The sequence below is a fragment of the Carex rostrata genome, chromosome 12, assembly GCF_964058835.1.
Source record: "Carex rostrata chromosome 12, lpCarRost1.2, whole genome shotgun sequence".
NCBI classification, from domain to species: Eukaryota; Viridiplantae; Streptophyta; class Magnoliopsida; order Poales; family Cyperaceae; genus Carex; species Carex rostrata.
In genome coordinates this window covers 3,234,839-3,359,158 of record NC_135929.1, presented here as the reverse complement: position 1 = coordinate 3,359,158, position 124,320 = coordinate 3,234,839, and the positions used below count along the sequence as shown (strand labels likewise).

Sequence of the window (124,320 nt, the reverse complement as noted above, 5' to 3'; positions counted from 1 at the left end):
AATCTAACATAAACAAAAGAAATCTAACATATTCAATAAATCTAACAAATCTAACATAAAATAAATCTACCAAATCTAATTACTTAACAAATCTAACATAAAATAAATCTAACAAATCTAATTACTTAACATTCAATAAATCTAGCATAAACTAAATCTAACATTCAATTTAAATTACTCTACAAAATAAATCTAACATTCAATATTTCAATCTAACAAAATTTAATCTATCAAATTTTAATCTAACAAAATTTAAAGTAACATTAAATAAATGTAACCTTTAATCTTGCGGGAAAATCTTTGAGAATACCTTCGTAATTCCGTTTGCGTTTGTGTATTTGTAAAATGAATTAATTAACAACTATATTTTTTTAACAATAAAATTAAAATTGGAGAATAATGAAAATATTGAGATTGAGATTGAGAGATGAAAATATTGAGATAGAGATATGAAAATGTGTGAGGGATGGGGGTTTATTAATAGAGTTTTGTTTGGAGGGATTGAAAATTTGAATTAAAAAAAAACTGGAAAAAGGGGTGGGGTCAAATCAGGTATGGGGCCGGGTAGGGGTCCGGTTGGGGTGGGGGGAATGTTTAAAATTTGAATTTAAAATAAAAAAGGGTGTCACGGGTACGGGCACGGGTATCACAGGCACGGGTGTAGTTCAATCCGGGTTATCACGGGTTCAATGAAAAAAAATCGGGTCCAGCCCTTCTTATATCTGTACCAGTGTACCCGTGCATACCCGGGGCACGAGTACGAGCACGGTCCGGTCGGGTAATGGGCACAAGTGGACCGGATCGGACCGGGTTCGGCCCCCGGCGGTATTAGCAAACCTCTCTCGGAGACTAAATTTTATATTTTTTTTAATTTTTTTACTAATTTTTTAGATAGTTGAAAACTACTCTTTTTGGACGGATTCTGAACCATTGAAAACAGTGATTTTGAAATATTCTCAAAATTAGTAAATAATTTTCGAAAAAATATAAAATTTGGTCTCCTAGCACATTTCAATACAGAGATCATATTGAGCGGTTCATATCGTATCTTTGAAATTTCAAATATGGAAAATATGAGCATAAAGTAAAACAAGACCCTTACTTTGCAACTCACCGTAGTCCAACTCTCTCTGTATGTGTGTGTGAGTATCACTACAATAATGGAACAGTATTCGCAAGTGATACTGTCGGTATACCCTCGCGGATACTACTGTTGGTAATAGAAAAAATACCTTTATGTCAGTATACCCCTGCGAACAGTAACTTTTTACCTTCGCGGATATTGTACTATTCTCTCACTTGCTGACAATGAATTTGGCTAACTGTGTGTGTTTTAATAAAAGATGAAAATGAATTTTGCTGACTTGAATATTTATTAAAAAATTATGCGATCTCTCACACAATAAATATTTTCCATAAAATTATTGTTGGTTATATTTTAATTAAGTTACAAGAATCACACAAAATCTTGTAAGCTGTGACCGTTGGTGCTTGGGCCAAAACCCCAAAGAACAGTGTTGGAATGCTTCATGTCTTTAATGTCTCAATCATGCCTCACATTTTTTTTAAAGTTCAGATAGTTAATTTGAACCGCTCAATATATTATCTGTATTGAAATGTGTTTGAAGCTTAAATAAAATAAAATTTTAGATAGGTACAAAATATTTGTGTTTGGACGGTCCAAAATTGTTAGAAAAATAGTTTTTTATCTATCTAAGAGATAATAAAGTTCTCAAAAAGAACAAAATTTAGTCTTCAAACACAATTTAATATGAATATCATATTAAGCAGGAGCTATTTAAACCATATCCGACTTCATATAGCGATTTACAAGAAAAATCTACGAAAATAGGCGATGCCGTACATTTTTTCCATTAATACTTGTGAAACACGAACTCATATCAAGTGTTAACCATAAATTTACAAATAATACACGCTGCGGACGGATTTTTCATAATGATCATGATAATTGTCCTCACATCTCTATCTTTCCATTTATCTCCGCACTTAACTTCAATAACTATTTTGGGAACTACAAAAGTTTGAGGACTCATTTTTTTTTCTAAAGTATTTATCTCCATTCAAGTATTTATACCTATAAAGTAAATAACCTTTACATAAATAATTGTATCTCCAACCAAATCTCAAATTGCATGGGGACCATACATGTTTTTAGAGATAGATTTTTTTTCTTCTTTCAATCTCGTTAACATTTCTGACGATCGAGGAGAAATTTTATGAAACTAAAACTACGAACATCTTCTACGTAATTTTATCTTTCAAATGGGATCTATGATTACATACTTTCGTGTTCGTCATCACACAAGTATATATATCTCGTCGTGCAAATATTTATACCTACATTGAAATTAATTGTTAGATATATTTTTTAAAAGTTATCTTATGTTGATCACTTTTACAAGTTATGTTTATCTATAAAAGTGTTCAAGAAGATGCTTTTAGTCTTGAATAGTTGAACCATAGAACTTTATATGATGACAAACATAAATATCTAAAATGTTCACAAACTTGGTTATTAGCATGGAACACTAATATACCATGATAAGTTTGTCATGCTGATTAAAGTACACTGTAGTTCTATAAATGTTGATAAAGACTTATCGTTTAATAACATGAGTATATGAAAGGTTTCATATATTGAACATACCTAACGAATGAAAATATTATATGAGCTATGTTAGTGTTATTAATATTTTTATTGTGTCTCGAAAGTCTAAGATATGATATGTATTTATTTTTCACATGAGAAGTATACAATATAATTAGTATTAAAAGCCGCTTATCATAAGTGGTGATAAAAATATTATTCCTTGTATATAACTTATGCGGGAGAAAGTTATATGTCAATAGTATCATTGCCCCTCATTTATAATAAGTGATGATATTTTATGGGACCTTGATAAAGTAGAATTATAATGCATGCAATATAATTGAAGTGCAGTTATATATTTATAATTTACTTAAGAGACCAAGAAACGAATATAATACAAAGATGACACAATCCGACTTTATATATTATTCATAATATCATGTGATAAGGAATGAACACAAGTAATGTTATTTGTAACGTTACTTTAAAGAATCATGTATTGTACAAATTATACTTTACATCTATGTTATTTGGGTAACTATAATGTATAGCTAGAATACCGCTTATAGTTTATCGTAATTAAATGTTTTATGTCATTGCCAACATAACACAGATCCTCCATATGGATCACACCAACTTAACAAGAAACAAGAAGGATATTTTATTTATATGATGTATATTGTTTCATATGACATGAAATAATATACATGTGATAAATAAATATCATGACTGCTTAGAACGAAGATAAATTTATGAGAAGTGTGCATGTATATTATTCGGTATAATATGGTGCATGATATGTAGTATAATATACATGACACATAAATATAATAATGTGCAAAACATTGTTATAACATAACTTTATTAAAACCCATAATTAATATGAGCTGAGAATGGTAATGTAGCATTTACTGTAGTGCACACTGTAACAACGTCTAGAGTTGGCTCATTCAAACTGATTGTGACATTGAATTTCCTCTAAAGTATTACAATTACAACATCATATTTTTCCCTGAGAGATTTAGAATTACAAAAAAAAAAAAAAAATACTGAAGAGCAATGTTCCTTCAAAGATAACAACCATGACTCCATAGTCTTGCCTGACTGACATTATATTGACTGCTGCAGTTTTTTTTTTTTTTTTGAGAAAAATACGAAAGACATTTGATTGGTACAAATGTTTTGTGTAGTGGCATCTTTCTTCAACATGATTGAAAGCTGCTCAATGATCCAGGTCTGGTGAAAGTTTTAAACAAGCTGCAATTTTGAAAATTGCAAACAGAAAAAAAACATGAGGTGCTCAGTTTGAGAGAAGACTTTTGCTGTTTCATGCATGCTTTTATTTTTTGAGGAAAAGCCCTTAGGCATGCATGCTTACTCAATTGCTGGTGCACTGTATGTTTATCGCAGCCTTGCTCTGTTACGTATATCAGCACAAGTGCAGAACCGCAAGAGAAAACTATTGAGATTAAAAAGGAAAGAGGTGAATAGATGACGATTATGGAGCAGAAAAATCATCCTGGCTCAGATTTATCTTTTACCTAAAAGACATGTTAAAGTCGTGCAATTTGTCATTCTTGCTTTGTTTTTTTTTATGATCCATTATTTAGTTTTTATTTATATCAATCTGTCGTTACGCGCGCGTATTTCTTCGCACACTGGCAACATCTGAGATTATAGAGGGACCAATTCCAGATTTTCAGGTTATATCCGCGCACTGTAATTAATAGATCTTATATTGTCTGTCCGCTTTTTTTTGTTTTTTGTTTTTTGGAAGTATGCTTATTTGATTGATGTGAATACCGTCATCAATTATTAAGAATTTAGTTCATTCAAAATGAATAAATTTGGTATAAATATTATGAAAACATACAAATTGTAGACTTGCTGCAAGTTTTATCAATCAGCTTTGTTGTTTTTAATATTTGAGTGTCATTTCCTATTTTTAAAAAATCGTCAAATATGAACCGTTTAAATTGTTGATTGATAAAATATATGTATTAAATTTTATGTTTATCGTATGTGTAAAATATAAATATACTTTAGTAATGGCGAATCAACATGAAGATAGTAGGAGCAATTGACGACCATTTTTTCTTCAAAATGGAAGCGAGTGGTAATATTATATTTTATTTTAATAAAATTTTGCTATAATATTCAGTTTCATCCCTCATACTAATGAAATGATGAATATTATTATTTAAAAATATATATGCCCCTGATCATCATTAAATTATTTATTTTAAAAAGTATAAACTATCTATAATACTGATTTTATTTTCAAATTAACAAATTGTCAGAACATCTTGTAAAAAAATAGCCCCTGAGCATCTCGCAATTAAATTTCCTCAAAAGAAAATTATACAATTTTATTAGAAATAATTTGGTTTGGATAGGATGTCAGAAATAGTCACAACAGGAGATAAATTTTAAATATAGCCACTAATGTACAGAGGGAATACACAGCATCTGACCCAAACCTGACCGCTTTGCGAAGCGGTCCCCAAATTTTCAGTTCATTAAATTACTGTTAACTGGTTCGTGTAAAATATTTCATTTACAATGGTTCGATCTTTATTCAAGCAAAGGGCAAAAATCTGCCATTTCGTTTCCAATAATTGACGAACATGTCTCTACGGCGTTGTGTTCTCTCCATTGTAGAAAGAACTGGAGGTGTCCATTTTTCTAATAAAAAAATCATCTCCCTTTTCCAATATATGTGTCAATTGTCAAGTATTTCACAAAATTATTTTTTGTGCTTTTCGGTTCTTAGAGGTCGACGTGACTTATCGACTTAGAGTAGAACTATGGGGGCTGTTCGGCAACACCTCTTAATCCTAGTTAGGATTAAGTCCTAAGGAAGCTTAAGAAACCGGTGTTCGGTAAGTTAAAGGAAGGGGCAACGGATTAAGGAAGCTAAAGGAGAGGGGGAAGGTGCCTTAAGGAATGGGCAGCGGATTAAGATCCGGGCAAAAGGAAGCTAAAGGAGGTAAGCTTAATCCGTGCTAAGGAACCGGTGTTCGGCAGGATTAAGCGGCTAAGGAAGTTAAAGGAAGCTCCTTTAGCCTTAAGGAGGCTTAATCTTGTCCAGCCGAACAGCCCCATGGTGTTTCTAAGTTTGCCAATTTTTATGGTGAGTTTAATTTTAAAATATATCAAATTGACATCGAACGACTAATTCAATCTTTTGAAGCAAATATAATTTACGAGTGATGCATTGACATGTTAAATTTCTAAAAAAATTAATCTATTTAGTACAAAGTCAAGAGGTCAGATTACAATCAAAATTAACTTACAAATCTTATTTTATTTTTAACTACTTGACTTCGTACAAAATAAATTCATAAATTTATAGATTGACTCGTGGAGTGGATTGGCTTTAATGATTTGTATTCGTAATTTAATGCCGTTCCGATAAATCGGAAAATTGATGAATATAAAAACATCCAAATTCTACTCATTATTTAGATAATTACGACGGATTTACTAATTTATCATTAAAAAAATTAAGACGTCGATTAAAAATGAAAAAATAATTGAACATCGAATGAAATGAATTTCGCAGCAGGAATATTTATATATAAGAGCAAAAGCAAGTGTTCATTTCTGACTATAGTACTAAAAAAAGTTTGATCGTTGTTTTGACCCAATTTTTCAAGGCAATGTACTTGTTGAACATTAAATTAGTCCAATAAATTAAATACATTAAATAAGTTTGGGCAATGTTTCAATACATAAAATAAGTTCTGGGCGGTCCGTGTTTGATTATATCGAACGGTTATTTTGTATGCAAACTATTTAAAAAATATACATTTAAATATTTGATATAGAAAAAATAATTAAGTTTCTATATAGGAAATTATAATATTTGTTTCCCAACGGAAACTTAAAATTGTTAAGTAGTGTGAGTTTGCAAAACTGTCATTATCTTAAACATTTTTTGTTTCTCAATCCCTTATTTTGATTAGATTCATCTCTTGTATTCAAATATTTTATGGCCTCAAAAGTCAAATCCAAACCCTACTATTATCATGCCATCGCGGAAGATCAGCGGCACTGTTTTTTCACCATATGTTTATAACTATTTTATCTTTTTATTGTATGATGGTTTTGTTGTTTGTCCCTAAAAGGGAAGTGACTAGTGAGTGAGTGAGTGACCGAGTGAGGCAAAAAGGTACATTAAAAAAATGAAGACACATCCAAGGAAGTAGGTCCGGTGCTTTGTAGCATATACCTATTAGGCTATTAATTTGACCAAATTTTTGGCTTGTGTCTGATTATAATTTTTTTTTTTTTCTGAGGTTGTAGGCGATTAGCTATAGCTTCCAATTTTTCATTTAAAGCAATCAAAACAGTTCAATACAGAAGGTATTTAGTATTTACGTTGACAAAGGAAAACGGAGGCAAATAAAAACAACAAAAACATGGAAATTTAAAGGAAAATAATACAAATATTTTACCGACTAGTGAAAATAGAGGTAACTCAAATTTTGAGTTTAAATTCGAACAGTGCAAATTGATTTGGTCAAAATATTAAAGAAAAATCGTGCATTTCACCTCGAACTAAATATTAGTTCGAATTTTGATTAGACGATCCGTCTCTAAATTCAAAATTTGAGTTACATTAGATGTTCCGGTTTCGTGAACAGAATCGCTCTACTTAATCCAAATAAAAATATTTACCTTTGTAGAATTGGGAAGGGGAATTTTTTTTTTATATTAATTACTTGATGATAATGGTGCTTAGTTCGCGAGAAAAAATTCTTTGGTCAGACTTAATTTTTCTTTCAACCTTTTGACTTTCAATAAAATTTTTGTTGATAAATAAATTCAATTGCGTCATTATTAGAAAAAAAAAAAACAGCTCGGGGAAAAATGATATTCAATGAGACGTGAAAACAACTGATTTTGTAAGATGTAAAAGACCCAATTTGTTTTTAGAAAAAATGATAGACCAAAATATGAATAATAAACATTAAAAAAATAACATAACAATGAAACCCTCCGCACAAATATAACTAATCCATTAATGATGATGTATTGATGTGCATTAACTCAAAAGGATCAATAGCTCAAAATCTAAGCATTTTTATTTTTTTCTAATAACATATAAAGAAATATATTAATTTTTCTTACAGCCGCGAAAAATCCGGCCTAAAAAATATTGATCCGGGTTATTTGTTACAGTCTTTCTAATAAATCAAATTATATTGTATTCCATCTATTTTCAAAGAAATATATCCAACATTTATAATATTTCAATACAAAAAATAAAAACAAATTTTTTCTGTTTTTTTTTAAAAAAAATCGGAATTAAAATTCCAGTCCGTAAAAAAATTCCACGGGTGGGATATTTTTAAAATTATTACTAAATTTTGGTTATTATTATTAAAATAATTTTTTAATGGAGTAAAAATAAAAATGTCGGCAAATAGCCTCTCCATTTAGAATCTCCAAAAGAAAACAAAATACTAAATACCGTACAATGCTAGAATCTGTTTTTTATTTTTTTTATTTTAAATCAGTCTTTTATCTGGTTATAATTTCAATGCTCTTTCTGTCGGCAGATTTAAAACTCAGAAAAAAACAATCTCTTGTGAATATTTTAGTTGAACAGATTGATGTCCAACTTTTATTAAAAAAAATATCTAAATTATTCTTATTTTTATTAGAAAAGAATCTGGTATCATTTTTCAATTAATAATACCACATGGTTTACTGATTTTTTTTTATAAACCATAATTAATAAATGAAAATTTACTAAACCAGCATGATTATTTTTTTTTTCAAAAAACACCAAGACCGAATGGTCATTTCGGTCTCCACATTTACTTTTCCCACAAACCAAATTAGCCATTCGATCTCCAGGAATTTTTCAATTTTTCACATACGTGGCCACAGAAGATCCGAATGGAGACCTTTTTACTCAGAACGAATGCTTATTTCGGTCTCCAGATTTCAACCGATTTTTTTTTTATAAACTCTTTTATTTTTATAATATATGTATATGTATATAGAGTAAGGCTACGGTGAGTTGCGAAGTAAAACACGTTTTAACTTCACGCAATATCTTCATTTTCAAAGTTCAAATAGCCGATCCAAACCGTTAGATGTTTAATCTATAATAAAATATGCTTGGAAACTAAATTTTACAATTTTTTTCTATTTATTAAGCCACTTTGAAAATCTGAAAATCCGGGTGAACAGTAAAAACAGTAAAAATTTCTGAACCGCTGGATCGGCGATTTTCAAAGTGGCTTAATAAATAGTAAAAAAATTCGAAAAAAATGTAAAATTTGGTCTCCAAGCACATTTCAATATGGAGATCATGTTGAGCGGTTCAGATCGGCATTTTAAACTTCAAAATCACAAAATACAAGCGTGAAGTAAAATAGTCGCTTTACTTCGCAACTCACCGTAGCCCAACTCATGTATATATAATATATTTATATGTATATCAAATTGACTACTGCTGGTAAATCAGCAAGTCTGGACTGATATAGGGACCAAACTGCAAAAGTGATTACACCAGCATGTAGAGCATTCAAAAATACACATAATTGACACAAATTTCAATTTATTTAGATTTTTCTACGGTTAGTTATGAATTTTCAAAGTTTAGCTTTCGAAAAAGCTTTAAACAACCATAACTTTGGCTAGGAAGGTCGGATTTGTGTGTATAACCACTTTTCGGAAAGGGGGGGATGCAACGGATCCAAATATTATTTCGGGAGCCACCCCCGTATATCGGAAGAATCAGAATTTCAAAAAAATATCGTTTAAAGCCTCAAAAATTCAGTTTAAGTTTTCATTCCACGATAGACGTACAATGATCAGTATTTTGTTTATAAACATCATGTGGGTTATTTTATTATTATTTTTTATAATATTATGTATATATAATATATGTATATACACATATTATATTATATATATGTATATACACATATTATATTATATTAAAAAAAAAACTCAATACCGAATGGCCAATTCGGTATGAGGGAAAAATAAATGTGGAGACTGAAATGACCATTCCGTCTTTGTGGTTTTTGAAAAAAAAAATAATCACGCTGGTTTTGTAAATTTCCATTTATTAATTGTGGTTTATAAAAAAAATTCTGGTTGACTCATTCTAACATTATTAATTGTGGTTTTTGTGCATAAATACCGACGTTAGAATATATTAACATTATAATTACCCCTAAAATTTCGTAGTCTTCTCCTATTGGATAGCTTTAACGACCTCTCTATCTTAACAGCACATAATAATTTGAACGGGGCACAGTTTGACCAACAGTTCGCGCGCACATGGACTCAATTGGTGGCATAATCGTAAATAAATTCGAAACACAGGGGCCTTACCATAGCCTCCTTTTTCCAAGTTTTGAACGATCTCGAGCGGTGACGCGGGACCACATGGTGGGACCATTTAGTGGCCCGACCAGAAATGACAAGTGGGCCCAATGGATGGGTCCCACCGTCAGTTATCTGGCGGTCGCCTTCACTTGTTTTGATTGATTATAACTATTTGTAATTGCTCATGTCGCTATGCGTAGGTGCAACTGCACCTAGTATCCGGTTCTGGTCTGACTCGTTTCTCAGACTCGGACCTAACCAGACGCGATTAGGTCTTTTGACCGTTCTCTAGGTATAGCGGGTTCGGGTCGATTACAATTCGGATCCAGGCATGATCCAGTTCACATCTTACAAGGAGGGATATTGTACAAAATATAGTATATATAGTATTAATTACCCCAAGTGTAGTACGGAGGTTTGCTAATTTAGTCTAAAACACCTGCATGATGAATTTTAAATTGTGAATTTGAGTCGGTGAGGTTGGTTTTTCAACTAATCTTGTGTAATTTTACAAGATTAATATATTGGAACAACCAAGAAATACAGACATTGAAACACAAGCATGAGCTCCTTATTTGAATCTGGATTGATGGTCAAAATCCTCATTTGAAATTTTGTAAAATTTTAAGTTTAAATTCAAAGTACTTACTGAACTAAAGTTAAGGCCTTCATAGTAAATACTCTGGTAATTTTTTTTGTTTTGGATCTCGGATGTGGCATGAATTACTATTTTTTATCCCATAGTTCATTATTTTTCATCAATTTTTACTCTTAACTTTGAGATGCTAAATATTGGTCGCGAAATTTCTCATCCCTTCTCAAATACATATTTCACCATTTTTTCACTTTGAATTTGTACATAATTCACTTTTTAAACGCGCACACACTCTTTTTTTGAGCGAAAAACAATAGACCCTGCACTAAATAAAATTTGAGTGGTATTTTCTACATGCGAAATTATCATGCTTCTTTTTAATAATAGTTGTATGTGAGTTAAGTGAAATTTATAATCATTCAAAATTATTTATTAAATCTGTAATTTTTTTTATTATTAACAATTTATATATTTCACTAAACAAATTGACAACTATTGTTATTAAATAACATAGGATCATAAAAGAAGGTAAATGCGTGAAATTTTTCTTTCATTATTCTATAATTAAGTCAAGATCGACTTTGCTCTAATAAATTGCTCAATATATTGCTTAGTTGCATAATGGTTCTTTGTCTTTCTCAACAAGTTGAAGCTCCTATTTACATATTTCTTTACATCTTTCGGTGAGTATGTCCAAATGAAATGTTTTATCATTTTATCTTTTCAAGTAAGAGCTTAATTTAAATCAACGACGACCTGACACGTCGACGATTAACGACAATTCCGTTATCTCTTAACGGAAGCTGTTTTACATTTCTTTTTTTTTAAAAAGAAGAAGAATAATAGCGTGACTTTCGGATCGTGTCAAGACAAATCCGAAACCTCTCGCACTGAATTCGAGAGGTACCCTTTTGGCACATCAATTCAGAATGACAAATTAGTAGTTTAATAATCCCTTTGATATTTTAATACATGTGTCTGTCCGGTTCGATATGAACTCTTAATTATTTCTCAATTATGTGACCGTATAATTTATCTAAACGGGACCAAATGAAAGCAGGGATGTTACGAGTCCCCAACAGGCGCCCCATATCTCGCACGATTAGATGTGGGGGTAATTTTAGGTGAACCAGAGCCGTCCGCTTTGTGTCAAAGTCGTTCGATCTAGATAAAGATTTGTGCATACATCTTTAAGATATCTGACCGAATTTTCACGGTCCAATATCCATCGGCATGCCCCCATTTCAATTTTCAAGTAATAATATTTAGCATGGTATGACATAATGTAGATATAACGGCATGTTATAGATAGATTATGTATTTGCAAATAACGTAGACATATTTAATTACCCAATAGATACTTATTTTTCATTAACAAACTCAAAAATAATATTTACTTTCTTTAGTTGTGAACTCATTATAGATGTTTATGAAATTTCTATTCTCTATCATCTATTCTAAACCTATAGTTACTCAAAAGTTGAGAGTTTGAGTTATGTTCATGACTTTGCAGTTTCTACAAAGCTTTTAACAAAGAATAGTCTATATCACCTACGATAGTATAACTCATGAAACAGCTTATGCTTTTATATAATATTTATACTTTTGTTAGCAATGTTATGTCCTAAATCAATAGACAATATTTGAAAAAAAAAGAGATAAAAAAGATAAAAAAAGATAAAAATCTATGTAACTATTAGTTAATAATCAATTAGACAAGTCTACAAAAAAATAATTAATGACATTTTTTTTTACTGCAATAATAATATTGTCACTATACAATATCTGTAAATTTGACGACCACTTAATAAACAATATATGTTATATCACCGTCAATTTGATTTGCAATAACTAATATTTTTTTTCTAACTACTCATTGACCTCAACTCAACTCCAAAAATTCAATCACCATCTGCTGTAGTTGACTTTTATTTATCAATAAAACGATTATGTTGCAACGTCTTTATTCACATCATGTCAATTAAATATGAAAAATTGGGGTGCTCCATAGCCACCACACCAACAAAAACAAATAAATATGGATGCAAGTTAAAAAACTTGAATAATCAGAGGGGCTCAAAGTTTGGTTGTTGGGAATTGATTGGGGTGCATGGGGCCATGTTGCTATCGCTCAGTCCAAAGGTTGGCCTTGATTTCTTGCTCAGCTAATCTCATTAAATAATCTTTAAATTAAATAATTAAGTTTAATTGCTACTTGTTAAATTGAAACACGGACAAAAATATAATTTATAAGTTATGGATAGATGGGGGCGGTAATACTGCCAGAAATTTAGCGCCTGGCCATGGCTTGTTTTTTATTAGGTACAATTTCGACAGCACTCTGCAAAATGCCTTTATTTATAGTTCTTGAAAAATTAATGTTGATTTTGACAAATAAAGTAATTTAAATATCTCAAGGTGCTTTGATATATCAAATATATAGTATTTTAATGTATTTTAGGACGAATAAAGTTCAAAACGCCCCCATTTCAAGGATGAAATTAAAAGAAACCTTTTATACTTTTTTAGTTTTATTACTTGCTAAAATATGTACGAAGACATTTTAGTCTTAACGAAATAATGATTTAGTAATTACTTCATTCTACATTTTACTTTTAGTTGTCACATCCAAAATAAGCATACAAAATCACAAATTCACAATACTCGTTACTATTAAAGTAAACTCAGCTCTTTTACTTTTATTAATGAAATGACACAATTTTTTCATCTTGTAATTGCTCCATAAATGATGCCAAAAAATAATACAATAGGTGTCAAGAAAATGAGAGAAACAACACATCTAAGGAGGAAGTAAAGTGAGCGGAGGGGAGACTGGGTTTGTCCGCACTCTGTTACTTACTTCGTAATGTTAAATTAAAGGAGAGCAAATGAAAAATTAGAGAGTGAAGCAGTATTTTGTTTTTTTACTAATTACCATCTTGAAAATATAATGTAAAAAAAAAAGATAACTTTTTATGCTGTTCTTTTCGCCTCTTCGTTCGTTTCTTTTTACTATACACTTCACTCTAGACCCCAGTCTAAGTGCAAAATACACGGCAATAATATTTTATAATTATGCAGGGGCTTAACATAAAATTATTCATCTAATCCTTATTTATTTTTGGAATTTCTTGGTTAATGTTTAGATGGGTATGGGGCTCCTTGGTCGATAAGGGTGTTGCATTGCACGTGTCTCGGTGCTGCACTTTTTGAGCCTAGTGGCTAGTGCAGTAGTGTTGTTTTCTGGAATGAAAAAAATTAATTGCACTGGCTCGGTCTTTGTGCTTGGTGGGTTTGGCTTGAAATGATATCTCTGCGGAGTTTTTCCGTGCGGAGCTTTTAATCTGGTCTGTTTGTTTTGAATCAGACGGACCGGATTAAAAGTTCTGTAAATTTTGAGAAATATTTTTTGTTTAAAATTCGGGCAAGATCTGATCTGGTCTGTCCAATTCGAAACGAACGAATCAGATTAAAAGCTCCGCACGAAAAAACTCCGCAGAGGATACGCTTCCGGTTTGGCTTTGGAGTCGTTGGGACTTGGGAGAATGCTCTCCCCTACACAGCCAATTAATTTTTGTTCAAATTTCAAGAGCATTTTACTGTTTGATTGTGATGGATATAATTTATACAATTTTCCAAAATTTGAATCACCGGAGCAAATATCAATTCAAAATTGAAGAATTCGAATGTAATTAAAATGGAAATGTCAAAATAATATAATTGAAAATGTTTAGGTGCTGTCAATTTTAGCACTACTATCATCTTATTTTAAATCGAATTGGTTCACAATAAGTTTATAGGAACTGAATAATAATGTATACAGATTAAATAGTAACGTCATGAAGCTGAATAATAAAACACAAACATTTTTTAGTTCGGTCATAATCAATTTAAGAATTGGATCGGGTACTCGTTTTATCAAATAAGATACAAATACGATACATATCAGATATCTATTATTCAAAGGAGACAATGAGGACTTGACGATTTATGAAACAATATATCTACGTGGTGGAACAATACTGAACTAGAGGCAGACAACTATTTATTTTTTTAATTTTAAAAATCAAATAAAGATCCATGTATAATTGGAAAACAAACTTTTGCATACTCACTTCATGACTTAGTTAATTCATGAAAAATATGTCTATTTTCTTGCACTAGTACAACTCTCCCCATCTATTAAAATTTCTGTGACCAAGTACTTAAAAGATACAGTACAACTGTACAAGTGGAGCCTATCTAAAATAAGTATGAATTGTTTATTATTTAATTTTTATCTTTTTGAGAAAAGGTACCTCAGAAAAGGTTAATCATTTCTTTATCTGTACTTCTGATGTCAGAAATAATGTCAGGAAAAGATGGCTCAGTATTTCACCAGCCATGTCTCATGACCCCGATTTTCATGTTAATAAGACAATATTTTTTCATCAAAAAAAGAAGAAGACAAGATTTCAAAAATGCAGCAGACCCCTTTCCATTTCTTGCATCAGAAAATATGGACCGGGCTAATAATTATCAGGAGTTGGGCTATGGTGCATAGCAATGTATAACTTTTTTTTGTATATTAAATTATAAATTATTGGATTTAAAGTTAAAATAACTGATCCAAACCGTTCATCTTGTTCTCCATATTAATATGTGTTTGGAGACCAAATTTTATTTTTTTTGAAATTTTTTTACTTTTTTTAGATTTATTGAAAATCGCTGCTTTCAGACAAATTTGGACCATAAAAAAACAACGATTTTCAATAAATCTAAAAAAACAGTACAAAATTTTCAAAAGATGTAAAATTTGGTCTCCAAATACATATTAATATGAAGAACAAGATTAACGGTTTGGATCGGTTATTTGGTCTTTATATCCGGTGATTTATAATCCAATGTACAAAAGATACTATACATTGTAATGCATCATAGCCCAACTCTAATTATCATATGTATTTTAGTTTATCAGCTTTTTTATAACAAAATTAAATTTTGTAAATGACAGGTAACAATAGTAATTTTTTTATAACAACGCTACTGTTCCAGATATGAAAAAGAAATTAAATATAATCGTCATTTACAAAAAAAATTATTGCATTACAAAAAAGTACTGCAGGTTTGCATACTTTCAGCGTACAAGTATTGTAAAACACGACAAAGTTTGAAGTTAAAAAGGTAAATTACGATGTTAAAAAGGAAAACGAAAAAGCTCTAACTTAGAGGTTTGAATTTCATACAATTAACATTTGAAATGTTTTCACAATCAGGAAGAATTATCACTATCAGGAAGAATGATTTGGAAGTAGGAATGGCAATTAGGTTCGGAGTAGTTGATGGGTCAAGTACAAGGCGCTCCCATTTGATCCAAATTTGACATAAGTATAATTTTATGATGAGCTAATTTGTTATGGGAATTAAATTGGGTGTTTTATTTTCTACTTATATTTTTATTTTTATAGTATAAATAGTTGATTTGAATCTTCAACATGATTTTCATATTAAAATATGTCTGAAGATCAAATTTTACATTTTTTGAAATTTTTTTTACTATTTTTTTTAGAATTTTTGAAACCACAGCTTTTAATTAAATAAAAAATAATAAAAATTTCTGAAAAACACTAATTTAAAAAAAAAATCTAAAAGAATAGTAAGAAATTTTAAAAAAATATAAAATTTCGTCTCCAAACACATTTTAATATGAAAATCATGTCGGAAGGTTCGAATCGACTATTTGAACTTTAAAAATAAAAATACGAACGAGAAATAAAACACCATCTTTTTTTTTTTTGAGAAATAGAACGCGAGTCTAGCTCTCGTTTTGTATTGAACATGGGTGGTTACATGTCTGTGGGTCTCTAAAGTAGAGACCGTGGATGCGAAATTAAATATGAAAAACAATATGCAAAAGTTGAAAAGATAAAAAGCATGAAAGGAAAGTTTGAAAACACCATCTTTAATTCCTAATACAAGTTAGCCCATCTAAATTTTATGTACAATATATTGTATAATTTAATATATTATTGAATACAAACATAGAATTGATGTCTATATTGGTTTCGTCGTTTGTTTATTAATTGTTTTAAATAATTATTGACATATCTTTATTGTTTTTAGGATATACATGAAATTTCGGGTAAAGATTTTAACAGAGAAGTTTTGGCTTAATGCAGCGCGTGAACACCATGAAACGTTGTCTTGACTCTAGTGTTTGGTAAATGCCCCCGGGGACCCAACCCGGACCGGTCCGCCCGTGCCCGGACTGGACCGTGCCCGTGCCACGGGTATTAAATGGGCCGGACCCGGTTTTTTGGAAAAATGCCCGTGAGAATCCGGACTCCCGTACCCGTAACCCGTACCCGTGACGCCCGTGCCCGTGCCCGTGTCCGTGCCCTTGACCGTGCCCGTGACCGTGAGCCCGTGGCAGAAATTTTTTTTTTTTTTTTTTTACTTTTGGTCTAAAATTCAAAATTTTAACTCAAATTCTCCCCCCCATTCCCCCCATGCCCCACATCCCCACTTTCTACCCGGACCCCTACCCATTTTTTATTTATATTTTATTATAACAAAAATTATTGAGTTCAAATATACAACCATGTCAAATGAGTTTAAATTGGTATGAATTTGAATTTATAATTTATTGGTTTTCAAAAAAAAAAAACAGAAAAAAAACAGCAAAACAAAACAGCAAAAAAAACAGCAAAATAAAACAGAAAAAACAGCAAAAAAAAACAGCAAAAAAAAAACAGAACAAAAAAAACAGAACAAAAAAAAACAGAACAAAAAAAAAACAGAACAAAAAAAAAAAAGAACAAAAAAAAAACAGAACAAAAAAACAGAACAAAAAAACGAAAAAAAAAAAAAAAAAAAAACCGAAAAACCGAAAAAAACCAGAAACAAAAAACAGAACCAAAAAAACAGAACAAAAAAACCGAAAAAAAAACCAGAAGAAAAAAAACAGAACAGAAACAGAAACAAAAAACAGAAAAAAAAAAAAAAAAACCGGTCCGGACCCGGACCGGACCGGACCGCCCGGCCCCCGGTACCCGGACCGTCCTACCCCCGAACCCGTGACGGGCACGGGTATTAAACGGGCAGGGCAGGATTTTTGAAAAAAAAACCCGTGACGCCCGGCCCGTTGTAGCCGTGTGCCCGTGACGCCCGTAACCGTGGCTACCCGTGCCCGGACCGCCCGACCCGGCCCGTTTACCAATCACTACTTGACTCTATAGTCTTGTGCGATGCTGAAACTGTCCTTTTAAAATCATTACCCGAAATTTCCCTTAACTTTTAGATCTGATAATAAAGAGAGCCGAACCTCAGACTTGACACTAATTTTATCCATTCCGGTCCATAATCATGTATTTTTTAAGAAACCATAAATAAAAAAGAAAAATATTTTATCAAACTAATTTGATTGTTTTAGTTTTTACAAAAATTATAAAAACTGAGAGGTCATTTTGATCCGAATTTTTTTTTTCTCGTACTGAATTGTCATTTCGATCCGAGGTGTTTTCACAAGTTTTGTCCCACCAACTACATCGGTTTTTTTCAAATATGTGAAAACAACTAAGACAGAAATAACAATTCGATCTGAAAGAAAAAACACTTCGGACCGAAATCGCATCTCGTTCTTATATTTTTTGTAAAATCCAAAACAATCAAGTTTGTTTGATAAATTATTTTTTTATCTATGGTTTATAAAAAAATTTCCACAATCATCCCTAAGTAAATATTTGTCACGTGCATCAATGATTCATAAATAAATCAGACGCGTCAATCATGTATCATTGGTCAATTTCACTGTAAATTACTTAGTCTCCAGGGTGTTATACGCAATTATGGAGATAGCAATATTTTATTGCGAAAGGACACTGACACTGACGGATGCAATTCATAGGACAATATCAACATCACGCACGAATTAGTAATTAGCAATTTTCTTCTCCTATTTTTTTTTTTAACAATGCTCTCTCGTGCATTCCAATTTTTCTGTCTCTTTATTGCGCGAATACTGTGACTCTGTGAGTCTGTGACCGTGTACCAAGCACAAGCACAAGCACAGCACGGCTGCATTGCTATTTGCTAACTGTTTAATTTTTGAAGAGATTATTGAATCCAAAGTACCGATTCTTCTGTATATCAGACATTATAAAAAGCCGATGCCTCGACAACATCAATTTGAAAAAACAAATCCACTGATAGAAGAACAGAGCATCAATTTGATTTGCCAAACAGTAATTCACTATTTAGAGAAACAACAAATCAAAGAATCAGCCGTTTTTTATTTATAAAAAAAAAAACAGAGAATTAGACACAAACATCACAATAAAAAGCCATTTTATATTTTCAATGTTATAATAAGATAAGAGTGATTTATAGATTTATATTTTCATTTTTAATATCTAAACAATCAATTCCAACTGTTAAATTTGATTTTCATATAAAAATATACACAGAGACTACATTTTACTTTTTAAATTTCTTTAATATCCATTTAGGTGGGTCAAAAAAATTACGGACCATCCGAAAGTAGTGATTTTTTACTCATCTAACAACATAATAAAATAGTTCTAGACAAATATAAAATTTAACATCTAAATACATTTTCATATAGAGATCACATTTAACAGTTCGGATTGACTATTTGAAACTTAAAACAGAGACGGAATTCGAAATTCCATATGTTTAAAACTAACAGATTCACGTTCGTGGTATGCAAACTAGTTTAGGTTTACATTTTATGTCTCTAAAAGCAGGGGGTAGATGCAAAAATATTTACGGTGGAGATTAACAATTTACTAATTAAGTTTTATATAGTTATTAGTTTATTAATACATTATACATATCACTTTATTGGTATGGGTGTCAAAGTTGTAATTTCAGCACAATATATGGAGGTAAAACTGATTTATATGTATATTTTTCTCTAAAATCAATGATAAACTTAATACAAGTCAGCAATTTTTGAAAAACAATGAGGTGAATTGACCATCACTGTTATTGCTTATGCATAAATACGCACCTGCTCCAAATCCATCATGTATCATGTAAAATATAATACATCAACCTTTTATTTTTGGAATAATTTATAGTGTACCCTTGTCATCCGTGTAAACTTTATTGTTTCTTTTATCCCCTTTTAGTTAATTCTAAAATCAAATTGACAAGTATACCCTTCTTCTCTTCTCACACAAAATCACATTAAAAACCCTCCTAAAATATCCATTGTTTAGAATTTGTATTTTCATTCCAAACAAAAATATCCTAAATCAAATTGACAAGTAACACAAATTCACTGTTGGAGAGTTTAGGAGGGTTTTTAATGTGATTTTGTGTGAGGGGAGAAGAAGAGAAGAAGAGTATATTTGTCAATATAATTTTAAAATTAACTAAAAGGAATAGAAAAAACAATGTTGAGTTTTGATGAAGATATTGAATATTATCGCGTTTTTACGGAGAAATTGACTATTTTGAAAGTTTACATGAGCACATTAGAAATTCTTCTGTATTTTTATTTATAAGTGCGTTTAGGCTCCATCATTTTTGAACGACCTTTAAATATTGTGACAATGTGACACACACACACACACAAAAACACACACGATTGTTTGGTGCCTGTAAGGTGGCTATGACAGGAAGTAGAACTGCGGTCCATGTCAGATTTCTCCCATGGTTTCTATGCAATTTCTTCTTCTTTTTTGGTAAGGCAATAAATTGTATGTTTTTCATGGTCCTACGCATCCATCCATTCATGTGCATTGGACCTCCGTCATTTAATGGCGCATTTATTTTTGGGGCATCTTTGCATGTGCCCCTCTCCCCCACTTACTAACACAGATGAGGTGCAGTGTGTATGCAACTGTGCATGAAAAACAAAGACACACACACACAAAACAAAGATGTCGATAGAAAATGTTACACTCAATCAGCATCCAAAAGCTTCCTGGTATGCATAATGCATGGTCATTTAAAATGTTGAAATGTTATAAAAAATGGCTTCATGTCTGATTGATGGTCGTTATAGATAGTTTTAATTCAAACGGGATAATATATAGGAAACGAAACGACTAACTTAAAAATGACACAAAATGATTAATTAAGACAATTTTATGTCACATTTTATTTTTCTTGAATTGTATATAATATATAAGAAAATAAACGGTGAATGGTAAGGCGGTAAGGCCCACGGTAATGATGCAAGTTGTTTAAGCGCCTAACTAAATTGTATACTCATTTTTCCTGTACATGATTTGTGGCTGGATTAAAATTTCCCATCCAGTTGTATTTATATGTGAATTGTCTATTTACAAGTCAATGGATGTCTCCAGTATATTTGTATGACGAGAGAAGCTGTGCAATGGTTGGTTGATACAAACAGAAACAACGCCACTGGCCCCTAACAAACTAGTTGATGAATTCAATTGGTGACAAAAGATCTTATCCAACCATACACCATACACGTGCCACTATTTTGGAATAATCACATCTGAATTAACTGTGTATCGTAATAATGTATCTAGCTTTATCTGAAAAATACGCCATGCCAACTGTGCAAAATCCGTAAATTGCTTACCAGTACACATTCCTCTGCGCGGAATGACACTGCTCGGCCATGTTTAATTTTGGAACAGACCAATAGCCAGATTCCTGTTTATTGGCAAAATTCAAAATCATCCTTGAATTTTTCCAGACCGTAAAACTGTGTATCTCAATATTGTAATATTTCTAGTCGCGTCGATAATTATATGAGAGGGTTCATTATTTATGTTTATGTATAATAGTTGGTAACATCGTTCATCTGTTCGTGTAAAAGCTAAAAAGAATGAATTTTGGTATATATATTAACAGGAAGGGAACAAAAATTAGACTGTTTAAAGAAGTAATATACAGTATATATCACGTCGACCTTCTTCTATTCAATAGCTATTCATGACTCAATGATCTGTCTTTCATAATAGACAAGAAAATCCAAAGGATTCTTGTGAATTTTGTTTTCTTTTGAAACAGGAATCTTGAATAATACATATAGTTTTACCTAAATGTTCCTGTTCTGGCAAAAGACTGTGAAAAATTCGAATTTTGGGTCGACGACATAATACCCGTCTAGTCCAGGCCCGTCTAAGATAGCCCAAAATATAAGAGATGTGAACATCACCATTTAGCATAGAATTTGATAGATCCTCACTGATTCTAGCGCTGCTGTTGTGGTCCGGATCATAACACAAATTTTGAGCTTAAATCTGGAAGATCCGATCAAAATTCGATTCAATTCGGTCGTGCCGAGGTTGAAGAGGACTGTATGATTCACTATCTACAAAACTACAGAGTACAGACTAATATATTTTCCATTACTCTAATGCTACACTAAATATATATTAAAACTTTATTTGTTTTTGGCATGATTGTAGTTGATGCCATCTCCATCAATTTTATGGATCCAATTATCATCTTAAAATTTACTTGAATTGTGAACTGATCAACTGATGATTGAAGCTCAGTTTTATATTGCACATAACTATACTCTCCGTTTTAGTAGCCGTAGAGAAAACTGCCAAAGCATGTTAGCGTTTTGTACCATGCCTCCACCTATTTTTGTCCCGAACATTTGTCAGAAAATATAAATATACAACTGATAGTTCATCCTCACAATTTTAGCCAATTTTAGTTATAATTCACCCATTTGTAACTACCCAAAAAATGGCATCAAGACAGATATTTTATATATAGTACCTCCATCTCAACGTACACAATCTCCAAATCCAAAAAGAAAAAAATTTGATCAGGACAAAAAAAATCACAAAACCCTGGAAGAATTTCACCAGTAATCATTGCAAGAGCACTTTCCGTCCTTGAAATGGTGGAACCGCTTATTATCCCTCACAATCAACTCCCTCCCGACAATTCTCGACATGATCTTAATCGCATTGTGGCAATCGCCGCAAATCCTCAAATTCTTGATGATCCTAAGGGGCGTCCTTGCGGGGGTGCTTATCAGGCCATATGCAATAGCCAATCTCTCGCTGTGGTACAAGAGTGCTTGCTCCTTGGCCTCTTGGTCTATATCATGTAATACGTATCTCGTATCAGGTACATATACCTGCTCTTTCACCGTTTTTTTTTCAATTTTTGGGGGTAGGCGGTATTCTCCTAGTCTGTTTCTACCATCTAGCATGTTAATACCGAGGCGTCTTTTTGGTGGCGGAGCCCGAATCTTTTTTAGGTCAACTTTTGACGGGTCGAGAGAGATCAAGATGTCGTCTACCCAATCTTCCATGTCTATGTCTCCCTGTGCGTGGGCCATGTTTCTCAACGTCTCCCAAATCTCAATGGTTGGTTCGAACGGTAAGTTCTCTACATACTCCAAAGCCTCGTTTAAATGCCCCGACTTTCCTAATAACTCAATTATGCCAACATAATGTTCAATCCCAGGGGTAATACCATAATCTTTGCTCATGGATTCAAAGTGTATGAACCCTTCTTCTACTGCTTCAGCAGAGGCACATGCAGACAAAACTAATGCAAAGGTTTGCGTGTTAGGGGTAACACCGGATTTTCGCAACTGCTCGTACAGATGCAAACCCTCATCCCCTTGACCATTTACGGCATATCCATGTATCATAATGTGCCAAGACTCCATGTCTCTATCAGGCATATTATCAAATGTACGGCGTGCATCGGTCATGGCACCACATTTCCCATACATCTCCAAAATTTTATTGTTTATATGCAAATCGCCACGAAATGGGGACCTCAGGAAGTAGTCGTGTACCTTTTTGAGGTCGTCAAGCAATTTTGGCTCAGTGCAGAATGAGACCAGATAGAAGAAAGTACGTGGATCGGGTGCACGTACACCTTGGCTGAGTAGTTCAATTGCTTCTTTGACCTTCCCACCATGGGCCAAGGCACCGAGATCAGACGGAGAAGGAGGCGGCGGGGTCGCCAGTGGAGGAGGCTGTTGATGCTGGTTGTGAAGTGGTGCCCAATGATTGGTGTTAGGTGGAGATCGCTGGTGTGCGGGAGGTGGGCCCCACTGGTTTGCTTGAGGTGGAGATCGCTGGTTCGTGGGAGATGGGGACCACTGGTTGGCGCGAGGTGAGGACCACTGGTTCGTGGGAGAAGGAGAGGGAGAGGAGGGGTGGAATGTGTTGGGAAAAGACGTGGAGGTGGAGAGAAGGCGGATCGAAGGAAGCTTTAAAGTTTTGACCCGTCGGAGCTTGAAGTTAGATATCGAAAAGAAAGCGAGCATGGAATTGGCGCGATGTACCGAGGAGAGAGGAGCGAGAGCCATGTCTAGGGTTTAGATGTAACCCTGTCGATGAAGAGTGATGGGGGGTTTATCGCAACCGGATAACAGAGATCGGAGAGCGAGAAGTTTAGAATTTCTAGGCCGGGCCGGGCCGGGCTTCTTTTAGGTCGAGAGATAACCATGTCTAAAATTCAAAGACAACTTTTTTTTGATAAAAAAAAAATTAAAAGTAAAATGAAAGGAGGGGCGTCAAATTTCCTGTATTATGGGGGTCCGGATCCCCTAAAGTAACTCAACCTTTGGGTTTTGAATCGAGACCGTTCGATTCGAATCCGTCGATCGAGATTGCTTCGGGATTCGAATTCACGTCTCAGGATATGTGCACTCCACTTTGGATAGATCATCTCGGATTCGAGTCGGACGGTCTCAATTTAAAACCCAAAGATTGAGTTACTTCACTGGATTTGAATTCGTATTATGGGGGGTAGACTAACCTTAATCAAAGCAGTTTTATCAGCAATGTCCATACACTACATGCAAGCAATAAAAAATAAGGATATAGTAAAAGTCAGTACTGACTGGCAAGTGGAATGGGGACCAAAATTATATTTTTTTGCAAGGAACAAGAAACAGTGTCTCATTTGTTCATTACTTGTCTTATGGTACGACAGTTGTGGAACTAATTAGCTCATTAAATAATTTTATGTTTACTTGTATTACTTTCGATGAACTGTGGCCTGTGGGACATAGGTAAATATATACCTATGAAAGATGAAAATTTGATAATAATGGTTATAGGTGCCGTATTGTGGACTGTCTGGCTTGAGAGAGATAGAATAATATTTAAAGGCGGGGTAGTTAAAAGTCCCCAAAATTTAGGTGCCCAAATAATTGCTGTTGTTAAGTTTTGGTGTTTTAATCAGAAATATGATGCTGTTGCGAATCTAATTTGTATGTTACCATGTAAATGACCTGTCAGATGTTTACTTACTACTCACCTGGAGGCTACTCGGGATATAATTACATTATGGAGGATGACACTGCAGGTGAAGAACCAGGAAGATGAAGACAGATGATGTTTTTGTGAATTTTACTAGTGCGGGTCCTTTTTGCATAAGATGTAATAAGTTTTAGTTGAGCTACCAGTATACTGCTAGCTGTTTTGTAAAATGTTTAATTGCTAGGGGCTGGTTTGCATATCTGTTCTACTTGTCGGGTTGTTGGACGTTTGTATTTTAGAACTGCTTTGATATTCATATATAATTTTAAGAGTTAGGATCAGTATTGGTATTTTACTAAATACCAAGTTATGCAGTACTATTTGGTTGTTTGTTGATGTGGTACCGGTTGCTATTAAAACAATGTAATGGTTTTCTATATTTAATGGAAACCCGTGAGTCTTTTCCAACTTTTCTAAAAAAAAAAAATCTGTGATTAAGTTTTTCAAATATAAGGAATAGCTCCAAACAATAAAACGATCAGAACTACTAAAACTTGAACCAAATATCACACAATCATTTATCAATAAATAAGTTCCCAACCAATGCTAATACACCAAAGCAGGGGAAGACCAGCATTTTTGTTTACAGAGCTAGACATCTTTTGTTGCACATGAAAACACGTACGTACATAGAATATAACAAGCTAGAAATTGCTGTTCTCAACCAGTGACCAAATTTACATCACAAAATAATCATTCTTCATCCGTATCATTACCAAATACGGAAGGCACTCTTGTCACAACTTTTTGCTTCTTTGCAGGAAGTCGATTAGAAGCCTATCATATCACGCAACACGACAACATAGTTAATTCACTGATAAACAAAAGAAATTGTAGAATTTAGTAAATATGTGTTATTTTTACTGACCTTGGAAGAGGCTACTCTTGAAAATCCAAACTTTAAAGCCTGTCGCTGGTTCTGATTCAAGTCAGTAACTGTTGAAGCATTGTTATCAGAAACTTCTAACTCTTCTTGTTTTTGCCTTTTATGAGCATCGGCCCTAAAAATGATAGAATCATAAAAAAAAAAACTACTGTGAGATTTAACATTAAATTTGAACAAGTTATCATCATGTATATGTAAATTTTTATATTGTTATTTACATCTGTGCTAATTTGGCCATTTCCTTCTCCTGACGCAATTGTTCCCTTTTAAGCCTGTCATCACGGCTGCTGCTGCTCCCATGCATATCTTTCATCTCCTTAAACCTCTACAGAACAAAAAAGAAACAAGAAAACCACTATCAGAATTAGAAAGAAACAAAACTTGAATCTTTTAATGGTTGTTTTCTTCATTGCAAAGTGCAAACAGAAGTAATTTTTAAGCTATTTGCAAAGAATAACGACCTAAATGGCTGAAACCAAGGTCATGTCCAGGGAAGGAAAAAATAAAACCAGCCCAACTTTTATGTCATATCAATTCTTCATCCAAATGTAGAAAACTGCGTGCAAATCAACGGTTTGATTCTAATTCAATTGAACATGGAAGAATAACTACTAAAAAAATTAACAGGATGTGTCAACAGTTTGATTCTAATTGAATCGAACATGGAAGAATAACTACTAAAAAAATTAACAGGATGTGTCAACAGTTTGATTCTAATTGAATCGAACATGGAAGAATAAGTACTCAAACTTCTAACAGGATGTGTGAATTTTCCATCATTTAATTATTTATTGTTAGTTATATATGAGAAATACCATTGTTATTTACACAGAACCCCCATTTATCAAAGGAAAAAAAACAAAAAGGCCAATCAAAACTCAGAAAAGAAAAGAAAAATGAATGAAAAAAATTCCGCTAACCTTCCGGTGGTTATGGTCATAAGAACTTAAATGAGCCTCAAATTCGACAGCGAGGTTGTATTGCTTGTGGCAGAGGTCACAAAAGAAAATCTTCTTTATTTCCTTGACCTCTGTCTGGATTCTGTGCTCCCTTTCTGCCATCACCTGGAATTGTCATACACGTGCAGCACAAAAACAAACAAGCCAAAGGCAATACACACTACCAAATGTAACTGACAAAGTATAACATATTCTTTCAGGATAGCAACTATGAATGCCAACTCTGACCTAAATTGATCATAATAACTGCTAAGCTTGCATCTAAATTTTTTTGATCCAAGTGCTTCAACGAGATTACTATCTAGTGTCAATATGATAACAAAAATTTTCAAGGATAATGGCCAGATTTCACAAACCCTCCTTAAAGTGCATTTAGAAACTGCTGCTCCAATGTTTTTTTCGAAGGTAATGATTTGGAACCTAGAAATTTAACTACACTTTCACAGCTCAGAAAGCCAACTGCAAGAACTCCAAATTTTTTGGGTTAAAGCAACTAAGGAAGGCATAGATCTTGGGATTTAAACAAACTAAGATTTCGCTCGTAGGTACTTGTACGAATCTCCCATCCACCAGAACTTTTGACAATAATCAGTTGGTATCTCTACCAATCAAAATTCTATTGAACACCCCTACCCCTAACTGCTCTACTGAACCACCTCTTGCTTGCTTACAATCTCCTCTCACTAAAATCTCTCCTTTATTGCTCCGTAACAGAACAATATTTTGTGAAATATCAGATTTTATAGTCCCGTTTCAGACCTGTTCCCACTAAATTTGACTTGTGGAGGCTATTTTGGATGAAATATCAATTCTGGAACCATATGATTCTCGAAAGCAATTTGGAGCGTCTTTCATGCTCATGCCGTTTATAAAGTGCCATCTGTGTGTTTCAGATATTGCTAAAGACTTAACATGAAATGGAAACACTACGAAAGCTACAATTTTCTAGAGACATAAGTGTTATCTTCTGAGGTGTCTATTTTAAGAAGTACATCAACTGCTGACATCAAAACAGTGATTTCTAAGTTAAGTAGTATTTTTCTTTCATGCACATACCTCGCGCTTTTGCACATGTTCTTCAGTTTCTTCAAGCTCGACTTCTAGTTTCTTCCTTTGCACATTTGTCTCGGATGTAAAGTATTCATCTTCTTCTTGCTTCCCAACTCCCAGTTTGGAGTCTCTAACATCAGCTTTTATAGGTTCTGTTATGCCTGTCAAAAAAACAATGATTAAAATCAAGAAAACAGTAAAGGATTAAATGTCCAATTAATGAACTTTCTTTTTAATGGGAAATAGTCTCATTTCATATATAGCTCTTAAAGGGGTCGAAAAATATCACTATACTCATATTACAAACAGGACAAATATTTTTTCAATCTCCGTTCACAATATATCCAAAGAGGCCAATCTATCTTGTTATCATCACATATTGGACACAAGTGAAGATAAAAAGAGGAAATAGAAAAGGAAATTATTTGATCTCCCCCCTCTATCCCCCAATTCCATCCTCTGCCTTCCCACTTTGGCATCTCTACACCCACCTCCCTTTCCCTTTTTGAAATACTCATTTATCCTCCCTTCTGCTTGCACTTTCGGCAAAATTCCTTTTAACACCACTAGTTTTCTTACCTTTGTGGTAGATTTTTTTGGCATGTCCATGATTAATGTTCAAGAGATGCAGTATTATACAAAAATGCTAATGAATTAGTATAAACACCACAACACTAATAATAAACACCTGGACGTGCAAGTAACACTGGACACTGCACGTACACATTTGTGTATGATAATAATAGATATGAACACCATAACACTAAGTATAACCGCTTGGAAGGGCATGCGTATGATATGAGATGTATACACCATGACGCCAACTATAACCACCTGATTGTAAAAGTTTATACACTTGATATTAGAAGTTTAAACATTTATGCATCGCATTTAAGTGATAACTGTGACTCTGACTGTAAAGACATGACAATACAAATTTAAACACTGTCAAGTGGAACTTAGAACATTTGCCAGTATAGGTATAAACACCTAACTTTATAGGGTGGGACACTGATATATTCATGGGCATGATGCATGACGCACACAGCACTGGCTTTCCGTTTTTTAAGGTCAGATGACAGGTTAAGGTTCTGCCAGTACTCTCCATTATGGTATTTGCTAGGTTGATATGTTCATGAGCATGATGCATGACAGAGACTACTGCTCCCTTTTGAACGAAACAAAGGAGAAAAGGTACCTTGTTCGTTTTTTCCGAGGCCCTTGCCTTTCCAACCCATCTTCTGGAGGAGTCGAAAGCCGACATTTGATGACGTCAGCTGGGTATCTAGAGAAGCCTGCTCCAGATCTTCTGTGTCCAGGTTCTCTGTGGGCCGGTGATACTTTGGCAATCTGAAATCATCATCTTCTAACCCAGGATAAAATAAACCAGACTGCTCCTGCAAAATTGAACATGAGAGAGATTCAGGTTCAATCAGACACTCACAAATTGTGTCAAAAGAATATCTGTTTACTTTGTAAAGAGTGTCATGGCCTCAACAGAAAGTGCCAGTACTAATACCATATCTGTATCAATCAGGTCATGGTACAGATTTGGAGAAATATTTCAAAACTTTTACTCCTAAGTCGACATGAATTTCCCTGAAATATTTCAAAAAGACAGTGCCTACCTTTTCATCAACATTTTGGTCCTTCTCTTGAAACTTTGAGGCAACTCTGTTTCGACTATTGTATGTGCTTTCCATATGATCGCCAGGAGATGCTGTTACTAAAATACTAACAATTATTTTGCATCCATTCCAAAAATTCGAACTGACCAACTCCTCTGTAATATACAACTGCTAAATTCATTGAGTTACAATTGTAAAAGAAAGGAGAGAACATTTCAGAAAATCGAGTATCTGAATCAAATAAGGGGTTTAGGAATCGAGAAGCTTACGAAGGAGAAATAAGTAGGTACAAATCTAAGACTGCAGCTATAATTAGAGGAGTGATGGGAATTTGCTCCAGCGACGATGGCCGGAGAAAACGGATCGGATCGCACAAGGAGAGAACTAGGTCACGACCTCTTCTTCTCTCATACGAACGATGTATCGGATTTCGGATCGGATAATGTGGGCTATGAACTTAAAAAGGCCGTTTGATCCGATAACTGCTCCCCGCTACGCTAGGTTATCACTTATCACCAACCCGCAGCACCGATTTGTGGATTTTAGTGGGGTGTAACCAATTTGGTAAGCGGGCTCAGCTTAATCTAGGCGTCCAGGTCCAATATGGTCAAAGAAATTTATTTCTATCACCGTTCTGTAACCGTAAAACCGTAACGAATTCACATCCTCTCCATTTTTCAGGGAATCTTTACAATTAGTAGATCCGGACCGTTCTTTTTAACTTGACACGAATCGCAAAGTCCAATAATACTGCCCCTACACTAGCCCGAATTCCAAACTGACTGAGATTTAATCTAAAACTGTGAAGTGAGAATAATCTTCTACAGTACCCGGAAGGATACGAATCCAACCGTAACCGTAAGAAGTTGAAAAATGTTTGATTGATTCTTGCCAGCCATACAACGAAAGACGTTGTTTTGGGGAAGCGTTAATATGATGCATTGAATTTAATTATTGAACCCGAATTTCAAAGGAATTTAACTATTGAAAGCGAATAGATTTTTTAGATAGACAATCATTTCTGAACTCTGGAGAGAAGTATCCAAACATCCTTCACGGGAGATACTATACAGAAATTTGGCTGGCATGGCATATGCAAATAAGCACTCCAGCTTAGTTTTCCTTTTTTTAGGTCATGTTTGTTTGTAGTTTAAAGTGAGGAATAAGATATTTATTTCTCACTCAAGAAGTCAAACATGAATAGATTATGATGGAATAAATTGAATAGACAAAAAAGTAAATTCATCTAAAAAAATAAGTCAAATTATTCTACGTGTGAGCCTCCATTTAGATAGGCGGAAAATAATTTACAATCTTATTCATTTTTTCTCTCCCCCCTTAAACAAACCCTTCATCGTCGTCGTCATCATCATCATCATTATATTATCGATATTGTTGTTGTTATTTTGTTGTCATTACTACTACTACTACTACTACTATTATTATTATTATTATTATTATTATTATTATACTTATTATTATTATTATTATTATTATTATTATTATCATAATATTAATCATTATTATTATAATTGTTATTGTAATTAACATAAATATTACTATTATTATCATTATCGTTATCATCAATCATATCAATATTGTTAGTATCATTATAATTTTAATAAGTTTATTATTGTTATTATATTATTATGATGATGATAAAAATAATTACTATCATCATTATTATTACTACTACAATATTTTTTTTTATCAATAATTATAAAACTTCATTCTCTTAATTTAGTTGTACTTTTATTTTGGATGATCTATTGTAATTTTAATTTTAATATGTTTTTTAGGAACTTTTAACAATTTAACGTGTTTCTTAACTTGAAACTCCTATCAAACGAAACTAATCTAATAACTTGAGCTATCTTCCTTGTGGCACATCTTACGAAATATATTTTCCTTGCATGTTTTCTTTAGCGGTTTTTAAAATTTGAATTTTTCATCTCCGAGTAACATGAATCCATACCCTATTAGGTAACATAATATTTCTATTCGGATTACGGCCGTTCAATAAGAATTCGGGCTCATCTGATCCGATGTGAAATGCACGGAGCCGCTTTAATAGTCGTGCAGATTCTGATTGGACGGTCCAGATCCAAACAGAAATATTATGTTACCTTAGGTGATACGAATTCGAGGAAAATGCAATGACACAATCCGCATGTAACCTGCTTTTGTGGGACAAGACTCTTTTTCGTATGTAATCCTCCGGAAAACCTCAAATAGATCCGTAACTGTACATTATATATCGGACCTGTTACCGACCCCTAAATTGGGGAGTATGTATTCTCCCAGTACCGCACACAGTAATTGAGCTTCCAACTGAGCAATTAGATTTCGTGCCAGATAAGTTCTCATTCTACTCGGTCAGGTATTGCATTGAATCTACTAAATTGTAAATTTGGTTAGAACTGCCGAGAGTCACGTGATTTGAAATAAACGGCCTAGATTTAAATTGGGGATTCTTCAATGAACTTGTCTATTTGTTGAGAAGCCGGAACCCAAGTAGCTCCCACAATGAACTTGCTCTTTAGTAAATACATATTGCCAGGGCACAAATCAAACACAAAAAATGCACAGTACAAATTTCAAGTCATTCAAATTTGAAAGTATACCGGTGCAAGATTCCTACACTAAACTCTCACTATGTCAACCACAAAGCCAATTAGACCGCCATCTTAAGCAAAAGCTAAAAGAACAAAATGAAAAGAAAAGAAAAGGGGGGAGAAGAAATTGTACACCCAAATGAAAAGCACCAAGCAGAACCAAATCTATACAAGAGAGGCTGGATAAACATAGCACCAACAAATTCAAATTCCCTCAGCAGTTAGCTTGTTTCCTCAGCCGAATAATCTCCTCTGCCAACCCCTCAATGGTTCCCGTGTCCCAACCAATTTTGAATTACATTTGAGCTTTCCTCGTTTAAAATCTGCCAGAAGGTCCAGAGTCTCTACGGTCAGATCTTGTATCAGTTTCACTTGAACTTGCTTTGGACTCTATCTCTGCCATATGGGCCCTCCTGCTCCGCCGATCCTTTAATTCAAATAACAAGTCAAAAATAATAGAGACCAAGTTTTGTTGTTTTCAGTAAAAGCAAAAAAAAAATTCAATCTGTCTCAGATTCTTAGCAGATATCATACCAGCTTAGGACAGCTACTGTCTACAGGTGCTAATGTAAAAAATGACACAGGTCTGCTACAGTTATAGCACCAATCATTTCAAGTTTACACCTACTACACCAGTACAAACAATTACAACCAACCACATAGAGTTTATAACATTGCATAGAGGTCCTGTTACTGTACTGTTCTGGGCAGGTGAAACAGTATTTATAGCATTTCAAACTGTACTGTAATAATTTACAGTAAGGTGTTGGAATTCACAAGTCAGGTACCCTTTTCCCACCAAATCCAGTACATCATTATTGCTACATTACAGTGCTAGTATTGGGTCTGTATTAGTTGGACAACTAAATCTTGGTCCCAAAGGTGGTACCAGTTGTTTTTCAGTGATGATACAGACAACCAGACACAAATAAAAAAAATGAAAGACAACAACCTCACGGGAAGGGACATCCTCAGCCTCAAGCATGCGAACAACATGGCCCATGGTGGGGCGCTTGTCAGAATCTGGGTCCACGCAACGCAATGCAACCAAGAGGGCCCGCTTGAGGGCTCGAGTAGCAGGCTTTGCCTCCATGTCAGGGTCCACCACTTCCTCTGCTCTCCTATTTCCCACCATCATCTTCAGCCACTCCACTAGATGCACCTTCAATGCAAGAGCAAAAATAAATATTACAAGTTCTCTGTTTCTGCTTAAAAGTTTATATAGCTGCACTAGAGTCAAGGGGCAGAGCCAGACTTTCAAGCTGTGTATGGGGGTCAATTTTAAAGTATCCATAGCATTTTACTCTAAACTATGTAGAAAATCATGCACAAGTACAAAATTTTTTAAAATAAATGGGGGTCAGTTGACCCCCATTCACTGTGCATGGATCCGCTGCTAGGGTCCATGAAAATCTGAATTTGCACTCCAGCCAAGTTGAATCTTTGTTTTTATTGTAAAGATGTATGAAAACCATCTTTGAAGAGCTATACTACCCCTCCTTGTTCATTTGCTCCCTGTATCAGACTTGAAGAATGCATTCAGAAACTATGCGGGGCGACTCAAAATCAAGAATTTAGCCAGTAGCATGCTGCTCATCTCCTCCTCCAAATACAAAGGAAAAGAAATGAAACAGGAGAAAAATGGCAATAGAAAAGCATCCACATCTTGGTGTCTTTTGCTAAAAGTCAGCTGCTTTATCGAGAGTCCCTCCCTAGTAAGATTCTGCAGTGTATTCCACTGGCAAATCACAGTCAGCTGTCAGACAAGTGAAGTTATTGCTTCCGAAAGCCATATCACCTCAAATTTCCCTCAAACAAGCCACCTCTAGATCTTTTATAAGTTCACTCAATTAATCCACCTCCAGGCCCCATCTCGACGACTTGATCTGCCCATGAATTCAGCTGAACCAACTATTATCAATTGACCATCAATGTGACATCTACCTCAGATCAGTGAGTTGTAGGTCCCGATGTGGTTTGCCAGCCGGAACCAAGCAATCGGCCCCGGCCGAGAAACGAGTTTAGACGCTTAATCAAACTAGCATGGTAGAAATTAGAAGTCTGAGCAATAGGGAAAAGCTGGTGTAGGCAAACTATGGTTTTTGTGCATCATAAAGCACAAAAACAGCGACTCACCGTGCTACATAGGTCCAAACAGCGGATATTAGCTCACTTATGGTTGGTGCACTTCCACAACTAACTCAGCTTGGGAATCCGAAAGGCCCCTAAGGGGCAACAACGGCATTTTCTAAACAACAGGAGTATTGAGGTCTAGAGATGCTTCGAGGTTTTCTTGGTGTGTGTGTTGGGATGGTGGTGGTTAAAGAACATTGTCCTAATGAATTAGGAGTTCTTCATATAGAAACTTTTTAATATTACAAAAAATCATAGAAAAATTAAGATATCAGTCCCTGGGGTTCCAAAAAAACATACTCACTTGGTCCTTGATCAGAAAGATAACAAATTGGTACCCCAATTTCAAAAGAAGCAACTAACCATTGACTCAGTTTTGCTTGATTGACACCTGTTACTTGTATCCTAGACTTTCCACACTAACTATTTGACTCAATTCCTCTCTAGAAAAATACATCCACTTTCACTTTGCAGTATTTGACACCTGTTACTTGTATCCTAGCCTTTCCACACTAACTATTTGACTCAATTCCTCTCTAGAAAAATACATCCACTTTCACTTTCTCTTCAAACCTTAACCTATCTTTTGTAATCATTAACTATGTTGTTAGTATGGATAAACTGATTTTTTCTTTTCCTTTCTGCAATCTCAAGCACAATGGATTTATGTGATGGGTGCACATGGTGAGCTTTGCAATATGTCAGCAAAAGCAACGCTGTTAGTCAAGCAAACAAACTTAAGTGCAGACTGGGTTCTTTTACGACAGTTCAGGGACCGGTTGGTTCTTTTGGGAAAATTCCAAACCACTATCTCAACTTTCCCACAAACTATACAATATCGCATTGCCTCCATTAGCAAATATGATCCAAAAAGAGATCCAAGCAACCCCTCATCCTATCTCTCTCGTGAATGGGCGAGAAGGGGTTAATTTGGAAGTTTTATGTACAAGGTGAAGGGAGGGGTGAGGCAGAGATGTTTCTTGTGCATTCTGCGTGTATACAGGCCTTGTCATTATGAGGAATGCTCTGAGGTTCTCCAGGACCAGGGCCATAAACAAAAACTTCACATTAAAATTATTAAATAAATGATACCTCATTAGGAGGCCGACCATAGTCCACGGGATCCCTCCCTGTGACAGATTCTAAGAGGAGCACACCAAAGCTATAAACATCACTCTTCTCATTAAGTAATCCAGTGTTTGCATATTCAGGAGCTACGTACCTGGAATGTTGTTTACAAATTTGGGAAGGAAAAGGTTGATATCAATACTAGAGATGATTACACATTACTACTGACACCAACAGATAAGCCAAGTATTCATTGTAACTAACTCAGGTAAAATAATTTAAATGGCCAAATCATCCCTAACACCATTGAAAATACGAGATTTCAAATAAAAAAATATGGCAAAAGTACTTCCCACACATTTGCTTTTCCACAATCCCTGCATCTTTTGCATTTTAGATATTACGATAAGATATAGAGGCCAAAAATAAAAATCATAATTTATCTTACGTTCATGCATATATGTGCAAACAAGCATAACACAGAAACATTACAAGACTACAAGACTCAACAGATACTACTGCTAATAGCAATTTAAGATATGAGAAGTAAATATGGCGTGCTCAATATTGGATTCAACCATTTTGCAACTAAACATGACCTAATTACCTTCGCTGCTCTCCTATTCCACATATATATGTATTTTATCTTACATAAGATATAAGGGCAAAAAAGAATCAACATTACTTGCCTACTATTATTGACAGAAATAACTATAGCATGATTTCCAAGAGGTGTAAATGTAATTTAGTAAGCTTACCCAAAAGTGCCCATGACTCTAGTTGTAATATGGCTCTTTCCTGCACCAAGAAGCTTTGCAAGTCCAAAATCAGAGAGCTTGCCGTTAAAATCTTCATCAATTAATATATTGCTTGATTTGATATCTCGGTGCACAACCTTTGGCTCTATCGCCTCATGCAAATAAGCAAGCCTAGAAGGCATTTTCCAAAAGCATTAAAAATTATTAAGAACTTCTATGCAACTTAACTTCATCTTTAGAGGAAATAATATCATGCCATCAATGTACACATTTAATTTAAGAGAGAATTAATTAAATTAAAAGCAATTTGCATGTTTTGTCAAATTCCGAACTACTCCAATGCTTAAACAAAAAATTACTTAATCCAAGTAAGGGATCAACATGAGAAAAAGAGACCCCATTACTATTTACTGTCCAGCATGGTGTTGTGCTGATTTACAAAACCATGTCATTTTAGTGGTTTTTTTTGGTTGAAAAAATAATGATGTCTTGTAAGAATAGAAGTTAAACTAATAAAGTGAGAATTTTGCAAGCATAACATTCGACATTTGTTTTTCTTCTAGGTAATTATGAAAAAACCTACCTTGTCATGCAAAACCACTGAGGAACCCACAAAAACATATCACAATTACCAAAAAAAAAAGATACTTATCCCCATGATCCTGAATGCAAGGATGTACCAAAAATGGGAAGAAAAAAAAAAACGTGGCGCTTCTTGTAGAAATGTCAAAGAAATGAAATAATTGGTCATACGCTTTGGCAATGCCGATAATGATTTTCATTCGCGCCTCCCAAGTGAGCACCCCACGTTGCCGCATGGCACCATGAAGCCACTGCTCCAAGTTTCCGTTGTTCACATATTCATACACTAGCATCCTAAATGGTACATGCATCATGTCAGACAATAAAATTATCTATACATTAGCATCTTCTGTTTACACACACTTTACCTTTCTCAGTCAACATGCAACCCCACTTTTGTGAGAGTTAGCACCGAGCTACAAGTGGTTTGGAAATTGCTAGACAATTATCTTGAAACGTTGTGAAAAGGGAAAATACCACAAAGGAAAGTATAATAGTAAATATTTGTCATGTAAAGACCGATCAAACTAATAATCCCAACCAGAAATAAACGTTTGTTGATTTTCAAAACATAAGAATGCCAATTTTTGAATCTCCAAACAATAATCACGTGTTTCTCATGCGCTCTCATTATAGGATGATTACATGCAAACATATACTATAATGTGGTTTCTGTGCTATCATGCACATCATAACAAATGCTGTAATATCAATAGACCGTCGCAACCAGGTCCTATAATTCTAACAACCTACAAGAAATTATAAGAATGAATAAGCTAGAAAAATGGTACCTATGGATTCCTTCAACACAATAGCCAAGAAGCCGCACCAAATTCTTATGCCTCACATGGCCGATAGCTTCCACCTCCACCCGAAATTCTTTCTCAGCTTGACCCCTGAAAAAGTTCACAGTTCAACAATTGCATCGCTAGCCACTACTAATATACCAATAGTTCAATGGCTCATTGTGGAACTAGACTAAACACAACTAACTCCTCAAACAATACCTACTAATGGAGACCTGTGCAATACCAATGACAAGAAAAAGAGAATACAAGTAAAGCACTCACAAGTTGTTAAGGAGCTTCTTAATTGCCACCTCAGTGCCGTTTATTAACCGTCCCCGATAAACAACCCCATAACCACCTTCTCCAATCACATTCTCCTTACAGAACCGATTTGTTGAATGCTCCAAGTCCCTAAGAGTAAACCAGTGGCCCCACCCAAGATGTGAGAACTCAGGCAAGCCGACCAAAGGTGAAGCCGACACAACAGCATGCTGGTAATTCTGCTTCCTTGCTGGTCCTGACCCACTCTCATCACCTGACCCAAAGTGGTACACCGAGCTACATTGGCTCAGATTGTCAGCATCACTAGATTTGCTTCTTGCCAAGTGTGCCAGCATTTTTCCTGAATTGTTATTCTTACTCGAACTATTGTTGTTAAGATTACTGTTATGGCTGTCAGGGTAATAATGGGTATCATGGTTTGTTTGGAGGGTTTGGGCGAGAGAGTGATGGGACCCCCCTACCCGGTCTACAGATATTTCCTTTGACACGTCAGGGATTTGGGATACAGGAACTTTGTCAAAAGTAAAAGTCGTACGGCTACGTCTGCGAAACATGGCCCACATGCAGAGGAAGGTGAGAATGAGGAGAATAAGCACGCATACGCTTATTCCAATTACTACCCATAATCTTAGACCAAAAGGTGGTGTACGAGTTGAGAGCTCAGAATTTAGCGTGTCACTGGTTGACATATTTAGTATCTGAAATGAGAGGTAGAAATTTTGTGTCAGGCAGATTCTTGCAAAAGTGAAGTTGCTACAGATAGAAAACATTCTTTCAATTGGTTTCATAATTATAAATTAAAATATCCTTAAATATGTATAACTACAGGAAAACAAAACCTATTTCTCTTAGATTCAGGAAATGCTTATAAGCACATTTTTTTGTCATTACAATATAAACTTTCAGGTTCATGGAACCATCTAATTTTTTTTTCAAAGCTACATTGCACAATCTAGCTAGCAATCAAAATTATGATAATAACTTCTTCCATAAGAAACATATGCAAATCGTTATCAAAATGAATTTTGCTCCAAAAGGCACAATCTTTTAGAAATAAAAAAAGAAAAGAAATGCATGATGAAACTCTTCATAACCTTGTGATATATAAACCTCATTAATGCAGAAAGGGGATAGTGATAACACACATCATTCTCAATAACTGCAAACTACTGAACCACTATCAGTCCCACTAGTGTGTAGGTCACAATTAACTCAAAAAGATCTAGAATTCTTAATTAAATAAAAAAAATGAACCAATTGGAGGTGCATTAAAATTTGAAGGATCGAAATTAAAACCTATGGTCTCCATGTGTAATCTAATTAAAGCCCCTGAAATAAAACATTTACATTTTTCAGAAACCTAAATTTTCACTCTAAAAAAAAGAAATAGGAAAAATAATTACCTCTTTAAAGGATTCGATCTGTTTTGGGTGGCTTTAACCCAGGAAAGAAAAGAATCTAATCTTCCAAAATAAAATCTCTACGCCATTTAATTCCATAGAAGCCAAAACAGATCGATTCCAGTTATTAGAAAACTGAGAAAGAGTGGTTTTCAAGAGAAATATGCCCAAATGTAGGTGGTAGGTCCAACAAAGACCATGCACTAAAGATAAAGCAAAGCAATAAATAAACAAAAGGGAAGCGCGAAAAGGGAAAAGAGAAACAAAACCCAGCTACAGTTCAAGTGGAAGAGAAAAAATCACTGTCGGGAGATGAGAGAAAGGGATTGTTTGGTGAATTAGTAGGTGAGTGTTAGCATTATCTTACTCTTACCTCTTTGTTGTAGCTCTACTGGGGTTTGGAGATGGAGAGAGGACCATGAAAGGTAGAGCAAAAGAAGAGCGAGCTGCGAGCTTCTTTTGCAATGGAGAGAGAGAGAGAGAGAGAGAGAGAGGGATTGTGTGGTGTAAAGGTAGAAGGGAACAGTAAAAGGAAAGCAAGGGGTTAAAGTATGGCGAGATGTAATAAAAGAGAAAAAAATGGGCATGGGAGGAAATGATAAATGCTGGGGCCAAGAGAAAAGGTTGCTCCTGCTCTAGGTGTACGAGTACATCATGAATCATAAACCCTAGCAAAGCATAATTCCTTCAGAAATTGTTTGTGTGATAAATTATGTCCAAATCATAATTCTTGATTTCTAGCAGGATTTGTTTGTGTGATAAATCACGTCCCATGTGAAGGAATTTATTTGTGTGATAAATTATGTATAAATTATAATTTTAGCGGAATTTGTTTGTGTGATAAATTAACGTCTCATGTAATATGTGGTATGTATAGTGTAGAACACGTTCCGTTAGCATTTGTATATGTACCGATATTTAATTTATAATTTGAGAAAGATATACTGATGATATATATGATTAGCAAGTTAATAACGATGATAGGTAATTATCTTTTTCAATTACTTGTGTATCATTAGAGGCGTGTGATTTTTAATATTAAAATTAAAACTAATTATTATTATTCTTTGGTCGACATGACTAAAAATATATTTTATGTGTGTGATGGAAAATATCAAATATGATATATACATTTAAAAAATATTTCATAATGTTTCAATGTGCTTGACATTTAATTTATAAATAGACAGAGATATACTGACTTAATATATTTAATATTTTAAAGCGATGACGAATAATAAAATTTTCCACTTATATTATTAGATGCAGAACTTTTGTTTGATCAACATAACTAGAGAAATAATTTATTTGGGCGGTAAAAGATGTTACGTGGCATGTACTTTTTAAAACTACGTTTCCATATATTGGATATAAAAAAATAGAATTTCATCTTTATCTGTAAATGCATAAAGATGCACTAACGTAACCTGTAAACATTAAATAAAAAATAGCGACATATAATATTGTTTTTCGTATGAATATATTTTAATAATCTTTATATGAAATTGTGTTACACAGTGTAAATTACTATTTTTTTTATTAATATTAGTAAGGATACAACTTATTAATATAATGTAAAATAGCACAAGAAAAAAAACAATTACATTGAATAAAATGACTTCTTAAGTAAACTTTAAGTCTCTTTTATTGTTATATTCATTTCACAATCTATGTTCATTCAAAAATCCATAGATATAGTATTTTGTATGATTGTTTTAGATAATGTATAGATATTGAATAACAAGTGCTGATGTGGCGCAGTTGTATCCATTTGATCATTTACAAAATAAGATAATGTCTTCATAATATATCAACTCCAGTTTCAGAAACAGTGAAATTTACTCTTTTTTTTTTTTTCTTATTTGTGTTATCTTTGTGTCACTTATAAATTTGTTGAGTATGATTTTTTTCCTTCGTTACGTTACTCCTCAGATTTAAATTTGGCTCAGGTATATTAAAGTTTGGAACATTTTCAGGATTACCTACAATGCTCTCTGTAGTGCTCTCTGTCAGAGTGTCAGTAATGCTCAGCACCTTATGAAGGCTTCTCTCTCTACACATAAAATCCCTGTATCCATCAATGGAGGAGAAAACCATAATAAAACGGAGGATTTCACGTCTACCCTTGGAAACTTGAAATAATGTATTTTTCATCTAAAACTCGTAAATTATAGGATAAATTTCGCCCGAGGTCACTAAACTTTATCATTTGTCACGAATCGGTCACTGAGTTTGATTTGTTCCTTTCTAATCACTCAACTTTATTATTTGTCCCAATCGTGTTGAAAATAACGGTATGCAGTCATCGGATAGACGGGGTATCGCCAAGCGATTAATTAGTATGCCGTCGATTAATCATAATTATACAGACAATTTAACATTTTTATTAAATTTATGTATATATATTATAATTTATTAAAAATAATTTATTTAACTCATTAAACTTATCAAATAAACTTAATTTAACTTAGTTTCATTATTATAACATAACATTACGTTTATATTTTTCTTAAGGCATAAGAATTTTCATGTGTAAATAACATACTTATTAAATGAAAAAATAAATTCAAGAATTAAGCATTTTCAAATACTAATAACATATTATTTGAAAGAAATGAAGCATTCCAACATAAAATCACTAAATTTAGTTTATGGTAACAAATTAGTTTTATAAATGAACATGTCGTATTAATTGAAAAAAATACATCAGTGAGTAAGAAAAATATATGATATAAAAATAACAGAAGAATTAATCAATTTCAAAGTAAGCAAGAAGAAAAAACATATATAAAAAATATTGGATGTATGTCTAAGCACAAATAAAACTACAAAAATGATTTATAAAACTTATTATCACACACTATCACAAAAAGAGTCAATGTAAAAAATAAATATTTACTGGAATAAATAGAAATAATGGGAATAAACGGAAATAAATTGATGATTAAACGGTAAAACAGCCGATTAATCGTTTTCATCCACAAACATGCATCTGTTAAGTATATTCGTAACAGTTTGGCCACCGTTAACGATTAAACGGTCGCTAAGACTGTTTTTTACAACACTGGTCCCAATCAAGTCGCTCTATACTTTTCCGTCCAAAATGCTAACATGATAAGCTCATTATGTTAGTATTTTGGACGGAATATGCTTATTCCCTTAGTATTTTGGAGGAATGAGTATATTTCGTTAATATTTTGGACAAAATTGAAATATTCCTTTAAGATTTTGGACGAAAAAGTATAGAGTGACTTGATTGGGACAAATGACAAAGTTGAATGACTATAAATGAACAAATCAAACTTGAGTGACCAATTCGTGACAAATGACAGTTTAGTAACCTCCAGCGAAATTTATCCTAAATTATAATTATCGTTCTAAGTTTAAAAAAATAACAACTCACCCAATTAGTTATTTTTCTATTAAAACTCATTTTAAATTTATAAAGTACTATATAATCTTTTATTAAAAAAAAAAAAATACGTAGAATGTTTCGAGAGAAATGAATAGTCTTCTAATTGATTGGTGGTGAGGATTGTTCATTTTCTCACATGCAACACACATAGAAGTGTTTGTCTAAATATCAGTGTTTGTGCGTCAAAGGTAGAAAAATGAATTATTTACTTGTAAAAACTAACAAATCAGAAGCTAAAATATTTTGCTTACAAACTATATATTTTTTATATTTTATAAAGAATAAAATGAGAAATTTATAAATTTAAAATTAGCTTTAATAGAAGAGTCGGTAAATTTTGTAAATTAGAATTTTTTTAAAATTAAGAAGTGTCAATGTGATATTATGAACTTTAGAGGGAGAAAATATAATTTTGAGATTTTTTAGGGACATGCATAAAGTTTCCTCCAATATAAAATCTATCCTTGCTAGAGCTAAGCATTTTTGACGTTGGAGGGAGATTACGATTTACAAATCTGAATTGCATAAAATTAATTTTTGTTGTTTCGGTTTCTGTCCGAAATTTTTAAATATACCATGGTTCAAAAAAAGATAAATTCAAACACTATTTTTTTGAAAAATTTTGAATTTTGACACGGCCGCATCCCGAGGGAGCGGCCACCTTATTTCGGGCCGCATCCCAAGGGAGCGGTCACCCTGTTTTCAGTTCAAAGTCACACGAGAAAAAGGCAAAAAAAAAAAAAAAAATGGGCCGCTGCCCCTAGATGCGGCCCGCAGAAAAGTGGCCATATCTAGGTGATGCAGTCATGTCAAAATTCGAAAATTTTCAAAACCGGGGTGTTTGAGTTTATCTTTTTTTGGGATGATGGTATATTTAAAAATTTCGGGGTTTCTGCTGGTTCAATTGACCCATTCAATCAAGATGTTGCTTTATCCAAAATGCTAGGAGTAATAGACTAGTAGTCATAGTTGGTTGCTCCTTAAAAATAGAAGGATTAATTTTTTTTACTTTAGTTAAGGTGGTTTAAGTTATTTTTGTTTGATGGCTTATGTATAACTTATGTCATGATTAATAAGGAGAGAAAATGATTGAAAAAATAACTATTTATGACACTGAGTTCTCTACGAGTGGAGAGTAAGTTAATCTGTTTAGAGAAGTAGTTTAAATTATTCTGTCATAAATTAACTTTGTTCTTTATATTCCGCTCTTTGCTTAAGTCAGAAGTAAGTTCTTTACTACATCTCTTACTTTACAATAAATCATGCATAATAATTAATATTAATTATTTTAACCATTTAAATTTGATTCAAGCAGGAATAAAACAAAATGAAAATTTTCAGTTTGCAGAAACATAAACCAAACGAAATCAAATGAATCTAAAATCAACTAGAAAACTGAATTTACATGTTGCTTCAATTTATTTGATTTGTAATTTGTAATTGTAAAAAAAAGTAGAGTTCAAATGCGTTACGTCTTTCGTGTTTTATTTGTACCTTACATGTCACATCCTTACAATGTTTTCAAAGTCTAAACATTTAATCTGAGCTGCCCAACATAATATCCATATTAAAATGTCTTGGAGACCAATTTATATATATTTTTTTTGGAAAATTTTTACTATTTTTTTAAATCGATACAAACTCACTCTTTTATTCAAAAAAATTTGAACCATCCAAAAACAGTGATTTTACTCATCTAAAAAAATCGTAAAAAAATTGGAATTATAAAATAAATACCAAATGAACTACAATGATTTTTTAACATAAACGATATGTAGCAATATACAGACAGAGAAATATTATAACCTGAGATACTTGAGGTTGAGGTGATCCGAATTCCGAAATTTGGGGCTCATATAATCATTATATAATATATACTTTTCCGATCCTGACTTCTGGGCCCCCCGACTTCATAAAATCAGGATTTCTATCCAGATCGAGACAATAGAACTGTGTTTCATTTAAGATTTCGTTGACTGCATTTTTCCGAATCATGACACCATAATAAATAAACTTAAAACATACATTTTATTCACGCTCATCTTACATCGTTATTTTTCGTAATGTCAAATATGAAAGATTTTAACATTTTAAGCTCTACCTCTTAATTTATGATGCTGAACGAGCCTTTTGGAGGCAAAATAAGTAGAGAAGAGAAGCGAAAACATGTGAAGAGATCAAAGGTTTAAATAGCGTTTATCGCGTTATAGCGGAATGGTTAAAAAAAAAAACGCTATTTTCATATAGAGCGAAATAGCGCGCTATTGTGCTGATAGCGGCATAGTTTTTATCGTCTAAAAACGCTATAGCACCGCTATAACGCGTTATTTAGAACCTTGGAAGAGACAAATCTTAAATTTCTTTCATAGACCGGAATATGTTTATCAGTATAATTTATTTAATTTGTCAATTCAATTTTAACAATTTATTTCTGTAAACACGTATAATATCAGTTAAGTAAGCATTTAACGTAATAATCACATTATTTGGATTCATATACGCATACTTAATACAGAATTACAGATTATATCATTAATTTTTCTAACAAATAAATTGATTGAGTTACCATTTTTATGCTAAACAGATATTGAAAGAAAATCAGAGAAATTTGAACATCCGGGATTTTACAAATGCATTTAAAGAAGGGGTATTGAGATAATTTGTTAAAATAATTAAAAAAATACACGTGCGAAAACTAAACAGTTGGACTACAGCGAGGATCCGGCGCGAGTTGTATTAAGTTAAAAAGACGAGGTGTTCCGTGTAATTTACACATTTCTTTAATTCCTGCACTGTTTTGGTGTTTGCTAGGTGTATTTTAACGAATGCGTATCCTCTGCATTAACTCAAAAAGGAATCTTTTGAGTTAATGAACATAACTGTATGATTTGAAACGGAGCCAATCCACCACTATGATATAGGAGATCCTTTAATATTAATACGAATTTAGTCTGTATGAATTTTAAAATAGATCTAATGGTTAAGATTCATTAACTCAAAAGATCTCCTTTTGAGTTAATGGAGAGGATACGAATTCTATTTTAACCGGACCAAGATAAAATTTCTATTATAAAGAGAGATTCATATTTTTTTTTTTACTTACGCGACTCGTAGGTTTAGAGATTCATATTTGAATAATATTCAAATGATAATAACAACACTTCAAATTTATTGCCATTTTACGCATCTAGAGATATGCTCATTCATTGTGATGTACCAAACACTTTGTTAGTTAAATGGGACAGGTGCAAATAATGTTTTACTATGTGAGATGAATATGTGTAAACTGAGCTCTTATATTATTTCAATGAAGCCTACGAACACATTACAACAAAAAAAAGAAAAAAAAAAGGCGGTGTAACAAAGCTGGTGGCAAAAATGTCTCTTATTTCAAAAAAGAGAGATTTCATGTGTTTCATAAAAAAAAATCTAAGAATTAAGTATTTTTTGCTTTAAAATTCATTATATCATACTTACCCTTCTTAATTTAAAAATCTCACAAATTTACTCAATTTATTGCGTTTTCTATTAAAACTCATTTTTAATTTATAAAGTTGTCATTTTATCTTTTATAAAAAAAATAAAAAAATTCCAGATAGTGTAAGTAAAATGTCCAGTCTTCTAATTGGCAGGTGTGAAGGCAAATGGTTCATTTTCTTACATTTGACGCGCACACAAGTATATGTCAAAATGCCACTGTGTATGCATCATAAGTAGATAAATAAATCAATTGTCCTTAGAAACCGGACAATTATAAACTGAATATTTTTTCTTACACCAACTACGTATTTTTATTTTGTAATAAAATGTAAAATGAGAATTTTATAAATTTAAAATGATTTTTTTTTCATAGAAAACGAGATAAATTTGTGATCATAAAATTACAGAGCGAAGAATTGTATAATTTTAAAAATTTGAAGGGGTGTGCTGTATACATAAATTTCTTCAAATAAAAAAAAATAAAAAGATAAAACATGTGGTCAGCTGACCGTAAGTCAGGCAAAAATTAATATCACCTCAGGTACGTATGAGTTTGAATATGATCCGACTGTTACATATGATCGAACGGTTCATATTGAAACTCAAACAGCAAGATAACGCAGAGGATCCGAGCTCGGTAATGATGCTAAAATCGTGACTAAAATTGGCATTTAGCAGAATTATGGTATCGTTAGTTGGATTTGCAGCACCAACCTTTTCATTTGTTAATTCTTCTTTTCTGTAACAAATTTGTTTATGATGCTAATCCGCAAAAACTCAGTATGTTTGCTTTTGTAAAGGCATCATTACGTCTCAAGTGGCTGTAAAATATTGATCCGCACTGTAAATTCATACTGTTTTTAATGTTTAAATTGTCGATCCGAATCTCTCAATATAATCTCATGTGAAAATGTATTTGCAGATCAATTATATATATTTTTTATATTTTTTACTATTTTTTAGATAGGTAGAAAAATCATTTCATTTGAAACCATCCAAAAGCAGTAGTTGTCTATCTATTTAAAAAAACAGTACATAAATTCTTAAAAAAATCTATAATTTGGTCTACAAGTATATTTTTATATGGAAATCATATTTAACGGTTCAATTTGACTGTTTAAACTTTAAAAATAGAGATATTGATCTATAGTATGGGTCGATCCGTAATATGTACCATAGCCTCACTCTTCATATAAATATCATAGTTTTGTATTATAGTTTTGATTTTCCTGAAGTTTATTTACTTCTTTTGGATTGAAAGAAAGACATCATTATAAACTGCCTATAATTAATATTTTGTAGATATAAAAATCACTTCAAGATTTTATTATATGTCTTTTCTTTAGAAATTTTAATTAAATCTTTAAACAGTATTACATCGCGATTTGCAACATTTTAGCAGCGTGATTAACTTTTACTGTTTTGATGGATGTGATGATTATATATGAAGCCATCATAACTCGATTATCTTTTCAAAATTTAAATTAAATCATTTAGGTGGTTACTTTTTCATGACAACAATTGTCGATCTAACGCGTGTATTTTTAGATCAACGGTAATAAAAAAAAAAAACGGTCTGATTCTGGAATAACGACAAAATTAGGTAAAAGAGTTGCGGTAAGAAAGCAAAACTGTAAAAACTTAAAAGTTCATAATTAATAATTAAATCAAATTTTTTGAAAGGGACCACGGAGGCCTTTCCACCAAGTACCAAGCACACCTTTTCCTTTTTTTTTCTTCATGGTAACTAGTACCAACTACCAAGTACACTTTGGCCGCAATAAAAAAATAAAATAAAAAATAATTTGTTAAAGCAACAGCAAGATTAAAGAGTCCAAACTTGTTCCCTGTCCAAATTAGGCAAGCAACTGAGATTAATAACACTTGAGTTCTCATGACAAGACAATGTAACAAAACACTGTAGCAACTTCAAAGATAAAAAGCAAATAGTGTATCAATAAGAGTGCCTTTTAAGTTAAAACTTTTTTCACCGATGGCTGCCTTTTGCCTAATCCAGTCAAGTGTCACAGTAAAACTTTTTGACTCATTTTGTTTAGAAGGGAAAGTGATAACAAATATAAAACAATTTTGTTTGATGTAAATTACTGTTTTCACAGAAGAGAAACCTTTTTCATTAATGCATGATTGTTGCAAGGGAACAAAGGTGGTCCCTGCCCTGGATAGGAAAAAATAATATAGAAGTGGAACCTGAAAGTTGTTAAGCTTAGATAGATCTTGACTGTTAGATCTAAATCGGGCAATGAAGAATCCCACTTTTTACCCTACGAAATGAGAGAGAGATTATTGATCAATGCAAGAAGTTTTCTATCAGATTAAATCCTGTCCACTTAATTCAAATCAGACGGTCCTGATCTGTCTAATATTCCAAATACAATTTATCAGTATAACGAGACGGGGGCCCATAGAGTGCCATAGGCCTACCAGGTCCACAAATAAAATTGGGCTTCATAAACCCCTTCTAAACAGTAAAACCTTCAGATCCTGAGCAGAAATTATCCGTTGGAATTATCAGTAAAAAAACATGATCCGCTGCACAGACACCAAACAGCACGCAGCTGAAATTATCCGTTTATCTCTTGCCACGTGGCCCATTGCCCTGACACCAACTCGTCCGTACACGTGGCGGCCTCATGCCGACGACACCTACACTTACACAGCAGCTCGAACCTCCGCGCGCGCCGCTTGGCGGTTCGTTTGTTGCGTTGCCATCCGTTGGGCTTCAAAACATTTAGTCGCTTGGCCTCGCTCTCACCTCTCTCTCCTTTTATACCCTGCTGTGTATGTATTGCTTCCAACTTCGCTGCATATCAAGGTACTTTGTATTGATGTCTTGTATGATCATACTTATTTTCGCACCGGCTTTTGTACATTTCTTAATTTTGGGTATAACGGAGATGATTGAGTCGTTGGTTTTGAGTGTAACCGACCAAACTGTTTTCAGCGATTTTTTTGTTTGATATATATTATAAAGTGTTGCATGACCAGTGTCTACGACGAATGTACTTGAAAATTTATTTCCTTTTGCTTTTCTCTGTGTAAAGCGGTGAACCTTGCTGACATCTGTAACATTTCTATTAATTTGCTCAATTTATTTTGGTAGAGTTGATTATTTTTAAATGACCTGAAAGTTCTTATTCTATGTTAGACAGATAGCTATAGCCTGAATGTTGCCGATGTGGTGGCAGTACCTTACTTTGAAAGACCTGCGGGCCCCACATGGCGGTGCCACATTCCAGCTGGACACCCAGCTATTGACAGCTGGTTAAGAAATATGCACCAGCTTCATCCCGCTATACGTATGGCTTTTAGAGATGAAAGCCGGCTTATGAGTGAGAAGATGAGGCATCTTTTTTTATATGAGGTTCTTTGTTCTAATTCCTGGTAGTTTACTACTACCCATAAACAGTATTAGTCACAATTATCATGTTAGCAGGGGCAAGAGTATTTGGATCATTGTTCCAAGACATACAATGATAAAAAAATGCCTAACCCTAAACACCATGTAATCTTGTGTTATCACTGGCAAACAATTCAGAAACCAGTTTTTGTGGAAAATTGGGAATAGATTCAAAGAAAGTTAAAACATACTGTGCCCAACAACAAAGTAGACACTTTTCGTGAGAGAAAAAACACATTTGTGACGGTGCTTTCTCGCGAAAAGTACCGTCGCGAATAGAAAAAGCACGTTTTTGACGGTACTCTATTGCAAAAAGTCACTTTTTACTCTCGCAAAAAGTGCCAGTCTTTTGATTGAAAAGTTTGTCCCATATGTAACATTGCCTGATTTAAAATTTTACTAAATGCATGTAGAAACCAGCTCATTGGTAATGTTAAATTGTTTTTAAGGTACTGGTAAGAGTAGCTGGAGGCCTACTATTTGAGCTTTTGGGGCAATCAGTGGGTGACCGAGAAAGAGACGAAGACGACATACCGATTGTGGTAGGTCATGTCAAGCCCAAAATTTTGTCATAACTGCATTGCATGTGAAGGGGCCCAGAACTAACAGTGGTGTTTTGGGGATAACTGAAGTTCAGGTACTCCAGTAAAAATATATAAATTTTCATTACTGCATTTGCAGTTAGCACTGTCATTTTCTTTTGAGTTATTGCAGTTGACAGGATACTAATTTATCCAAGCTAAGTTGAGCAAGGCTGAAGTTCTCCTGACAGTTTCTTTATAATTCACGGGAAGGAACTCCAAACTAACAGCAACTAATATTCGCTAACTTGACCGCTGATCTGTTAACTTTCCAATGATTTGGTTGAATCGTATGGCAGATGATTTGGTTGCCAGTGCTCTAAACCTGATATCTCGACGTATATATCTTTTGTCTAGTGTTCATTACTGATTGACATTCGTGTACATCTAATTTCATGTAGCATATCCCCTTAAACTATTTACAGTTTTGATATTTCTTTTGGGTACGTAGTCATGAGCTGTCTTTTTTAAATATGTCATTCTAAGTGGTCATACATGAGAGCTGCTAGTTCTGGGTTTAGGGTAAACTAAAAATTGAGAGCTGTTTAGCATAAGCCAAATGCTACCAACTTTGTACCTGGCAACTGAGGAAAAGTGAAGGTAAATTAAAATAAGTTCACAAGTGTGTCTATGTTTTGAAATTGTGACATCTGAAACAGTTCTACTACCTCTCCAACTTAAATATTTCCAACCAATTTGTAAACTCTTATGTTCAAATCGTCAAAACATTAATTCCTAAAATCCTAGAACTAAATTTAAACCATATATAAGCCCTCAAAGCATATATACATGCACTCTAACTATTACTCACAAAATATTGGCTATTTTAAGTTTTAACACATGATTCTTTTTTTTTTTTAAATTCATACAAAGTTCACTCTTCGAATGTATATGATTCGTCATTTTTTAGCAAAACAAAAAAAAAGGAAGATAAACCATGTATTAAACCGAAATATCAACAATTTTTATAGGACAAGCAAGATCATCATCCCATTTAACTCGGGGCATCTCCTAAACACAAGCATTCAAACGTCGGATTCAGATGCCCCTTCTTCAAAGTAATTAACAAAGACACAATACTATATCAGATCTATCCAGCCGATACCAACCGTTTGGTACCATTCAGGTCAGGTATTGTACCAGTGAACTACAGGTTGTAACATGACCCTGCTATTTCATTAGTGGAAACAATCTAGTCTGATATATGGATTGCGTAGCACATAGTTTGAGCCTGCATTCTCAATTTGATCTGAAACTATCTGAACCAACTTTAAACATGTCTTTCACACGGAGTATTACTTAGGAATCTGCACACAATAATTTGACAAAAATGCTGCGAGCTACTTCATAAAATTCTGAAGAAGGGCATCGGATGTTTGAATGCTAGTGTCTAATAATTTGCTAGATATGAGAACTAGCCTTTGATCTAGTGGCAAAGACACATGGTCTCTATGTGAGAGGTCATGAGTTCGAAATCCGGATGGGAAAAATCATTTGTTATAATAACAAAGGTATTAAATAGTTTGGTGGCTTGACCTCCAACCTTTACTAAAAAAAAAAAAAAAATTGCTAGATATAATGCACCAGCTCATTTTTATGGGAATGCTCCTAATTAAATTATGGGATAATGTTTTTTCTCATCTGATAAAAATTGTGCAGATTTCATTTGAAGAGTGAATCATACATGAAGTTGAAATTTAAAGAAAAAAATAATCTTGTATCGTACGAGAAGTAGACAAAATTTTCGGAATTATAGTAAGCACTCCTCAATTAAATATATATGCTTTGACAGCTTATATCCGGTTTAAATTTAATTTTAAGATTTTTGGAATTTTTCTATTTGACGATTTGAAATTATGAGTTTGCAAATTGTTTGGCATCTTTAATTGGCTGGAGAGGTAGTAGAACTGTTTCAGGATGCCACTATTTTCTGTCATAGACACACTTGTTAACTTCTTCTTTTTATCTCCGATTTTCCTCAATTTTTACTGAGATATTGTATAATTTTGTTCCGGTCCTCTTGACCTCAACCAGTCAACCTACCATTATTGCTCTTTATTCAAAGAATTATATCCCTTACAGTGTAATTACAATCAGTATATATACATGTATATTTTACAAGAGTACTAGCCGTTAGAGAGAATAGAAAAGAAGGATAATGAGCTGTATCCTAAACTGTACAAATCAAATAAAGAATAAAATGATAGGGGCAGATATTATACCCGCTCATACTATTTATTTCATATTTGTAACATACTCTGTACCACTTTCTTATTTATATACCCTCAAACTCTGTACCACTTTCTCATTTCTCTTTTAACAGTTTAAAATATCTTATTTACCTCTATATTTTTTAGAACCTTTTCTTGTATCCATTCAATGAAACTCAACAAAATCTAACATATAAATTATAATATTTTCCGTTGTATCCTTTCTTCTTTTCTTTCTATTTTGTTAAGCCAACGAACGGTGGGAACAAAAATTCGTAACTCAAATAGTGCCAATGAACCAACTTTGTGTACATAACAAATATAAAAAAAAAATAGGCATATATATATATCCAATTCATCGTTTAGAGGACAGATGGCATGTCGGCATGTCATCATTGGTCCTCCTATAATCCTATTAGATATACCAAAGTTTGTAATTAGAAAAATGTTACACCGCTCTGTGGGGCCACCTAAAATCCAGCTAATGTACTCAGTCAGATATAACCAATTAAAACTCTCTAAAAGATGCCCGAAATCCATGCGGAGGTAAAGAATGAAGTACCCCTATCCTTACCCATTCCCTGCAAAATCTATTTATACTTCTCCACTTTGCACCATATCTCATCATCACCACCACCAATCACTAAACATCTCACTGAATTCGCTTCAGCACAAGTGCTAAAGTGCTAAACTAAACAACCATTCCATCTAAATGGCTTCTTCCACAATGGCACTCTCCTCCCCGGCCTTTTTCGGCAAGGCCGTGAAACCGGCTTCATCTGGCGTGATGCTTGGCGAGGCTCGTGTGACTATGCGCAAGACAGTTGGCAAGGCAAAACCTGCTGCCGCCTCTGGCAGCCCATGGTACGGCACAGACCGGGTCAAGTACTTGGGACCATTCTCCGGTGAGGCCCCATCCTACCTCACAGGTGAGTTTCCCGGCGACTATGGCTGGGACACTGCCGGCCTCTCAGCGGACCCCGAGACCTTCGCCAAGAACAGGGAACTGGAAGTCATCCACTGCAGGTGGGCCATGTTGGGTGCATTGGGTTGTGTCTTCCCCGAACTGTTAGCCCGCAACGGGGTAAAATTCGGTGAGGCCGTGTGGTTCAAGGCTGGGTCCCAGATCTTCAGTGAAGGTGGGCTAGATTACTTGGGCAACCCGAGCCTTGTCCATGCACAAAGCATCCTGGCCATATGGGCCTGCCAGGTCATCCTCATGGGTGCGGTAGAAGGATACCGGATTGCAGGTGGGCCATTGGGAGAGGTGGTTGACCCGTTGTACCCTGGTGGGAGCTTTGACCCATTGGGATTGGCTGATGACCCAGAGGCCTTTGCCGAGTTGAAGGTAAAGGAGATCAAGAATGGCAGGTTGGCAATGTTTTCAATGTTCGGGTTCTTCGTTCAGGCAATCGTGACTGGCAAGGGCCCACTAGAGAACTTGGCTGATCACATCGCCGATCCGGTGAACAGCAATGCCTGGGCATATGCTACCAACTTTGCGCCTGGCAACTGAGGATGGTTTTCTGTTGGGGCACTTTTGAAATAGGCCTTTTGCACCAATTGGGTGCATGTTGTAAAATGTTTTCACAACTCTGGGAGTTTGTGTTCCTTGTTTGAAATGTAGTTTTGGATTTGGCACAGTAAATGGCTTTTAGGTATGATGTATGTTTGCTTGAAGTCATTAAAACAACAAATGAAAAATTAGAAAGCAATGTGCTCAGTTCACATTTCCTCAGCAAAGGAACAAACTCATATTTTCAATTACAAAAATAAATGAGTAAATGGAATATATACAGTATAGATAACTGCACTAGAATCAGTGTTGCAAAATGCGGTTCTATGCGGCCGCATATGCGTATGTGGTTGGAAACCGCATAGGAAAAAACATATGCAGTTCCGCATATTCGGCCGCATAGAACCGCATTATGTTTGTATGCTATGAAATTTATGTATTATGCTGTGATAACTGAGTTATGTGATAACTGACTTGTGAGTTGTGGCCTGTGATAACTGATATGTTGACTACAGCTATTCACTATTTCACATTTATGTTTGTATTTTTATTTTTGTTGTGAGATTATGCATATAATGATACAAATTATATATGAATTCTTATTTTAAAATCCGCATATATTAGTCCGCATAAAAATCCGCATATGCGGCCGCATACCGTATATGCGGTATGCGGTGCCCTTCCGCATACCTTCCGCATACCGCATTTTGCAACACTGACTAGAATAATATATTGAACTTGAAAGTAACCATCCTATATAAGCCAATTATGCTTGGAAATAAATATTAAATTCTCAAAATGCCATTGTACACAGTAGACCCCAAATTTGCACAAGATATGATAAGAAACTGTATTGCAAACATAATCAAATTAATAGATATATCAACCATAATACACAGGGCAATAATTACTTGACTTACTAAGTCATATGAAAATTAAATTAAATATGTATTCTCCATGGCTTCTCTGAACACGCTGTAGCACTGCTCTTATTCATCATTGTTTTCTTCGACCATTTTCTTTATTGTCTCACAATCGAAATAACCAGGCAGTCAGGCAGATGCCAGTGGTGACTGTATTTTTTTTTTTTCTATTATTTCAGGTTTGATAAATTTAAGGCATGTTTGGATTTAATTTTAGCATGCAAAGCCTGATGTATGCATGATAGTCGAATGTATTAGAGGAACTTTTGTATGTGTCATAAATAAAATCAACTTGTAGCAGTTGGTACAGATGATTTTACTAGACATTCTTTCGTCTTTTGATCATTGCAAAGTTGGAGAATTATAGGTTTTCCGATTAGTTTAAAACCAATGACTAAATTGCCCTTGATTTCTAAGCAGGTCCAACAATCCAGAAAATATGTTAAATGGGTTTAGTTGAAATGATATCAGGTTTAATTCAATTCTACCACTGATTTAGAAAAAGTTTGAAAAGAATGGTAACATGATAGTTTGAGCAACTTATGGCATTCTTACTTTGGCCAACACACATTAATTTAGTACCAGAAACTTTTACTGGCACTGGTATCTACCGGAACCAGAACCAGTAAAGATGCTAGTTCTGGTACTCATTATGTAATAGAACCAACAACAACAACAGTATCAACAGGGCTGAACTCGTAATTTCTTTTTTTTTTCATGGATTTGAAGTCTTATTATTATATATTATTGTTTTCACCAACAGGAAATAGATCTGCTGTTATTCCAAAGGAATAACATGAACCTGTTATTCTGATTTCAACCATTCAAATTTTTTAATGAGCGAATCTCAACGAAGAAACTGTTTCATGCGTGAATCTCAATGAAGATCAACTGTTGGGATCGGAATAACAGGTTTCACAACAGATTTATTTAGAACACACCAGTTGCATCAAGTATCGTCATTGACCCAATGTGCTGAAGCAATGTATCAATTCCAGTATGTTCTTCGTATTTTCTTTCTCGAAACCGGCGACTCAAGTAGCTTATTTTCAACAATAATATCCTAAATATATTACAATTAAATTTCTTTAAATCCAAAAATATATAGGTCATTTCTGGCAATGGCGCCATATTGGGCTTGTTTGGCACAACTTGGATGTAGGAAGATGCTCAATGGTCAAACTTTTTTATTTTTGAAAAAAAAAATTAAATTATTGGAAAACAGATGGATTATTTTTGTTTTCATCCATGAAAAAGACAAAACCACTGATTGTAAACTAGAATTTTCGTTATGTATTTTATAATTATCATCATACTTAAAACTTGATTAGCCTTTTATTTTGCTTGATTGATTGGCATTGTGGGACCATTAATTTTTAGTGGCCTGAGTTGCCAGACCACTCTAACTTATCATCAGTCTATTACCTAACCTCTACGTGACAAAACCAAAAAGATAAAAAAACCTTCAGTTCAGCTCAAAAGGAGAAAAGGATGATATGACAGAAAGATAACTTCTTTTGTTTGCTTGTGGAGAAAAATAGCAATATATTTTTCTGAAACTTAGACGCAAAAAAGAGACTTAATTTAAAAAAAAAAGTTAAATGACCAATGAATGCCATGCCAGGCTATATGTTAGCTACTCAGTAACTCAGCTCGAGACACTATGGCCCTGTTCGGCGCGCCGATGGGAATGAGTGTGAGCATAAAAAAAGTAAAAATTTGAACTGTTTTTTACTGTTTACGTGGAAAAAAAAAATTCAATTGATATTTATCTGAAATGCTTTTTACTGTTCACGGGAACAGTAATGCGGCTGAACAGAGCCTATATGTAATGTTTGTGTGACAGCGAGATTGATTACATGGCATTATTGTTAAATTTGTTGCCATGTTGTTGATATTTATAGTATTTTACTATTTTCTGATGAGTAAATGATAGATTTTTCTTAAATATTGAAACCAACAATATATAATTTTTGTATTATATTTTATGATATTATGTACATATTATAGTTTATATAAAAATGTTTACTAGTGTGATATTTATCTGAACTGGAATTAATAAATTATAAATTAATTTATTGATAATTATCAATTAGGTTTTAATTTTAACATATCGAAATAAGGTATAAATAAGATGAATAATTAAGAAGTGAAAACAATGTGCTAATTATAAAATTAATTCTTAAAGAAAATACCTCCATCTAATATGCAGTTTATTCATTTTACTTCCACTTTAGACTAAAAATAATAAGAAGTTAGAAGACAAAAAAAAATGCTAGTTGTAGCTTATCGATCTAATTGTGGGCGATTTGCATCACCTAGCTAGAGGCACAATGCAATCCTAGGTCGTATCACTTAGACTCCCCCTTTATAGGAAAGTATCATCTGCGGAGTTTTTTGGTCCGTTCGTTTCGAATCGGACGGACCAGATTAGATCTTGTCTGAATTTTAAAAAATTCAAAATTTGGTGAACCCTTAATCCAGTCCGTCCAATCCGAAACGAACGGAGCAGATTAAAAGCTCCTCACGAAAAAACTTCGCAGAGGATAGCGTTACCACCTTTAAAAAATCTCAAAATTACATATATAGCTTCTTTCTTAAATTCATAATATCATATTTACTCTTTTAAATTTAAAAAACTTGCAAATTTACTCAATTTATTATCTTTATAAATATCGCACATACATTACGATTTACATATAACTTATTTTGCTAATTTAAAAACAACTTATTCATTAAAAACTTGACTATATGTAGTTTAGTCTCTAAGAATAACTCTTTCTAAATAGATGATCAGAGATTTAAAACTCATTCGAAGAAATTGTTTTTAATATTTAAAATATTTAAAGTTAGAAGGTTTGATATTTATTGTTATCCTAATAAAAAAACATTTATACGTTGTACTCTTCTATCATCATTAATAATTTTCAATTATTGCCGACTCTTCCAAAAACAGCTCGAGATAGATATCAGATGGGAGGTTCAATTTACAAAGATCTAAAATTATAAATAGAGGTGCTACTTTTACCCGATTACCCGGATCCGATCCGGAACCGAACCGGATCCGACCTGGAACCGACCCGGATCCGATTAATTTGGATAGGGTATGGTTTAAAAAATATAACCGATTTAAATTATGGGTATGGGTACAAAATTAATAATTTAATATCCGACCCGGATCCGAACCGGAACCGATACTGTAATGGGTAGGATATGGGTATCATTTAATTATCCGACCCATAACCGGACCCGACCCGATACCCGTATAAATACCCGATAAAATATATATTAATAACTCTGCATCAAGTTTTTGTGTTAAATAATATATTTCAGCGGAGCTATAATTTGATAAAAACTTAACCAAATTTATGCTACTGTTTTACACTACCCTTTAATTACATCCTTAACTAGCCCTTTCAATACGCCCTTTAATTTTTGTTCTATATTATACATATGTGACACATGACACATGATTGTCAAATTTATTCTTCCATAACCAGCTTATTTTATACCTTTTTTCTTCTATTGCATTCAATTCATAGATTTTTTTTTTTAATTATAAAAAAGGAAATCACCATCTCTAATATTTTACTTTCTAAAAATTATATCTCCTCCATCCTCCTGAATTCAAAAGCTATTAACAAAAAACTGAATTCAATATTTTTTGTTACACCATGAGTACTCTAAACAACCAACAACCAACTAATAATTTAGAGTTATTATTTTTATTTTGCTATGTAGCATGATATATTTTATTATTTATAAACATGATTAATAGTATAATTTTTATTTTGCAGTAGTTTTTAATTTATATTGTAATGATTTATTATATGAGATGTTTAAGAAATTATAATTATATTTAAATGTAAATAATTTCTCGAATACTTTGGAGTTGTGACCTATACCCGCTCTGGATCCGGAACCGCCCCGTATCCGAACCGGACCCGATAATCCACAAACAAGTTACGGGTATCTATCTACCCGGAACCGAAAGACTGGACCCGAAATATCTACGGGTAGATAGGTATCCGGATCCGGACCCGACCCGATTTGAAACAAATAAGTATATGAATCGAAATTTGGACCCGAACACTTTTAGGGTCCGGGTCCAAATATAATAGTACCCGGACCCGACCCGACCCGATAGCACCTCTAATTATAAATCTGATTAGCTCGATTAAGGAAAGAGTTATTTACGTACCAGGCTTGGATAATTATGGACTAGAAAATAGAACCTCCAAAAAATTAACAGCGACATCAAGCTCGATTGCACATAATAATCGACAGCAAGACTTGTATCAAAGGATATCGTAATTCGTAACAATGGATCTGGATTTCTATGCTTGTAAAGTTGTAGTTTGCACGGAAAGCCACGCTCTTTGTATAATAAGCAGCATCACAAGTTTCACATGATCACATCGCACAGACTAAACTTTTTCCTTTTTGAAAAGAAAAAAAAGAAACAAACTTTTTCCGGAAATCAAAGGCGGTCCGAAGAAAGATCACAGCCGTTCGTTTCGTATCACGCATAGCGCAAATAACTTTGAGATTCGTGTGATTAAAATGCATCCGAATATTGATGTAGATCGGACGACTATTACCGAGTATTGGATGGAATTTGGTCCGAGTACCGCTCCTCAACTTTAACTTTTGGTGCTATATATTTCGGAGAACCCCCCAACGCCGCCCCCCACAAAAAAAACACACCGGGTTCTGTTTCTCTCTCGCTCTTTGGAGTTCGCCTGAGAGGAATAAAGAAAAAGAGAAATGGGTGTGGTGGTAATATTTGATTTTGACAGGACGATGATAGAAAGCGACAGCGATAACTGGGTGGTGACGAAGCTCGGCGCCTCTTCCCTCTTTGACCTTCTCCGCCCCTCTCTCCCTTGGAACTCCCTCATGGTTCTATTTTCATTCTCACCCTTCGTTTTTTTTCTAATTATCTATAGTGGATAATATACCATGTTTTTAACATAGACTACTCAGAGCTGCTAGTAATTCAAAACAACAAAATGGGGTAAAAAATGAAGAAGAAAAATGTACAGAGTTTTATAGCTACAAATAATTAAAAAAGAAAGGGTTATTTAAAGTACTGTTTTTTTGGTTTATTATTACTGTTATATTACGAATGAGAAAATTCGGCAATCAAATCAAGCAACGATAGAACTTAGATCATTTCATTGATTCCTGGAATGGTTCGCTAATTTCTCGTACAGGATCGAATGATGACAGAATTGCATCTACAAGGAAAATCGATTGACGACATTGCTAATTCTTTGAAGGAAATGTTTTTGGATCCATATATTGTCTCTGCAATCAAATCAGCTTACTCCTTTGGGTAATTACTGATTAGTAGTACAAATATTAGCCTTAATCACTAAAAAAAATCAATTTAACCAGTGCCTGATACACTTGTGTTTTTTACACTTAAAAATTTCTTTCTATTGAAGGTGTGATTTGAGGGTAGTGAGTGATGCTAACCTATTTTTCATCGAGACCATACTCAAGCACCATGGCATTTTTGAATGTTTTACTGAGATATATACAAATCCAAGCTTTGTTGATGAAGAAGGGAAGCTTCGAATCATGTCTTTCCACAATAGCATTGCTCCTCATGGCTGTGGACTTTGCCCTCCAAATATGTGCAAGGTTCACATTTACTTATTTTTTTCATTAAGTAGTTGTATATTTAAATATGATACTTCAAAATTCTTGGTAAAAAATATATTTTGAAAAAATGCAGGGAAAAATCATCGAAAAGATTATTTCATCAGTTAATTCTGAAGGGAGGAAGAATATCATATACCTAGGAGATGGAAAGGGGGATTACTGCCCCTCTTTAAAGCTTTGCAAAGAAGATTATGTGATGCCGAGAGATAAATACCCTCTCTCTGTTCTCATATCTGACAATACTGATCTTGTCAAAGCCACGGTGCATAGATGGAGCAATGGCAAAGAGATCGAAAGGTTATTATCAGAGTTGATTAACAAACTATCAGGCAGAGACCAAGCAAATAATAATTCACAAAGTTTGTCAGGAGAATGCAAACTAGAGGCGCTTCCGGTTTCTTCTGAGGAAGGGTTCTCTGTTGCCATTCAGGTCCCACGGTGAAGTGACTGATAACTCATTCAAAATGATTTAGGAAAATACAAGTTCTAATAAAAGCATTCTGTGTATGCAATTATCATTATGGTTTGGAAGGCTGTGCGAAACTGTTGTTTACTAATGAATATGATGAAATTCATGCGACGCATACATGTGTAATACAAAGAGCTCAATGTTTGTGAAATAATTAGTTCAAGCTTTCTTAGCATTCTGTTGGCAACACATTTTTGTCAAAATTCAACTGCTGCGTCATTTGAGATGCAACTCATGGAGAGCAGGTAAAGCACATTCTTTGACCAATTCAACCATTTGAGTTGCATCTTACGAATATGATTAAGAGGAAAACAACCCATTACTAAACTATTTTTTTTTTCATTCATTTTGATTGTATACACTAGGGAGACATAAGCAGAAAGGATAAGCACCTAAGAAGCATATTGTCCCGTAACTAAGCCTCAATAGTACCTCTGCTATAGTGGTATAACAAGAACATCTCAAAACTCTAAAATTAAAGAAAAGGCAAAAAGAAGGATTGTTCTCAGGAAGACACTGACAGAAACATATTGTGAGAAGATACAAACCCCTCAAACCTCGTATTTTATCTCCATCAACCAATCAATCTGTATCATCCATTTCATCATCTGATGTGGGATTTTCAACCTCACTTCCACTACTACCTCCTTCATTTACTGAAGGGTTTATCTTATACTTGAGTGATTTGAACAGTGGGCCCGACTCATCATCCCCTCCCAATTCTTTCCTCTTTCTACTTCCATTGGCAGTAGTAGCCTTCATGGTCTGAGCAGCTGCTATGAAAGCACCATCCATCATGTCCATGTCATCATCTTGATCCTCCTTCAACGCATCAGTGTGGCCCTCATTCTTGTCGAAGAAGAATAGCTCTTCATCTGTTTGCTTAGAAAACAAGTTGGCATTCAAATTTTGAGAACCAGCTTTTGTATCATCAAAAACTATTCTGTTTTGGTATTTGGAGATGTCGCTGAACAGTCCAATGCCCTTATCCTCAAGTTCTACTAGCCATTCTGCGTGAATTGGGAAATAAACAAACAATCAAATATAGATCATAATTAGGTATGATGCAATTAGGTATGTAGAGATTCTTACTGAGAAGAGATTGAGGTGTATAAGAATTCGGTTTGTCAATTTTCCCGAATTGGGTCCGCCTGGTGACCCAATTAATCAGGCAATTAGGGACACTAGATTTGGAAAAGGCATCTATGTATAAGATTGATTTTGACTGGTCACCTCCATTCCTGTTTAATGAATAGATTTAAATCAGAACACAAAAAAGATTAACAAATTAAAAATTGCACAAAAACCTAATACAAATCAAGATTTTTGTACACCCACAAATAATACATAAAAAAAAATCTAATTCAGAATTAAAAACGAATTATACTGGATGCATTACATAAATAAATATAGACCAGAAGAAAGAAAAAAAAATTAACTGCCTTTATTATTGTATCGTGGTACATCAATTATTTATTTTCCTATTCAATATATTAATGCAAGAGTATGCAATTACGCACCTGGCAGCCAGAATAGCCACATGAGTCAGAATCAATCTTCTCAGGAAAATGGAAATAAGATAATTGTCGGACTGTTGCATGACAATCTCGTAATTAAGGAATGAATAGTCTGACAATATCAAGGCATCAGATAGTATTTCCCTGACCAAATTTTCTTCTGCTGTGTGCTGATTAGTAGATTAAAGTAACATTAGCTGAAGGCACACTAACTTAGACAAGATAGCATAATCTGACAGAAGATGAAGCAATGTATGATAACATGCTATACATATACATGCTAAACACTTATACTAAATAATGCACAATAATAGTTTTACCTGTGTATTGTTAGATTGAAATAAACAACTTGAGATTACTAGATTTTACAATTTCTGAGTTAATGATCATGCAAAATGGTATATGGCAAGAGACAACTTGTAGTTGGCAATTTTTATAAATGTATAATTGAACAGTAAACAAATTAATTCAATGGCACCAGATTGCATACAGTGTTTCAATGCATAAAATCACTAAACAGGATTTCAATTGCTAAAAATCACTTACAAGGAAAGCAAGCATTGGTAATGAAGTTTCAAGCAGAAGTTTCAACAAAACATCTGCCAGAAAAAAAAACACCTCAAATAATTAATAGCTAATATAATTAAGCAAATGCAAACTCAAAATGTAACTTTCATTTTTATGAAACAATACCTAAGAAGATCGAATTTTTAAAAACTGAGATTGAACTGACAGCCCAAATCCTGAGATCCATTTGCAACTCAGATTTTGCACCAGTAGTAGTACTGACAGTGCCACTACCAACACCACCTTGCACTTTCAAGCTCAATCTGAGTAAGAACGCTTCAGCCACAAGCACACCAGCCAAATAACTAATTTGACATCCTTCTTTGTGAAATCCGTCTCTGATTTCGGCACTGACCAACGGAAATAAAATACTAATTGCATCTTTTCCATTATCGTGCCTCACAGTCCAAACCCTAACAAGGTCAGAAAAGCCAGGGAGTAACACATCTTTATCTCCCCCATTTGAAATCTTACTACTACAGATACTGATGTAGCTAAGTACAACTTCAATCACACACTCAATCTCTTTTCTGAGCTTCTTAGCTTCTTTGCTAGTGAGGTTTTTTGAACTGAGATAGGAGTAATACAGCTCAGAAACAGCAGGTGCGAGTAATGCAATGGATTTTAAGCCATTGCATGAGGCTGAACAAGCTGACAGCAGCTGCACCAGATCCTTTATCGCAGTTACAATCTCAAAAACGTCATTTTGGTACGAAATTGATTCGTGAAAACACACGGCTGAGTAGAGCCAGATTATCTCAAGAGGTGGATCAAGGCTTGATTGGAGGAGACGAGAGAAAATCGATCGAAACCCCGATAGGTCGCGAGATTCCTTCTTGATTTCGATCAGAAATCGATCGATCGAGTCGTTCACGATCGATTGGAGGTTAGGGTGGTTGTGCGAGCCGAGAGAGAACGGATAGGTCGCCATTGGTAAGGACTCGACGAGGACTGAATCCATTTTTGAAAGCGCAACAGATCGAATTTTCGAATTCAGGATCTAGCGGGAAGAGCACGAGTGAGAATTTTAGAGGGAAGCAAAAACCCCAGAAATTCGGGTGGCAATTTTCTAGGGTTAGGGTTTTGGTCGAAACTGGCAACGTTTACTAGGTCTAGTGACTCGTGAGTCGTGAGAGAGCAACCAGGAGTCGAGTCATGACTCCTGAGTCAACTTATATGGCTAGGTTCAACGGGACCACATGTAATTGATTAGATAATCTTTATTTGGGCCGTACTACCCTTTTTAACCTATTTAAGCTCTATCGGGCCGTAATTCAAATGCAAATGTAAAGAAAAGAATTTTCACGTGGGCTAAAATGAAATTTCAGTGTTTATTTATTTTGAATCAGGCTGAGCAGGACTATTTCTGTGAGCTACAGAGAGCACTGATAATTCCAGATTTTCTGTGAGCAGTACCCAACTTTTCTTTTTTCTTTTTCCAGATTTCCATTCATAAAAAAATATCCTTTTAACCGATAATTCCACTAAAATATATTTTAATTTTGCATTAAAAATAACCAAATAATTAACACCGCTTCGCTTTATCGAACAGTCTGACTTAGAAAAGGACGAGTACTCATTCAAGTTGTTAATACCCGTCATACCAACTTATTTTTGCCTTTTGAAGTAGAGTTAGGCTAATATGACACTAGTGTTATATCAAACTAAATAACACTACATCTTAAACCCTTAGATCTGCTTTAAGATTCGTACAAAATGAAGTGCTTGAACAGTAAAAGCGGATAGTACGAATCTTAAAGCAGATCTAAGGGTTTAAGATGTGGTGTTATTTAGTTTGATATAACACTAGTGTCATATTAGCCTAACTCTTTGAAGTATTCTTTATAAAATAAAAAATATATGTATCCACACAGCGCATATAGAGCACTATAAATTCCAGTGTTATAAAATGCGGAAGGCCACCGGATACCGTATAGCGGCCACATATGCGGATTTTAAAATAAGAATTCATATATATTTGGAAACATAATCTCATAACAGGAATAAGAATACACATGTTTGTAAAACGATCTTATATCTATTATTCTATAATATAAAAGCAACATACATATATAAGAATACACAACAGCAAGATAATAAAAACATATATATATTTTAAAATCCATTGATTCAAAAATCTCACAACAAGAATTTTATACGGATCATATGCAAAATGTGGTCAAAATTATGCGGCCGAATATGCAGATTCGCATATGAGACCGCATATTAATTTTCTATGCAGTTCAAAACCGCATACGCATATGCGGCCGCATAGACCGCATTTTGCTACACTGCTCAATTATGTCTAGCAATTTGTTTCACGCCTGTTTTTTTGTTTGTCTGCAGCTACTTGAACAAATTTAGATTTGGGACATGTTATTGATGTTTTCCAGCAACTCATGTGTGGTTTAGAGATTTTCTTGAGTTCAAAATGATACTCAAACTAATTGCAAGGGTTATTTTATTATCAGTATACGTAACAGCCTTTAAATAAATGAATTTAAATGGTTCATAAGGCACATGCTTCAAGTTCAATCTAATCTTAAACAACCCCTCAACCACAACTAATAACAACAATGGCAGTGATGATCATATAAAAAGAACATTGCGAATTAGCATTAATAAGGATAAAAGGATAAATGGAGGAGAGAAAAATTCCCAATCAGAAAAATTACTTATAACAAAAGGAGAAAGTTGTACTTTTCACACGGGCCTAAAAGCAAATTCTGTCGTGAGGATACAACATGAATGACAATAGAATTAGATTACGAACTGCCTTTACCAAATCCCAAAAAAGAAAGAAAGAATATAGGATCCTATCATGGCCTTACACCACTTAACAAAGAGAAAAACATACAAATAACTCCTTAGTACCTAAGAAAACTTACAGGGGGAAAATTAGATATTTCCCGGAACCAAAAAAATAATAATATCAATAATCAGAAACTAAGCTGCCCTCCCGGGAACAACAACAATATAGAAAAAAGAAATAAAATAACTCCTCGTGGATTAAGACAGCCCTTTCTCCAACCCCCAAGAAAAACAATATTACATTTTGGCTCCCGAACCTTTTGAAGGTTCCATTTTTAACCTTGACTGGATGCATGAAAAACAAATGCTCTGACAAGTGGCGGTCAATTCCCTTCTGTTCACCCCTCAAGCATAGTACATGTACAAGCTATTGGCTGCAGCACATGCAATCAAATTCTCACTTGGGTGCCACGCCAAATGCAACAACTTTGTGGTGAAATCATATGAATTCCCATTTGCATCTGTAACTTGAGCGTCTGTACCTGTGCAGTACATTTTTTATTGAGGATATTGAGATTTATATTAGGTAAAATGAAATAGTAGTTGGAACTAATTTTATTAATACCAACCCCGTCTGCCGACAACCCGGGTTAAGGTGGTCAAAGATCTGGCTGGCTTTGCAGGTGTTGGGACTTGTCTTCTGAAAAAAAATCAATAAATGGAAATCAAGAAGGATTCAAAGTAATATCAAATTAAATTTACAGAAGAATAAATACAAGGTTACCTCATTGGGTTTCGGCTCGCTTCCAAAGTTGTTGCTTCCTTGTTCCCACTTTCAAATACTCGGAATAGATTGCTGCATCCAAAGTATCACTAGCTATTAACACATAAAGAAGAGGAACAAAACTTTCCTATGTACAGCATAAACTTTTAAAACACAAGTGCAATATGCTCTGATACCACTCCCTCATCTCGCCCTTTAAAGAATAGAGGGCAAGAGGCAATTTCCTTTATTTCCTAATTTTATTCTGTAGCAGTATGCAGGTCTTTCAATATTCTGTAAGAGCAAGTACAGATATGGCATTTTAATTTTAAGACTATCTGAAGTATAAAACACCTGTATGAACCAGTTGCTACTCTTGATCCATCTCCACTTTGACAACATTCAAACTTGTCAAATATTGAGTCATTTTCATACAAGTCACATAGCTGTAATGAAAAGGAAAAAACCAAAATAACCAATGAAGTTCATGAAGCATATGATTTTTTTTTCATTTTCTTTTAAAAGAATAGATCACCTTGGGCCTTAAATACTCGTGAACTGGGAAAGTCGTAACAGGTCCAGAATCCATGTTAATATCCCACAGCTGAAAAATATATCACAAAATAAAAGGTAAAACAAATTAACATTGATAGCGCCTCATTTGACTGCAAAACTTCTAAGGGTGTGAGTTGAAGTATAGTAAAGCACCAGAGCGACAGTAACCAAAGTACATATCCGCTCATACATGTTTTTATCAAATGGGTTCATATCTTCTCGTCTCTTCTTTATTTTTTAACTTGATTTGCTTCCTCTTAAGTATAGGTTTTTATTCATATAAAAAAACAGAGAGAAAAGCATTTTTCCTCGCAAACTGCACCAAGCAGTTTACAGTGAAGTTCAACACTGAGGTTAAGCTTAACCAAAAAATCACAAAATTAAGCCTCATAAACCCCTTCCCAAGGAAACAAAAATTATTAGCAACTTCCAATCAAAGAAACAGAACCTCTTCAGAAGTCAGTTCACAAACTTGACCCAAAATTATCTATCTTGTTAGCTGCATTTTAGTTTGATGTGGAGAGAAGGGGAACATTAAACAACTACTAGACTTAGGGACAATACGATATCAATAATAACATTATATACTTTCGCATCAACTAACGTAGATGAACAGTTTACCTTCGCATCAATAACCTAGATGAACAGTTGGCTGTTGTTTGCAATTTGCAAACTGCAAACATATAGAAAGTATATCTATCTTGGTGGAAAATAATGTAAATCTTGGTGAAAAATGTGTGGGATGCTGCTTTGCTCTCAAGTGCAATATAGCAACAGAAGTTATTAGCAAAACACACTTAAAAATAACCTTTAATGTCATGTAGTCACGACTTAGAATGTATCTCCCATCTTTTGAAAATTTGATATCAGAAATTGAAGCAATAATCTCAGTAAAAAAAGATCTTGAGCCCGGTGCCTCGTGCTCCTCAAATCTGCATAAAGCAGAGACTAATTCAGATCAGATGTGCACATAATCAAAGGAAAAGGCCCACAATCTCCAAAGGTAGAAGAAATATGGAGCTAATTAAATAAACATACAACTGAGAATGGTGGTCGCATAAAGCAGATTGCCTCATATCAATAAGCCGGATAGATCCCTTTGAACTACTATATGCCAGCGTGTTACAATTTATTGGATGGAACTCAGCTGATGTTATCACCTCTACACAAGACAAGTTTGCAAAATATACAGTATCAAGTTTGAGGGAAAATGAAAAAAGAGAATGTATATGACACATTTCTTTATTACTTTTTTTTTGCAGGAGCACAAAGTTATTCCAAACAACGGCAAGGAACACTTGTACAAAAGAAGTACAAATATATACCTGTAAGGTCCTCCATGTTTGGGGGTTTAACATCGACTATGTTGAAACTTTGGTTGCTGATTTCCAAATTCCAAAGGTTTACACGCAAATCATCAGCCGAGATAAATGTCTCCCCATCACTACAAGAAAATAAAAAGGTATCATGGTCTAAGGAACTGCAATTTTTAAGTCAATACAACAAGAAGATACAACATAATTGGGATAAAAACCTATTATTTGAAATGGAATTTATATGATAATCGTGCGCATGAGCATAAACCCTCCTACAGTTTGCAACAAGGGCAGTCTCTTGGCTCGAAATCTGTCATCATTTAATAAAAATTTAGAAAACATGCACAACAGAAAGGAAGAGCAAAGAACAAAATTTGGGGTTGATTACAACTACCACTGGTAAGCGCAAGCCACCGGCCGGGAATGAAAAGTCACCATTGGGTACAGACCACCCAGGGCTAACGCCATTTGATTTAGCATTTGAAGACTCGAGATTCATTTCTGACACCTTCTTTACCTTCTTTTCTAGCACCTACAGTAGATACAGATAAACATCTTGAGTTTTTACAAGTACACTAAAAGTAATACCTATATCCAGGGGCGGACACAGGTGACCAACTTTGCCCCCCTCTGGAATTCTAATATGTCATTTGGGTTAAATTTAGGGTGAAAATTAGAATAAATTCCTTGAATTTGGACCCCCCGCGACGAAATCTTGGATCCGTCCCTGCCTATAATGAGATTTAAAATTTACCTTCCAAAACTTAATTGTTTTATCATTGGTCGAGAGAAGAAACAGGGCTCCATTGGCTGTTTGGCACCACTTTATCTTATTTATCTTCTCTTCGATTTCCAAACTTTTAAGATAATCAAACTGTGTCAAACAAACACAATGTCAAATTAAAAAGTGCTTATCTGAAAATCTATGTCATGGCACTGACAAGCACAACAGAGAGTACCTCAGGTTCATGGCTTTGAAACTCCGTCTTGTACCGAAATTCAGGATGATGGCTAACTGTATAATCGGAGTTCTCTAAATCTCTTCTAGTTGAATTCTGCACACAAAAAACCAAAAATGAATTTGGAAGTTCAATTTACACAAAAGATGGAGTCAAGTGGAGAAGAGCTTGAGCAGTTTTACATTTTGTTCAGCTAACACCACAAATTGTAGTTTGGTAAAGAAAATTGCATGAATTTTAGGATACAGATTGAACAAAACAGATATGTTTTGACATTTCCCGGATTTATTATTGAATTTTTATACATCAATAATATCAATTGCTAGATTTTAGCAACTTACATCCTTGAGATCTGTCCTTTCAAATAAAACCACACGGCCACCTCGATCTCCAGTTGCAAGGTGACTCCCAGATTTATTAAATTCTATAGCAGAAATTATGTCCACTGAAAAAAGACAATGTCAGAAGTTCATATATAATGGCAGTAAATATAACAAGAGCAAGAACAAGTTCATATTGAATTTGCATTAAAAGTGAAAATTTGGTTGAGTATAGGTATACAATGGTTTAGCAAAACAGAAGAACGTTTATTCCACTCTGGTATCCATCCTAGATGAAGTATATCCAATGGAAAAGGGAAGCAGGTGCAGTAAATTAAAGTCTGAATACATGCATTTAGCACATATAAGTCTGTCCAATAATTGACTAGAATGTTACAAATTGACAGCGTTCAATCATCTTTAAGTCCAAGCGTTAAGCATTGGTGCATCTATGGTAGAGCTTCTTTTCAATTACAAAAAAAGGATGGAGCTGGGCAGAGGCTTTTGCTCATCTTTCATTGGAAAGGAGAGCTTCAAAGTAATTAATCTAGTTGAAGAGAAGTCCTTTAATCCCCTAGACCCATTAAATTCATCAATTACCAGCTCAGAGCAACAGAGATTATCCTTATACAAAACCAAAATCCCTATTTCCAATCACCCAGCATACAAGTATTCAAACCAACAAAGGAGCAACCCTACCAATCGATCTAACGAAAAGGAAACCAATCACACCCAAAATGGCAAAAGAAATCTTAAAAACACCTTTTAAGAACAGCAATGAAACCAATTTTCGACCATCAAATAAGCGATTGAGAAAGGGGAAACGATCTGACCTTCTTGCACATCCTCTCCGGCGGCGCGCTCTCCAAAAACCTGAGAGAATTTCCAGTCGAGAGGCGCCGAAGAAGGTGGAGGCGCGTCAGATTCTGAGCCCATCATTGGCGATCGCACAAACGGACGGCGTAGATCAAGCGCATCAACGATCGGACAGAGATCGGAGCTCCGACGAGAGAAGGGGGGCTAGACGATGGCGAAGCCTTGGTCTGACTTGTAGGGCCCGCGCGAGAAAGAGGAGAGGGTTTGGGTTTGGGGAAGAGAAATGGGGAGAGGGATGGTGGAGGTGGTGGTGGGGACTGATTAGTGATGCCTCTTGAAAAATCACTTCGTTATTAAAATATGATAATTTTTTAAGCAACAAAGTAAAAAAAAAAGATGAAATAGTTTGGGCAAACTTTTATATATCTAACCCTGCATGGACCGGAAATATCAAATATGTCTTAATTAGCCGTAATTACTAATGACTGACAAAACTTATCCAGAAAAATGTGCCCCGTTGTAAGAAATCAGGTGATTATACTTTACATGTTGTAAGATGTTAATATTATTATCATGAATTACATTATTTTATTAGATACCCTAAATAAATCTGAAATGTTCAATGTATTGGGTTCATTCGAATTAAATCTGTCAAAACTCAAACATTATTTTTAGATCATGGAGATGTGATGGGTTACATGGCCTGGGTTAGGGCTGGCAAGAAAGCTCGTAGCTCGTGGACCGTTCGTGACTCGCATCTGGCTCGCTCGCTAACAACTCATTCGTTAGTGGACCGAGCTATTAACGAGCCAGCTCATCACTAGCTCGATCCAAAATTAACAAGTTTGAGCTGGGACCTAGCTCGCTCGCGAGCTGGTGAGCCAGCTCGGTTTAAGTATGAATTTGTAAAATGGTATGAATTTATGTGGATTTAGTATGCATGAATTTATTTTATGAACTATGTTTGTATGAATTTAATTACAAACTTAATTTCTGATATTTAACTTTATATTACATTATCTAATATATTTGAGCTTTTGGCCCACGAGCTTTCACGAGCTGGCTCGACTCGCTCGTTGTCAAAACAAGCGAGCCACGAGCCACTTTTTCAACTCGAATCCGAATGTTGGCTCGCTCATGACTCGCTCGTTGCTAAAACGAGCGAGCCATGAGCTTGGTCTAGCTCCGACCGAGCCGGCTCGTTGCCAGCCCTAGCCTGGGTAGGTACTTTGATAGATTTGAACTGGATTTTTTTATCTTTTTATAAATTTATTGATTTATGTCTACTCGAGATCATCTTTTGAAAATTTAGTGATTTAGAAAGAGAAATGTTTTGTTCTCTAATTTTTTCCAGTAAAATTTCTAATCCAGTCAACTCCGTAACTGATTGGTTGACTTGCCAGTTGCCATTCATTTTCTTGTACCGTAATGTCAGTCCAATTCACCTTTCAAGTTTAATCAAATTTAATATTTCTATTTCAAACTTCTTCGCCACGCCTCTCTATTTCTTCTCATCGGGCGCATTTTCTCTCCGCTTCTCTTTTATTTAATTTCGATTTTCTCTGCCTTGCCTTCATGCCTTGCCTCTATTTCTCTTTTATTTATTTATTTTCTTTCTTTCTTTCTATGTGACCTCTGCGGCTCTGCCCCTCTCTCTGATCGATTTAATCAAATATTTTTAATTTTTAATTGAGCGAGGACGCGATAATATGTATCTGTGTTGTAAATTTATATTTATATTTTCAAAATTCAAATATTTGTATATGAAAATATCTTTAGAGATCAAATTATACATTTTAAAAAAAAAATTCCTTATTTATAAATAAGAAAAAAAAAATCACTATTATTGAATGATTTAGGATTTTTAGATCAAGTGATTTTTTGTCTCTGTAAAAGTGTTCTAAAAATGTAATATTTGATCTCTAAATACATTTTTATATGAAAATTATATTTAATTATTTAGATCAAATGAAGAAATGGATACTCACTTTTTTCAATTAATTGTTGGATCGTGTATTATCTCGTTGCACCCTTAGTTGATTTTTTGTATGTGATACGGTAATGTTAGGTTTGATTATTTTTTGTGGACATGTTTGACAATGAACGGAAATAATTAGTAGGAGGGTAAATTATTGTATAAGTATTTATATTTCAGTGGAAATATAAATGGTCGAATTTATTCTTTTTGATATCTAAATGATTGATCCAAATCATGCAATGTGCTTTTCGTATTTATTTACTGCTATTTCCGATTTTATGTACATAAGCGTGAAGATAAAATGGCTACATATAAAATATGATTATTTTTCCTAAAATCCAAAAAATAGTTAAAAGATTTTAAGCACAGTAAAAATTTGGCATCCAACAGAATTTTTGCATCTAGAACACATTGTGTGAATTGGATCGATATATTTGGACATAAGAAAATATAACTTTGTATATTTTAGCATTTTAACTAGAATTAATGTATATAAAATGTTTGTACAAAATATCTAACTACTACATATTTTTGTATACGTACATTAAAACTCTGTCCTTTTACTCTACATAGTTAATATCTACTTATTAGAGTTATTGTGAAAATCTTTATTATTATTATGGGTAAGGCTAAGGTGCTATGGGTTGCATAGAGACCTACGGTGCTACGGCTCAATATTCGAGTTTTCAAAATTCAAACGGTCGATCCGAACCGTTCATATGTGTTTGGAGACCAAATTTTACATTTTTTGCAAAATTTTTACTATTTTTTTAGATAGGTAGAAAATCAAATATCTGAATGGTGCAAAATTTTTTAGATCAAGTGATTTTCTACCTATCTAAAAAAATAGTAAAAAATTTCAAAAAATGTAAAATTTGGTCTCCAAACACATATTAATATGAATAACAAGATGAACGGTTCGGATCAACCGTTTGAATTTTGAAAACTCAAATATTGAGCCGTAGCACCATAAGTCTCTATGCAACCCATAGCACCTTAGCCTTACCCTATTATTATTATTAATTTTTTGTTTTCTTTGTATTAATATTTCAGTACCATAATTATTGACACTCCATTGTGTTTAATATTCAATTTTTTAGTATATTGTATTATTTTGGTCGGTTAAATTGCGGCTATGCTGTCACACCCCGCGGCCACGGGTCGTAACAGTCCCCCGCCGTAAGCATACAACGCCGTGTATGCTTACAAGGCAATTAACAATTCATACAACATAACAAGCAATATAAAATAAGTTTCTAGTATATAATCAGAGTACACAGTCTGGTCAGAATATCATACAACAAAAGTATCTCATCCGGATACCAACCACGAGGCCTACCCTAAATCTATACAACAAAACATATCTAGGGTCATATACTGGTAAGCTACTAAGGCCTACTACTCTCGTGCCTCTCCGAAATCAGTCGCACCAGTACCTGTAAAATAACCGGGAGGGTGGGGGTGAGAATAAATTCTCAGTGCGAAAGTTGCCACAGTTTAGATTATTGGACTTGCAATCAAACTCTATATTCAAAAATGAAACCCAAACAATAACAGTTCAAACAGATATATATATAATCATAAATAACAGAATGCCAATGCTCGACAACAGTTTAATCAACCTGAAACACAGTTTACGGAATTTCCAAGATGAATTTCAAACACAACATATATTTTGGCTTAACTCAATTCAATAACTCAATTCAATAGGGCTTGTAGCAATTACAGATGTTCTTTCGAGCTGAACCATTATCAAACCCACATCTGTAGGGTTACTGACACCTACAGATGGCCAACCGCTGGACCCTTTATCTGACACCCATCTGCAATCGCTTGGCTTAACAGTTTATTAAGGTCTGGTTCGAATCATATAAAGAAAATCCTTTTTTTTAGAATCATTTCCAATATTCGTCATATTCAATCGACCTTTCAAATGCATTAACACGTAGGAGAATGCCACCGAGCCATAGACGTTACACATGTCACCCACGATTTCCAATCACATCTCATAACATAATCACCCTCCCTCGTCCCAACCGGTACTGGGAATATCGATGGCCGTTCACCTAAGGCCATTTAGGATCCTGGGAATCCAAGTCAGCATACAGCCCGACTTGGCAAATTCATTGGATCCAAGTGCTTAACTTCGTAAATCCATTCACATACATATCAACTCATTTAGTTCGTGGTGACTTTCAATCAAGATCAGATCACAATAGATCAACATAACCTATAACCATACCAGCATGCAAATCATTCAATTCAGATCAATTCGAGTTTAATTTGATTGGGCTATGCAAATGCTCTACACAATTCAATGATGCAATCAAGGATATTCAACATGACAAACGAATAAACAGTTTAATTCCTGAAAATAAAGTATCAAACAAGTCCAAGAATCCCGCACCTGTTTAAGACGAGCGTACCGCTTAGTTATGGATCAGGCGTCTCGAATTGCCTCGTTAAGTCTTGCTCGACCGAGCCTACACCTATATTATACGTATACTTGGTTTAATTCGGGTTCAGTGGTCTATACGTTCACTTTTAGTTTACCAATGGTTCATACAATCCTAATTCAATTCTTATGCTTTGGTATCGGTTCTTTTCGGTTCCTTCTTTCTTACTCAAAAACCTTTAAAACTCACACAACTTACTTCTGGGTCCCTCAAACCCTACACAATTCCACTTAGGTTACCATTCATTCACCGTTTCACTACTTTGGTTCTCGGTTCAATTCAATTTACCTTTGGGTTAACCCTAATTTGGTCAAAACCTCAATTTAACCGTTAAACGTTCTAAAAATTTACGATCAAGAGGCAACCCTACCGATTACAAGTCTAATTGGTCGGGTTAAACAAATCAAATCACGATTATGCCAACTTTCATTTTTGGCACGAAACCCTAGAAATCAGATTTCACAAATCGGAGGAAATCGGGAAAAAGATTGACAAATAAACAACCAAGGAGTGTAGAGGAACTAGTCCTCGAGCAATTCGAACACAAATCTCGAGTTTAAAACGAAAACCAGAGAAATCGAGAAATCGTAGATTTTAGAGAGAAACAAAAAGAGAAAAGAATACCGAATAGGAGAGTTAGAAGAGATCCACGGGCGTTTACTTGGTTCCGGTTTCGATTTCTCGCAACAATCGGGGGTTTGAGAGGAACGGGAAACTCTCTCGCTCTTTTTCTTCTCTCTTGGCAGAAATTTCACTTAAAATGGTAAAGGAATGAAGTGGGAGAGAGAGAGAGAGCAGGAATTATGCAAATAAGCCCTTGGAATCACCCAGTGCGGATCACTCACCCGCACTGGATCTGAGTGCGGACGCACTCGACAGTTTGTAGGTCCTTCCAGCACTTTCCAGTGCAAAAATCGGTGTCGGTGCGGGTCCTCCACCCGCAGTGCGGGTCACTTCACCCGCACTCAGCACTTAGTCAGTTTTCAGCATGAATTTTAACACAGAAATCACCCGCAGTGCGGGTGGCTTCACCCGCAGTCAGAACTTAGTAGATTTTTGGAATAAATTTTAACACAGAAATCACCCGCAGTGCGGGTGGCTTCACCTGCACTCAGAACTTAGTAGATTTTTGGCAGAATTTCAGAAAAAGTCCGAGCGTAATGCGGACGCACTGACCCGCAGTGCGGGTGGCCTCACCCGCACTCAGTACTTAGCCAATTTCAGTTCAACACAGAAAATCATGAGTGCGGCCGCACCCACCCGCAGTGCGGGTGGCGTCACCCGCACTCACAGAAATTTCAAAGGCAATTTAAGGAAAACAGAAGTCAGTGCGGGTCAGTCACCCGCAGTCACCTACCAGTGCGGACGCAGTGAGCCTGTAAAGTCTCAAATTCTCAAAATTTCGACGCGGTTTCGATTCACACTTAACTTACTTAATTAGAGGAACCTAAATTAAGGTTTTAACTTTCATTTTGTTAGCACAATTAACTTGATTCTTTCTTTTAATTCATTTGAATTTAATTGTAAAAATTTCGTAACGTAACATAAACATTTTTCCTGTTTTCCACAATGGTGCTGACTGTTGAAATTTGTATGTGATAGAACTCGTGCTTTTTATTGGATTTAGATTGCGAAACTAATGGCATGAGATACTAAAATCGGTTTCAGCGGATCCAAATTTGCTCATTTTCTTGAGAAAAAGAGCACCCTTCTATTCTTCAATCTGAACCGTTCAAAAGCGATCAAACGGCTTCAATTCAATCTGATTTGTTTTAATAGATTATATTAATATGAAAGAAAAAAGTAATTGAAGCTGTTTGATCGCTTTGTGTCACTTTTACATACTCTCTTTGTGTCACCTTATTTTCCATTCAATTATATGTTGTTCTTAACACATTCTTACGATGATTGATACCAATACTACAATTGAATTTGAGCTATGAACATTGAGTTATCTAGATATTTCATTATCCTATGTGGAAAAAGTCAAAAGCCACTTGCATTTATATGTGTTGAACCTAAGAGCCAGTGCATTGTTTTCAGAGACTATCTGTACAATAATTGACAATTACTTATCTCTGAATTTTGAAAAAAAAAGAAAAAAACAATAACTCATGAGTTTCTAAACCATTACTCATCCATGTTAGAATCTGATATTCCTTCCCAACTCAAACTCATTTTTTACCCACCTCATACCAAATTTCTGATTTCGTCCCTCATCGTTTTGATACATTTAGGCTATGTTTGAATGTACTGAAAATAACGAGAACAGTGAGAATAGCGCTGTTTCGATACATCCAAACATACTCAATAGCTATTCGGAACAACGAGAATAGTGTTGTTCCGCTATTCCTACAAAAAGTCGGAATACCAATTGGTGCTCTCTCAAATGTTCAATCCCTTCATCGCTATTCTAAATATTCAATCCAAACAACATTTTCGCTATTCCAAATAGCACCACATCAGCACTATTCTCACACTAATGATATCCAACACCACAATTGCTTTTGCTCCGTCAATATTCAGTTCTTAGATATTTTGTGTTTTTTTTTCAGCAAATACAAATGGTCGTAATGTTAAGACAATTAGACACCGAATCATGGTATAATGAAGTGTCGCGTGAATGAATATATATCAATTTCAATCTGAGGAATCATCCGTGTTATCATCGTCATACCGAGGTCATATAATTAAGATGCATGTAAATTTATTCATTTAATTAGGAGACTTAATTAATGAGCATACGGGCTATTATTAAAAAAAAAATAATAGATTTAATAATGCGGTCAAGTCAAAATTTGAGAATTTTGACCGGTTATTTGTCTCGGATAATTATTATCTTCTCTCTTCTAAAAAAGTTTACTGGAACTAGAACTATTTTCAGGGTTGAGTTTCATTTTTTTAATCAAAATAAGATAATTTATAGAAAATATAATGTATTCAACAAGTAGCAATGTGTATCAAAACAACATTTTTACTATTCGGAATAGCTAGAATAGCTGCTATTCTCTATTACTTGTAAATGTTGAAATAACTATTATTCGAAAGTGCGAAGAGAGAGGGAAAAATAATTCTTTCTCGGATTTTCGCCAACACATTCCCGAAATAACAAAATTGACATTACTTTATGTTATCTCCACGTTGTGACAATTCGTTTAAGACCCCACTTGCTTATATTTTCTCTTAATTAACATATTGTTAACGCTATTATTTATCGATTACAACCATTCACTATTATAAATATACAATCCAAACAACATTTTTACAAATCCGAATAGCACCATTTTCACACTAATTTAAAAATCACTATTTTTTCTCTATTATCATTTGCTATTCTCAAATTTCGCTATTCTAACTATTATAGCTTCCATCCAAATGTACCCGAAAATGTTAAAGACATAATAAAAAATAACACAATAAACCGTGCATGAAATCATGCAGAGATTCAGAGAATATAAAAAGAATAGGACTGTTTAAAGCATTTTTTTTAATCTTAAACACATAAAAAATTAAAAACGCATTATGTTTAATTAAAAGAGAAGCATGCAAAATTGACCCCTTATTATGTATTTAAAATTTAGTACGTCTGCCTTGAAAATGATAAGGCATGCAACTTTTAGAAAGTACGAAACAGGAATTAGGAATAACAACGCGTGCAATTTGTACTGCAATTTGTACTAACCACATCGTTATCTCATTTCGTGTTTTCATTTTTGATTAGTGACTTGACATTATTTCATTTCTTATTTGTATTAAATGCTACTTTTTAGTTTTTGTAGTCCATTTGTCCACGATTTTTTTTTTTTTAATACTTGATTGTGCAATGTCCGGACGGAAGAATTATAATTAATGCATAGGCACATATTAGAAAAATAAAATAAAATATACGAGGTCATGAATAATAATTTATATGCTATCTATTTCTGTGAAATACTCTCAAAGATGTGAAGTCCTTTCGGTACGGCGGTACCACTTTTTTTTCTTGAGCAATAATTATGTATAACATTAGTGTCATTTCAACCTATATAACACTAATTCTAAAACCTATCAAATCGATTTCAAACGGTGAATTCAAACCGTTCAAACCGATCTACTTCATTAGTTATGCATTTACATGCAAAATTTATAACTTTTCGAATTTATTTAGTATTAAGTCAGGTGGTCAAATGTGTGAGTTTTTAAGTTAATTTTAATACATTCATTTTTCAATATTTTTACCGCTTGATTTGATACTAAAATAACTCGAAAATATAAAAAAATTGTATGTAAACGCATCACTCATAATGTAAATCGGTTTGAACGGCTTGGATTAGTCGTTCAAAATCGATTTGATAGGTTTTAGAGTTGGTGTTATATAGACTAAAATGACACTGATGTTATATTAGCCAAACTCATTATTAATGGAGTGAGAAGTGACATTGCTCTATTTTCCAAATAAGTTCTTTTTTTTTTCCTAATTTAATAATATCCGTGCTAGGTTTAATTTGCTTTCTTTGTCTCTTTTAAGATAATTTACGCTTTCACTGTCCACTGATACGCATCAATTTGCCAGTGCCATTTTTTTCAAACCAGTGGATCAGTGACATCGGCAAATGTCCTTTTCCCTGGGAATGAATTTTGTGAACTTAATATTGCAAAAAAACAATCGATAATTGACCAATCACGGACACGTGTCTGTTAATTTATTTTTTTTCCTTTTATGTCACTTAATTTTATTTTTGTTCCAATTAAATTATTCCGGATCCGTTATATTTAAATTAGCATAAAAGGACGACAACCAATCTTCAGTCTCATCTATTTCTTTTGAATCGAAGTAAAAATATTTATGTTATAAAATTTTCAATTTATAACTAAGAGCATCTACATCCCTGAAACTCTTGAAGTTTTTAAATAACTGTTAACTAATTTTTAGAAATTTTGTCTCTGAAAGTTTTTAAACCCCCACATCCCTGAAACTAAAATTAGAGTTTTTTAATTGCCACATCAGCAAATAAACTACAGGAGAAAAAAATTTCTGCGAATTATTTAACCATGTTAGAGTTTATAAACGATTTCTTATTAAGAAACTTTGGAGCAAAATTGCTAAATAAGAAACGCATGTGCATCCCTGAAACTGATTTAAAAACTGCCACATCAGATTAAAAACTCCAAGAGTTTCAGGGATGTAGATGCTCTAACCATCACAATTTTGATAACCATTCAATTAGTTCAAGATATATTTTTACAGTTAGAATTTGGATCTTATGCTACCCAGCTCAAATATCTCAACATTTTTGTTTTATTACTTCCGTGAGATAAAGAAAAAAAAAAATAGGACAAAGCAGTGTTGTAAAAAGCGTCCGTTTAAGCCGATTAATCGGCAGATTAGTCGTTGGTGGTGACCAAATCGTTATGGATTTTCTCAGCTAATTGACCGATTATTTCTAATTATGACCAATTATTTTTAATTATTTCTGATTAATCGCTTGACGGTACCTTATATGTCCGATGACCGCATATCGTTATTTACAACACTGGGACAAAGCATAGCATGTATACTCCATTTATTATTAAAAAGAAGACGAGAGAGACAAAGCACGGCATAGCATTTTTTAGATTTTATCCGACGAACATGATTGAACGCATAAATATAATGCATTATTTTTTTTTATTTTTTTGAAAGTGAAAGAAGGGAGTGAGGCTCCCAGATTCCGATTAATAATTACACCAAAGGTGTAATAGAGTAATGTACAGAGATCAAAATATACCAGAAAAAACAAAAAGAAGAAAAACAAGGAAGTAAAGCCATTATAAGAGAAGAATAAAGAAAAGAAAAAAGTGAAAACTTGAAACCAGTGTTTCAGGGACCGTATTTTACTCAGAAAATCAGAGACCAACTTCTTGCATGATTTCAAATATAAAAGTAGGTTTCCAAGAGTCCAAATACATTTTATTATGAATATAATGTTTATGTGATTCATAATGATTGTCTAAATTTTGAAATAGAAGACAAAAATGTAAAATATAATCAAACACACAAAAATAATATGACAGCTAAGTAATTTGGTTTATCTTCCATCACAAAGCAAGTAATTTTAAAAATCCATAGTCACACGGTCATAATTTTTTATGATTATACATTAAAAGCAAGATTTTTTTTTTGTTAAAGCTAATTATTCAAAAGCTTCATAGTAGGTTACACATTTGAACAGAGAATTTTGTAATACACGCATGACACTATTTATACAGGAGTCCGAATCTGCTGTAATCCCGGAAGGGATTACAGGGCCCTGAAATTCCAATATCAACAGTTCAAATATTTTCTGCACAAATCTCGAAAAAAAAAGTTTTCATGCACAAATCTCGAGAAAGGCTAACGGTTCGGATTGGGATTACAGGGTCCTGTAATTCTCCAAGAATGAATTACAGCAGATTTATTTTCATTTATATAGGATGGTGTTTTGATTTTATTATCTGTGCTCTCCGTGAATTAAAAACTGCTCTGTCAAAATATGTACTTTTCATAGCAGTGTTGTGCAAAACGGCTTTAACGGCCATTTAATCGTTAATGACGGTCAAACTGTTACAAATACAATTAACAGATGCATATTTGTAGATGAAAACGATTAATTGGTCGTTTTACTGTTTAATTGTCCGTTTATTTTCGTTTATTCCAGTGAATATTTTATTTTCACATTAACTTTTTTTCTTTGATAATGTGTGATAATAAGTTTTATAAATCATGTATTGTAGTTTTATTTGTGCTTGGACATATATTCAATATTTTGTATATATGTTTTTTCTTCTTACTTACTTTAAAATTGATTAATTCTTCTGTGATTTATATATCATATATTTTTCTTACTAATTATTGATGTAAATTTTTTAATTAGTACGGCATATTCATTTATGAAACTAAGTTGTTATCATAAACTAAATCTAGTGACTTTATGTTGGAGTGTTTCATTTCTTTCAAATAATATGTTATTAGTTTTAAAAAAAGTTTAATTTTTGAATTCATTTTTTCATTAAATAAATGTGTTACTTACACATGTAAAGTGCTTATGCGATAAAAAAAAAATAAAACTATTGTCTGTTATAATGATGGAGTTAAGTTAAATTAAGTTTATTTGATAAGTTTAATGAGTTAAATAAAATATTTGTAATAAATTATGATATATACATAAAGAGGAGGATTCAAATGCCTCCATCATGCCTCCATATTTTAAACTTTAATAATTCAAAATTTAAATCTTAAAATTTAAAATAAAACCATTAGATGTGATCTATGTTATTTTCTTTATGTGCTCATAAAAAATATATCACATTTCAATTTTATTTTTATGTGGATCAATAAGTTCGAAAATCAACGTCTAAAAATTATCTACATTAGTATGTTTTTTACAAGCTTTTGATAACAACCAAAATAAAATTGAAATGTCATAATTTTTTACACGTGCATAGATAAAATGATATATATCATATCTAATGGTTTTATTTTGACTTTTAAGTTTTAAATTTTGAATTATTAAAGTTTTAAAAATGGAGGCATGATGGAGGTACAAAAAACGGAGGCATTTGAACCCTCCTCATACATAAATTTAATAAAAACGTTATATTGTCCGCATAATTCTGATTAATCGACCATATACGGATTAATCATTTTGCAGTATTTCGTTCGTCCGACGACCGCATACTGTTATTTACAACACTGCTTGATAGTTTAACATGTTTGTTAAAATACGGATGCATAATAGACATTAAGAAATGAACTCGCCTCGACTCAATATTAAACCAGTTTTTGTTATTTATACTTGGAAATTGGTTTTCATCGTGTGGGCTACAGCACTAAATCTCATCGGCCTTGGGCTCAACATTGATCTGACAGGCTCATGAGTTATACCGGGCTCTCGTTTAGTTCGCTTGGCCCAGTACCCTTGCCCGTAGGACTGGGCCCCCTCACAGTCTCACAGACTCCCAGCCCGCTTCTTTCCACCGCATCGGCCCAGTAACCCTTACACAGACTCCCGGCCCGCTTATTTCAACCGTGCCCGGCCCATTGCTCATTAAACCCCTGGCACAAGTTGCCACTGCCTCAAGATTTAGCACCCCGCCATCTATCGCTATCGCCGTATTGCGCGATTGTTCTTTTTCTCCCCTCTTCTCTCTCAGGTCCAATTCTGAAGGTATTATCTTATAATCCATCCATCGTTAATCAATATTTCTTCAAGTTTGCACTCTAGATTGAACTCTTTCACGTACTTCGTATAATTTTTTTCGAATTCCCTTTTCTATTAGGGATTTCATCCGACAGAAAATTGACAAATAATACTAACGCTGCGTTTCTCTGTGCTTTTTCCAAAGTTATTCTTGAAAATATTTTGATTCTTTTCCGATCGCATTTTTTTTTTGATGTGAAATTTGATCTTGTGGAGTAGGTATGGCCTCCAGGCTGACTCAACTAGCGGCTAAGGCGAAGCAAGCATCTCAGTTCGTGACGAAGGGTGGGTGCGACTACTACAAAAGTCTAATGGAGAAGAACAAAAAGTACGTTGTTAATCCGCCTACTATTGAGAAGTGCGGAGAACTCTCCAAGCAGCTCTTCTACACCCGTCTCGCTAGGTTACTTTTTTCTCTTATTCTTAGTTCTCCACATATGTTTAGTCCATGATGAAATTTATTGGATTTTTTTTGTGGTTTTCTTTTTCAAGTTATAGAAAGATTAGGTCTTGGACCTTTTGGATGACTATTCCTTGAAGATTGAAAAATATATTAGAGATCCGATTGTTAGTTTGGAGTTATATGAGTAAGCATGATTCAATTTATGTTAATTCTGGTGTATTTTGCTTAGAGAATTGTCAAAAATAAGCTCTCCTTATTTCCTTTAAAGAAACAATTGGAGGTAAGCAATTCCTTCAATACTGTTTTCTTTCTAGTTTTGTGCTGTTATTGCTACAATCCACAAAACCCTAAACCCTAGTTGGAAACTTTGCTGCTTCAGCAGAATTTTTTTTTATTTTCCCTCAAATGTAGCCTGAACTCGATTGATTTTTTCTCCTCTCTTTGTAATTTTTTGTAGATTCTCAAATTATATCATTCTTACTTGCTACTTTATTGTGTTGTATTTAGTTCTACTATTTTGTTTCTGAAAACCGTAACTGTTTCTTGTCCTGTTACTCTATATCCTAGACCTTTATTTGAAAGATGGCTATTGTACAAGTCAAATTCATTATAGGTGCTTTCATCGTTTGACCCATGCATTGCTATTTTAGTTTAATGGCTAGGTTACTACCAACTTTTCAATGGTACCGATCTGACTAATACTGGTTCTCATTACGGTTTTTGGGGGAATAAGTCAATGTGATTGAGCTTAACTTGTTAATAAATCCTTACAATCTGAAAGAGTATGAAAAGCAGAATGGTGATAATGGCTTTGTACAGTGGTAGCAGGCAAGTTAAGGTCTATATGGTATCAGTGAATAGCAAATACCATAATGAACTGTACAGGTAAGACAGTCTGGTTTATCATTGCTTATGGACGATTAAAATGAGATATCACTGACTGACTGACACATGCACACACATAAGTTAAATTATATTTTTTATATTTCTGTTGACTGCCTAAAAGTTTCTTTTGCTTTGACTGTATACGAGTAAGTCTTCAATCCTTTTGGGTTTGTCCGTAATATTTTTCAACCTTGCTACATAAATAAAAGCATTCAACCAGCAGTGCCCTCCAGAAATAAAATTACTAATATTAAATTGTATAAATTTATTCACTATATGATTTTTTTCTGTAACAGTATACCAGGCCGGTATGAAAGTTTCTGGAAAGAAGCGGATGGTTTGAAGCAGTTATTGAAGAACAAGAAGGATCTGAAAGTAGAGGAGGCCGGCATAGCTGCCATGTTGGGCATTGAACTCTATCTCTTATTTTGGGCTGGTGAAATTGTTGGCCGAGGCTTCACCATTACCGGCTACAAAGTCTAAATGAGACATTAAATTGTTGGCTGAGGCTTCACCATCCTCTTTTAACTTGGTTTCACCTTATGGTAGTTCTCTTTTGGAAGTTATTTCTGAAGTTTAAACTGGTAGTAAGCAGGGAAAAATTTCTTAGATATTATAAAAGTTGCATGTTTTTGCTTTTTTTTATAAATCAAAGTTTTGTTTTGAATGTTCTTAATTTGTCATGCTTTGCTGGAGTTGTTGGCCTGTGATGTAGGATGGACAACTACAAAATATTGAGAAATTTCAATAGAGACGAAAGTTCACATCCTTCTCTTGTTTTGATGAACTGAGAATGATGGATCAAATTTATAGGTTCGGTTCGATTTTGCCCCCTCTGGAATTTCATTTGTTCCTTCTGTACTTTTGGTTTGTAATTAATGTTAATTTTGGTTTGTAATTAATGTTAAATTTAGGGTTAAAATTATTATAAATTTGTTGAATTCTAATTGGTAATTAGGATTACAAGTCAAAGTATTGAAAATTAAAAGTTAGATCATTGTTTTTATCTAATATCTGATTAGCTAATGAGTTTGAACCCGATTAACTATTTAAATCCGATTTGTTATTTTTTTGCCCCTTGTAAAAATTCTGGATCTGTCTGCCCCTGCCTCAACTCTTTATACATGCTCATACATGGTTGATATTTTTTACAAAAAGGAACTGCTAGTAATGCTAGCGGTTGGTTTCGGTGAGCCCTACGTATCCGAAGGTAAAAAATAATCCTTAAAAAACATATATTTTACTGACCATACTAGAAAATTGTTTTGAAAATTTTGTTGAGCAGCATAGTTGTTGTTAACGATAAAGTGATGTAATAATTTTCTTTTCGTCTTTGTAGTAATTTCTCTCTTTGAATCTTTTTTTTTCTGTTGTAAATTGTGTTTTATTAAATACAAATTGGAATTTTTTTTTTTTTTTGGGTTTAAAACCCGTAGGCGATTATATTGATCCAATGATTTACAAAGTAGCTATTACATATGTTTCTTTTGTTTAAATTAAAAAGAATTAAAACCTATACATTGAGCTATTTGTATAATAATCTAATTTGCTATGTTAGAAAATAAAAAAATACGTGAAGTCAGAGAATGCGAATTGGTTTATTCACGCCCAAATAGTTAGTAGGTGGGCCTTCCAGTTTTCTTCTCTGAGAATGCAGACACAGCAGTAATTTTTTCGAGTTACATAGCTCACGGACTATGCCACATTGAGCCTTTCCTTGAGGACGAAATATCTTCTTCTTTTCGAACTCAACGTCGCCCAGAGGTATTCACAGTCGAGAGGCACTGAATCAAACTGAATCAGGACAGTCACCACTCAAAAAGGAGGAAGAAGAGGACACTGAATCAAACTGAATCAGGACAGTCACCACTCAGCCAAAATGACACTGAATCAAACCGGAATCGGAAACTAAATCAACCGGACCAGGACAGTCACCACTCAGGAAGGAGAAAGAAGAAGAAAGAGAGAAGGAAGGAGACAACTCATCAGTAACAACAACAAAAAACACATACCTTATTCTTATATAGATATAGTAGGTACTATGAGATAGAATGGATTCACAAATCCTCAATCGAACTCGGAGAGTCGAGACAAACGAAAAAGACAATAAGGAGCGGAACCTTTATACGGAGCCATCCGCTTAATTGAGAAGAAGCAAAATAAACCGAACAGATGAGGAGGAGCAGATGAAAGGACGGGGTGGGGCAACCAGCCACAACTCGACTCTCAAAATCACTGTCTTCGTTTCTCCTTCAGAATCGCTTTTTTCTGTGCGGAGCTCCCAAGGAGCAGCGGAGTTTTCAAGAGTTGCCTACGGAAGGGCTACTCCACAGAATACAAATTGGAAGTTAGAGCATCTACATCCCTAAAACTCAACAGGGTTTCTAAATAACTGTTAACTACTTTTTAGAAATTATGGTCTCTAAAGTTTCTAACTCTCACATCCCTGAAACTCATTTTAGAGTTTCTATTAAGCCACGTCAACAACAAATTAAAAAGGAGAAACAATTTGAGCCAATTATTTAGCCAACATAGAGTTTATAAACAGTTTCTTAATAAGAAACTTTCCTGCATAGTTTCTAAATAAGAAACTCTCTCACATCCCTGAAACTGGATTAGAAACCGCCACATCAGATTAGAAACTCTAATAGTTTCAGGGATGTAGATGCTCTTAGTAATCTTATGGTGAAGCGAATCCTTATTTTTGTCCGGATTTATTGCTGCCTTGCTGGTTATTAGCTGATACTTCTGATTTAAAATGGAACTACAAGCATTTCACAGACTTTTTTTTTTGGTTGTCTTGGAACTTTGCTGATTAAATGAAAACAAGCAGCAAAAAAAAAGAAAATGATGATGCGAAAAATAAAAAACATACTAGTATTTCTGTGCGTTGTAACGTGAATATATTATAAGAAAAAAAAAAGAAAAACGATTCTTATACAAAATAATATATTTTCATAAAAAAATAGACCAATAAAAAATATTTATTCAATGATAAGAAAAAATAAACCAACATATCTTCATATAAATGTAAAACTCATTCTTTAATAACATACATATGAGTTTTCTTTTGTTGGTACAAACTATTTTTTTTGTATGTTACTTAACGGAAAAATAAGTAGAAAAAAATAATCATCAAACTAAGTTATATTATTTGTTGTTGTTGAAATATTATGACACATTTTGTTGTCATATTATGCCTTTTGTTATAGGGGTTATCATCATCTTTCTATGATATATATGCATTTGTGTACTTAAAATAAAGAATAGAACATGTTTACTTAAATAAGATCATTAAATGACAAATAACATTCCTTATATAATATAAAATAATATAAAAAAAGAAGGCATGATCAATTCATTTAAAATTTTTTAGATGACATTTAAAATATGAAAAAATCAAGACAAAAAAAGATAACTAAATATACTTGTGGCGATTACATATCTAAATAAATTTAGACTTCTACACGTAAAAAAACATCTAAAATATGCATAGAATCAAAAGAAGATATACTATTTAATCAGAGATGCAAATTAGGACATCTGCGTGCTTAATATAAAAATAGAGATATGCATAATTATATTTTGCTTCTGTACGTAACGAATGCACCTGAAATAACTTGAAAGAACGAAGAGAAATAGTTGCTCGAAACTGAAAAGAATTACATTTTTAATGTGGCACCATCTTCTTGTCATTTTTACTTGATCAGTAAAGGGTATTAAATATACAAAGCTTTTCATATTGAGTTTTCTGCTTATGGGGCAGGCAGAGTCATCTTTTTTTTTTTTTTAAAGAAAAAGAAAAAAATTGTGAAGCAAAGTAAATTAGAAAAAAAAAAAAACACCCTCCTTTGAGGTACATTTATTTACTATGAATATCACTATCCAAATCACGGTAACGGATTACATTTACCCTGGTAATTACGTCTCTTTTAGCTTTTTTAAGCCGAGAAAGAGAAATAAATAGGGATACTTTGCCAAGTAAATTGAAAAAGAAACCCAATCCATTTTTTAGGTAATGTTTGTACAATATGAATATCACTAGTTAAAAAAAAATATTAACCCCAAAAAAATGAAAAAATCCCCGTATAATTCTAACAGAGCCACCTTGTTCGCTGAGCAGAATTTTATCTCAGCGCAGGGCTCATATCAGGAAAAAGCTGTCCAATAAAAGAATAAACAAAACTTTCTCAGCAACTCTATAACTTAAGAAATATAAAAAAGAAAGAAATAAAAAAAATCTTCGTAGGGTTAATTCAATGGTCAGGGTTAGAGTCAGGATTTAACTATAAATCAAGGTGACTAGAGTTGTCATAACACTGCTAACTAGTATGAGAAACCAACCGCTACTTGACCTAAATCGATCACATGCTAACTTGAAGATAGAGAGGCATGTCATGAACAAACTAAAGGTTAGCACTGCTAGCTCTTTGTTTTGCATCATTTCTTGCTCGTTCTGTATTTTCTCTACACTAGATCTGCACAGAAGAGTAGATACGCTCAGGTCAGGTTTGCATCATTACTTGTAACATTGGATGATAATAGCAGTTTAATGAAGGATTTGAGTTTTGGTTTGTTCTAAGCCAGACTGCAATGATGATACTGACTTGTGTATCAGTAACCACGCATAACATGATGTGCTGATATGCTAGCATTGACTGGTCCATCTCAATACCTTGCCATATTTGGATGTACTGGTATAGTAGTACAAACTTCTTAGTAACAAACTGTACTAAAACTTGCTGCTATGGTGGCACAGACATCTAGGTCTCAGTAACAAGGCACACCAGGAGAGAAGGACAGTGCTATCACATGACAAATACACCATTGGTACAAACTAAAAAACAGTATTGGATGTACTGCTAGATACAGTGGTACCAGCATGTCTTGGTACTGTGCAGTACATCACAATGACAGGACAAAAACAGTATTTGCACCTGAGTAGGGAATTATCTCTGACCAACAACTCTATTTCTTTTGACACACTAGATTTCCAATCTTTCATCTCACTTAATTCCTTCTCCTGAAATAAGATATACACATAACAGTATGGTCAATTGAAAACATATAAAATTTGACATTATATTTTAAAAAATACCATATTCCTTCCTCAATTTCTTTCAACAGAATGACTACTCTGCCTCTCCATCGTTTCTTTACCTATTACTAAGTAAGAAAGGATGATTCTTTTGAGGATTTTAGAAGAAATTGAGGTTGTGGCATATTTTAACTTTTGAAGTACATGGAATAGTTTCATATTCACATTTAACAGTTCTTGACATGAAATTAACAAAAAAAATAAATAAAAATAATACCTTTTCCTCTTTCCAATCCAGTAAAAAGCCTAAATCTAATTTCAATCTCTGAGCCTCCTCCTGATTATTTAAAATCCATTTCTCCAAACCTGGCACCAAATTTCCATAGTGTCTGTTGATTTCCTCTAAAACAGAAAAACTAAGCTCCAAGTTTCTCACTTTCTCAATCAAAATTTTCAAAACTGTATCACTTGGCATTCTCCCTTTCACCTCCTTTGCAACCTCAATTTTGGTACCATTTGTATCTGCTAAATTCGGGTTACTCGAATTAGAACTAGCCCGACCTGCTTCAGAACTTTCTCTTTTTGCTTCTATTTTAGAGGTATTGACTACCATCAAATCCTCTAACATTCTCTCAATAGCATCTACTCCATATACTTTAAAGTAACTCAGAGTGCAATAGAATTCAGACCCGTAATGGCTAATTATATTTAATCTCATGTATCGGGTCCATTTTGGTACGGGAAGCTTGAACCTTTGTGTGTGCTTCACATTCTCAGCACTAAAAACACCCATTAATTCCCAATTTTCAGTCGGGTAAGTCAAGCTCCCTTGCAGTTTAAACTCCTTAAAATTCGAGGAATAATGCTCCAAGTTTGCCATCTCTATCATGTCAACTAGGGTTTCTTCTGACAATTCAACCACAACAAATTTCTCACTGGCTGAGCAAGGGTTTCTTAGGTAATGGTCCTTGTCTTTCCCCAAAATATTAGCTGCCCCCTTCGTCTCTTTATTGTGTGCTAACACCTTTGCACCTTTCGAGGCAGATGCATAGTTGTACAATTGTGTTGTGCCTGGTTCGAGTCGGTGAGTAATTTCATTGACCGCCTGATCAACACCAGTTTCATTCTTTTGTGATGTTGAGTTGAGAACCTTGTCTGGACTAGCAGGCGGTTTTGTCTGTAAAGCAGATTTTGAGTATGAGTCGATCTGCTTGGAGAAGGACCTGGTATCATTTGTCAAGGTGTCACCTGAGTAGGGTATTATCTCATTGATGTGGTTGGTGTTTTGCACAACATGTATTTTTGTAGATTTGCACACACTAGTATCGTTTCCATTGAAAAGGAAGACGTAATACTCTAGAGTTCTAACTTGGCAAAGTTGGAGTTCTTCAATTTGGTCCCTGAAATCTACAAATGCAATCATGCTACAGACGTTATGAAAAATATCAAATATGTTTTTTTGTGTGTGTGTGGTTGTTGGGGGGGGGGGGGGGGGGGGGGGGGGGTTGAGGTGTTGAATCTAAATTCGGTTTATCTTCCATCAAATCAGATGGAAAGTTACAGAGTTGGAAAGAAAAAAAATAATGGAGATGGTAAAATTCAATAATTCAATAGTTGGCATAAATCTGCTATCTCAGGTATAATAACGAAAGTTGGAGGTACATTACAGGATGAATTATAAATTTCTCTAAAACCGTAAAGTTATATGCTGGTTACCTTCTGATGTTTATGGAACAAACAACCAACTTATAAACCTACAAAGTATCCAAATGGCATTCACATTTCATGCAAACAACCAATTTGGTGAAATAAATAGGAATTGTAAAGAAGAAAAGAAAAAAGGAAGATAACTAAACGCACAAAACGATATACCTAGGTGAAGACTAGAATAATGGTCATGAGGTGAATAATCGGTTGTAAAGAGACCTCGGATTCCATGTGAATAACCAAACCGGGAAGGGAAGAGAAAGAGGAGGCACCAAGCAGATACAACGACCGAAACGGAGAGCTCGCATATGCCTTTCTTGCCTCCTCCTTTCTGCAATGCTGCCACGTCAGCTCTTCTTCTTTCCTTCTTCATTGGCGAGATCAATTGACCAAAGAGAGGCGAGAGATTTTGTTATTTTCTATTTATTGCTCTTTTGTGTTTTCTTCTCTTTTATTATTTGGCTTCGGTTTCGTCGCGGAGCGACAGCTTATTTTGGCGCCAAAGTCGGAGCGAGGCTGGACCGATCTTTCCACATGCCTCCGTGGAATGTAAAACTGTACTTAGATGAGCTACTGTATGACAAATCTCTAGAAAATACAGATCAAGGATTCCTTCAAGATAAATTTTAGAAGAAATTAGAAAGCCAGAATGTCAGCTGCTATCTTTAGGGGGCAATGTGTTGTTATCTTTATACACATTGTCCTTGTATAAAATACGTAAGCCCATTATTTAAAAAAAAAAACTTGATAGAATAAGGAGATTCTTTTATGGCAATGATTCATAACATATATAAGAGGATTTAAATGTCTTTCGTGTTTCAATATGTATTATATACTTGATTTTTATTTTTAAAATTTAATTAAACAATTGATCCGAACTGATCAATATATATATATATATATATATATATATATGAAATTAGCTACTCTACTTCCATAAATATATAAAAGGATATGCTTATAAGTTATTTTTGTATTTTGTTCAAATAGTTGATCCGAAGCACTACAATCCTTACACCCTGTTTGGATGGAGAGTAGAAGAAGGAATGAGAGGTAAAGAATAGAAGGGAATGGAATGGAATAGAAAGGAGGATTAACGTATTTAATCTCTTCATATTTGAATGATTAATGAGAGAAAATAAATTTAACTTTTCTTTTCGTCTTATTTATTGTTTGGTTGATTAAAATTTAAGAGATTAATGATAAATTCAGTGACTGTTGTAGGTTTGGGAAAACAAATATTGTATGAGAATTATATATGTAAGATATAAGGTTAGATATTTGTGTAATTTTTTAAAAAAATATTTGTAACAAAATTTTTTTTCTATTCGTTACACTCTAATTTGAGAGAGAAACTATTTCTATTAATTATAATGATACAAAATTAAACCTTTCACTTCCGACATAATTTTATCAACCAAACACAATTGAAGAGAGTTTTTGTTCATTTTCATTCGCTCCCTTCCTCTCCTCTCCATCCAAACAAGGCTTAGGATCGTAGCAGATTTATTACGGTCGAACGGAATTCGCATCCTCTGAGATAACTCGTATTTTGCGCTAGTTTTTGGGAAATTCCAACCGTTCAGATACGTTCTGCACGAATCTCAAAGCAAAATACTGCCCCCTCCACTATCCTCGAACAGGCACCGGACACGTCGGTGACATGAAATATGAGATATCTCAGATGATACGCATTCGGCCGAACGCCGAACTGACGAAGGCTGTAAAACCCCTTCATCTCACGATTCTCACTAACACCACAAAATCAGAAGCATAAACCCTCATCACCATCCATGGCTCTCTCTAAGCCTCTCTTTTGCCACCTCCGTCCCACACCCTTCCCTTTCGCCACTATCCGCCGCCTATCCTTTGCCACGCCTGAAGAGGCTGCGGCGGAGCGCCGCAGCCGGAAACGCCGCCTTCGCATCGAGCCTCCACTCTCCCACTCCCGCCCCGCCCAACAGACCCTTCCCCGCTCCGCTCGCCCACTCTCGAATCCTAACACACCTAAACTTCCCGAGTCCATGTCGGCTCTTTCTGGTAAGAGACTCGAGTTGCACAATAGAATATTAGCGCTGGTTCGCGAAAACGATCTGAAAGAGGCGTCGCTTCTGACGAGACACTCCATCTACTCGAATTGTAGACCGACCGCTTTCACTTGCAATGCTGTTCTCTATGCATTGCTGCGCCAAGCCAGGTAAATGTCTGTTGTAATGTCTCAGAGAAATGCAAACTGTACCTCCTTGTTTTGTTGCAGCTGTTGTACCAATTTGGTACTTAATGGGGATTAGTCTGTAATAGAGTAATGGTTAATTAGTATCAGTCTATTTTTTATGTTAGCTAGCAGTTTTAAGTTACTTCCTTTTAGAGTTAAAACAAGCTGAGGGAAATTGAGTGAGATTGAAATCAGACCAAACATGTCCATATACTGACAAAATTGGGTACTGTAATCCCCAGCTTTAAAACCGTACAAGCTAGATTTGATTCATTCTATTTGCTGTAAATGCACTTACAGGTATTCAGACCTCTTGATATTGCACCGGTTCATAACCCAAGCATCAGTCCCACCATCTCTTCTCACCCATAACATACTCCTACAGGCGTATTGTGATTGTAGAAGACCTGAGACAGCCCTAGAACACTTCCGTGTTCTGTTAAAGGATGAATCAACTGTATTGCCTTCTCCGACCTCATATCGCATTCTTGCAAAAGGACTTGTAGATGTGTCAAAACTTGACCTAGCAGTCGAGTTAAAGGATGGTATGCTAGAAAAGGGTTTTGTCAAACCTGATCTGCAAGTGTATAACATCCTAATGGGTGGGTTTGTAAATGCTAACGAACCTGATAAAGCAGTGTCTTTGTTTGAGGAGTGGAAGGAGAAGGTTGGAACCAGTGAGGTACAGGATGGAGCTCCTTATGGGAACTTGATGAAGGCATATTTCTTGAAAGGGATGGAGGAGGCAGCCATGGAGGTGTACCATAAGGTGGTTATAAAAGATGGGTCTAGGGTCAGGTTTTCTGCCATGAGTTACAACTCTGTGCTTGATGCCTTGGGGCAAAATGGCAAATTAGAAGATGCACTCAACCTGTTTGACAAAATATGTCAGGAACATAACCCACCAAGAAGAGTAATTGTTAACCTTGGTACATTCAATGTGATGGTTGATGCTTACTGTCATGCGGGACAATTTGACGAGGCAGTTTTAATATTTCGAAAAATGGGCGAGAAGGGATGTGTACCTGACACACTTTCATATAACAATTTGATCAATCTGTTGGGGAAGAATAAGTTGCTTTTTCAGGCTGAAGAATTGTTTAAGGAGATGTGTGAAAGAGAGATTAAACCAGATGAGTACACATATGTTCTATTGGTAGAGTCATGCTTGGAAGTGGACCATGTCGATGATGCGGTAGGCTATTTTAGAAAGATGGTTGAGTCAGGCCTCCGACCCAATGCCAATGCTTATAACAAGGTCATGGCTGGGTTGGTAAAAGCAGCTCGTGTTGATGATGCACAGGGACTATTTGATGAAATGCCTCATAGGGAAGCCAAACCTAATATTACTAGCTATGAGATCTTAATGAAGGCTTATATTGAGAAGGGTAGATTAAAAGATGCTATTAAATCTACTAAGAAATGTCTATTAGATGAAGGCGTCACCTTTACTGAAGAGATGAAAAGGTTTCTTGAAGCTGCATTGAAGAAAGAAGAGAGAGAAGATGAGTTGGCGAGATTGTACGAGGAGGTTGAGAGGGAGAAGGAAGAGGCAGCAGAAAGGGCGGCAGAGAAGAAGGCAAGGGAGGAGGCGGCAGCGAGGGAAGAGGAGGAGAGTAAGAAAGCAGAGGCAGCAGCGAAGGAGGAGGCAGCAGCACGTGCTAGCCGAGCGGCCATTGAGGCGATTCTTGGTAGGAGTAAGGAAGGTGTGAGAGGAGAGTCTCTGGATAGAGAAGACGTCGGTGGCACTAGGACTGGCGATGATGATGGCGAAGTAAGAGTACACTAGGGAAAAGTCCTGAAAGGCCCCTGAAAAATAAGAAATATGTTTGTGTCCTTGGGAAGAAGGGATACTTTCTGTTGATCTGCCTGCGACCTTTAAGCTTTTGAATGCGTCAAGTGCTTCTGTTAGTCTTTAGGAAGGGGGTTAAGTTGATGTTTTGTTAGAACTATTTGGAGAGAGGAACAATGTTGAGACTTTGTTGGGAATTTTGCGATAATTCCTATTTCGTGGGTGGTTTTGGATATTTTGAGACATTAGAGTAGCAAGATTGAGATGGTAATAGTGATATTGTGATAGATTGATTTCCTTTAAATAGAGAGGTGGGTGATTGAATGTGAGGTAAAGAGTAATAAATTGCATTTTCTGGTGTAATATAATTATGTAATTGGAAAGGAGGTTAAGAAATTATTTCTTTTCCTTTTTTTTTTTTGACAAAATCAAATTTCATTAACCCTGCAAAGGGTTAATTGTATTTCTTTCATCAAACACTGTCGTGATGATCAATTAACAATAATGCTATTTTTTTTAAGGTGTCCTATTTAGTGATATTGTACGGTAGCCTTGTGGGCACATGCAATCGGAAATATAGGTGAATCTCTTTAGTCCAGGTATTGTTTTATTTGATGTTTTTTCTTTGAAAACCTAAGAACATATGTTATATTTGGTTGTGGAGTAAGTGGAGTAAATTCTTTACTCCACTTTTAAGGAGTCAAACAAGATCTAAATTTGAAAATTTAGGTGAATCTCTTTAGTCCAGGTATTGTTTTCTTTTAGTGGAAATTGGTTCCATGTTATCTCAAAATATCAAATTTAGAAAAATGCCATCCAAAGTTTTCCTTTTGTTAAATGCCACCTCAAATCTCATTTATTAAGAAAATTACCACAAATATCATATTAATGTATAATTTTAAATTAACAATTTACATAATAACTGAAGTTACTGAAATAACCTTGATCCAAATTTCTTTTTCTCCTTAAAAAATTAATAGAATTTTTTGATGAGTTATGAACAGAATTAAGTAAGCTCCTAGCTATATTTTTTGAATTATTGTATCAATTATAGAACAGAATTAACTCAATTTTTTTGATGAGCTATGAACAGAATTCAAAATTAACGCCAACCCTATACCCTCTGCTCTCCTCCGCCACTACCATCCTTTGGCTCGCCTCCACCTTCGGTCCGCCTCCTCTCCACCGTCCTCTCCACTCCGCCCGGTCAAAACCTCCGTTGAACGCTGCCGTCGTCATTGCGCACGTGCAAAGAGAGAGAGAGAGAGTGGTGGTAGAAATGAGATTGCGTTTGGTGGAAGCTTCGGTGGTTGGTTGATGTAGCTTGAGAAGGGATCGACTGCGTGGGATAATGGGTTTTGTTAAACGGACGTTGCGTGAGATGAAATGGATAGGAATAGAGAGCTGCCATGGAGTAACATGGGATGAAAGGGTGTAGAAATAAAAAGGTGAGGGTATTTTTGGAATATACGAAAATACTAAAAATATAATATATTATGTTTATTTTTTTATTACAAATGCATAATAATTTATTAAGGGTGGCATTTTTCTTAATAAATAAGATTTGGAGTGGCATTTAGCAAAAGAAAAACTTTGGGGTGGTATTTTTCTAAATTCGGTATTTTGTGGTGGCATGGATCCAATTTCCTCTTTATTTTAGAGAAAATGTAACGTACCTCGGACTACAGTCCTCCAAAAATTCTCGTGTATAAAAGCCTTCCCTTTTTAGCTTAGTTCTGACGTGCTTTCAACTGTCACAACTGTCATAATTTCAATTACAATATGTATGTGTATAGGATAATATGTGTATGTTTACAGGATAATATGTGTATGTTCACAGAATACTATGTGTATGTTTATAAGATAATATGTGTATGTTTATAGCATAATATGTGTATGTTTACTTGATAATATGTGTATGTTCACAGAATAATATGTGTATGTTCACATAAGGTGGTCCCCAACAGCTGTCATGCATTTTCAACAACTTTCACGCGTTTTTATGTTGACATGATTTGTTGAATTAGTTTACATGATTTAGTATTGATGTTTACAAGATTTAGTATTGATGTTTATATAATTAGTTGAAAATATCCGGAAATTTTTAGGGAACTAGAGTTGGGGGACTGTTAGCTGCTTCCTTTATTTTATGGTTTTTCTTGGAAAACCTAAGACTATATGGTTATGTTTGGTTGTGGAGAAAGTGATGTTCTTTACTCCACTTTTAAGGAGCCAAATAAGAAGTAAATTTAAAGGATTAAATGAGTAACATTTGAGTTAATTCAGAGTCTAGGTGGAGTAGCTTAATCCATCTGTAGGTCTCACAGGTGGGTCCTACAATTAGAGTAATATCTAACTTATAATTTTCTTTCTGTTCATCAACTTGTTCCACCAACCTTCAACTAAACATGATTAATTTAATCTATCTTAACTTGATGTAAGCAATTTAATTCGGAGTAACTTCACTTCACAAGACCACAACCAAACATGACCAATGTCCCTATGTGAAACAATCCATGGTGCAGTAAAATCATGCAGATAAAAACAGAGTCACTTGCAATCAACTACCATATTTCTCTTGACAATGAGGAAATTTATCAGTGCAAAACACATGTGACTACTTGTTGGAGCGGAATAGTTATTGGAATGTCACACAGTTCCATTTCCAGGATAATGGGAAACAGGCAATAATTCATTATGACTATATAAAAAAATATATCATTCAGTTATATTTCTCAAATAGAAAAAAAATATTGAAGTACTGATGCTAGATATTCTTTACATGGGCACGATGAATGGAAATTATTCTCATCTCCAAGTCAATCCAGAAGACTCCAATATAGCAATCCCTAATTCAAACCTGAAGTCTCTCTTTTGATTACATTTGATATCTTATTGAAGTAGCTCTGTGTGTTTATCGTGTCATATCCCACGCAAGTATTGGCATTTGATCATTGCTGTCTATTAGAGAACTAAACCGTGGTACCAGTATACCATAATTAATTCAACATTTTCACTCATTCATGAAAAGACAATTCAACATCAATTAGAAAATAATCTCTTCTGGAAGAATCGATTTTAATTCTAAGTTTGTTTCTCTGCCATTCATGGTGGTGGCATCGTAGGTGAGCAATGAGCGCAAATCAGGGAGGATCAGAGGAGGTTTCAAATCAATGTGACAGGAAGAAAATCAAGCACCTTCACGCTTACAAAAAACAAAAAAAAATTGTGATTCAGAATGTATAACAACAAAACATAATGCATCAGAAATACCACCATACAAGAACACTTGCAGATTTCTACAATGAAATAAATTTGCACTTGAATTAGCTTATAATTGATTCGCAGGTTAAAGCTCGACCTATAATTAATTTGTACTCGAATTATATTTCTAATTTGCAATGACCGTCTGTGCATCCTTGATCAAGTGTATCGATGTGGGACTTTAATACACTATCATTGCAAATCAATTCATCAATACTCTGATTTAGTTGCATTTAGTTAATCATTCTATTTACCTTACTGTTTGTGTCAATATCTACTCTGGATGCTGACATGGACGCTCACTTATCTACAAAGTCAAAAAGTTTCTTTTTCAACGTACTATCCAATGTGGAAATACAAGGATGCTTACGATTTATTCCGAGATTTTTATTTTTACCCGAAAAATAAATAATTTTATTATAAATAACCACGTTCGAAAAATTTTATTTCTACCCAAACCGCATATATTCTGTGCGGCCCGAATTAAAAATTCGGACCGTATAGAATATATGCGGTCCGAAATTTTTTTTTTGGATTTAAAAATTCGGACCGCTTAGAATATTTGCGATCCGAAATTTTTTTTTTTTTTTTGCTTTTTTCAAATGGCCTAGGCAATTTTTGAGTGATAATATCTTACGATCTGTTTAGAGATTTTGGATGAAACTTCACAGTCTTGTTCTACGATGTCAAGACTACATGTCGGTCAATTTTCATGAATTTTGAAGATGTTTTCCTATGTTAACCAGGGATGCAAAGTTGGACTCAGAAGCACTTCTTTAGCAGTTCAGCCAATTTTTGAGTGATGATATCTCACGATCTGTTCAGAGATTTTAAATAAAACTTCACAGACTTGTTCTACGATGTCAAGAATACATGTCGGTCAATTTTCATGAATTTTGAAAATGGTTTCCTATGTTAACCAGGGATGCAAAATTGGACTCAGAAGCACTCCTTTAGCAGTTCGGGCAATTTTTGAGTGATGATATCTCACGATCTGTTCAGAGATTTTAAATAAAACTTCACAGACTTGTTCTACGATATCAAGACTACATGTCGGTCAATTTTCATGAATTTTGAAGATGTTTTCCTATGTTAACCAGGGATGCAAAGTTGGACTCAGAAGCACTCCTTTAGCAGTTCGGGCAATATTTGAGTAATGATATCTCACGATCTGTTTAGAGATTTTAAATAAAACTTCACAGACTTGTTCTATGATGTCAAGACTACATGTCGGTCAATTTTCATGAATTTTGAAGATGGTTTCCTATGTTAACCAGGGATGCAAATTTGGACTCAGAAGCACTCCTTTAACAGTTCGGGCAATTTTTGAGTAATGATATTTCACGATCTGTTCAGATATTTTAAATAAAACTTCACAGACTTGTTCTACGATGTCAAGAATACATGTCGGTCAAGAATACAAGTCTGTGAAGTTTTATTTAAAATCTCTGAACAGATCGTGAGATATCATCACTCAAAAATTGCCCGAACTGCTAAAGGAGTGCTTCTGAGTCCAATTTTGCATCTCTGGTTAACATAGGAAACCATTTTCAAAATTCATGAAAATTGACCGACATGCATTCTTGACATCGTAGAACAAGTCTGTGAAATTTTATTTAAAATATCTGAACAGATCGTGAGATATCATCACTCAAAAATTGCCCGAACTGCTAAAGGAGTGCTTCTGAAAATTGACCGACATGTAGCCTTGACATCGTAGAACAAGACTGTGAAGTTTCATCCAAAATCTCTAAACAGATCGTGAGATATTATCACTCAAAAATTGCCTAGGCCATTTGAAAAAAAAAAAAAAATTTCGGACCGCAAATATTCTAGGCGGTCCGAATTTTTAAATCAAAAATTTTTTTTTTTTTTTTTTTGGACCGCATATATTCTATACGGTCCGAATTTTTAATTCGGGCTGCACAAAATATATGCGGTTTGGGTAGAAATAAATTTTTTCGAAAAACGTTGTTATTTATAATAAAATTATTTATTTTTTGGGTAAAAATAAAAATCTCGGCGATTTATTGAAGTTGGAAGTATGCTTTGACATTTAAAAAAATTGTTATTAAAAAAGTAGCACGGCTGTAATGAAAACTAAAATTGTTGGATAGAGTTTAGACACGTATTAAATTGGCGCCTCACTTAGGGGGTGAAACATTGATGTTTTCAGAAAGAAAATATATATATATATATATATATATATATATATATATATATATATTGATGTTTCACTTTGAGGGAAACCCCCAAGTGAAGCGCAGACTAATTATGCATTTTTTTTGGGATTCAAGTTTTTCTAATCTAGAGTGTAGATCCAAACCGTCCGATTATAATTCAAACCAATCCGGTTTGCAGTGAAATGCATGGGGCCGTGATTTTTATATATAAGAAAATTGAAAAACAAAATATTAAAACGAGAATGGATCTGTGAAAATTTTAAAAACAGGAAGGGGTACACGACTCATGGCGTCCCTCAGGGACGCCATACCAAATTCAAGTCCGACGAAATTTTTTTTTTTTTTTTTGAAAAATCAGGGACGCCATGGCATATCCCAGCCCAAGAATTTCAGCAAAAAAAAAAAAAATTAAATTCCAGGGACGCCATGGCATATCTAGTCCCATATACAAATCTCACGAAAGCTCTTTTTTCAGCTGAAAAACGCCAAGTAAAGTTTCATTTTCAGCTTTTGTATATGAGACTGGATATGCCATGGCGTCCCTGGAATTTTATTTTATTTTATTATTATTTTTTTTGCTGAAATTTTTGGGCTGGGGTATGCCATGGCGTCCCTGGTTTTTCAATTTTTTTTTTTTCGTCGGACTTGAATTTGGTATGGCGTCCCTCAGGGACGCCATGGGTCGTGTACCCCTTCCTGTTTTTAAAATTTTCATAGACCCATTCTTGTTTTTAATATTTTGTTTTTCAATTTTCTTATATATTAAAATTGCGGCATGGGGCCCCTTTAATATTTATTCCAAAGTAGATCAGATGGTCTGAATCTAAATTCAAAATTTGAGTTAACTCGGGAGATATGAATTCAGGAACATGAGTACTTCATAAATTTAAAATGAGCTTTAACAAAAAAGACAATAGATTGGGTAATTTTGTGAAGTTTTAAAATTTAAAGAGGTATATATGATATTATGAATTTTAGAGGGATAAATATGTAATTATGACATTTGTGGATTTATTTTAAATCGTTGGGCCCAATATGTTATTAGATTGAATTACATCTCTTTTTGACATGAATGCGTCGGGGAAACTTTTTTCAAGTAAACGAAAACGTGGCGATGCTTTCCTTAATCCCTAATTTATTATGGTCTAAGCTTGTTAGTGCCCTATAATTGTTTGATTAAATTAATTAGGTGTCGGTAAAATGTACGATATAATCTAAACTAACCGGTTTTGTGAATTTTATTTTCTAAAAGATTCTCAAAAGTATTTGAGTGCTATAGAGAATAGCTAGAATAGCTAATGTTGAGAATAGTAGATTAAGAATAGCTAGAATAGCTACTATTTAAGAATAGCGCTAATTCAAAGCTACCCGGAATGTTGTTTGGATTGAACATTTAGAATAACGAGAACAACGATTGAGTACGTTTGCTATTTCAACTTTTTGTAGGAATAGCGAGAACAGTGAGAACAGCGCTATTCTCGCTGTTCTTGAGTATGTTTGAATGGATAGGAACAACACTATTCTCGCTGTTCTCACTATTCTCGCTACATCCAAACATATTAGTGCACATGCAAACCTTTTCAGTTTAACGTTTATTTTTTAATAACGAAGATAAGAGCATTATATGTTAGAGGAATGGTCAAAAGTGCAATAATTGATTAATAAATTCAACAATATTTAGCATGAAGATGAGATCATTGTGATTTCATCTGAAAATTTTCTCGCAAGTCGGTCACTTCTAGAATTAAAATTATCTTGAGGAAAAATAATATACATCTAACTCATGAATCGTTGGAAACCTCCTTTTAATTGAGCGAAAATAAGAACCGTTCATCTCATATCTTCTATTTACCTTACTGTCCACCCATAAACACTACATGTTAGTAATAACAAATTAAATATTAAGCAAGGTTAATTAATTATATATTAAGGGTGTATTTGGATAAAGTGAGACACTTAGAATAGACTATTTTTGAGCCTATTCCGAATAACTTATTCTATGTTTAGTTAGGTTTAAATAGCTTGAATAAAGAATCCAAATCTTTTGTATTTTAAAATTTACTATTCCTACAAAAAGTGAAATTTAGTTATTCTAACAAGACAAATGAGGACTTGGCCATTCTAACTATTCTAGATGTGCATCCAAATAAAACAAAAAATCAACTTGAAATTATAAATTTATCGAGTAAAAAAATTATGTTGTTAATAACAAAAACTACACATTTATTTAATAAGATATACTTACTGACCAAATATAATTAGTTGTTAATTAGAATACCCTTTTTCATTGATATATGAATCTTATCATCATAGCTTAGGAGCAATAATGATTGACGAATATAGTTGTCCATTTAACATATAACAATATATTATTAATATTTAGCTAAATACTAGTCACAATTAATTATTTAAATTGGAAAAATACTAGTCACAATTACACATAGTTCCTAATTTAAAATAAACAAAATTCGCACTTGATCTGCTCAGATGCATCAAAATTCATTTGTCACAATGCCGTTGTGGACAATACTGATAAAAGTTACAAAGATGTGTTTGGTAGAGTGAGTCTATGGTACTATGCATATTACGATTTGACCCGTAATACGGCTCAATATTCAACTTTTCAAAAACTTAACAGTCGATCTGAACCGTTCATCTTGTTCTCCATATTAATATGTGTTTGGAGACCAAATTTTACATTTTTTGAAATTTTTTTACTATTTTTTTAGATATTTAGAAAATCACTGGTTTTGGATGGTCCAGAATTTTCAGATCAAGTGATTTTCTAAATATCTAAAAAAATAGTAAAATTTTTTCAAAAAAATGTAAAATTTGGTCTTCAAACACATATTAATATGGAGAACAAGATGAACGGTTCGGATCGACTGTTAAGTTTTTGAAAACTCAAATATTGAGCCGTAGCACGGACCAACCCGTGATATGCATAGTACCATAGACTCACTCTTTTTACTCTCTTTAGTTTATATCAATATTTCTCACTGGTTAGGTTACTTTAGTATATGCTGTGGACTTCAAATTATTGGGGTCCAATATGTTATTAGATTGAAATATATATCTTTTTGACAATGAATTAAACGTCGGAAAATAATTTTCTTATTAGTATTACAATTCCTATATTTTATTTCTCTTTCTTCATTATGGGGCAAAAATATTTAAAAGAAAAATGATGATTGCTCAGAAAACAATAAGAGGACAGCAGGTGGTTGGGTGACTTGCAATTATTCTAGATCTAATAATTCTTTAAAAGAAAATTTAAAAAATACACGAAAAATTCAAAAAATACTTAAGATCTACTTTCAAGAAAGAAACTAACAACTAGATGATTACGACATTTTCTATATTTTTTTTTTGTTACAACATGAGCGTAAATCATACGATTTTTATGAAAATAGAAGTGATAAATAAAATATTAAAAAAAATAATAATATAGAAAAATAGAGTTATACAAAATTTTATATGTAAACAAACTCTGTTCTAAAATATAATTCCTTTACATTCAAGATTTTCATATGTTTTGATTTTTGTTCTTGTATCTCATCTCAAATTGCAAGTGAATTAATAAAAAGATGTTTACTTATGCAATGAAGTGCCCACGGTAGTGCATTCACATGATTTTTTTAATATTATAATTTTGATGAGTCCACACCATAACGAATAATCACATGCAATAATGGTAACTAATTAAAATTGAATATTACACATCAGTAATTTTTGTAAATGGTGATATATGATGCGTGATCTTATAATTAAAGCAAATATCTCTTATTAATTAAATTACTATTTGCCTTGAGAATTCCATCTTAAGAAATAAAATATGGATGAAATTATGATTACATTGACAACATATAAAATCTTGTGTATAGAACATAATACTTCACATCAAATGCATATGGGCCGATAACAACATCCACAAATTAAAAAAATAAAAATATTTAACATCATAAAACTTTTCCATTCACAAATGGAAAGCAACATGCATGAGATGCATAAGAAATGTCAACTTTTAGAATAAGTGAACATTGGAAAAAAGAATTATATAGAAGGCATGTATGGTATGGCAGTCTGTGAGGTCATGTCTGGGGGCACAGGTAGCATTTTATTGTTCTTTATTTTTAAATTAAATTTTACATAAGACCCCTATAAAACAGTACTCAAAGCACCGAACTACCGAAGCGCCTTGGACATTTGCCAAATTCTTCATTTCTTCTACCTGAGAATCTGAGGTACTTTTTGAATATTTTAATTTTTAAAATAGAGCAGTTTTTCCAGCAAGACAGATCCTTGGTTTTCATGAATGGAAATCCATGTTCTTTTTCTTACAGAAAAAATTCTTCTTTCTTGAGAAAACAAGTAAAAGAAAAACCTCTCCTTTAGTGTATGGATTAATTCCTATGAAAGGCAAAGCAAGAAGGGGAAACCAGTGGTGATTTCAAGTTGTAAATGAATTAAACTAAAGCGTTTGTAAACTGATGAAATTGGCATTTAGCCTCAACCTGACATTGGATTTGTAGCTTTAGTATTGTTTAAATTATGATTAATATGTTGCTTGTTCATTCATTTTTTTATAACCTCCATCCATTTTAATTTTCAGGTTCTTTTTATTTCGTTTACCAGTGAGAAACTTAATATGGGTTGTGTGTGCTTTAAAGAGGCCAATGTCAAACATGGCTATGAAGATCCTATTATTCTAGCTTCTGAAACAGAATGTAATTCTCTCTCTCTCTCTATCTCGGTTTCCCTTGTTTTGACCAGCATGGAATTCTCTCTTTCCCCTCTTTGAAAAAACAGTTCATGTAATATTTTGTGGGTAATTGACAGTTTCAGTAAATGAAGTGGAAGCATTGTATCAGCTATTTGTGAAATTATCAATACACGCAAAAATTTACAAGGTATTACATCTATTTCCTTATACTATGGTTAATTTATTTTGATGAACTAAAAGGTGGAAGAGGCCGGAGTTTGTTAATTCCACTGAACTAACAAAAATGAAAAATCAATATTACAAACAAAAAGTCCAGATGAACTTGACTAACAAAATTTAATGCAAAAAAGAAAGAAAAATATACAGCATACTGGCGAATTATTAGATGTCAAAGTGTAATATTTTTATTTCATTTATGTAATTTTATTGTACTTGATATTTTAGGAAGATTTCCGGCTTGCTTTGTTCGGGAACCGTAATAAGCAAAATCTTTTTGCTGACAGAGTAAGAAAAGCATCTTTAATATTACCTTTTGATCTTTTGATTTTTTTGATAACAATTTTACTAATTTTGTACTCTCGGTATTTGTAGGTGTTTGACTTATTTGATGTAAAGAGGAATGGTGTCATTGAGTTCGGCGAATTTGTGCGATCACTTAGCATTTTTCACCCTAGGGCTTCTGAGGAAGATAAAATAACATGTACAAACCTTAAGCTTTACATAATTCAGTATGGTATTTACTATTTACCGAGCTATACATAGGGATTGGATATAAATTAACTGTAACAAATGTGCAAAATTAAAGTTTTATCAGCTGTGATCTATGGAATATACATCTTTGATTTGTGTTGGTATTTGATGAAAACAACATCAGAACTTCCATTTCAATATCAAAATAATATTTGTGTTGGTAAAACTGCATCAAAAACCATATCCACTCTGTTTTTACCGCCCCCCCTCTGCGAAAACTGCCAGTTTGATCATATATTCAGTTTCTGTCTTTTTAAGTATTTATTCAGTTTTAGTACTTTAGAGGTATTTATGAAACTTTTTTCTATGCAGTTGCATTTAAACTGTATGACTTGAGACAATCAGGATTCATCAAACGAGATGAGGTCTATATCAATCATGTTGCTTTCGTTCTCTTTCTCTCTCCCTCTTTTTGCTCTCTTTATCATAAGTTGATGCTTCATCTGAAACAATTAAAATTTATTTGAAAAGTTAAAGGAGATGGTATTGGCTCTGCTAGACGAATCAGGGTTGCATCTTCCTGAAGACGCAGTTGAATCGATCATTAATGAGGTAATCAAGGAGGAAAAACCTTCAATTTGTGGTTATTTATTTATTTATTTATATACATATTGTCTATGCATTCAGTCATTCATTACATCATTCATCTATTTTGTGTTTGATTTTTCTATTCAGACTTTTAAGCTGGCAGATCTAAAAGGCGATGGGAAAATAGACAAGGAAGAATGGATTGTATTTGCTAAGAGAAGCCCGTACCTTCTTCGAAATATGACGCTACCATACCTCAAGTATGTCATTCCAACTGTACATTAGATGTCATTTCATTTTGATTTATTTTGGTTATATAAATGCTTCATTAAAGACTAGTTTCAGGTTGAGAGAACCAGAGCAAGTAAAAATGGAATTCACACAAATAAAAGTACAAAAGTATAATGTGTGTGTGTGTTTTTTTTGTTTTGTTTATAGTTCTTTGAAAAAATATTATTGATCAAGAAAATGCTTCATGTTATCAGGGATGTAACTATGGCATTTCCTAGCTTTGTGATGGTAACAAAATTGAACGAAGCTGATATGAACTAAAATTTGACGAGGATACAACTTCAGAGTATTCATATACAGCAGATAAAAGAAGGTGCTCGTTGATCAGTTGTACATATATATACAGAGGCTACAATTAAGAACCAAGTTACCAAAAACTATATTGTATACACGCTGGTTTTTTTATTTCTCTTCCATATAGAGGTTTTCTGCAGAATTTGACAGATACTGGGATACTTTTCCCACTTGTGTTAGAAATTTTCACCTAGGAAATTAAGGGGAGATGAGTAGATAGTAAAAGTTGCGAGATGTTTAATATAATAGGTGATGAGATTTGTGGTGTTTTACCGGGTTAGAAGTGGTGGTGCTGACAAAATAGTCAATTATTTATGCATGTATTGATACTATATTATTAAGCATTTAAAAATTCAATGCTTTCATTTTTACCATGGTCATTGGTTACACTTTTTAGTATATTGAAAATATTACCCTTTAAAAGATGACGATTGATTTTGTTTCAATTAATGGAAGGCTTGTATTATCATTTTAATGTTGCTATCTTTGTCTACACACCTATAAAAATATTCCAACTGTCTCTCGAATATATACTTGATTTGTCCTTTATAGACATAACAATTCTGTATATAATTATAGTTGACTTGATTTGAAAACAAAATACATATATGTGCTATTTTTTTTATTTGAAATAACAGTATCCGCAATGTATCCGCATTATAATTATCATAACTAATATAACTACTATGGAAATTGCAAAAACTCCAGCATTGAATTTTTTCTAATGTATTAATACATAAACACAAAAATATTTATACCTACGAGATGAACAATTTTTATGTAAATAATTGTCTTCCCAACCAAATCTCTCAAACATAACCGCACCATAAATATCTGTGGAGGACCACTCAAACTACATAGGGGGAGCATACACGTTTTTAGATATTGTTTTTTTTTTCTTCGTTCAATCTTGTCCATATTTCTGACGATCTGTGAGGAATTTTGCGAAACTAAAACCACGAACATCTTCTACGCAATTTTCTCTTTAAAATGAGATCTATAATGACATACTTTTGTATTCATTGTCACACAAATATTTATATATTGTTGTGAAAGTATTTATACCTATACTTGTAAGTATTTTTATATATGACACTGAATGATGTCTAAAAATATTAATATCAAGTATTGCAAGTTTTTATATCAATGCACTAAAGCATTTACTTAAATTATTTTTGTTAGAGGAAGGTTGATGCGAGGACGATTATTAGGGAAGGTTGATGCAGTGATATAGTGTCTCCATTGCTTCATTAGAGGAAGATTGATGCGGTGATGATGTACTTTCGTATTCATCGTCACATAAATATTTATACCTCGTCGTGCAAGTATTTATACCTATACTTACAAATATTTTTTTACACATGGCACTGAATGACGTCTGAAAATATTAATATCAAGTATTGCAAGTTTTTATACCTATGCACTGAAGTATTTATACTTATGTGGTCAACTATTTTTGTTAGAGGAAGGTTGACGCAGGGACGATTATGGATGGTTGATGCTGTGATGGAGAACTGAAAAATGAATTATCATAAAAAGTTACGCATCGAAGTATTAATATCTAATTTTTCAAGCGTTAATATCTTATCTTCTAAGTATTTATATCTATAAAGGTTGACAAGGACACGAGTAAGAGAACTGAAAAATGGGTGATCAATATAATTCGTGGGGACTATAGATGAAAAATGTTATAGGAATTTTAGAATAATAATTAGTGGAGACCACATTACATTTGAATGGAGTGTGGGGATTTTGAGAATACTCAAATAATTATTCTTTTTATTTTTATGGAACATATATGTAACTATTTAGCTCATTGAGAATGGTATATTTGGAAACCACAATAAAAATAAATTTAAAGAAGAAACAAACTATGTCATTTAAAGAAGTAAAGTTTGTAGACATATCTTCATTCTTATATTATGCACGTAATTGTCCTGATCCACCAACGGCTGAGATTGAAAGATAAATTTTCGAATTGAATATCAACCATTCAATCACATAATTTGTCTTCTTTAGATTAAATACATCTATCTTATGTGTAGAAGTTTAAATTTAGTTAAAAACATATTTGCCACACAGACTGCTAAATAGTTTATCACATTAAAATTGAATAAATCTCTGGTGATCTGTTTCCTTATTTCTCCTTACAGCTATTTTCAATTCTTGTAATTAAATTATTTCCATATTTCTCTATTTTCCTGTTTCATTTCTCCTCTTCCTCTATAGTTTCGACAATGAAAATAGAAACAAACATATCTTTTTGGATTTTATTTAGGACAAATGTATATTTGTGAATAGATGAATAGTAGATCTTTTGCTGATGGAAACAATCATATATTTTTTATTTGGAAAAAAAATGAAGAATATTTACAACTTTTGTGTAGAGAAATAATATGTAGAGAAATTTTCATTGTTAAAATAATTTCCATCAAGAATATATGTGTAGAGAAAATTCTTATTTGAATCATTTAATTATATATTTTCTAATTTTGTTTCTTTACAAATTATTTCTCCTCTAAATTGTTTAATGATCTATCTTGCTTGTAGAAAAAATTAGATATTAAATCACAATGATACTTTAAGAATTTTTTCATGTTATATTTGATTTTTTTTTTCATTTGTTGTTGTATCTTTTATTATTATTTATTATTTGTATTTTTTTTTCATTTGTCTTTTATTTTCATTTAAATATTTTTTATTTTTATTTTGTGTGAATGTCAAACCAAAAAATATTTTCATATTTCATTCAATTTTATAATATGTCTCCGTTGCAACGCACGGGCGCAATACTAGTATATCACAAATAAGTTTTACAGAAAGAATGATGTAAAACGAAATATCAAGGACGGCAATATTAGCCATGTAAAATTCGGCTAAAGCCGAATTAATGCGTATTTCTCCAGTGTGGCTATATATTATATAATGGTTTGATTTTAGCTAGCTAAAATGTTGTTTGGTTTACCTTCATGAATATTTCATGTTGATATCTGTTGTTAGGCGACATAAAATATACGTGCATGTAATAAATAGTTTTGTCATTCCTCTAAGCTTACAAGTTAGACATATGCAAACTTGTATATTTATTGTAGTTTAGACAACCGTTTTGAACTTCAAAACTTATATATATATATATATATATATATATATATATATATATATATATATATATAGAGTACGGCTAACGCGCTTCCTCTAGCATATGGGCCGAAATGCTTCCGGTGGAAATTTGAAATTTCAAAATCCAAAAAGTCGATCTGAACCGTTCATCTCCTTCTCCATATTAATATCTGCTTGGAGACCAAATTTTACATTTTTCTGAAATTTTTTACTATTTATTAAGCCACTTTGAAAATCGCTGATCCAATGGTTTTACTGTTTTGTTAAGCCACCATTGGATCAGCGATTTTCAAAGTGGCTTAATAAATAGTAAAATATTTTCGAAAAATGTAAAATTTGGTCTCCAAGCAGATATTAATATGGAGAAGGAGATGAACGGTTCAGATCGACTTTTTGGATTTTGAAATTTCAAAATTCTACCGGAAGCATTTCGGCCCATATGCTAGAGGAAGCGCGTTAGCCGTACTCTATATATATATATATATATATATATATATATATATATATATATATTTAATAAATTGATGCCTAATTGTTGTGGAATTGTCAATTATATATATTACATAACTGCTGTTAAAAATTTTACGGTCATTGTTCAAACCTTCAATAAAAAATGTTAAGGACTAGTGCATAATGCATATTTAATTATAATACAATGCATACTAGGTAATTACAATCATATTAATGTATTTATATATTTTTTTTATAAATTTGCTAAATATTTAGAGAAGATGGCAATTTACAAGATATATAAAATATTCGTTGATGTTATTATTATAAAAAATAAACAAGTGTCCATCAATCACAACTTTTCCTGGATTGTTCCATATTTCTTGTTTGGGGAATCTAGTTTTTTTTTTTTTTCCAATTTAGATTTTTTATCAGCCAGAATTTTCAACTCTTCTCCAATCATAAAAACTTGTCTAAATATGGTCCATATATTTCAGATCGAATTTCTGGTATTGTTTCTAAATAATAACTTCATAAAACAGACTACTCAAAATGGCTGTCCGATATGAAATGTACGGTCCAGATTTACTTGTGACGATCCAATAATCTTCTATTTGATGGAGGGGATCCTAGCGCCAATTTTCTCCAAGGACAAGGAGGCTTTCATTTGTTGGTCAAATTTGGATTCATACCTCCGTGTCGGATGTTTCGTATTTCCCAATCAGGTGTGAACATATATCTTTTCTGCTTTGAAAAACTGAACCTCATGTTTCTAGATCCAAAATAAATACAATGCATCCGTCTCCATCACAAATGGATCTGACCGTTCTACTAATTGGAATTGTTGTAAATATTCTAGATTGCATTTTAGCTATATATGTCATGCTCGTATGGAACTTTTGAAGAAAAAAACTCCACACATCCAAAAATTCATTTTATGTTTATGGGTTGTGTTGCTACTTGTGAGCTAGCTTAGTTTTTGCTTGATAAGATTCCTTAAAATTTGTTTTATGCGTTAGTTTAGAAGAAAGAATGAAGTAAATTAACTTTTTTTTTTATAATTATGTATGTTTTTGTATATAATTTAGAGTAAAATATTATGATACTGTAAAATTAAATCACATTTTTCACACAAAATATATATATGTATATATATATATGTATATATATATGATTGATTATCATATGTGTTTGATCTTTATAGTTAGAAAATTTGACTCTACTTCTAATTGTATAGTTAATTTGAATGTTGTCTATCTAAATTGAATGAATGGTTTGGATCGGATAAAAATTTCCGCTTACTAAATTGGAAAGTGGCGATCACAATAAATTAAGCAACCCAATAGAATAATGCATGATATCTCATAGCAGATGCAGATCTAGAACTGCACTAAAGCAGGAGGCACTTGCTTCTCCTTGTCAAAAAGTTAAAAAAAAAGGAAATTTATGATTTGTGCAATCTGGTCCGCTAGTTATGTGTTAATCTTTATTGCAAAAGAAGAAAGAGTGAGTCTATGGTACTATGCATATCACGGGTTGTTACCGTGTTACGGTTTTATATTCGAGTTTTCAAATCCTAACGGTCGATCCGAACCGTTCATCCTGTTCTCCATATTAATATGTATTTGGAGACTAAATTTTACATTTTTTTTAAATTTTTTTACTATTTTTTTAGATATTTAGAAAATCACTAGATCTGAAAATTCTGGACCATCCAAAAACAGTGATTTTCAATAAATCTAAAAAAATAGTAAAAAAATTTCAAAAAATGTAAAATTTGGTCTCCAAACACATATTAATATGGAGAACAAGATGAACGGTTCGGATCGACCGTTAGGATTTGAAAACTCGAATATAGAGCCGTAGCACGGTGCCAAATCGTAATATGCATAGTACCATAGACTCACTCAAGAAGAAATTATGTATCTAAGTTCTCACCTTCATATGCAAATAATCACCTTCTAAATTTATGTCACTTGCCATGAGAAACATATAACCATAATAACATTTGAGACATGCATTTGTTTTCTATTTTCACATTTGCAGTTGCAGAAATTAAGCTTATGTTAATCTAAATCATACCATCTATTATTGCATTTAGAATGCATATGATTAGCAAATGTGAGTACGAAAACTATTGCCGAATGAATTGACGATACTCTCCATATGTAATTAAACTCCGGGGCTATGCTTGATTTCTATGAAATAGGTGGTAATACTACTATTTTTCAAAAAAAAAAAAATCTCCGGGGCTGAAAAAAGAAGAATTTTAAGGAAGTAGAGAGTTCTTGTAAGACAACGTTTTTTGGTAGTTCCCCAAATTTTGTTAATTTTTTTGGCTTTAAATTCAGTTTTCTCAGGTTATATTATTTCCTGTAAAGAACTACTTGATCCACAATTTTTTTTTTACTTCTTGATATGAAGAGCATTATCATTTTCTTTTCATTTTTTAAAATATTGTTCGAAATCTTTGTAATTTTAGTTTCAATTTCTGTGTGAATTGTCACTTATTGAAGTGAGAATTATTACTTCCTGTTGTATAAAGAATGAATTTAATTTAATTTTGTTTGAAATTTTTACAATTTTGTTTAATTTTTTTTATCACCGTATAGTGATCTAAATAAAACTAATTTATTTGTTAATGGATTCTTGTAATTCACTGGATTGATGTGATTATCGAATTATTACTTGGGAAGTATAGAGTTCTCACTTGGTTTAATATAAATAATAACTTGACAAGTATGAAGTGATTACTCGTTTGCATTTCTTAAATTTTTTGGTAAAATATTGTGAGTAAAACAAGGATGCAGAAGAGTCGGCATAATTTATTTGAACCTTTCAAAATATACCCATGTTTGACCTCGATTTAAATAAAAAAGGAGGAATTTCACGTATACCCCTCAAAAACTTCAAAATTACATATTACCCCTTTAAATTTTAAAATTACATATTTCCCCTCTAAACTTCAAAAACTCCAACATTTACCCATTTATTGTCTTTTATATTAGAACTCATTCTAAATTTATAAAATACCTATTTTACTCTTCATTAAAAGTATAAAATGCCCCATCAATCTCAAATTTAAATTTGAAGAGTTCCTCTACCGTCCAATCCGCGTGCATCACAATAAGATTATTGCGTGTTCGCTTCAAGATTCGTGCTAATCTAGCCCGCACAGATCTCAAAGCAATTTTGATCCGCACACGGATCTTAAAGCAATTCGGATGGTAGAGGAACCTTCAGATTCAAACTAGAGTTAGATGTGCATTTTATGTTTTTTTTAATAAAAAAGTAAAATAGGTATTTTATAAATTTAAAATGCGTTTTAATATAAAAGACAATATAATGGGTAAATATGTGAGTTTTTGAAGCTTAAGGGGAAATGTGTAATTTCAAACTTTATAGGGGAATATGTAATTTTGAAGTTTTTGAGGGGTATATGTGAAATTCCCCCATAAAAAATATTATATGTACTTCTAAGTGCTCATCTCCAATCCACCCCCTTAACTCTTTTTGTTTTGTTGATTAAGCAAGTATCTACTGTGCACTCTTTTTGTTTTGTTGATTAAGCAAGTATCTACTGTGCAATTGTCCATTATGATGTTATATTCAAGTGTGCATTTAAAAAAAATCAAGTGCATATTTTACAAATTTTGAAAATGAGTTTGAAAGATCAAAATATTTATCGATATATGTCAAAATATATTTGGAGTTGATCAAAATTGTATGATAATTGTCATGAAGGACGGATTTAAGAACAATGAACGAGGGTCGGTCGACTCTCATTTTTTTTAATGTTTATATTTATGTATGATTTTCTATATAATTTAGAGTAAAATATTATAAACACTGTAAATTAATAGTCATTCTCAGCATTAAAATTTTATATAATTGACTCCAACAACTCGAAAATCTGGCTCGGCCAGGTTGTCATCATTTACATTTTTAACTAAATAATCGATAAGTACAAATCGACGTAGAGACCAAATATAGATAGACACAATAGACAGATGTGCCTAAAATTTTTTATGAGCGTATTTAAAAAGAGGAGGGTTCAAATGCCTCCATTTTTTATACCTCCATCATGCCTTCATTTTTAAAATCTTTAATAACTCAAAATTTAAAACTTAAAAGTCAAAATAAAACCGTTAGATGTGATCTATATTATTTTCGCTATGTGCTCATAAAAAATTATTACATTTCAAATTTGTTTTTATATGAATCAATAAGTTGAAAAATCAACGTCTAGAAATTATCCACATTAGTATGTTTTTTACAAGTTCTTGATGACAACCAAAACAAATTTGAAATGCCATAATTTTTTACACGTGCATAGATAAAATACTGATGTAGATCATATTCAACAGTTTTATTTTAACTTCTAAGTTTTAAATTTTGAGTTATTAAAATTATTAAAAATGAATACACAGTGGAGACACAAAAAATGGAGGTATTTGAACCATCCTCATTTAAAAATGAGTTATTATCAACCTTCTTTCTTTTTTATTATGTCTCCATCATTTGCCAAAAAAGGATTGCAACGTATCTTTGGTTCTGTTGTATTTCCTAATTGATCGACACAAATGGAAAGAAAAACAAGAAAGTCAAACTGACAACGATGAGGCATCAACTTGGTCTCGGCTCTTATCCGGAGTACAATAAATTATTATTATTTTTATTGAATAATTTCTGATAGATATGAAGTAATAATTAAGTTGGTTGATTTAAATCCGATCTGACTTTTTAGTATTCAATATGATTAACATTTCTCTGAGTTGTTCGATCTGACTTTTTGTATCCACCCTGAATGTATTCAGTTCATTTTTTTTTAAATAGATATATCGTGCTTTTAAACACTTAAGTAATTAGCTGTAATACAAAAATACATAGTTGCTTTTAACATGTAATTTAGAAAAATATGATTGTGTGACTGTGTATTCTTATAAAAACTTAGTTAGATTCTTTCAACATTTTCTTTCTAACACATATAGTTATAATTCTCAAAACACATTTAATTATGTATGAAAGACGTCGCAATGATGATTGCAATTCTGTACTACCATGAACCATCAAACGTAACTTGAAAATTACAAATACATAAGTGAGAAACGAAACAAAACTAAAAATAAAAAAGTAGCTAAATGTTTAAGAGAACAATTTTTTTGTTACAATTAACTAATTTAATTTTGAATAAACACAATTTTTTTTTTTTGAAGGACAGTTGGCCAGTAGCCAGCTGTAGATATATTGAATAAGAAAAATTTATTTACACCTCCCAACGGGAGCTTTTTATCCTACTTTACACAATCTTAACTCGTAAATAATACACTGATTAGGGCCACGAATGATCGACCATCATCGTACGTTCCCATTCTATTCTTTACTCTCCTTTTACTAACAATGGGCTGACCATAAAATAGCTTCTTATGTTGTTTCATTAATTAATCTATTCGTTTGCTTTCTTTCCTGAGAGAAGATTCTCCGATTCCTTTCTTTAACCTGTCCACTTTTTCATTATTATATGTTTGAAACAACTAATTTATTATTAAAAAAATTAATTAATTATTTAATTATATGAACATTACAAAATATCAAAATCAATACATTTTCTGTGAAGGATCACCAGACAAAAATCCATAAAATTGGAGAGGACACGGCTTCATCGCCATTAGGTTTCTGGTACATCTCCTGGGGTCGCTCCCAAAATTTATATTATAATATAATATATATCTTTCAATAATTGACTAAACAAAGAACTAAATATTCACGACCCTACCACAGCCTCGACCCTCGAGCAATAATTGCATTATTTACTAAGCAACATCAGAAGAGCAATAATTGTATTATTTAATCAGAAGATATTGACTTAAACAATGGAAGTTCCGATATTTTTAAAAATATCCAATTAACTAAATCTTTTAATAATAATAACTAATTTTGAGCCAAATTAATAAAAATGCCCAAACCGGGAAAAATTTCCACGGCTTGAAATTTTAATTCCAAACCGTGAAAATTTTCCACGGTTTGGATTTTTTTTTTGCAAAACAGAAATTTTTTGATTTTTTGTATTAAAATATTAAAAATGTTAAATATATATCTTTAAAAATAGATGGAATACAATATAATTTGATTTATTAGAAAGACTGTAACAAATAACCCGATCAACATTTTTCAGGCTGGATTTTTTGCGGCTGTAAGAAAAATTAATATATTTCTTTATGTGTTATTGGAAAAAAATAAAAATGCTGGGGTTTTGAGTTATTGATCCCGGTTCAAAAGTTATTTCTAGGTAATATAGAAAATATTGTGATCCTTCTAGTACATTTAATTTCTAAAAAGTTGTATCTATTTTGCAGTGTTCTAAATAGCGCGCTATAGCGTTTTTGGAGACCAAACGCTATGCTATGGCATTAAAACACGCTATTTGCGCTACAGACGCTATAGCGGTAATAGCGGTCCGCTATAGCGTATAGCGTGTAGCGCAAATAGCGCGCGCTATGCAACATTTGTTGTTTTTGTTTTCAATTTATATGAGCTTTAAAATAAATAAATGGTGAAGATATTGTTTAATTTTGATGAATATTACATTATATCAAATTCAAGTCCGCTATAATAATTTTTTCATTTTGCTCTTGATTTTTTTTTAACTGATGATAAATCAAATAAATAATTGCTAAATTATGAAAATTTTAGGGACTAACAAGAATTTCTTCAAGGATCATCTGTTTATTTTACTAGAAGTATGATTTTTTTTTTTCAATTTCTAGGTTATTTTGAAATTTAAATAGAAAAAAGATAAATTATGTTATGATGTTGAAGATATTTTAAATAGAAAAAGATCGATAGTTTATGATATTAGTATTACTATAGATATTTTGAGTCGCAATTTGGACTTTGTATTGGTTCAATATGAATATTATAATTTTTTAATCAATTTGATATTATTTATTGTTCTATGAGACTAAATAATGTTGATATTTAGTACAAATATATAATATAATTTTTATAAAAATAAAAAACTCTATTTGGAATAGCTTTCGCTATAGCGTCGCTATTCGCTATAGCTTTTTTTTGGAGGCTCCCCGCTATGACGCGATAAACGCTATTTAGAACCTTGCTATTTTGAGAATTCTTTTTGAATAATAATCATTAAATAACTTAAAGTTTTTGTCTTTTTTCAAAAATAGATACAACTTTTTAGAAATTAAATGTACTAGAAGGATCACAATATTTTATGTATTACCTAGAAGTGACTTTTGAACCGGGATCAATAACTCAGAATCGAAACATTTTTTTTTCCAATAACACATAAAGAAATATATTAATTTTTCTTACAGCCGCGAAAAATCCGGTCTGAAAAATGTTGATCGGGTTATTTGTTGCAGTCTTTCTAATAAATCAAATTATATTTATTCCATCTATTTTCAAAGAAATATATTCAAAATTTCTAATATTTCAATACAAAAAAAATCTATTTTGTAAAAAAAATGAAACCAAAACCTGAATTCATCCGGTTACATTGAAACCGGTTTTGTTTTTTTTTTGCAAAACAAAAATTTTAAAATTTTTTTTTTGTATTGAAATATTAGAAATTTTGAATATATCTCTTTGAAAATAGATGAAATACAATATAATTTGATTTATTAGAAAGACTGCAACAAATAACTCGATCAACATTTTTTAGACTGAATTTTTTGCGGCTGTAAGAAAAATTAATATATTTCTTTATGTGTTATTGGAAAAAAATAAAAATGTTTTGATTCTGAGTTATTGATCCCGGTTCAAAAATCACTTCTAGGTAATACAAAAAATGTTGTGATCCTTCTAGTACATTTAATTTCTAAAAAGTTGTATCTATTTTTGAAAAAGGACAAAAACTTTAAGTTATTTAATGATTGTTATTAAAAAGAATTCTCAAAATAGATAAAACTTTTTAAAAATTAAATGTACTAGAAGGATCACAATATTTTCTATATTACCTAGAAGTGACTTTTGAATCGGGATCAATAACTCAGAAGCCCAACATTTTTTTTTCCAATAACACATAAATAAATATATTAATTTTTCTTACAGCCGCGAAAAATCCGGCCTGAAAAATATTGATCGGGTTATTTATTATAGTCTTTCTAATAAATCAAATTATATTGTATTCCATTTATTTTCAAAGAAATATATTTAATATTTCTAATATTTTAATAAAAAATAAAAAAATTCTGTTTTGCAAAAAACAAAAAAAACTAAACCGTGAAAAATTTCCACGGTTTGAGCATTTTTATTAATTTGGCTCAAACTTAGTTATTATTATTAAAAGATTTAGTTAATTGGGTATTTTTAAAAAGAATAATTATAACAAGCCCCTCACCCCTGTCCCCCCATTTATCCCCGCACTCTCTCACTTCCTTAATTGTCATATCCCCTCACTTATTTGGCTAAAAATTTCCATTTATCCCCGCATTAAATTAGAGTCATTTAATACCAATCCCCGCATTAATTATGCTTTCCTCTAATAATAATTCTCGCATTAATTATTCCTTTAAAAATAATTTCCGCATTAATTATACTGTTATCTAATAACAATCCCTGTTAATAAATGTTTATTTGTTATTTCTGAGAAGTATTTATCCATGTAACATAAAGTATTTATCCATATAACATAAAATATTTATCATTGATGTTTACTGTAAGTTGCAATTATGTTTGAGAAATATTTATCTATGTAACATAAAGTATTTATCCATGTAACATAAAGTATTTATCTTTATACAGGAGAGTATTTATCATTATGTCTAAGAGTATTTATCACTGATGTTTTACTGTAAGTGCAATTATGTTTGAGAAATATTTATCTATGTAACATAAAATATTTATCTTTGTAACACAGAGTATTTATCCATGTAACATAGAGTATTTATCATTATGTCTTAGAGTATTTATCATTGATGTTTTTACTAAAAATTGAAATTATGTCTGAGAAGTATTTATCTATGTAACATAAAGTATTTATCTATGTAACATAAAATATTTATCATTATGTGTGAGAAGTATTTATCATTGGGTGAGGGGATTGTTTATTTAATGGTCCCCAATTGTGCAGGGACAATCCAAAAAAAAAGGAAATTTTGTGCGGGGATAACTGACAAGTATTTATGAGGGGATTGTTTATTTAATGGTCCCCAGTTGTGCGGGGACAATTCAAAAAAAAAAAAAAAATTGTGTGGGGACAATTAATTGATTGATTTATTCAGTCATAAATAGAGATCATTGCATAGGGATTAATACTTTGCAAATTCAGGATAAATACTTTGATGCTTCAAGTTAAATACTAACATTTTTTGCGGAGTATTAATGATTGAGCGGTCCCCCCATTACTTTTTTGGCAGTTAGTGCGGGGTCTTTTGCGGGAATAGACCTGCGGGGATTGTTATCATGATCCTTTTAAAAATGTCGGATGGAAGTTGGTACTTGTGAGTTTTGTTGGAAAGCCGCCCAAGTCAAACGCTTGTTTTATATTGAATATCTTAATTTGTGTTTGGAATGCCTATGTACATGCTTCCTGGTTCTAACTATGTCTGCTATTTTTTTTCTGTTTTTCTAAATTGCATTTTGTTGAATTCCCACGTGCAGTAATAAGAAAAACAACAAATCAAATATGAGGTCTTGCAGCTGATGTCATTTCCTATGACTTAGTTTATTTATTTTTTCTTTTTCTTTGCTTTGATTTTCTAATTTTGTTATCCCTGGCTGCCTACAAATATAAAAGAGTTGAAGAAGTTGTGATCAAGGAAAAAAAGGCAAGTACACATTTTCTAAGTTCACTTTTTTCTTAATAGAGGAATGGTTCAAGTTCGCTTTTCATATTTTTTTAAGAGAAAATTAGAGGTCAATTTTTTTGAATATTAATGTTAACAAAGGATCTATATTCGAATTTCGAACTCATAATATCTCATATGGAGAACGGTGTACTATACCACAAGACCAAATTAAAATTGATTCTCGCTTTTTCATAAATTTCAATTATGGCTGAATTTTATATTTATATATATCTTTTTCATTTTTATCAAAAAAGTGTTCTCAATATTTACAAGCTAACATTGAAAATATTTTGTAACTCTCCTTGCCGTCTGAACTCTCCCTTATTATTTTTGTTTGTTTTTTTAAAAGCAAAATTGAATGAGTGAGAATATATTTACAGTAATCAAGTGTGCATTATGAAATAATTAAGTATGTATATTAGTGCAGCTCATAAAATTAGCATAGAGGTTTGAAATAACAAATGTATACTATGTGTTGTACCCTAAAATATTGGTAATAATTTAAATGCTTGGAAAGATGCCAAATGATTTAAAACCTTCCCAAAACAAAGGGAAATGACATATTAAAATTCATGGTAATATTCTACACTTGAAACCATGAATTTTGATAAAAGATTCAGATTCTAACTCCAAATGGTTAAGGAGTTATGAATTTTCAAATAATATGCTGATTTGGCAGCTCCTGATTGGTGCCACCTCAGCTCGGGTACCCATAGCAATAACCCTAAGCATCCTGGGTACAAATTGGGAGCCGCAAACCCCTATATTACAGGTGGGACCCTCTGGTCAGCGGCAGAAACAAAATTTCGCTGAGATCCAAAGATAGGTGGACTTGGAGCATATGGATCGAACTCTGTGCACCAAACTGTAAGCGCCTAGGCTCACCCTGCACCATGCTCACCCGAATTAACGGGTTTGATTTAAACCCAGGCGCTCAGCGCCTTTGAGCCCTCTGAGTTATATGAACTCGGCCTATTAAACCCCGACATTGTAAATCATGTTGTCAGCACCTAGGCCCATGGTACGCTTAGTTCATGCAAGTAAACAAAGAAAGGAAAAGAGAGAGGGGACCATGTCAGTATCGTTGACGTGTGGGGCCCGAGTCCTGACATCTCCTCCTTCCCTCTCTCTCGCGCCATGAGTAAACCCAGAGCCAAAATTCAAGAAATTCAAAAGGGAATTGAACAAACCTTTAGCTAGGATCAACAAGAGACTATGCTAGCTTCCTTTTGAATAGAACCTCGGCGACTATCCCTCTCTCACAGGTTCTAATTTTAACCGAGAAAGGAAGAAAGGCGAATTTGGGAACTTGGGCTTGAAGCCAAATTAAACTTTGAAACTTGGCAGAGGCACTAAAGGAGTGTATACGATGCCACTTGCACTTTTAATTTGAAGGCTAATTGACTCAATAGGTTGAATTGAGCGAAGAGCTTTAGCTCGGTTCCAGCCATGGCTAAGAGCATCAAATTAGTTATGCAGATGGTAAATTGAGCCTTAGAACATGATAAGGGAATCAATACGATGCTATCTGTCAATGCTATATACTTGGAAGCTCGATAATCGAGAAGGGCCCATGTTAAGCCATGAAGTGGCTCGGGTCCAACACAACATAGCCTATCAGCTGCTCCCACCTCATTCTGGTCCCCAGGACATGTGCCTGGGACACCTGAGGTCATGCCAAAATAGAAGAATATTCCTCCTGCACCCCAGGAGTCATGCAAATCAAGTCACACCTCAGAAGCCATGAAATCAAGGGCTGCCATGCCATGCAATGCCCTAATGGTCAATCCAAGGGCTCAAATCAATACAACACACTCAAATGACATGTCAAAGTATAATTGGGTGATCCCCTGCCTTGATGGCATTCAAATAAACACAAATCAAGCAGAAGCATTTGATCAAACACCTCTGGCCAAGATGAAACCACCTCAGCCCTACCAAATCTGGAGCTGAGCCCTTAGCCTATAAAAAGGCACCCCAAATGAAGCTTAAAAGAAGAGGCAGACAGGAAGAAATCAAGAGAAAAGAGAAAGAAACACCTATACACATCAAGTGGTGCATACACTCACCATAAGCTTCATCTGAGCTTGTCAAGTCTAATTCATAGGTAATTAGAGCTTGGATTCAATGTAAGGCCCCTAGGGGGCCATTGTATACATCAAATTTCATGAATAAAGCTATTTTCTTGCTATTTGATCTTTCTTTCTTGTGTTTCTTTGTTTCTTTTCTGTTCTGATGCAATACTCTTCTTTAAAAAACATTTAAATAATGCATATAAGCATCAAAAACACAAAATGTGTTGTTTTAATACAAAGCCTTTCCCAAAAATCACATTTTTGTACATTTTTCTCTATTTTCTTTTATTTTCTTAATCTCTGCCTCCCTTGATCATTTTTGTAAATTAATTAGAGGCAAAGATGAGTGTAGTGAGCCACAGGCATCCTTGCTCATCTGCCCCTTTGATTTCTTTACAAAAATAATCAAAATAAGGGAATAAAGTGACTTTAAATAAAAGATAAATGCACAAGGGTTGTTTAAAGTGAGCCACAGGCATCCTTTGCAACTCTCAACCTAATGACCACTTGAGAAAGGCCTAATTGCAAATAAAACCAAAGAAATAATGAGGTTATGCTATCAAAATGGCTAATTTCACTATTTTAAAGGGTTTATTTGCAAATAGTGAGAACCTGAGGTTCAATGTGTAAAAAGACAGCAATTACATTGCCACATGTCATTTACATCCTTGAATTTATGAAGTTTTGATGATAATGCCTCTTGAAATCAAGTGAAAAGGTATAAAAACATGATTTTAAAAGCAATCAGGGACCTCCCTGCATATTTCCAAAGCTTTGACACTACAAAAATATATTGAAAATGATGATTTGATAAGTTTTGAACTCTTGATCTCCTCTTTATATGTTTCTGGTATGAAAACAGTGGCTAAATGCCCTTGGTGACTTGTATTGGATCAAACCAGACCTTAAAAAGACTTGTACCAACCCCTGGTACCATGAAAAACTCAGTTTCAGCACCTAATTGCCAAAGAAGTTCAGCTGGTATAAGGAAATGCACTGAAAACTACTGTTTTGAGCTATGTTGACAGATCTGTCAATACTGATTAAAATATGGACAAAATTGGAAAATGGACCTCACAACTGGATAGAACACATCAAAACACACAAAATTGATATAAAGTTTGCATCATTTGGACATTCCTACAGAAAGATATGGATCTCCAAAGTTCATCTTTAAAATATGAAAATTCTGCAATTTAAATTGGCAAAATTACCATCAATACCCTTGGCACTGAACAAGCCATTTAGCTAAGTAAATGAGCTCAGAAAATTCCCAAATTTGGAACAAAAATCCCTGACATGTATATCTTTGAATCTATGAAATAAAAATCACATATCCTGTATAAAATTCAAGAGAAAATGATTTAGAAATATTAAAATATATATGTTCTTCATATCACTTTGATCCAGATTCTGATTTAATATAAATCAAAATTCTCAAATTCTTCCAAAACATTCCAAATGACATAAGTGGTCTCTTTGAATGTCCAATTTGACTTGAAATCCCTTGTACCAGCCATTGGTACCAATTTGGTATTGGAACCGAGACTCTATAACCCAAATCATGCCTAAAACTTCTCTAAACATGAAATTGATGCTTCTAACGTCGTACATAGCCTCATACGATGTCAAATGATCAATCAATTGAAAGAAATCCCAAAGAAATCAACTGTAATCGATCTGGAATCCAATCGGTACCGATAGGTACTGTAGATGCCTGTTCCGCCGCCTTCGATGGCCGCCGATGGCCGACAACGGTACCAATCGACTCCTGAGAATCCTACGATCATAACCATGCCCTTGGCCGACGCAGCCGTGGCCTAGATCGGCCGGAGAGAGTTCATCGGGGAAGAATCCTAGTCGGCAAACCCTTCTGCACGATTCTCAAAGCAGGAAATACAAATCCTAAAGCAATCCCTTTAATCTAACGAACTAAATTCAAATCAAATCCAACGGATCCTGACATT

General features: G+C 33.4%; 12 protein-coding genes across 26 annotated transcripts; 6 read left to right on the top strand and 6 right to left on the bottom strand.

Moving 5' to 3' along the window:
- Positions 1-22,246: 22,246 nt before the first annotated feature.
- LOC144563679 (Tetratricopeptide repeat (TPR)-like superfamily protein) lies at positions 22,247-23,878 on the bottom strand. Its single transcript, XM_078313155.1, has one exon. It carries the CDS (start codon positions 23,836-23,838, stop codon positions 22,366-22,368), a length of 1,473 nt encoding a protein of 490 aa, XP_078169281.1. The 5' UTR covers positions 23,839-23,878; the 3' UTR covers positions 22,247-22,365.
- Positions 23,879-25,284: 1,406 nt separating this feature from the next.
- Positions 25,285-29,730, bottom strand: LOC144563682 (D111/G-patch domain-containing protein). Of its 9 annotated transcripts, none has more exons than XM_078313158.1 (8): positions 29,589-29,730; positions 29,311-29,417; positions 28,890-29,085; positions 27,698-27,852; positions 26,603-26,746; positions 25,901-26,007; positions 25,665-25,797; positions 25,285-25,573 (listed from the first exon to the last, which is right to left on the bottom strand). In XM_078313158.1, exons 2-8 carry the CDS (start codon positions 29,392-29,394, stop codon positions 25,490-25,492), a joined length of 903 nt encoding a protein of 300 aa, XP_078169284.1. In that variant the 5' UTR covers positions 29,395-29,417; positions 29,589-29,730; the 3' UTR covers positions 25,285-25,489. The 9 variants fall into 9 exon arrangements, with proteins under 9 accessions (XP_078169284.1, XP_078169288.1, XP_078169291.1 ...); XM_078313162.1 differs by having other exon boundaries at positions 28,890-29,088; positions 29,320-29,417; XM_078313165.1 differs by having other exon boundaries at positions 28,890-29,082; positions 29,320-29,417.
- A 2,159-nt stretch (positions 29,731-31,889) lies between these two features.
- Positions 31,890-39,480, bottom strand: LOC144563678 (putative receptor-like protein kinase At2g42960). 3 transcript variants are annotated; one of them, XM_078313153.1, is made up of 8 exons: positions 39,319-39,480; positions 37,546-38,243; positions 37,267-37,371; positions 36,647-36,769; positions 35,894-36,064; positions 35,160-35,289; positions 32,887-33,096; positions 31,890-32,361 (listed from the first exon to the last, which is right to left on the bottom strand). In XM_078313153.1, exons 2-8 carry the CDS (start codon positions 38,232-38,234, stop codon positions 32,251-32,253), a joined length of 1,539 nt encoding a protein of 512 aa, XP_078169279.1. In that variant the 5' UTR covers positions 38,235-38,243; positions 39,319-39,480; the 3' UTR covers positions 31,890-32,250. The 3 variants fall into 3 exon arrangements, 2 of the variants coding, with proteins under 2 accessions (XP_078169279.1, XP_078169280.1); XM_078313154.1 differs by lacking the exon at positions 39,319-39,480 and adding an exon at positions 38,949-39,224; XR_013514393.1 differs by lacking the exons at positions 31,890-32,361; positions 32,887-33,096 and adding exons at positions 33,126-34,458; positions 34,552-35,056.
- On the top strand, positions 33,370-107,253 carry LOC144563684 (calcineurin B-like protein 7). 4 transcript variants are annotated; one of them, XM_078313171.1, is made up of 9 exons: positions 33,370-33,373; positions 104,942-105,037; positions 105,150-105,220; positions 105,478-105,537; positions 105,625-105,733; positions 106,096-106,148; positions 106,255-106,335; positions 106,459-106,571; positions 106,797-107,253. In XM_078313171.1, exons 2-9 carry the CDS (start codon positions 104,959-104,961, stop codon positions 106,861-106,863), a joined length of 633 nt encoding a protein of 210 aa, XP_078169297.1. In that variant the 5' UTR covers positions 33,370-33,373; positions 104,942-104,958; the 3' UTR covers positions 106,864-107,253. The 4 variants fall into 4 exon arrangements, with proteins under 4 accessions (XP_078169297.1, XP_078169296.1, XP_078169295.1 ...); XM_078313170.1 differs by lacking the exon at positions 33,370-33,373 and adding an exon at positions 34,014-34,018 and having other exon boundaries at positions 104,923-105,037; XM_078313169.1 differs by lacking the exon at positions 33,370-33,373 and adding an exon at positions 104,399-104,554 and having other exon boundaries at positions 104,923-105,037.
- LOC144563437 (uncharacterized) lies at positions 48,366-50,106 on the top strand. The gene is made up of 3 exons (XM_078312910.1): positions 48,366-48,673; positions 49,007-49,222; positions 49,708-50,106. Exons 1-3 carry the CDS (start codon positions 48,383-48,385, stop codon positions 49,831-49,833), a joined length of 633 nt encoding a protein of 210 aa, XP_078169036.1. The 5' UTR covers positions 48,366-48,382; the 3' UTR covers positions 49,834-50,106.
- Positions 52,659-53,592, top strand: LOC144563662 (chlorophyll a-b binding protein, chloroplastic-like). The gene has a single exon (XM_078313136.1). It carries the CDS (start codon positions 52,762-52,764, stop codon positions 53,563-53,565), a length of 804 nt encoding a protein of 267 aa, XP_078169262.1. The 5' UTR covers positions 52,659-52,761; the 3' UTR covers positions 53,566-53,592.
- Positions 59,181-60,781, top strand: LOC144563683 (thiamine phosphate phosphatase-like protein). Its single transcript, XM_078313168.1, has 4 exons — positions 59,181-59,390; positions 59,705-59,826; positions 59,939-60,137; positions 60,232-60,781. Exons 1-4 carry the CDS (start codon positions 59,256-59,258, stop codon positions 60,598-60,600), a joined length of 825 nt encoding a protein of 274 aa, XP_078169294.1. The 5' UTR covers positions 59,181-59,255; the 3' UTR covers positions 60,601-60,781.
- Positions 60,947-63,895, bottom strand: LOC144563677 (SNF2 domain protein). Its single transcript, XM_078313152.1, has 5 exons — positions 62,838-63,895; positions 62,691-62,743; positions 62,148-62,314; positions 61,720-61,868; positions 60,947-61,637 (listed from the first exon to the last, which is right to left on the bottom strand). Exons 1-5 carry the CDS (start codon positions 63,670-63,672, stop codon positions 61,210-61,212), a joined length of 1,632 nt encoding a protein of 543 aa, XP_078169278.1. The 5' UTR covers positions 63,673-63,895; the 3' UTR covers positions 60,947-61,209.
- LOC144563681 (serine/threonine protein phosphatase 2A 55 kDa regulatory subunit B beta isoform-like) lies at positions 65,348-70,566 on the bottom strand. Of its 2 annotated transcripts, none has more exons than XM_078313157.1 (14): positions 70,209-70,566; positions 69,397-69,500; positions 69,056-69,151; positions 68,851-68,970; positions 68,491-68,628; positions 68,315-68,406; positions 68,106-68,224; positions 67,819-67,942; positions 67,589-67,712; positions 66,761-66,829; positions 66,580-66,671; positions 66,247-66,318; positions 66,092-66,162; positions 65,348-66,004 (listed from the first exon to the last, which is right to left on the bottom strand). In XM_078313157.1, the coding sequence occupies exons 1-14, from the start codon at positions 70,312-70,314 to the stop codon at positions 65,868-65,870; spliced, it is 1,464 nt and encodes a 487-aa protein (XP_078169283.1). In that variant the 5' UTR covers positions 70,315-70,566; the 3' UTR covers positions 65,348-65,867. The 2 variants fall into 2 exon arrangements, with proteins under 2 accessions (XP_078169283.1, XP_078169282.1); XM_078313156.1 differs by having other exon boundaries at positions 68,488-68,628; positions 70,209-70,547.
- LOC144563194 (uncharacterized) lies at positions 83,043-84,787 on the top strand. Its single transcript, XM_078312612.1, has 2 exons — positions 83,043-83,226; positions 84,408-84,787. The coding sequence occupies exons 1-2, from the start codon at positions 83,045-83,047 to the stop codon at positions 84,592-84,594; spliced, it is 369 nt and encodes a 122-aa protein (XP_078168738.1). The 5' UTR covers positions 83,043-83,044; the 3' UTR covers positions 84,595-84,787.
- LOC144563718 (SUN domain-containing protein 5-like) lies at positions 88,042-91,411 on the bottom strand. The gene is made up of 4 exons (XM_078313211.1): positions 91,022-91,411; positions 89,427-90,556; positions 89,049-89,134; positions 88,042-88,589 (listed from the first exon to the last, which is right to left on the bottom strand). Exons 1-4 carry the CDS (start codon positions 91,227-91,229, stop codon positions 88,394-88,396), a joined length of 1,620 nt encoding a protein of 539 aa, XP_078169337.1. The 5' UTR covers positions 91,230-91,411; the 3' UTR covers positions 88,042-88,393.
- On the top strand, positions 92,553-95,377 carry EMB1796 (Pentatricopeptide repeat (PPR) superfamily protein). Its single transcript, XM_078312398.1, has 2 exons — positions 92,553-93,053; positions 93,372-95,377. The coding sequence occupies exons 1-2, from the start codon at positions 92,650-92,652 to the stop codon at positions 94,858-94,860; spliced, it is 1,893 nt and encodes a 630-aa protein (XP_078168524.1). The 5' UTR covers positions 92,553-92,649; the 3' UTR covers positions 94,861-95,377.
- Positions 107,254-124,320: the final 17,067 nt, after the last annotated feature.

What these genes read in the sequence shown, in the direction of transcription:
- LOC144563682 (XM_078313158.1), bottom strand. Translation starts at nt 29,394, where the DNA reads ATGGAAAGCACATACAATAGTCGAAACAGAGTTGCCTCAAAGTTTCAA. An exon ending in TTGATGAAAAGGTAGGCACT is followed by an intron (nt 29,086 to 29,310) that starts GTCTTTTTGAAA and finishes ATTTTGCAGGAG; the next exon opens with CAGTCTGGTTTATTTTATCC. An exon ending in CCTCGGAAAAAACGAACAAG is followed by an intron (nt 27,853 to 28,889) that starts GTACCTTTTCTC and finishes TTTTTTTGACAG; the next exon opens with GCATAACAGAACCTATAAAA.
- LOC144563683 (XM_078313168.1), top strand. Translation starts at nt 59,256, where the DNA reads ATGGGTGTGGTGGTAATATTTGATTTTGACAGGACGATGATAGAAAGC. An exon ending in TCCCTTGGAACTCCCTCATG is followed by an intron (nt 59,391 to 59,704) that starts GTTCTATTTTCA and finishes TTTCTCGTACAG; the next exon opens with GATCGAATGATGACAGAATT. An exon ending in AAATCAGCTTACTCCTTTGG is followed by an intron (nt 59,827 to 59,938) that starts GTAATTACTGAT and finishes TTTCTATTGAAG; the next exon opens with GTGTGATTTGAGGGTAGTGA.
- EMB1796 (XM_078312398.1), top strand. Translation starts at nt 92,650, where the DNA reads ATGGCTCTCTCTAAGCCTCTCTTTTGCCACCTCCGTCCCACACCCTTC. An exon ending in GCATTGCTGCGCCAAGCCAG is followed by an intron (nt 93,054 to 93,371) that starts GTAAATGTCTGT and finishes ATGCACTTACAG; the next exon opens with GTATTCAGACCTCTTGATAT.
- LOC144563677 (XM_078313152.1), bottom strand. Translation starts at nt 63,672, where the DNA reads ATGGATTCAGTCCTCGTCGAGTCCTTACCAATGGCGACCTATCCGTTC. An exon ending in TAAAAATTCGATCTTCTTAG is followed by an intron (nt 62,744 to 62,837) that starts GTATTGTTTCAT and finishes TTTTTCTGGCAG; the next exon opens with ATGTTTTGTTGAAACTTCTG. An exon ending in TACCAATGCTTGCTTTCCTT is followed by an intron (nt 62,315 to 62,690) that starts GTAAGTGATTTT and finishes TCTACTAATCAG; the next exon opens with CACACAGCAGAAGAAAATTT.
- LOC144563662 (XM_078313136.1), top strand. Translation starts at nt 52,762, where the DNA reads ATGGCTTCTTCCACAATGGCACTCTCCTCCCCGGCCTTTTTCGGCAAG.
- LOC144563678 (XM_078313153.1), bottom strand. Translation starts at nt 38,234, where the DNA reads ATGTCAACCAGTGACACGCTAAATTCTGAGCTCTCAACTCGTACACCA. An exon ending in ATTATCGGCATTGCCAAAGC is followed by an intron (nt 36,065 to 36,646) that starts GTATGACCAATT and finishes AATGCCTTCTAG; the next exon opens with GCTTGCTTATTTGCATGAGG. An exon ending in AGAGTCATGGGCACTTTTGG is followed by an intron (nt 35,290 to 35,893) that starts GTAAGCTTACTA and finishes ACAACATTCCAG; the next exon opens with GTACGTAGCTCCTGAATATG.
- LOC144563681 (XM_078313156.1), bottom strand. Translation starts at nt 70,314, where the DNA reads ATGATGGGCTCAGAATCTGACGCGCCTCCACCTTCTTCGGCGCCTCTC. An exon ending in AAACAATTAAGTTTTGGAAG is followed by an intron (nt 68,629 to 68,850) that starts GTAAATTTTAAA and finishes TATCTACTGTAG; the next exon opens with GTGCTAGAAAAGAAGGTAAA. An exon ending in GTGACTACATGACATTAAAG is followed by an intron (nt 66,830 to 67,588) that starts GTTATTTTTAAG and finishes TATATTTTTCAG; the next exon opens with CTGTGGGATATTAACATGGA.
- LOC144563684 (XM_078313171.1), top strand. Translation starts at nt 104,959, where the DNA reads ATGGGTTGTGTGTGCTTTAAAGAGGCCAATGTCAAACATGGCTATGAA. An exon ending in TCTAGCTTCTGAAACAGAAT is followed by an intron (nt 105,038 to 105,149) that starts GTAATTCTCTCT and finishes GGTAATTGACAG; the next exon opens with TTTCAGTAAATGAAGTGGAA. An exon ending in TGAGGAAGATAAAATAACAT is followed by an intron (nt 105,734 to 106,095) that starts GTACAAACCTTA and finishes TTTTCTATGCAG; the next exon opens with TTGCATTTAAACTGTATGAC.
- LOC144563437 (XM_078312910.1), top strand. Translation starts at nt 48,383, where the DNA reads ATGATCCGCTGCACAGACACCAAACAGCACGCAGCTGAAATTATCCGT. An exon ending in CAACTTCGCTGCATATCAAG is followed by an intron (nt 48,674 to 49,006) that starts GTACTTTGTATT and finishes ATTCTATGTTAG; the next exon opens with ACAGATAGCTATAGCCTGAA. An exon ending in GGCATCTTTTTTTATATGAG is followed by an intron (nt 49,223 to 49,707) that starts GTTCTTTGTTCT and finishes ATTGTTTTTAAG; the next exon opens with GTACTGGTAAGAGTAGCTGG.
- LOC144563718 (XM_078313211.1), bottom strand. Translation starts at nt 91,229, where the DNA reads ATGAAGAAGGAAAGAAGAAGAGCTGACGTGGCAGCATTGCAGAAAGGA. An exon ending in TGGATTGGAAAGAGGAAAAG is followed by an intron (nt 89,135 to 89,426) that starts GTATTATTTTTA and finishes ATCTTATTTCAG; the next exon opens with GAGAAGGAATTAAGTGAGAT. An exon ending in AGAGATAATTCCCTACTCAG is followed by an intron (nt 88,590 to 89,048) that starts GTGCAAATACTG and finishes TCTTCTGTGCAG; the next exon opens with ATCTAGTGTAGAGAAAATAC.
- LOC144563679 (XM_078313155.1), bottom strand. Translation starts at nt 23,838, where the DNA reads ATGGCTCTCGCTCCTCTCTCCTCGGTACATCGCGCCAATTCCATGCTC.
- LOC144563194 (XM_078312612.1), top strand. Translation starts at nt 83,045, where the DNA reads ATGGCCTCCAGGCTGACTCAACTAGCGGCTAAGGCGAAGCAAGCATCT. An exon ending in TTCTACACCCGTCTCGCTAG is followed by an intron (nt 83,227 to 84,407) that starts GTTACTTTTTTC and finishes TTTCTGTAACAG; the next exon opens with TATACCAGGCCGGTATGAAA.